Source organism: Toxorhynchites rutilus, chromosome 3, assembly GCF_029784135.1.
Source record: "Toxorhynchites rutilus septentrionalis strain SRP chromosome 3, ASM2978413v1, whole genome shotgun sequence".
NCBI classification, from domain to species: domain Eukaryota; kingdom Metazoa; phylum Arthropoda; class Insecta; order Diptera; family Culicidae; genus Toxorhynchites; species Toxorhynchites rutilus.
Genome location: NC_073746.1, coordinates 332,057,298 through 332,185,943, shown reverse-complemented (window position 1 = coordinate 332,185,943; position 128,646 = coordinate 332,057,298). Strand labels below are relative to the sequence as shown.

The following is a 128,646-nucleotide window of genomic DNA, read 5'->3' as shown; positions in this document are numbered from 1 at the left end:
CCTCGAAAATCATGCGGGAAATTTGTTTAAACTTCTTAATCAATCTCCCAACATGTGGGATCCTCAAGGAGTTAACACATTGCGGATCGCTCACGAGTTTTCGTGTTCCGTCTATTTAGGATGGATCACGAAATAACCCGTATTTTCTACACTTGATGGTAAAATCCTTGGTCTGCCAAGAATCTAACAAGGCCTACCGATGGCTCGCTTTCGTCTCATCCAAACAGATTGAAACGATCTCATTCGTGGAATCCGAACAAATGAAGCGTACAAGTTTGCTCCAAACCTGTATCGTTTTGACTTTTCGTGATATGTTCTTAGAAACCACACAGATGTTGTTGTTAGAGTGAAAGCTAATTGGCTATTACGAATACAGAGAAGTAAAAATCGTGATTTTGATAGATTTTAGTTGAAAATTCACCAGGAATTGTATACATTGATATTGCAGCGAAATTAAACAAGATAGAAGTTGGGTGTCAGGGAACAAGTTGTGAAGCAGTTAGAGAGCTTTAAATTGATTGATAGGAACATTCAAGTTTATTATGTATTTTTTCGATAAAATTAATTACTTTGAAACCACAAACTTTTAAGTTTTTCCCTTTTAAAATGTTATTTTAATCCTCTAATTTGGAAGTTTTCAGAGCTAGTTTAAGACAAACACAGCCCCGGAGCAGAGAAAAAGTACATTGTTCGTCATTGCACGAATTCGAACATACGCGTAGAAAGATTTTTATCATCAAATATGATCCTCTATCAACTCCTGAAAGAATTCGGATTTTTTATATGAGAAAGGTATTTTATAACTTTAAGGAAATTTAAAAACTAAATTCTTCTTTCATATTAAAAAAACGAAAAGTATGTGTATAAAAAAATAAAAATGAAATTGTGGCTCTATTTTATACAGGATTCGATATATAATCTGTATATAATCGAGTCCGCGCTGATTGTATAATTTTCTAGTTCTTGTGATCTGGCGAAACACAATTTGATATTTTTTTGTTGTTGTCACATACATATTTTTTTTGTAACCGTCATGCGGGAATAATTGACACACCCACTAAACGGTATACACGGTATGCATAAAACATATTAACTCATAAAAGAATATTGCATGTTGTTCTTCTTCTTCTTCTTCTTCTTCAATGGCACTAACGTTCCTAGAGGAACTTCGCCGTCTCAGCGTAGTATTACTTGCGTCATTTTTTATTAGTACTTAGTTGAGATTTCTATGCCAAATAACACGCCTTGAATGCATTCTGAATGGCAAGCTCTAGAATACGCGTGATCACAGTGCAAGTCGAAGGAAATTTCTTTGACGAAAAATTCCCCCGACCAGAACGGGAATCGAACCCGAACACCCGGCATATTAGTTATGACGCTAACCACTCGGCCACGGGAGCACACACATTGCATGTTGTTATTGATTGTTATTCAACAGTAGAATCGATACAATTATTAGCATTAAGCTGGTTTAAAACTAGTTTTTCTTTCGATTCTATGTCATGGAAAAGATGACAAATCTTTTGTAGGGCAAAAACGTTCTATCTCTGAGTGAATATAAAAAATATGTTATGCTGGATTGCACGGCCAAATCCTACTTCAACTATACTGCAAAATGATTGTTAGTCAATGCTTATCAGAAGTCTCATCTGCATTCCAAATAACACTGTTCGCATGTTAACATATTAGTTGAACAAATGCGAGGCATGCTCTCGCTTTGTATCATACTGGAGACCAGGGTCCAAAATTTTCTAAGACGTAACATGAAAATCGACCCTCCCCTCAGTCGCTTCGCTTCGAGTAGCACTATTTCGGCATTCGTCGTCAATATGACTAGTTCATCAGTCATCCTTGCTCTTAACGCTCATTTCTAGTCAATCTGATTCTAGCAAACGGTTATTTTAATTGACGTGACGAATGGATACAAATCTGCATCTTCATTCAACCTGACTTTTATTCACCACTTCTACTCCACCCCAGTGTTGCCACATTTTAATCTGTACCAGAGGGGTTAAAAATGTCTCTTATCTGTACTTTTTCGTCCAAAAATTTGTACCATCGAAAATATTCGTTGTACTTCGTGTGTTTTATGATGAATTAAAATTTTTTAAAAAATCGCTCCAACGCGATACTGCAGCGTAAAACTTGTCATGTACTCTTATGTTGCTTTGTTCGAATGTAAGAAATTTTACACGAGGAAGAAATCTGTGCCAATCTGTACTTTTTAACGTAACTCTGTACCGTACAGAATCTGTACCTTTCCAGATAAATCTCTACGTGTGGCAACACTGCTCTGATTTCTGATGCAAAAAAGTACAGGGTCTTTCAGATTAAATGCTCACACAACAAATTTTAATAACTTCTACAAAGGTGGATCGATATTTTAGAACACTTTCGATGTGACCACCCCTTTTTTCGATAACGCGTTTTAAACGGTGAACAAAATTCTTCATGCACAACTCTAATATTACGACTTCAATACCGTTGAAAATCTTTATTTCTTCTTTAAGTTCTTCCAAATTTTGTGGCTTATTAACATAGCAACGGTCCTTCACGTACCCCCAGAGGAAGTAATCGACGACGAGAAATGTTGCGACTGTTGCTCGAGTAATACGATTTCACTAAAAATACACGTTCTTGTAAATTGTATATGTTGACACTAAAAACCATCCGATCAGACTGAACGAGTATTAAAATATTATCGTCCTGAAGTGGGGAGTGCAGTGTTACCATCGACGGAGCAAAAAAAAATATAAGGAGCTATTCGCTTTTTTTGAGTGCACGTTTAATCCGAAAGACCCTGTAGTTACACCATTAATGGACGGCTCCATTGCTTACCCACCGTGAACTCAAACATCGATACATGCACAACGGAAATAGAATACCAGGTATATTACTCCCCGCTTTTTTCATGTAGTGGTAGGCAAAGAAAAAAAGCCAAAAATAATTTCAACATGACAGTTGCACGGTGCCCCCCCTGGACCGTTATTATAAAAAAAAGTGACCATCAAAACCAAGTATAGGGCTTGATTCCTTAGGTAATTTTACACCTCTGGGCAAATTTTAAAAAAAATTCCCAGTCGAATTTTCGAGAAATCTTGATTTGAAGTTTTCAGGTCAAAAAAACAAAATAATCATAATTCTATGTACTTAAAATCGCCAAGATACCACCAAAAAGGTCCAACAAGTTGTCCGAGATGTTTTCAACCGGAAGGTACATGTTGCCGCTGTTACAATTGTAATTATTTACAACTGACTTAACTCAGTAAACAGGCTTAAGTATGTTGTTTATATGGTTTAATTGTTTTAGTTTAACTTAAGTGTTGCTTTCTTTGGAATGAGAAACAAGAAGTGATTTTCAATTCAGTAATGGTGCTTTTTAATGGAGAAACGTAAAATAGAAGTGAATGTTACATGCTAATAGTAAGAAGCTAACCCTAACACATATGATTACTGTTATAATCAATCAATGCACTTATCAAGCAATCATTGTAAATGTGCGATGATTTCGGCGCTTTATACCTCTGCCAAATCTCGTCGAAATCACAATGAACAGACTCGGAAGCCTGCTCTTTGTGCAATCCTATTTTGAATTTATTTTCTATTTGTGAATTCAACGATTGACTCTTCAAAATCATGTTCCAGATTAAGCGAATAGCATTTCGTGTACATGGTTTTGAAGTTATTCAGAACCTGAAAATCGTAACATTAATAATTTTTTTTTAACATTTGTTTAGTAGCATAACTTGCCATGACGTAATTTGAAAGCTCAGGATTGTCTGTCAAACAGTTGGCAGACTCTACAAGCGCGTGGCAGGTTCTTCCAGTAATCCCGTACGTCATCTGTTGATGCCTCACCTGCGTTAGGTTTACCCACAAGTCTATCCAGTCTGGCGCCTTCTTTTCGACGGACTTGAAAATCGTATTAACGAGTCCAAGCGTAATGTGTAGTGGTGGAAGCGGGCAAAGGTTCAGGATTTTGTCTCCATCGTTACCGGAAATTAGAGGGACATTGACACGGCTTGCAGAGTTCTTTCCAACCATTTACATTTTTCGGTTGCAGTGATCTTTGATTGATTGTTTGTTCTCGAGAACAAATCTTTAAGCTGTCGGTTCATTTCCACTAGCTTGTTCCTTACACCTGGTTCGATTTTTACTCCCGACGTTCGGATACTTTTTACCATACCTATATAATGCATAACATTGCATAACACAAAATATGTTCTAAATAAAATACTAGGGTGAAGGGCCTATGTACATGAAATTGGGCCCATACCTAAAATCCTTAGGAAAGCATTTTTTTTATCAATTTTTCACCAGGGTCTAAAAATTTACATGTTTTTGCTCCATTAGGCAAGTTGTTTTAATCAAAATATTTTAGTTGGTCTGCAACTAAAGTGAGCTGAAGTAAGTAAAAAGTAAGCTATAAATATTTGGCCGATCATTTCTTCCTCTGTATTAATTATTACAAGGTAAACCGTATGAACAACATCTTCTTCTTCTTCTTATATGGCACTAACGTTCCTAGAGGAACACCGCCGTCTCAACGTAATATTACTTGCGTCATTTTCATTAGTACTTAGTTGAGATTTCTATGCCAAATAACACGCCTTGAATGCATTCTGAGTGGCAAGCTCTAGAATACGCGTGACCACAGTGCAAGACAGAGGAAATTTCTTTGAAGAAAAATTTCCCCGACCAGAACGGGAATCGAACCCGAACCCCCGGCATGTTAGGTTTGACGCTAACCACTCGGCCTCGGGAGCACTGAACAACATACTTATGCCTGTTTAGTGAGTTAAGTCAGTTGTAAATAATTACAATTGTAACAACGGCAACATGTACCTTCCGGTTGAAAACATCTCGGACAACTTGTTGGACCTTTTTGGAGGTATCTTGGCGATATTAAGTTCATAGAATTATGATTATTTTGTTTTTTTTTGACCTAAAAACTTCAAATCAGGATTTCTCGAAAATTCGACTAGGGATTTTTTTTAAAAAATTGCCCAGAGGTGTAAAATTATCTAAGGAATCGAGCCCTATATTTGGTTTTGATGGTCACTTTGTTTTATAATAACGGTCCAGGGGGGCACCGTGAGTTGTACAGTGTTTTCAAAATTAGCTTCTTTGTACTGGAAAGTGTGTTTATCACACGGGTGATGTAAAATACCTGGAATACTATTGACGTTTATGCATGCATAAATGAGAGGGAGAAACGAATTCAGTCTGGGGGGAGTAACTTCAATATGCAAGAACACAATATGAGAATGGTTACAAATTGAGGCAAATTATGTTTAGTTTGAGAAAATAGTTTTTATAATTTTCTATTGACATAAGTTACTCAGCAAGTAACTCAGGAGTATGTTATTTGTTTATTATGAAAATTGGTCGATTCAGGTAAACTGCACAAGAGATCAAGAAATCAATGAAATGTAAATTTGCTGTGCAGACCTACATTTGTGACGAATGTAGTGTAAACATTAACTTTCGCACGTACACACTGAATAAAATCGGTGCGATGGGATGCGTAATCGATCTGAATTTAAGTATTTTTTCTTTAAAAAAGTTGGCTCACGCGTACCACAAAACTACGTATAAAACATTCGCACAAATTAATCCAAGAGTAAAACATTTCATCATATCAACAGATGCACGGAAGCACCCCAACGCACACCGGATTCATTTATTCCCGCAACAGAGTGACAAATGTTGCTATCATTTCCCATTTTCATATTTCTTTCACTTGTTGGTTTCACGGTTTCCTCAGAGGAATCAGTGCCGAGGATAATTTGCATATCCCATTTCCAGCATCGGATTGGTTTCTGTGGGATCCATCCTTAAATATCACTCGTTTGTTGGTGGCCCCGAATGGCCGAATGAGGTGTCACTCTAGCACTCCCAGCGGACACTGGGAACACCAATTCTTCAGCATGATTTCCTCAATCCCAATTATTTGAATAACAAGAATCGCTGGCTCTGGGCTCAGGTCAGAGAAGTAAAAAAAATATATTCGCCTATTTGATAAAATTTATCGGAGAATAATCTCATCTCACTGCTCTATGGAAGCCCGATAGTTAACTGACGCTAAATTTGCAATCTCAATGTTGCTTGTGAGATTGAATTTCGTAAGTTTGTGAGGAACGAAAATCTCGTTTGTATCACTAATAAGATATTTACAAAATGGTGTGAGGTTAAGAAGATCAAGATCAACCCTAGTTTACCGGGCCTTGTCACGTGTACATTTTGATAATCGGGTTAACAGCTTAATATAAATGTTTGTTTGGATTTTTCACACCGCTCGTCACCAGAAAGCGCGTGTAAGGAAGTGTTAAAAGCCGTTGATATTAATTTACATCTTCGCAGATAAAATGAAGACACTTTTCCAAGTGGCGGAGGCAGTCAGTGGAGCAACTAATGAATATGTAATGAGCTTGTCTTACATGAATGACAACGTGTGGCATGTACTCGTATGTTTGTACGGAAGAAGATTGCAAAGTGCTTCCCCCGACGCATGAGAAAATTTGGCCCCAAAAGAGAGTCGTGAACTCGAGTAGGTTGTCATTTCTTGATTAAGTAATAATCAATGCTAGATGAGTAATTTTTCGTTGATTCGTTTTGACTGACTTCCACTTTGCTGGAGGTACGATTTGTCAGTGGAAGAACCACTTATGGGTTTTATTAATTTCCTGGAAATGATTTCTGAAATCCAAATCTGTTGAATTTCATTGAGTGAAATTCGTGGTATGGTGCTTCGCGAGAAGACTTGAACATATTCGAATGAGCAACAAACGAATCGAAGGAAATTGATTTCATGCTTCACTTGATACGTGTTGAGCAGAACATCCATCAAAATTCGTGAAATTTGAGGAGTTGTCACTCTACACAACGGAAGTAGCTCGAAGATTTATTTTGAGAAGTTGTATCATCGAAAGAAATCAGCATTACCATGACGTTGGTTTATATTAAAATGAACCAAACTCTATTCCGTTTTTTTTCACCACAAATTAATTGAGCACTGTCCTTAAGAAGTTTTTTTTTTCGAATTTAGCGGTTTAAAATTATGCGATTCGCAATTCATGTATCTTCAACAAGATAGGCATTGCTCATGACGAATACCCCTCGACATTACCCATCTACATCCGCTGGCAACGTGTTGAATTCACAAATGAGTTTGCTTGTGCCATAAATTGCTTTCCCATCCCCGAAGGGTGTTTAATGTGCACGACATTTCAACGCATCATATCAGATGCCATCATATTTCACTCACATTCGAATATTTGTCATTTTGTGCTCTTGCCCTTCGCCATTCCGCACTCGTCAATGAGACTCAATGGGAGTCATGGGGCTATAAGAATGCGTGCACAGAATTCCCAGCAAGGCATCCATTAATTTTATTTCGTCGAACGGTGCTGTTCTTCTTTTCGATGGAAAACGTTTTTGGAAATCCTTCAGAAATTCCGATTTTGTTTCTCTACTTGATGAAACGATTGATTCTAGTTGAAATGATCTTTCGTTATAAAACACTTCAGTTTTTGACACGCTCTGCTCCGGTTATCCTTTGTTCTTCAATCAGGAGACAGCTCAATATCATTTAATTGAATCGCTTATTTCAGCACCGATTGTGTCGCTGACTAATGAATCTATTATTTCATTATATTGCTTTTTACTGGGGATATTACGTCGATCGTAATATATTTATTGAAAGTATTTCGTTAGAAACAAAAATAAAGGACTCTGTAAGTGGATGAATTAAGCGTGGAGACATAAGTAATGTTTTTATTACGCGACAACGTCAAACATTCATCGTCGTCTGTGCCTATTGTGACTTATCGTGTTGTTGAGATTAGTTCCCCCTTCGGTGAATACGGAAATGCGAAACCATATAGGGATGACGTGGCGACGAACGTGTTAGTCCGATACTAACCAGGAAACTGCTCTAATATAGTCAAACCAATGTTCAGTTTTTTTCCATTCTAACAACATCCAATTAAACTTTGAAGCAAGCTGAAGGATGTCAGCGAGGCGTCGAGTTTACATCGTTCCGCAGCAAATCATGGTTTCGCCTTTTTGCCTTCTGCAATCAATACGTATATTAATTTCCGCCCCACGATTCAACGCGCTTACTTTGATGTAAATTGGATGCGTTAATATAAGCACTCTGCTCACTGACAATTTAATCATCTCATCTTCTTCGGAATCTCAGTTCCACCACCGACAATCTTCCCCCACGCACCGCGAGCAAACAGAAATCTCGAAAAAAAATAGAGAGAAATGAGAAAGATAGGCACTCCGGATAGAGCCATTATTTTTCAAGTCGGCAAACGTGCCTCCCACTTGAGTTCGATGTTTCTCGCTTTGCTTGCTTGCTTGCTTGCTCAGGCTGATGTGGTCATTTTGATTTTATTCCTACACTCCAACTGGTGGCTACTGGAGAAGTCAATGACAGAACCACTTCCAATCTAAGCGAGCCTTGAATGAGGAGGATGTAAATTAAACAGGGATGGGGTTTTTCCCATCATATGCATGCTGTGTGAGTGAAATTCAAGGCCACTTTGGCAATGTACGGGAATTGATGAGCCGGAGTGTCTTTAACGCCGATGAGCTGAGAACATTTTATGTTACGGCATAACATTGTAATAATTGTAATAATTGGATATTTTTTAGATTTTCTAATGGTTGAGAATATATTTTTATAAAAGTTACCGATTTCGAATTATATCGGTTTGTAAAAATCATGTAAAAACGGTGAAAAGTTGTTATCAGAAAAAAAGTTTTTTTTTCTTACATATGCCCATTTATGTACAAACGGTTAGTTGTCCAGCAGATTGCCTTTCATTTTCAACCATTAAATCCATTTTGTTACGGTTAAAAACAAACCGCAACAAAATATTACCATAAACTAGACGGTAATACGAACCGAAGAGGGAGTTTACCTCCCATTAACATACACCCTACTAATACTTACCCAAATCCTCTCATCACCTACCTATCTGTAAGGCAAATTCAAAAAAAGAGTTATTGTAAAATCTAATAATGCGCAAAATTTATTCTTTCAACGAATTTGGATCCTTTTGGAACTAAAGGACGACAAAAAGAAGTAGAAGATGCATAAGGGAGAGAGAGAGAGCGGATAGAGAGATGGGATGGAAGAGGGAGAGGAAAAAGAGGGATTCGAGCCGTAAAGGAAGATTCGAATGGCTGGAATCGGGCTTAGCTCACGGACCGTCGAAGAAATCATATCGATCGAAGTAAAAATATTCAAAATTAAAGTTTTGCTTATTGAAAGTAAAGTGCGAGCGGAAATAAGGGAAGAAGCAGTTGCAAAAGTCCTAGGAACCGTACACGATGGGCGACATTCACTCTCCTCGCTGGATTCAAACGACGGAAGAGGTACCTCAGAGAAAACGCCGGTGGTCAGCGAGCCCCCAACGTTATCACTGCTCCACACGTATACGGGTGAGTCGGTCGAACGTTTCGGAGGTTGCAGTGCGGAGAGGTCTGGTCCAGCCTAGCCCCCGCTCATCGTCACTTGGACCGATGGCGCCGATCCCCGTGTGCGGGCACCGCGAGTAGAATAAAAACCCACAGAAACCCTTTCTCTCTATTATCAACCAACATACTTACCTGGATTCAACCTGTTCCTGCTCGGCCGCAACGATTCTCTAACCTACTACCTGAAAAGAAAAGAAAAAATATATAACAAACTTTAAAAATATACTTACCATTCTGTTCTTATTACGATTATATTCTTATCATATCCATCACCAACAGCTTTCGTTGTATTCGTGAGTTCACCTCTTTGCTAGGTAAGAGCCGACCCTGAGGTAATTATACAAACCAGTACCACTGAGCTAGCAAAAACTTACAATTTCTAGGAAAACCATCTTTTTAAATCGACTTTTAGTTTTTTAAATGTATAATGTAAAAATGTTATTATTACACTAATAGTTGAAATATAATTTGTATTTTTTTTTGTGGAAATTCAGAGGCTTTCCTGTAGGTCACTCTTAGAACATACTTCTGTGGCAGTTGCTATTTTTGAGCTAAATCGATTAATAAAAAAACACAACATCTTTCCAGGAAGCAGTCTAGACTAACTTAGGCAAAATCGTGGATCATATGATGAAACAACTAATTGTGGATAATGGAAATACAACGTGCCCACGATTTTATTTTAGTTTTATCAATGCTCTAGATTAATGAAGGAAGAGGTGTGATAACTATTAACTGCTACTTGCCTAACGATTTTCTAGCTTGAAGTACAATATCTGTATTATTATTATATTTAATCACAATGAGACCGTTTACCTTAAAAAGCTTTTTTTTATTTTATTTTCTAGTTTTTAGTACATTAACTGTATCATTAGTATGTTTCTCACAGTAATACCATTCATTTTTTTCAAAATTTGGATTTCTCACCTAATTTTCTTCGGAATATTTTCATGATGTACTTTATTTCATTAGTCAAAAATTTTCATTTGATACCTTGTTCATAATGAAGTGCGTTCTCCAAGTCAAGTCATTTAACCGGTAGCCGTGCTCCTGATCTTCATATCCCTCTTACCCGATCTATAAACATTTACGTAGTCGCGGCAATACATACACACACACTCTTTACAGATACACGGGCCGAAGGTTGTGCAGCCCACTGATCATTCACCAAGAGTTGAGGATTGTACCGCTCATGGCAACTCTACACGAGCTGATGATTGTGCCGGCTAGTGACCATTCTATGGATTCCTCGTGTCGAAAAAGAGAAAGTACCACGCTAGATATGGGGTACAGACCTGGGGGGCGTTTCTGATTAATGGTCAACTGCATCCCAATAAGAAGTATCCTGTGTCGGGCCCCCGTACAGATCCAATGCTCTGCCATATCTGCAACATCCCAATTATGAGAACACTTGTAATACTAACCTCGAGGCAACCGCGAGTAATCGGTTACATATTACTAACATAGATGATAAGTAAAATTGTCAAAATATTGAACTCCAGGCTCCGTCAGGCTAACGCCCTGTAAGCCTTGATAAAAATATATATTTTGGAAAAAACAGATCATGGAATGCGCAGTTTTATATTGACGGTAGAGATAAATGTTTGTTCCTAATTTCAAATCAGTCAGTCAACTGGAACGGGGTCAAATTTCTATTAATGTGGGACAACCCTACAAACATTTAAACATGCATAGAAACAAGTCAAGCTGAATGAAACCATATAAAAAAGTAATTGGTTTATTGGGGGCTGCGGCCTACTACTGTATTCTATTAGTCAAGCCCTTCCATTTGATACCCATATTCATAGGATTTTGAAAAAAAATATATATATTACACCATCTTGTTAGGGCAGCCATTTTGGATTTGAATTTTTCATAATTAACTGTTTTCTACTTGATACCCATATTGATGCGGTTCTGACGAAATATGTAATCCGCCATTTTATAACGGCCGCCATCATGGATTTTCAAGATCATGAAATATGCAGTTTTAGAATGACAGTAGAGATAGAGATGTGTTCCAAATCAATCGGTTAACAGGAAGGGGGTTAAATTTCTATTAATGTTAAACAAAATTACAAAATTAAAAATTTACAAAACTACAAGGTACAAAGTCACAAACGTACATACAAACGGGTCAAGCTAAATAACACCGTTTAAAAACATTGAATTTCAAGTTCATTTAAAAAGACTTTTTACGGGTAATTTTTTGGAAACAAAAAACCTTACAATTTTCTCATTTTTTTTGATGAACTAGAAGATGATTTAGCACTAAAGAAAACTAGCAGATTCACCCCAAACGATTTATTGGTTTATTTTTCTTTCAATCACCCCACCCCCCAATTCAGGGAGTTCAGGTTCATAAAACATCTTTTAATTGTATATTGCATCATTCAAAGTTTTAGTTTTTTTTCAATTTTCAATAGCTGTTCCTGATAGGTACTGTTAGCTGTGTGCTTTCCGGATGTGATTTCGCACCATATTATCACTTCAATAGAACAATTACATGAAAACACACGAACCGATTAAGCACACTGCACTATGGTCCAGGAGGTGCATTTAAGTGGAAATTAGTATCTAGAGCTCGACGGTGATTTACTAGACAAAAACTGTCTTCGACAAAGTTGTTACATATAATAGAGCGCTCATTTTTATGTTATCAAAAATAGGGTGACCAAAATTTACGATGAAATAAAAAATCTAACTTTCTTATCTTTATAGATAGAGGTAAACATAGTTCGACAATATTGTAGCTCTGGTTATTTTAAGTAACTTTGTGGAACAATATTTCTTTCTATCTCTTCAAATAACCGATATAACGCTTTTTCTCTAGGTTGAGTTAAGGTTACCATGAAAAAAAAAGGTTTTTTTGCTCTAACTTTTATATGTAAAATTCTACATCAAAACTGTCTTTGAATGATCTTTAGAGCTTTCCAATCCACGCATTTTACGGTGCATAACTTGTATGTATTTTAATTCTACTCAAAGTTATTGATGTTTTTTCCCCGAAAACACGACTTTTTCATTTGCTTGTCGTTCTTTTTGTGGCAAACATAATAAAAAATTATTGATAGCATTTTAAAGAGCACATACTCTACATAAGGTGAAACTTTCAAAAGATTGTTATTTTTTGTATTTGAGTAAATTAAATTTGAAATTATGAGTTTTTGCATATAAATGAACAAGTTGCAATTTTTAAATGCATATAGTAAGCGTAGACTTTAAAGCAGCATCACTTCAGTTCAGTCTTATAGCCACTCAACATGGAGGTTCAAAGAAGACACATTGTTGATTTCCTTTTTCGGTGGACGAAATATAGAAGACGTTATACAATTATTAGGAGAAAAATTTCTGACTATTTTCTTTGTCTACAATAAAATATATTTATTGTATAAAAAGAAAAGCGGGGACCGACAAATTATCAAATGCTTCCTGAATAGAAACCGTATGAAGAACAACTCGGGGCTCGACGTGTTATTTTTTAGTAATATATTGACATATTTTACTGGCGATGAGTTGATTGATGACATTATTTTACCAAACTTTTGTTGTTCCTTTGGCTCAGCATTTGGCATTTCAGGCACTTTCTGGCACTCAAAACACATATATCTTTTTATTATATATATATATATATATATATATATATATATATATATATATATATATATATATATATATATATATATATATATATATATATATCATTTTTCTCGTAATAATTGTATAACGTCTTCTATATTTCGTCCACCGAAAACAAAACCAAAAATGTGTCTTCTTTGAACCTCCATGTTGAGTGGCTATAAGACTGAACTGAAGTGATGCTGCTTTAAAGTTTACGCTTACTATATGCATTTCAAAATTGCAACTTGTTCATTTATATGCAAAAACTCATAATTTCAAATTTAATTTACTCAAATACAAAAAATAACACTCTTTTGGAAGTTACACCTTATGTAGAATGAAATGTGCTCTTTAAAATGCCATCAATAATTTTATAATATGTTTGCCCCAAAAAGAACGACTAGCAAATGAAAAGGTCGTGTTTTCGGGGAAAAAACATCAATAACTTTGAGTAGAATTAAGATACATACAAGTTATGCAACGTAAAATGCGTGGATTGGAAAGCTCTAAAAGTCATTCGAAGACAGTTTTGATGTACAATTTTACATATAAAAGTTAGAGCAAAAAAACTTTCTTTTTCATGGTAACCCTAACTCAACATAGAGAAAAAGCGCTATATCGGTTATTTGAAGAGATAGAAAGAAATATTGTTCCACAAAGTTACTTAAAATAACCAGGGCTACAATATTGTCGAACTATGTTTACCTCTATCTATAAAGATAAGAAAGTTAGATTTTTCATTTCATCGACAATTTTGTTCACCCTATTTTTGATAACATAAAAATGAGCGCTCTATTATATGTAACAACTTTGTCGAAGACAGTTTTTGTCTAGAGAATCACTGTCGAGCTCTAGATGCTAATTTCCACTTAAATGCACCTCCTGGACCATAGTGCACTGGTAAACCCAGAAATAATATTTAGCTCATGTTTTGGCATCCCGATTTATTACTTTGAAGGAGCCGCAAAATATCAGAAAATGTGATAGTCTCAAAAAGTGGTACACCCAGGTCTTTTTAAGCGGTTTTTACGAGGTTTTTTAACGCGGTTTTTTTACGAGACTTTTCTACGCGGATTTACCAATTAACGCGGTTTGTTTTTACGCGGAGTTTCCAATTAGCGCGGTTTTTTTACGCGGATTTTCCAATTAACGCGGAATTTTTACGCGGATTCTCCAATTAACGCAGATTTTGTACGCGTTTTTTTTACGAGGTACGTATCCCCCGCGTAAAAAAACATGGGTGTATAGCATTTGTGTAATATGTATACTATAGCGATATAAGAGCAATATGAGCGAGCGAAACAAGAGACACAGACTTTTCGCATACACACGGGCCAGACCGCGAAGGATATGAGTAGATTTACGTTTATGCTCTCCTTTTTACTCTTAGTAATCACTTTTCAACATCATTCCCATTTATGCAATAGCACCAGTAGCTATGTGGATAGCGTGGTCGTGTAAAACAGCCATGTATTCCAACCGGCCTTGGTTCGATCGCCGTGGACATTGTTGACTTTTTTTTGGGTACAATCAAAAGCTGACGTTCAGTCTGAGAGAAAGAGATGTCTGCTCCCATACATACAAAGCTTTTGAAAAAGGTGCTTTTGTTTGTCCATGACGGAATGTTTTCGCCAACGCTAGTTTTGTTGTAGCATTTCATCTATTTAAGCTACCTCTCATACTTCCCATACATCAGGATCGAAACGCTTACATTACAACACCTCTCGTTGATTCAAGCAAACAATTCTTCAGCGTTTCCTTTGCGATGGATTCATATTTTAAACGTCAACTCTGCTCCACAAACCCAAAAGCCCAAAAGAAAAATCCACGCTCAAACTAGGTAGGGAGCAGGCAACGAATAATGGCAGTCAGCAAATGGTGATATTTTTCAATGCTTCCAATGAGTAAAAACACAACAATATATAAACGTGGGGGTCTCGACAGTCGGGGGTCGGGAAATGAGATGTCACCAGCGTGCGCCTCGAGAATGGAAGATTGTTTTCCCCCAAGCGTCTAGGGAGCCGCCAAATTTCGGAGGTTATTCCGCGCGTAATTAATCATATACTTGCGTAGGATTTGGGAATTCAAATGCCGCTGGGGAATCGGATTAAAATGAGTTCCAGAGGTGTAACGTTGAAAGCGGGAAAATGGTAAACGTTGACTTTTTAACAATCGAGTTCAACGGATGCTTACATCCCAGGTATACTTTCTGAAGGCGAATTACTAATTTTGTCGTTTCGATATTTTTACATCTTTACATTTTCTATTTTATATTAGGCTGTCAAAAAAGTCCGGCGGTATTTCCGCGAGGTGTCGTTGTAAGTGCGTAGTTCTAGTTGTATTCATTGTATCGAGTCATACTATAGCTTGTTGGAAAGGTATTTTTGCGCGCTATAATATAGTCCTTGACAGTGTTTTGTTTGGTTAAGTCGTTCGTGAGTTATAGTGTCGCAAATATGGAGCAAAATAAAGAGAAAATCCGACATATTTTACAGTACTACTATGACAAAGGCAAAAATGCATCTCAAGCTGCCAATAAAATTTGTGCAGTTTATGGACCCGATACAGTTTCCATTTCCACCGCACAACGATGGTTTCAACGTTTTCGTTCTGGTGTAGAGGTCGTCGAAGATGCGCCACGCTCCGGAAGGCCTGTCGTCGAAAATTGCGACAAAATCGCTGAATTAGCCGAGAAAGACCGGCATAGTAGCAGCCGTAGCATCGGCCAAGAGCTGGGGATAAGTCATCAAACCGTTATTAACCATTTGAAGAAGCTTGGATTCACAAAGAATCTCGATGTATGGGTGCCACACACGTTGAAGGTAGCACTCATGAAGAAGAGGCCATCTTTGATAAACAGAGGCCGCATTGTCTTCCATCAGGACAACCAGGCCACACACTTCTTTGGTGACACGCCAGAAGCTCCGGGAGCTCGGAGGTTCTTTTGCATCCGCCGTATAGTCCGGACCTTGCACCAAGTGACTACCACCTGTTTTTGTCCATGGCGAACGAGCTAGGTCGTCTGAAGTTAGCCACAAAAGAGGGCTGTGAAAATTGGCTATCCGAGTTTTTTGCCAATAAGGAAGCGAGCTTCTATAACAGGGGTATTATGAAGTTGGCATCTCGTTGGGAACAAGTCATCGAACAAAACGGTGCATATTTGACTTAAAACAGATGATTGTAACTAATTTTATGAACATATGAAAATTCAAAAAAAAATACCGCAGGACTGTTTTTGACAGCCTAATATTATGAATTGTCTTACTGTGTGCGTGATGCTCCACAGTCAAAGTGAAACATTGATTTATTATTTAATTATTTTTATTTTGTAGTAAAAACGTGAAAGTAAAAGTTTTAATTAATTATTTTTGTTAATTTGTCGAATATAACTGAGCTTTCTGTGCAAACCACTTTTTTATTGAAGCACGCCCCACCGAGTATAAGTTTGAAAGTGGATACCGCGCATTTGTGGCGAGCGGAGCACAACTGTCAACGAGTGGGAGAAAGTTTTCCCCAACAAATTGGTTGATTTGCAAAATTTTGCGCCAGTCTGGTGGATAATGCGGCGAGACTTTATGGCTCATTAACGATCGTCACACTTATTCGTGCTTGGAAGTTTTATATATTGCGTAAAATATACTTGTATTATGTACGTATATATCAAATCTGTATACTTTTATAGACTTTGGAAACTTAGACAAAAGGTTCAAAAATTTGTGACTTGAGAAAAGCGTGTTTGACACTTTGCTTGTTGTAAGGACTGGCCCTCATCATCTGACTTGTATTATCGCTAGCACAATTAATTTCATTAAAAAAGGAAGACGCAAGAGCAAGACGAGTTATCTAAAAGATTATTTATTTATTTTTTTCTCATCATTGGAATCAGTTTTTTTTTCCCCTGTTGGATGTGAACCACTGCGTCCATTATTCTGAACTATTGTGGTATATCCCATTTTTTTTGTACTCCGCTTCAAGCTTACCTACTACTTATTGATGAAGAAGTAGACTGAATGCTATAGCGAGATAGGTGCCAATCAGGAATACTCTGTTTGATAAATTTTTTATAATCAGATAATCAGTTTAGCAAACACAAAAAAAACGAGGTTTGAGCAAGACGTTATCTAAAAGAGTTATCTAAAAGATAATTTATTTATTTTTTCAACATTGAAATCAGTTTAGCAAACACAAAAAACGCACTCATTTTATGCACAGATATAAGTTCGAAAAAATTGCAATTTCCAAAGACAAGCCAATACTCAGTCATGTCCGCCACTGATCCGATACGGTCCCGACGAGGCCCTTGTAGCCAAAGGGTCCACCAGAGCACAAGTCCAACCGCCAGCCTTGTTTTGGATTGACAATGAATATCCTCATTCAGAGAAATCGAGAAAATTTCCTAGACCGGCACATAAAAATCATTCAATTTAATATCCTTTATATCTGTGGCACGCGCGCGACGCTCAAACTTTTGTAGACAACTTTTATTTTTTTTTTCAACTAATACAACTATAAAAACAACAAAATAAAAATAAAAATAGTCCATCATCAGCAGATCATTACATACATGATAGAGATCAATAAAAAATAAAAAAAAAAAGATAATCTAAAAAATTTAAATTATCTTTTTAATATAATCCTTTCAAAAAACTTCGTCAGGTTAATTGAAAATATTAAAACAAACTACAAAAAATTGTCCACATTAATTATCCGTTCGTCAATAAAAATCTTCGTCATAAAATTTAAAAAAAAAATCGTTCGACTATTAATAAAACACAGCTTTCACGTGTGAAATACAGTGCCTCTTAAATTCTGTAAGTGTTGTTCCATACTTCTTGGCAATTTTCTTGATGACATTGTCAATGTGAGTATTGAACTTGAGTTTGTCATCGATAACCACGCCAAAATATTTAATCTCCCGAACGCGATCAATAGTCTCGTCATCAATTACATTAGAACGATTTCGCGAGAATACCATAAATTTAGTTTTATTTATATTCAACTTCAATTGCTTATACTTCAACCATCTACTTGAAGAACGCAAATCTTCATTCAAATGTAATTCAAATCTCCTGATTCAAATCATTAGCTGCAATGAATAACACAGTATCATCTGCAAAAAGGTTAATATCACAAAACCGTAAAACTCGTCGCATGTCGTTGATGTACATAATAAATAGAAGGGGTCCTAATACACTTCCCTGAGGTACCTGAGGTAAGATTATTCTCTACGGGACTGGAAATTGAATCATTAAAAATAGTCCGTTGAGTTCTGTCATACAAATAACTTTCAAACCATTTATATGCAGTACTCGTAATTCCAAAGCGCTTATCGTATTCAACAATACGGGCCTAGAAATTGTCTCGAAAGCGCGTTTCAGATCCAAGAAAACAGCAATGATGGTATCTTTACATTCTAATTTCTCTTTCCATTGTGCTAACACCAAGTTCAATGCGGTTTCACAGGAATGTTCTTCCCGATATCCCGATTGTTCTGGTTATCACAGAAGTCAATTTGAGAAAAAAGATTGTGTTGAGAGGATGAAATTATTGCAAGGGTGAAAAATAACAATAAGCATCAGACAGCTTTATGACGATGAATTGCCGTGATAAAAAAAATATTGATAAAGGGGCATGAATGGGGCCACAACGTAAAGGGTGTGTCACAACAAATTGCATCACGGAAAAAACGCTGTAGAAATTCGCCCAGTAGACCGATCCTTTTGAAAATTTTAAACAGTAAAATAAAAACTATTAAACAACTTTTGGCATTTTCTTTTTATTCATACTTCGAGCCCAAGCCCGTATGCTCGCACCTTCCTCTTTACCCCGTCCATAAGGTTCTGTACAACGTCAGGTTGTAGTTTTTTTTTTTAACAGAAATCCATTTTCTCTTGAAGTCCGCCTCCGATTTGACAACTTTTGGGTTCTTCCGGAGGGCCTGCTTCACAATCGCCCAATATTTCTCTATTGGGCGAAGCTCCGGCGCGTTGGGCGGGTTCATTTCCTTTGGCACGAAGGTGACCCCGTTGGCTTCGTACCACTCCAAAACGTCCTTTGAATAGTGGCACGAAGCGAGATCCGGCCAGAAGATGGTCGGGCCCTCGTGCTGCTTCAATAGTGGTAGTAAGCGCTTCTGTAGGCACTCCTTAAGGTAAACCTGCCCGTTTACCGTGTCGGTCATCACGAAGGGGGCGCTCCGCTTTCCGCAAGAGCAGATCGCTTGCCACACCATGTACTTTTTGGCAAACTTGGATAGTTTCTGCTTGCGAATCTCCTCCGGAACGCTGAATTTGTCCTCTGCGGAGAAGAACAACAGGCCCGGCAGATGACGAAAGTCCGCTTTGACGTAGGTTTCGTCGTCCACTACCAGGCAATGCGGCTTCGTCAGCATTTCGGTGTACAGCTTCCGGGCTCGCGTCTTCCCCACCATGTTTTGCCTTTCGTCGCGGTTAGGAGCCTTCTGAACCTTGTTTGTACGCAGGCCCTCCCGCTGCTTGGTCCGCTGGACGAATGAACTTGACAAATTCAGCTTATTGGCGACATCCCGGACCGAACTTCTCGGATCACGTCTAAACTGCTTAACTACGCGCTTGTGATCTTTTTCACTGACGGAGCATCCATTTTTGCCGTTCTTCACCTTCCGGTCGATGGTTAGGTTCTCGAAGTATCGTTTTAGTACTCTGCTGACCGTGGATTGGACGATTCCCAGCATCTTACCGATGTCCCGATGTGACAACTCCGGATTCTCGAAATGAGTGCGCAGGATTAATTCACGACGCTCTTTTTCGTTCGACGACATTTTTCCAAATTTACGAAAAATTGACAGTGAAGCATGGCCAACGTGATCTATACACTCTTATCTGATTATAAGCGAAAGCAGAAGATATAATTCCTAAAAATTAAATTTCTACAGCGTTTTTTCCGTGATGCAATTTGATGTGACACACCCTTTAATGACGGCGCCACTCATAAATAATATATTTTTGTCGCAACGTCTTCTCGGTTAGGAAGGAAGCGATAAAATGAGAACAAATGAAATTGATGACATCCAGCATGATAATGGGATACATTATTGATGGGGTATATCGTGACAATGGTTACTGTTGATGATTGAATGGTTGAGAGATTTTTCGATAACTCGGGTGCAGAAGATTATTGTACATATTGTACATACATTGTACAATTATTGTACAAATTAAAACATCATCTTCCTGACGATATTTTCTTCAAATTTAGATATGCCTTTAGCCTTCCAAGACAAGCGTTATCAATGTTGCTATGTTCCCGAAGGATATGTAAGGAAACCCAATTTTTCAACCAAAAAAATTAATGCTGTCACGTTACTCTACTCGTTTATACATTTCATTCGTACCGGAAAAGGGTAAGATCAGTTCTTCTTTCATATTCATTTCCATAGCTTTTGCTGGCCGTCCTTTTTAGCTATAGCACTCAGAGCTGATATTCATTCTACATTCCAAACATCAACAACGAAAACAGCGCAGAATCGACTCGATGTCGCTCGGCACGTGGTGTGGACACAGTATCACTCAGTGTGATGTGAGTGTCCTTGTCGGGCGTTCTCTATCGGTAAACATTGGATCACTCAAAATGTCTCGTTTACTCGCGGTTTCATTCGGTTTTCCGTCCTCATCCGAAATGATTCGCAGGAAGAGTAAAATCTCTGCAAAGGCCAACACTGGCAGTCGGATCGACCGTCAGTCGATTTTGGCGTGTTATCGCGGGCGTACGGAAAACCATCGGAGTCTCCGCAAAACCGTAATTCCGCGGGATCATCATTGTGATCCTTGGACGGAAATTGGGGGAATTAGCCGCTACGGTTTATTACAAAATTTGGTGTTTGAATAATTGGGTGGGAAAAAATCGTTTATATAAACGTGAGGAATGCCGTCTTCTTAGTATACTAGGAAATGGGGATTTTCCCACGCCGCCAGTCCATGGCATTCAGCGGTGTTAAGAAATCATTGAAACGGCGGAATAATTTATTAGTTTGGAAGTGATGAGAATGGATAGTGTTAGAAATGCCGGGAATGTCAGCTTGGAGAAATATTGCAAGGAGTTGTCTCACCCTCCGGATGCTTTTTTATTGCTTCTGATTAAAGTATTGTGGAAAAAAATTATGTGAACGATGATGAAGTGCATTTACAAGGAAAGTTGTGTCCAACGCAACGCACAAGTAGTACGAATGGGAAACTACATTATGAATATATTAAAACGATGCTACAAGATTTATCATAATAATCTATGTCATGCTTTGTAGATTATAGTCAAAACGCTTGGTACTTTGTCAGTCTCCAAAATAACGGCGCAGACGGAGATGAAGAAAATCGTACACAACCGATCGCAGATGTTGTTGGTGTTTTTCGTTTATCAAACGATGTCACCTGACATCGTTTCTGACATCCGGCACCAGTAGACGTTGGAACATCCATTAATTATACCGTACAAAAAAAATTAACTCAGTGCAAAATATGTCTTGAGACATCCCGTGAGTGATGGAGGAGTGTACGAATGTTATTCACGGTGTAGTGAAGTATTGAATTTAACCAGCTGAACAAACGCACGGAAACAAAATCAATAACAATCGCACACTCACACAGAATGTGCAGCGATTTCTGAATAACACAACAAACGAGTGTTATAGTTATTTTTTTTCATCTTGGCGCGTAAACGGGTTTGCGGTGAGATATTTCTGTGGTCCGGCGAGATCAGACCAAAAACAGGAGTTGGTCACGTCCAGTGGCACCATGCGTCACGGTCAACCTCACGACTTTGCATCACAAGCCAGCAAATTCGAGAGTAAGTGAATGTTGGTATATATATGTTTAGTGTGATTCTGTGTACAAATGGATTATAAATAAAGTCGCATTTTTATTACTTTGTAACGATTTTCGCACGTCGTCGGATCTTCGATTTTGAGATTTGGGTCGATCAAACTGCTGGGCAGTCTCGTTTCGAGGAATCGAACGAGTCGCTGTCGGAGAGAGATAAATATATTTTGTATTCGAATTAAATTGCCGGTTGGTTGGAACGAATTCAAGCCGTATAGCTCAGTTAGCGTCTGGGTGTAAGTATTTTTTAACAATATAAAATGGGCCATGCGTGGAAGAAAGATCTTCAAACAATAGAATGGACCTCCAAAGCTACAACATTATAACTTGATGACAGATGACATCAAGTAATAATAACTGCCGTTGCAAAAACGTGGGATTCTACTTCGAAAAGATATTTTCAATATTTTGTATGTTCTAATACCTGGACTCGTTAATGTAGACTCATTTTGTTGCTACTATTCGTATGACGTGTGTACGTTGGTGGAATTAAATAAAAACTACACATTCGATTTATAGGAATGCTCGGTTCAGGACTAGAACAGTATAATATTTTTAAAATTTATTTGAATGTACATTATTGAATAATGCAATTGCCACCATCGATTCCGCTCAACAAGCTACTGCTGCCCGTAATCGGAAATTATGACTGGTGCGGAGATATTTCAGATGGATACCATTTGAGATAGGTGCGAAAGATTTGAACGGAATTTGAATATTAATACATTAAGGACTGCAAAGAAATCTGTAAGACGTACGCCTGGGACCGCACGTTTTGGGGCAAACTTGAACGCTTCACTTGTTCGGTTTCCACGAATGAGATCGTTTCCTACGGTGTGAGACAAAGGCGAGCCATCGGTAGTCCTTATTAGATTTTTGGCAGACCAAGGATTTAGCCATCATGTGTAGAAAACACGGTTTGTTTCGGTTTACTTTGGTTTCCGTCACAGACGATGGATCAAGTGGTTTTTTTTTCTGTATTGGATTATGAGATCTAGTTTAGTGTTTTGTGTGGGCTTACATGGTTTATAACACGTGTGTCATCTTTTTTATTCCTTGCAACACTTTCGCACTTTTGCGCTGAACAATCCCGTACGTGATTTGTTCTTTAGAAAAAAAAAACATTTGTATATTCGCCCGTCATTAACCTGATCAATGTACTGAATTATTTCATTTTGCAAACGGGAATCTAATTTTAAATATTTTCTATTTTCTTAAGTAATATGTTAAAGATTGGTGGTACACCTTCTTTCTATTCTTCTTTTATTTTATTTTGTTTACCTGAAAATAGTAAAATCTACACTAGAGTAAAATTTATCGATTTCCCTCATCTATCTCTCTCTCTCTCTCTCTCTCTCTCTCTCTATATATATATATATATATATATATATATATATATATATATATATCTATATATAATATTTGTTCAATTTAGGGTCACTGGCACCTGATTTTCATTCGAATCGTGGCAAGTCTTCATTCGTATTAAGTATCCCAAATTTCTCAATGATTTCTTTCACACTTGCCGGTGCAACTTCTACTCGTTTTGGCTATTTGATTATAGGTAATACCCTTCGAAGTACACCAAATGTGCAAAATTTGATTTCTCACTTCGATTTTGATTCGCGCCATCTTCGTTGCTACAATTTAAAAACCAAAAAAGTATATGGGAAACAAAATTTGACAGGTACTTTTCTATTTTGAGAGTTGTACATTTAACTCTTTGTGCTCGTTTGTCTGCTCTCAGCCACTACAACAAGAAACCATACTAATCTTATATTAGGTTGGGGAAAAAGTAATCCATTATTTTTGAGTGAAATTTAAAACTATTTTTAATATGCTTCGGATTGTTCGATTTGGGTTAAATATACGCCGTTTTGTTGGAAAATTTGTTGCTATTCTAAAGATAGTTTCCTAATGTCTCTATCATAGAGGTCTTGGTCCTTATTAGCGAAAAACCATTGCAATAGATTTTTACAATCCCAATTTCTCATCACTCTGGAAATTTTCTAATGCGAGGAATAGGTGATAATCGTTTGGTGGTGGATGCATTAAAACATCCCAATCAAGCTCTCGGAATTTTGTGGCCTTGCGTTGTCCTGATGGAACACAACACCTCTTCTGTTGGCCAATTCTGAACGTTTTTGGCCAATCACTAGCTTCAAACGGTCTATTTGTTAACAGTAGAGACCACAATTTAGGGTGTTGTACTGATAAAAAAAATAAAATTTGTTTTTAATTTAAATAAAAAATTTAGAAAAAAATATTTAAAAAATTTGAAAATAAATTAAATTGCACGTATTTCACTGTTGCAGTATCGGCACCAGAAACTTCAATCACCATTTCAACGGCCTGGATTGCTTTTTTGCATTTATAAAATAAAAAGTGTAAAATGTACCGAATTTTGTCTTTGTTGACCTTCATTGTTAACACCCTGTAACTCACAACTGAATGGAACAAACAAAAAACAACAAACGATTTTGTTTAGTGTGAAAGATCCTTTAAAACGAGAGTTTTAAGAGTAGTAGAGAATTGTTTATAATCAAATGTGTAGCATCTCTACACTCAACCAACAGTCTTCGCAAGCATCAATCATCATTCAGCGTCGGAATCGAAAAAATAATCAATCAGAAAGCAAAAATGCTCAGTTCAATGTTCCACTTTGTGATTTTTCCCAAATCTCGAAACGAAAATAAATCGCTGCTGGTGTTCATTGTTGTGGGATGTCCGACTAGGGACTTCCCACATTTCGAATGACGGATTATTCGCCCAGAGCACTCGTCGCACACGGTTTATCCTCAAACTGTTTCCGAACGAGAACAACAACATAGCAGCCCGAGATAAGTGTTTGGAGAAAGTCAGGATTTGTTTTAGCCTTAGCCTTGTTTGGCTTTTATGTACAGAGATGGGTGCGAGTTTCATGTTTACCCCCATATGTATGTGCGTACATAAATCTGCGAGCCAGGTAGGAGGGAGACGGTGGCGAGAGATTTATCTCGGCCTTCGACACCTACATGTGTTTTTCGGGAACGAAATACGGTGGTGACAAGGGTGCGCTCTTCTGTAGTGATAACAAGTGTGGAAGGATTTTAACTTGAAGTGTAGGAGTTGCTTTATATACATGAATTTAATTCTAAAAAAACGTGGCTCGGATTCGATATTGCTGTAATGTAACTTGAAATTCATGCAAGGGAAAGTGATACTGGAAACTAGTTGGCGTAACATACCAAGTATGGTCATAAGTCCTGTCAGTGAAATTCGTAACTAGAGAACAAATTTAAATAAAAAGCTAAACATTTTACTGAATGTATAAAAGTAAAAAACGAAATTATTCCCACAAAAAAAAATCGAAATTATTAGTATAGTCGTAAACGCTTGGGCTATTCGTCAATCGTTAAACGGATTGTTTCAAATGGAAGTTCGCGGACTGCCGTCTCGATAGAATAGTTCAACGATTGTAAATTTCGATAAGATGGCTCATGACTATACTGGTCATAAATAACAATTAAACTTTTTTTTCGCTTCATTAGCGCCGTCTCAAATTGACGTTTCAATTAGGCGCAAAACTTCAAGCTCAATAAGGTACTGAATACAATTAGGAGCGAAAAGTTTATCGCTTTTATTTTTCTCGCTCTCCCACGAAACAAAAAAAAAGTAACACCATCCGTCGATTATGACATGCTGGGCAGAAGCGAAAAGTTGTAATAATCCTAATCTATTTCTTATAATGAACGTCGATGAAAACCCCCAACTTTTTGGAAAAGCTTTCAAGAAATTGTGTATAATGGATGCTGACCGCTAGGTTTCGATTTGACATCACGTTGTGATGTCAAATTACAGCTTAGTTTTTTTAAGATACACGCGATTAAAAACCGTGATTGGGAAAAAAGTTACAAATTGTCTGATTAAACCTATTTGTTTCCGGCAATAATGAACACCTGCTTTTCCCTACGAAAGTTGATCATTGAATTTGATCATTGAATTTTGTATGTGATGCTAATCCTACCTCTGCACACCCGTGCAGCTTCGGTTCGATTTGAATCAACAAGTAATTGAGATACAAACACGATCTGAATTTAATTTAGTTTCTAGTATTTGCAATCCATGATAGCTATTTGAATCAATTAACTAGATTTACATACTGGCTGATCAAAATTCGTTAACGAATTTGTTGCTTCTGTTTTGTTCACACAGTAATCGATATGATGTGGAAATCACTATGCTGCTAGTATTTGTCTAACTTGGTTCAACTATCATTGCTTATTACTCTCAATGCAAGGGAGAGTTTTCCACTATGCATATTACTGCAACATTATTTACAGTTTTAGACTTCTTCGGAATTATTTTTCATTGGACAACGGTAAACTATTTACTATTCACAATATTTATATCCTGTTCTTTTTAGAGCTCTTTTGTCGAGACTGTGAAAAAATTGAACATTTTTTTTATCTTAACCTTGTTCAGTATGTTTTGCTATTTGTGCGCGATTTGTATCGATTACAGTCACGTGAGAAAAAATGTTTAACTTTAACAATGATATTGGTTCGAGAACATTGTGGATATAAACACATGAACCAATCAACAATGCTGATGATTTATTAACTCAGTACACAATTTTAGATTGCCGATAAACTACTATAAAACAGTATGTTTTGATTTCATACATATTTACTTATAAAAACTGTCAATATACATTCCAGTCTCATCCCTACAACTCTTTATTAGAATCTTTGATTGTTAGAAACAATCATTTTTCATTAGTACTCTGCCGATATTCCGATAATGAATAAAACACATGAAATTCATTCCGAGATATCAGACCGACTTGAGCTATATACCAACCATGAATAGTATGCGCTACTTTTTCACAAGATAATAACAGTATAAAACAATAAATCATTTTTTTCTATGGATAATTTCATGATGAGAGTAAGAAACACTCTTTTTTTTGTTTAAGTATACCAACCGTTTCAAGCATGGCTTCCGCTTTTGAAGATCGGAATATTCGAAAGCGTTCACCGTGGAAATAATAAGTAGTGATAACGGGGTGAAAGACAATAGGGCGATCCTATCGTCTTATGCCTCGAGCAATTGGTGTCAAACAAGAAGCCATTATTAAAATCGCAAAGTTTACGTTGCGGGAGTGAAACAAGATGTAATCTCATTCGCCATTTCGCAGAAGCGTTTGTCGTGGCCAACATTAGCTCTGCGATTGCGATTGTCTCAGATGGACTGTTAGTAGTGACGGATGTGTCGCGATTCTATCCATATTACGTTAGACGCATAAAAATTGTTTTCTGTACGTTACATAGTAATTATTCATTGAATTATCCTCCGTAGTATCGTACGAACTTGTTTCAATGAACGATAACATTTATTTTGTTAACTAATTCTTCTTTCGAATGCAATTCCATCGGAAAACAAATCCCTGCGGCAATCTATCCAACAGACCTGATTCTGTTAATTCCATAGCGTTCTCATGGAAATACAAAACACGAAGTTCGGTCTTTGTTTTCCAACCTCCACCCGGCAGCATGGAAGCATAGAAAACCATTGAAACAATGTCCAAGCAAAAGGAAGCTGGTGAAAAATTTCGCTCTGCACAATCTGTCCATTTGTTGCTACAGTTTCAAGGATGCGAAAAAAGTATACTATGACTGCGGGATGTCCTGTCAGCGCAGGGTGAAATGACAAACGCAGAATAAGATGCACTTTTCTTGAGGAAAGTCCATCCCACGATTTTTTTCCTTTCTCTTCAGTGGATTTGCGTCAGTTTCCTTCGGCATAAAATGAGATTCCTTTACTATAAGATTTACTGCCAGGATTATTTGTTTTGCAATTGCAACGGATGGATTTCCACGTTGTGCTCCAAAATGAAACTTGATTTTCGAGGTAATGTTCGTAAGAAATTCAATTGAACTTTACCCAAGGGAAAGCGAGTTTTAAACCTACGTCAGCTTTTTGTATTAAAAACAATTGAAATATTTGGACATGATTGTATAATGTCCCAAAAGATATTCTTTTGCTGTAGGGTGTAGGATCATTCAAAGCAGCGAAATCCCAAGGATTAGGGAGCAGAAAAACTTCTTGAATATTATGGAAATTCGGCTACACACTCGTTTAGCCATTTATTTTCAAGCAACAAAAATAATGAACATTGAGTTTTTTCATGGCGTGAATAACATTTTACGAAGCAGGAACTGTTGATTGTTGGATTTTTCTCTAATGACTATTGAGGTTTTAACCGATGGGTCCTGCTTTTGAATTTGATGTTTTTCCTGAATAGTTTTCCCTTAATGAAGCTAGTGTAAACATGATTCAACCATGCTCAGTTTTAGTTGTTTTCCACATCAATCTAAATTTAGGAGGGGCCAACTTTCAACAGTATAACTATTGCCTGACGATTCTCGAAGGCATTGTAACGAACTGTGTATCATTCTTATTTTATCGACTATAACATGTCCGTGTACGAATAAGTACTCCAAACTATTCTATTACTCGCCCTGATGTTTTCCATTGATATTTTCTTGTAAACGGACGGCAAAATTGTTCCGAGAAATATAGCCACAATCCTTTGTTTGTTTTCTATTCATCCCCGAGGACTCCACAAGGGAAGCATGTACGACCGAATGGAAGCAAGCGTGAATCTGGCTGGATTAGAGTCAAAAAGCTGTACCACAACGATACCCAGGGAGCTATCTAAAGTTGTTTGTTTTGTGACAGACGCTCAAACATTCTCCGCCCATATCATATGTTCTGAAACGTGTATTAACTATGTATTAAGAGTGATTGTGGAACTGGCTTTCACTCAGATTTAGTACAGATTTAGGAACTGCCAGTGCTGTGTTTTGTCTTTTTGGATAGTTGTGTTGTGTGTTGTGCATATTTCAGATTATTTCGTTTTTGTGGTATTTAAGGGTGCTAAATCAGAAAACAGGTCACGTTTTTTTTAAATAAAGTGAACGTGGATTACCTTTTGCTGACGATTTGGGTACCAATAGAATCGGAAATTCTCTAAAAAAAAAAATTGATTGATGAAAACAAGAAGCATGCTGGTGCTGGTGGAACAATTTGTAACTTGACATAAATTAACAAATCGACCAGTTCATGTATTGTTCTCGCAAAGACAAGAAAGAATCGCTGCTTCTACAAAACCATACAAGCCATAACCCCTTTTCACGATCCCCGAAACTATTCTAATAAAGAGCGATTTATGAAATTTCTTTGCATTTATGAATAATATCCGAAAAGAACAAGCAAATTAAATAAAACGAATGCGTAGTCCTTCGTCCTAAGCGGTCGTGTCTTGGATACTACCTCCTACAATTTTTTTTAATTGTTCAAATGCTAAAAATCACGAGAAGCTGTTATCGAACTCACTTTCCTGAATCTCACAAAAGTTTTCGAATCCGGACTGTTGCGAATATGCAACTTTCTTTTGGGACAATGTCAATGTCGCTCTTGTTTTGCTTTTGAATATATAGGGTTGGGGGAGAAGTTCGCAGCGTAGCTTTCATTCAATCAAAAAACAATCGTTGTATCAATGTCAATCAATCAAATGTTAATCAAAACGCTATGAACTTATTGCCCCACCCAATATACCCTTGAGTTCACGATTGCAGTTGGTATAGAAAAAATCAAGAATACCTTCTTTCGTCGTTGATGCCGACGAAACACAACAAAATATTATTTTCGCGGAAGGATTCCAAGGTATATTGGGGATCGGATATGTTCTGCGCAGAAATGTGATATATAGTGAGAAGTATTTTTGTGTCGCTTGAAAGAGGATGCTGTAATTTTTTTTTCTGTTCTTCTAATTTAGGTTAAAAATGCAACGCCTATGTCATAGAAATCCTCGTTCTTTTTATACAAAATGCATGGACAATTGATTCTCACGATCTTCTCTAGAAGCGTTTTTAATTCAAGGATTAATTCCGGAATAAATAATAGATGCATAAGAATGTGCTGATTAACCTCCTGGAACTTCAGACGAGTCTCTCTACTGTAATCCCGGAGCTCACAGATTTAAAAGAGCCCATCAAACTGATGCAGGGATTGCTCATTGAGTTCGAATTGGTTATCTTAGTTTGACCAGTGTTAGAGAAACTATTCTAGAATGTTTATTTTATTTTAGTGTTGGCACAGTGCCTTCACCGAATCGTGCCTAAATGGATCCGTACCAGAATCGAACGGGTAGAATACTAGAATGAAAACCATACCCGAAAAATATCGGTCATTATGTGATCACGTGTAAAGCCTCCAACCGTCATAAATATAGCCCTTGGATGTTCGTGTTGTTTTTTTTTATCAAATAATGAATGTACACTTTCAGCATGAATCATTAAACTGCCAGATGTGTTACGGTTCACAGGTTCACAGTAGGGCGCCACCGGTCATACGGTAAAGTTTAGCGAGTCGTTTTCCCTCATCGGCCTACTGAGATACTATCGGGGGGCGCGTTTTTCCTCTAGCTCTCTCATAGCCAACCCAACGAAACTGTGTTGAGCGAATATTGCTTATTTTTCCCTTTCTTGTTTTTCGATGTATATGTCCAGCGAATATTTTTATCCGTCTAATTTAAATACATTAGGATTACTGTGAGACAGAGTTTGCTATATTTTCTCATTGAGAACGTGATGTTCATGTCAATACTGGATCGTGGCACATTTCAGAGGTGTCATGCTTGGTATGTTTTCCGGAACGATAAATACTCTAGAAGTTTTTTTTTAATTTTCTGCTTGTAAACGGAAGAAGAGTGTATCCGAGGGTTGTCTCTGCTGCCAATTAGAAGCATTCAAATTGTGTTATTGAAACTAAGTTAAGCTACTACGTGCAACCCTGCCGCACACTATAGCTTTCAGTGAGTTTTTTTTATTTTCGCTTATTTTTCGTCGGTCTATTTCCGCCACTTCAGTGCCAATCACCGACATCAGGGAGGCGACTCCATCTGTTCCTAACTATCAGACTCAACAACTCATGAGCCGGGCCAACTTCTTTTACTTCCCCTCCGAAGGAAGACGTAACCAGAGATTTTTCGCCTCAGAAAATCCCAACGACGCCAGCTGGGATTGAACCCAGGCCGATCGGATTGTGAGGCTGTTACGCTAACCACACAACCACTGGCGCCGTCCTTTCAGTGAGTTGGAGTGGCTCAAAATCAACTTAATTTATTTTTAATTGAATAAATACAGTGCAAACATTTTATTTTCCGCTCTTCATACCGCAGAGCATCTAACTTAACACCCACCTTCAAATATTTCCATGGCTTCGCAGTTCTTTTCCATTGTGTGGGAGTGAGGAGACTTGGACGATTTGTTCGCGTATTCTTACTTTATGGCAGAAACTCAGTGCGATGGTACTATACAGCGTTTAACAAAGTCGGTAATGGTGAAACAAATATAACAGTAGAAAAGGTGGCATACGGGCTTTTCATATTTGCAGATGGATGGGAGTCAAACCCCGTGGTTATTGATTAAGCTGATATGGTGGATTCATTCATATTTTCTCGATAACAATATTTTCTCGATGTTGTTCAAGATGAAATCAACAATTTTATGTTAATTTGTTTGTTACGCATAGTGATCTGTTTAATTTTATATTTTGCCGACTACTCCCGATGTTCATTCGGTTTTGAAAATCAAAATATATTATAAAAAGTTTCGGAAACTGTCTAACGCCACTAATATTGTCGTCATCATCATTGTCAGCTTGCGTATTTTCAGGTACGGCTAATTATTTTGGTACCGTTAGAGGCTTATTCTTTTGCACCGAGGCAAACTGCATGATCTTACTATTTTCAAAAACATTGCTCCCTTTGTACTTAAGTATTCAAAACGAAATATTTGAACATATCACATTCTCATTCTTCAGAACCTAAACATGTTCATCCCTTACGCCTTTTTGTCCGAAAATAATAGGTCATCACCTATATATACTTCATTCGTTTACTCTGCAGATATAATATGAGCAAGGAGATTTCAAAAGAAGGTTTTGAGTGCTCGCCCGCAAAAAAAGTTGTTCTTTGTTTTTTTTTGTTTCATTGCGAAAGCATGGAGAAGCAGCAGATGATAGAAACGATTATGATCGACGTTGCTTGTCCACCCCCATTTTAAGTGCATACATTTCCAATAAAATCGTTTGCAGCAGCCGTACCCACTCTGGATGACATGGTCAGCGATGGGAGGGTTTGTAATAATTTACGCATTGACTAAGTGCTTACTCGTTGCTTTTACAGGTTATGTGCTTGGCAGGTTTTATTTTCTGTGGATTAGTTTACTAGAATAATATCGGACTAAAAGATGAAATGGTTTGAAGATTTTGTAAAATATTATAGACAGTATAACGGGCATTTTTCCATTATGTCTGATATTTTGATGAAAATCTTTGTCTACGTTTTATATTTTTTAGGAACAAAAAAACGCGTTTATTCATTCCTCCCAAAATTTCTGTGTTTTTTCTGTTATGAAAATAATTCATTTCATTCCATCAGTTAACAAGAACTACGGTTTGAATTTTTTGACTTAGGACTTAGTCTTTCATTAAAGGTGCCAACTAAGATAACAGGTCACGTTTTTATGAAATAATGCCAACGTTAATAAGTATTTTTGTTGTAAACGGTTTGTTTAATATGTGTACTAATAGAATCGGGAATACTGTAATATTTAAACATATACTTATATGTTATTCATAACAATTCATAACAAATTAAAACCATTTGCCGACTAGTGCAAATGGTTTTAATTGGTGAAAATTGAATGCATTCTCATCATTCATACATTCTGTCGATCCGTGTGCTTACCTTTCCATACCGGCAATAGCTTTATACGGACAATGTGAAGGATACGCTGCAATTTATATTCCGCCTGTTTTCAGCTTATTTGATTCAAACAATCCTTTTGCGATTTCTTATCACAGATTTGCACCAGCTAGCGAGCACACAATAGTCTTTCTTGATGCTGTTACCACACATAACCATTTAGGTCGATATAAAGGAAGAATGGAAGAGAAGAATTAAAGCGAATCTATGTATCGCAAGAAGAGAAGAACAGCTGCCCCGTAGCGAAGAGAGTACGGGGGTTTCCGTAGTTTAACCCCAGGACTCTTCAATGATTCTAAAAGGCTTTTTTAGGCTAGAAGCGGATAAACTTCGTAGCTTAAATCTCCTATAAGAGAATAAATAAACCGATCAGCGAAACTATTTGATATTTACCAACCGTGAAATTATTGACACAATCAACTAATGGAAGAATAACTGGAAAAGGAGCAGAATAATCAAATCCAGCATCAGCAACGGGAGCGGTAACAAAGCAGTAACATCGGCAGTAAAAACCTCAGCAGCAGCAACATCACCAACAGCAATAGGGGAATTATGGGTAAGACCGACACCCTAAAGATTTCCACATTCTTCCAAGAACTTCCATGTTTTTTTTTGACTTCTCGCAAATTTTCAATGAACTTTTCCACAGAATCTGTTCATCATTTATTATGTAGAAGTCGGGGTGAAACCGCCACATTGATTTCTTTCGCTGCATTTGCGTTAGTAAATTTTCGTGTGTACTCTTGGGAAGTGATCTCATTTTTTCATCAGAACGACTTTGCTAATCGCTCTGGGTTCAACCATTTTGGATAATGGTTCGTCATTTTGGAACAAAGAGGTTCTGATTCCAGTCTAGAAATCTCTCCAATCAATCCCAGCCAGCAATTACTTTTTTTTATTAATAATGTGATTCACGTTGTTTTCTCCGGCCAATTCAAAAGCCATACGACGAACATACGTCAAAGTGATAACATATAAAGTTCTCAAGATCGAGTAGGTGACGGACCAATTCCTGCTCCTGGTCCGGAATACACACAGGAGTTTTCGACCCAGTTTCGGAAACTGTCTAACGCCACTAATATTGTCGTCATCATCATTGTCAGCTTGCGTATTTTCAGGTATTTTTCAAACTTTAACGGCTAATTATTTTGGTACCGGCAAACTGCATGATCTAACTATTTTCAAAAACATTGCTCCCTTTGTACTTAAGTATTCAAAACGAAATATTTGAACATATCACATTCTCAGTTTGGCTTCGTTTATGCCCCAACGTGTTTAATTCCACCCTATACTAAACAGTAGTTTATTTATCAATTCTTTCCAGAACTATTTTCTAATTTTTCAATATTTAAATGTGTTTTTTCAAAAAATGCTACCGATGTGAACACTCCGGTTCAAGCATCCAAAGATACATTTACACCAGAGAACCGTACGCCACCCGACCAGAGCCTGCGTTCTCATGTTTTCGATCCAACACACATACATTGGCGCAATTTTGTTCAGTGGAAGTACCGCTGGCGTCTAATGAAGAGTACTTCTGTATTTTTGCATCACACGTACACACTGTATTTTTGCAACACACGTACACACTGTTGTTTTTCTGCATTGACAAAGGTAGTTTGAAGTAGAATGTGGTAAAATGGTGCTGGTGGGACAGAATATAATTGCCTCTGATCGAAACTACTATGAAACTACAAAAAACGCCGCGATGACGCTCACGATGAATACTCAGTGCGATGTTACTCATAGAGTTCTTTTGCCCAGATTAACTTCTAATAGCAAAAAGTCATCAATTAGCTAGTCAAAATGTCTTATGAGTTATCATTATGTTGATTTCAATATAAAGGTGACATAGGTTAATGAATACGGGAGGCGAATTTAGTGTCATTTCTAAGGGGGTAGTGCACTATGGAAACTTGAAAAAAATGAAAAACATATTTCTGGTTTAAAATGTTTTCTGGGATGTCTACTTTACTGTTGTTTTAGTCCCAGGTTTGTCCGATGCTCCGTTCCAAAGTTACAAGACAACGCGGATCCAAAATTTAAAACGCATTTTTCTCGAAACCAAGTTTTGCAAACTGGTGGGAGTTCTACCCCCGGAACGGTTCATCAGATTTTGTTGAAATAGTTTACCCCAGATTCTCCACTTAATTTCCTATCATCGTACGTAGTTTTTTTTTGATATTTTGAAAAATAAAATTTTGATGAATGTTTGGTTTGATTTTTGAGGCAAAAACGCATTTTTTTTACAAAAAATGTTGCCATTTTGTCAAAAATCAATATTTTGAAAAAATCTTACGTATGATGACAGGAAATATATCCAAGATTGAGTAAAAAATCATTGGTTGAAATCGGCCCACTAGAAAAACTTGTAGAACTTCCACCAGTTTACAAGGTTTCAGTTTACAATTTATTTCTCGTTGAAAAAAGGCGTGGAAATCACATACTTTTTATTATGTTCATAGTGCACTATCCCCTTAAACGTTTTGATTGAGAAAATAAGATGATGTCTTTCTAGGTATATAATCTCCCAAAACACACGAGTTTAACAAAACTTTACGCAGCGGTGATGAATGTTTGTTTTAATTTCATGAGTTTTTACATAAAGGCTGATGTTATTCTACTATTATTATTAATTATATAAAAGCCCGAGCGAGTAACAACTGCTGTAGGAAATCAATGATGCGAAAGACGGATTCGGCAGATGGAAACAGTTTTCCCTTTTCCTATCTTCTAAAGGGTGTGTCACATCAAATTGCATCACGGAAAAAACGCTGTAGAAATTCGCCCAGTAAACCGATCCTTTTGAAAATTTTAGACAGTAAAATAAAAACTATTAAACAACTTTTGGCATTTTCTTTTTATTCATATTTCGAGCCCAAGCCCGTATGCTCGCACCTTCCTCTTTACCCCGTCCATAAGGTTCTGTACAACGTCAGGTTGTAGTTTTTTTTAACAGAAATCCATTTTCTATTGAAGTCCGCCTCCGATTTGACAACTTTTGGGTTCTTCCGGAGGGCCTGCTTCATAATCGCCCAATATTTCTCTATTGGGCGAAGCGAGATCCGGCCAGAAGATGGTCGGGCCCTCGTGCTGCTTCAATAGTGGTAGTAAGCGCTTCTGTAGGCACTCCTTAAGGTAAACCTGCCCGTTTACCGTGCCGGTCATCACGAAGGGGGCGCTCCGCTTTCCGCAAGAGCAGATCGCTTGCCACACCATGTACTTTTTGGCAAACTTGGATAGTTTCTGCTTGCGAATCTCCTCCGGAACGCTGAATTTGTCCTCTGCGGAGAAGAACAACAGGCCCGGCAGCTGACGAAAGTCCGCTTTGACGTAGGTTTCGTCGTCCATTACCAGGCAATGCGGCTTCGTCAGCATTTCGGTGTACAGCTTCCGGGCTCGCGTCTTCCCCACCATGTTTTGCCTTTCGTCACGGTTAGGAGCCTTCCGAACCTTGTATGTACGCAGGCCCTCCCGCTGCTTGGTCCGCTGGACGAATGAACTTGACAAATTCAGCTTATTGGCGACATCCCGGACCGAACTTCTCGGATCACGTCTAAACTGCTTAACTACGCGCTTGTGATCTTTTTCACTGACGGAGCATCCATTTTTTCCGTTCTTCACCTTCCGGTCGATGGTTAGGTTCTCGAAGTATCGTTTTAGTACTCTGCTGACCGTGGATTGGACAATTCCCAGCATCTTACCGATGTCCCGATGTGACAACTCCGGATTCTCGAAATGAGTGCGCAGGATTAATTCACAACGCTCTTTTTCGTTCGTCGACATTTTTCCAAATTTACGAAAAATTGACAGTGAAGCATGGCCAACGTGATCTATACACTCTTATCTGATTATAAGCGAAAGCTGAAGATATAATTCCTAAAAATTAAATTTCTACAGCGTTTTTTCCGTGATGCAATTTGATGTGACACACCCTTTACTAGCGCCGCATTTCGTCTGATTGAAATAATGAAAAGTAATTTGCTTCTTTACAATTTGTTGCAAATGGCACCAGATAGTGGCGCAGCCTTCAAAGCCTTATTCCAGTGCTAATTGAAAAAGAGACAAGGAATAATTTCAAAGCATTTCAGTAGCAAGGTACGCTATGATTCGTGGAAAATCTCGCAAACGCTTTTATAGAAATCTAATTACTATTCCTGTGCTGCCCAGAGTTTAAGTGTTATGCGGGGAGATGTTTGCTGTACCAAATTGATAATGGTACAGTCATCTCTCCCAACTGGTTCAGTATCATTCTCAGCTTTCGTTTCATTTATTCAAATAGGCTATAATTTTGAATGTTGCCCATTATAAAAAAGAGGGAATAAAAGTAATTGTCATTAACGTGAAAGCTGTTATGTGTTTAGTATCGTTCAATTACAACAAACAGAATATTGCTGTTTAGGCAGTTTATCGCCGATGTTCCAGGACTTCTCAATTTCTCATTGCATCTGCTTTTATCTCAATTTCCCGGAATTGACTTGAACATATTTTCATCGTTCCGTCGCAAATAGTGGAATTATTGTAAATTGTTGACAACCGTATTCCGAAGAATTCCAGTTCGCTTCATTTTATTCGTTAGTTCATGCCATGCTAGTGAATCAAACGAGATGAAAATTCGAATTTTATCGCCGTCAACACTTTGTTCGTGCACATTTGACAGACAGAGGAAAATCCTTTTTCGGCACTTTTCTCACTGTGACCTTCGCGTCTGTCACATTGCATTGCTGTCGAAAAGTTCATGATGTACTCTTTCTTCCCCTCACTCGTGTTGCACACTTGCTGTTATACCATCAAGCATGCCCCAGTAATCAGCTTACAACGGTCCGCTCAAATTGAACAACATGACACCAGACAGCACCATTTCGTGAATATGGATTGGCAAAAAAATCAACGATTGAAAATAGTTTTCTATTGAATTTTCAGCATTGCAAATTATGCGAATGAATGCCTTGACTGAGGGCTGAGTGTGATGCGAACGATAAAAATACGGAATATGACATCCACGAGAAAAAAAACGGGACTGGAAGTCTTTCCGAACTGATGAAAACTGCGCAGTTGTTGCTAGAAGCGGGTTTCAGAAATCAAACGATTTTAGGCGAAAGTATCATTTCATGTAGCGAAAGCATTGAGGCGACTGGAGAGGGCACATAGGAAAAACTGCGAGAATGCGAGTTCATGGAATCAACTGCAAACAACGCGTAATCATTGTTTGCATTCATTGCGGTGAAAATGGTATCTGTTGATCAACGTGAGCCCGCATAAAAGTAATGTTTGGTGCTGGAAAATTTCCAAGAATTGGTTCTGGTTGTTATCATCCAATTTTATTAGTGAATTTCTACCGTACTCATTGTATGTTCATATATATATATATATATATATATATATATATATATATATATATATATATATATATATATATATATATATATATATATATATATATATATATATATATATATATATATATATATATATATATGTAAACACTACTAATGATCTACCTGTGAATACAAAAGCTGTAAAAGCGGTTTTAAATATACGAATATAGTTTCACAAGCTGTCCTCGATTATGTTTTTTTTTTGCATTTTTACCTACGAACACGAAGGTTAATTGTAATCATAAATTCACTCGGATTTTGGACATATAAATTTACTTCCGCCTTGCTGACTTCATGAAATGAATGCTATTAATCTTCTAATCAAATATCAGCTGCACCAGATCGAGTACCAATCACATTGCCTATGCATGGAAATGTTCAATTGCGAAGGAAAGCTTTCCCAAGCAGGGTTGCCATAATAAAATCTGTGTTTTTTTATCTCACAAAATCTTTTAATCTTAGTTTTTTCTCAGAAAATCTATATAATATATAAATCTGTATAGGTAATTTATTAGTCCAATTTTAAATCACAATCTTTGGTTTAGTATCATTGATTGGCATAGTTATTTTGAATTCGACGAATTGAACGAAATCGATGATATCCACGTAGAACCAGAACTGTAGTGAAAACACAATGCTTCATTGAAGTATGATGAAAGTTTAAACTGTTACTAAGGCATGCCTTTTACGTTGCGCTATGTTAGTAGCTTTGTTATAACAATTACAATAACATAATAAGGCAGCAATTAAAAAATAAGAGAACTCTCAACGCTTTAAAAATGGTTATGAAGTTGCTTTGAACTCATATGCCTAGGATACGGACAGAGTTGATAGTTGATAGAGTTTCATCATTCTAAATAAATTAATCGGATATGTTTTTTTTGAGATTTATATTTTTTTTGTGTAACACTCCCAATTCAGTAACTTCTGTTTCTACAGCTTCAAAACCGACGTAAGTTCTTGTGACTTCATCAGATGCTGTTAAAAATTTCCAAAATTTGACGGTCGTAGTTGAACCTTTTTAGGTTGCGTTTAAATACGGATTCCAGTAAATAAAATTAGACCAATTATGAGTATCATTAGTCATTATCATTATTTTCAATGACTCCAATATTTGCTGAGTTGAGTTAATCTGAATTGTTCACTTTGGGCGCTATGGGCCTTAAAATAACTATAAAGGTAAAGACCGCAATGCGTTTTCCTAACACGGACTAAACAGTTTTTTTTCTATTTTCATAGCGTTCTAACATAAAACTGTTGGAAATTTATCAATTTGTATTGCAATATATTGTTAGGAGGTACGATTGGTGTAAAAATATCACGAATCCCTCATGAAATTTCTGAGCAAAATTTGGATAATTTTCGTGACCGATATCTATTTTTTTTATTTGTACTAACTAAATGTTTCCCAAAACGTAATCCTATGTGTTTTCAATTTTTAAAACAAGACCTTTCAAAGAAAAATATAATAAAAGCGCACTTTAGAAATTCAAATTCACTGTGTTTTAGAAAAAAAAAAGAAAAAAACAGTGTTACTTATTTATTGTAACGCTAGTAGATGACATAGATTGTCGCATCTTTCCGCCTCAGATCGAACATGAGAAAGCAGGGTATCACGCTACATATGAATACCAAAATGACTCTCTTTCAGACTAATTCAAACGCTATATGATTAAAATGTGAGATGGGAAAAAAAATTATTGACATCAAGACATAACTTATATTGAAACGTTATTTTTAAAAATATCTGTAGATTCTGTTTGAAACCCAAAAATCTTTAATCTGTAACTACAGATTCTTGATTTCAAAAAGTCTAAAAAATCTGTATAAATACAGATTATTCTGCAGATATGGTAACCCTGTACCCAAGGCAATCTCATAAATAAATTGCCCGATTCGATAAAGACAACCATCGGTTGAACGACCACGACACACAAATGTTGACTTTCGAAAATTTTACGCAACCAAAGTTGGGTACTGACAGTAAGCGAAGGAAGAGAAAATATAATAACACGCACGAATTCTGAATTCGTGAAGAGTCTATGAAAGGCTTATCCGATCGCTGGTCAGATGTGTTTATGAGACCCAATCTGTTGCTACTTATTATAACAGAGGGCGAAGATGGTCCACCGATAGTCCACAGATTGTCGATAAGATTAATCATGTTTCGGGAGGTTTAAAAACCGTCCGAAAATGATGGGATGGATTCAGTTTTTATTAAATCTATAAGCGATTCCATGAAATTGAAATTCGGTAGACTTGGAAATTCGGAAAAATGTATTGAGTTACTGCAAACCGTTGATTGGAGGTTCTTGAAAGGGGACTTACCTTGTCGTTTTCGTATATTGTACACACGAGAAGCTTTCTGAAAACAGCGTAATTAGGAACAAGCTACGTATATTATATTTCTATTGCAGTACATTAGCCATTACGGTGTTGATTATTTTACGGATGAAAATTTGCCGTAAGTTTTGTTATCACGTAAAATAAATGAGAGGGAAAAGCTTTTATGTGCCATTGCTATTCATAATGCACGAGAAAATTCACATTTCACAGAAAAAGATAAGCACATTGCTACTAGTTTTTCCTTTCCAATTCTCATTTACCAGGCCCGACTTTCTACGGTTTATTCACACTATCACACTATTTGGCTTTCCAGAAGGAAGCTGTACGCCTTTTTCAGCGTAATGAAGGCAACTTTTTCATACCAAAGTCACGATGAACTTGTCAAACGCTTGACTGCAAATAAACTCATGTTCTGTACGGTTATGTTTGTGTGAGGCATTTTCAGGGTGAATCAACGGAATGTAGCAATTGAATTCAGCTTTGGGGCTATACCGAGAAAGGTACCTAGCATAATTCAATTTCTCATCGTACATTGCCAACAGAGCGACGTTCGCAGAGTACAGAACCATCCTTGCGTTCCCTGGCTAAGTGGCTTCAGGGATCTTCTCCATTGTGTCGCGTCATCCGGCTTGGGGGAAGCTAGAGAGCTAAACATTATGTGACCGTTCCGACGGCCTGTGGAATTGTATCATTCATCACGCAAGCTATGAAAGCGGAACACATCCGTCTTTGCTTCGAGAGCTCACATGAAGGCACGTACCCGTTGATAGTAGCGGTGCGTTATTAGCTTGTAATCGTGTCTGCCGTATCCCACCCCTTCAATCCGCACGCAGGTTAAAGTCATCGTTTGATGCCGCAGCCCCACCGAAAAAGAGCAAAATGTGCCGAACTTAGATTGCTGCTTTACGAGCATACCATTCGAGTCTGGTTTCTAACAGACGCTGTTGACCCATTCGCAAACTGAGTGCTCTAACCGTGTGGCGGACACCAATCGGTTAGCAAGAATGGGACGGCAGTCCGCGTGAATGTTGTGACATCGAATATTCCGTTTACGTACGCATGTCCTTTGAACAAATGTTTTGCCGTGAGTTCATCAGTGGCTCCAAAATTATGGCATTTGGGGATTCGCATGTTACAAATGGCCCATTTAGGAATGAACCACATTGTTTTCTCATCAGACATCGGTTTGTTCGCTATTCCAAAGGCTTCTCTTAGCATTTATTTGGCTATCAAAAGACAATTAATAATTCTTCCAGCTATTCATACGCGAACATTATCTTCAGACATTCATAAATAAATACCACTATAATTTCAGCAACCATTTTCTCGTTTCATCAGGTAATTAAATACAGACCTCTTTCACTTTCGCCGGCATTACTTACCTGCCATTGATATCATATATGGTATGGAATCAAGATGCTGCTCGATCGATTAAACAATATTTAGTACTTCTCATCACGTTCAGTTCGTTTTGGCTTTGTGACATAACAAAGTGTCATTGCTGTAAGATTATGGATAATAATAAATATGTATACGTGAAAAAGCGTTCGCGGGAAATAAGTGCTAATAAAAGACGCTTTTCCCGACGCTGCTTGTGGCATTCTGACTGCATGGGAAAAACTATTAAATAAACGTTTTATTTGATAACATCACGAAATGTTTTGGGTTTTTTTCCATCTGTAAAATAAGCTTTTTTTATTTACCTTTATAAATGTAGTCATTGAAAAGAGTACAATTTAATAAAATCATTGTATCTATTTTGTTTGTCTCCCTCCCACGTTTTTTATCTATCACTAGCTGACCCGACAAACTTCGTCCCGCCCAAAATTTTTTCTTGTTATCAATACCTTCTAACATTCACGTTTTCTTACTAAGCGCAAGTTCATGAGTCCAATCGCAGAACTGTTCATTGATTGATCTTCTAATCGACCCCGTTGAATTTACCTTTTACTAAAATATTCCTAGTATTTCTACCAAAACTCATCATTATAATATCAGATTTTTTTCAGACACAGTTCTCGTTCAAGATTTTTCAACCACTTACATATAACATGTTTCTCCGTTACATGGAATAAATGTTTGATACAGAAAATATGATAGAATGAAGACAGACCCCTCCCCTCTTCTCCCCTTGGAGAGAGGAGAGGAGTGTCTATTCACCAAAGAAACGATTTGTGCCCCCTAAAATCTTCACATGCCAAATTTGGTTCCATTTGCTTGATTAGTTTTCGAGTTATGCAGAAATTTGTTTTTCATTTGTATGACAGTCCACCCTAAGAGGGGGGGGGGGGAGAGGAGTGTCGAACAGCCATAGAACCATTTATTGCACCCTTAAAACCTCCACAGAAATTTGTGTTCCATTTGTATGGGAGACCCCCTTAGAGAGGGGGGAAGAGTGTCGAACCACCATAGAAACATTTATTGCACCCTTAAAACCTCCACATGTCAAATTTAGTTCCGTTTGCTTGATTAGTTCTTGAATTATGCGGAAATAATATATGCTTCATTTGTATGGCAGCCCCCTTTCACCCTTCAGAGAGACGGGTGGAGTGTCTATTCGCCATAGAAATGTTTTGTGTCCCCTAAAATCTTCGCATGCCAAATCTGGTATTTTCTTGATTAGTTTTCGAGTCATGCAGAAATTCGTCTTTAATTTGTATGGCAGCTTAGAGAGGGGGCGAAGTGTTTAATCACAGTGAAAACATTTATTGCGCCCTAAAACCTCCATATACCTAATTTGGTTTCGTTTGTTTGATTAATTCTCGAGTAATGTAGAAATTTGTGTTTCATTTCTATGGCAGTCCCCCCTTAAAGAGGGGGTGGAGTGTCTGACCACCATAGAAACATTTATTGCACCCTAAAACCTCCACCTGCCAAATTTCGTTTCAATTACTTTATTACTTTTCGAGTAATGCAGAAATTTGTGTTTCATTTGTACGGCAGAACCCCCTCCCACCCTTTGAGGAGGGTGAAGTGTCTAATCACCTTGAAAACATTCATTGCGCCCTAAAACCTCCATATACCTAATTTGGTTTCGTTTGCTTCATTAATTCTCGAGTATTGCAGAAATTCGTGTTTCATTTGTACGGCAGCCCCCCTCAGAGAGGGGGGTGGAGAGTCTAGCCACATTTCGTTTCATTTGCTTGATTAATTCTCGAGTAATGTAGAAATTTATAACTTCATGTTTTTTGAATACTTAAAATACGTAGACTTGATCCGAAGTTAATTATTTTTCTATAAATTTCCTAATACAGGTCGACTTTTAGAGCTTATCAATACCAACATTTTGCGATGAAGATTTGTTCAATATCTTAATCCTGCTCAAAGTTATTGAAGGGTTTTCACCCAAAAACTCATGATTTCAATCTTAATTTACCCAAATACAAAAAATAACACAACTTTGAAAATCACATATTATATAGAGTGAAATTTGTTCTTTTAACTCTGTCAACAAACATTTTTTATGTTTGCCCCAGAAAGAATGGCAAGCAATTGAAAAGAGCATATTATTTGGGAAGAAATATCTTAACTGTTGAGCTCTAAATGCTGATTTCCACCTCAATTCATCTCCTGGACCATTGTGCACCGTCAAGTCATGGAAAATGCCGATATCCCATTGTCGGTTGTAAAAGAACGCATACTTTTGATTTTGCCGAAATTGATTGACCAGGACAATACCGTACACGACAAGGACGTGGAGTTTGAGGCTCTGAACGATGATTACGTAGTAAACTTTGTTTTGCATCCAAACACATATTTCTGAGATGATGAAAATTCGCTCCATCAGAACCATATCAGGTTGATGAAGATGAAGAGTCCCAAAATTGGGTTTCAAATGAAAAAGCCTTATGAGAAATCAAAAAGTTATTACTTGGACTAAAAGAAAACGGATTGCTATTGGAAAGACAATTCCTGCTGCGAGAATCACGTAACAATATTTTAGAGAAAAATGTTAATTTCAAATTTTTGCTTTGTTGCATATTATGCACATTAGGGTGCCAATGAATGTATGGGAAAAATGTGACCATCGAATATGCGAAAGGGACTTCCTGCAAAATGTTGATTCCCGGGAAAAAATACCCTATGCAAAATTTTAGCTCAATCGAACTGAAATTTTGCATAGGGTATAGGGGGGCCGTCAATGTTCCGGTTTTTTGAAAACCGCAAAATACCTGAGGGATATTATAAAAAATCGAATTTTTGGATTTATATGACAAAAAATAACGAGATGACAGTAGATCTCGACGTTTCATGAAATTCAACGACATTTGGCATCATTTTTTTTCTAAATTCCGATTTCATGCCCTCCCCCCTTGGGTGATTTTATGGTTTTCAGAAGACTCAAACTTTGGCGTCTTTGCGACAAAAGTAAACAAAGTCCGAATGAGCTAAAATGTTGCATAGTGTATTTTTACGAGGGAATCAAACATTTTTCATGAAGTCCCATTCGTAAATATGAGATGACCATTCATTGGCACTCTAATGCACATCGTTACTCATGAATTTGTTTTTAAACTGAAATAAATAATAATTTGCCAAACAAGTTTTATTAAATCTTTTCTGTGATAATATCGTAACATAAGAAGATGGTAATGAGACATCTTTTGAGAATCCAATAAATCTTTGACTATTCAAGCGGATTCAGAGGCTTATCACCTTTTTCTTTTTGCAACATGTTCAACACTCCTAGTCCAACTTTTCCTTCATTTTACTACATCCATGATTATTCTAATGATCATATTATATATGATATACTTTGGATAACCGACTATAAACATACTAAACGGACCCTGCTCATCTTGGCTACATCTATGTTGCATTGAATTCTCATATAAGGTATGTTTAAATATTAAATCAATGTATTCATTCAAATTTGGAATTTTCAACGTACATAAATCTACTGCGGATAGTAGAAACAATGGAACATCCTCTATTACTATTACGTTCAATTTTATTCAATAAATCATATTTATAAAGTATATTAACAAATTATTCAAAATTTCTGATAAAAAAAATCAAACTAAAATACTCCGGATAATCGAGTTCGACCTGTACTACTAAAACTCGTCATTATAACATTATTATCACAAACAATTTTCGTTCAAGATTTTTTAATCATATGCAAAAACATGTTATTCCATCACATGAAATGAAAATTTGATACGGAAAAGGTAATTTTCATTGATAAATTTCATTTTCAAAGTTATTCAACCTGAGAATTTAACAATATTTTCGCTTCACACCAACGGAATCAATTTCGTTTAACGTGAATTTCCTCAACGCGAATTTCAATTGGATTAACAACGCCTCCTACAATGCAACTATAGATTATATGAGTGTTTATTTTTTCATATTTTTCCTATTTTTCCTTCAAAATTTTCAAAAAAAATCCTTGGATAAAGACGGACACAACAATATAAAGATAGCTCAAATTGTGCGTTCCGTTTCTGAGTTATAAAGGGTGTGTCACATCAAATTGCATCACGGAAAAAACGCTGTAGAAATTCGCCCAGTAGACGGATCCTTTTGAAAATTTTAAACAGTAAAATAAAAACTATTAAACAACTTTTGGCATTTTCTTTTTATTCATACTTCGAGCCCAAGCCCGTATGCTCGCACCTTCCTCTTTACCCCGTCCATAAGGTTCTGTACAACGTCAGGTTGTAGTTTTTTTTGAACAGAAATCCATTTTCTCTTGAAGTCCGCCTCCGCTTTGACAACTTTTGGGTTCTTCCGGAGGGCCTGCTTCACAATCGCCCAATAGTTCTCTATTGGGCGAAGCTCCGGCGCGTTGGGCGGGTTCATTTCCTTTGGCACGAAGGTGACCCCGTTGGCTTCGTACCACTCCAACACGTCCTTTGAATAGTGGCACGAAGCGAGATCCGGCCAGAAGATGGTCGGGCCCTCGTGCTGCTTCAATAGTGGTAGTAAGCGCTTCTGTAGGCACTCCTTAAGGTAAAACTGCCCGTTTACCGTGCCGGTCATCACGAAGGGGGCGCTCCGCTTTCCGCAAGAGCAGATCGCTTGCCACACCATGTACTTTTTGGCAAACTTGGATAGTTTCTGTATGCGAATCTCCTCCGGAACGCTGAATTTGTCCTCTGCGGAGAAGAACAACAGGCCCGGCAGCTGACGAAAGTCCGCTTTGACGTAGGTTTCGTCGTCCATTACCAGGCAATGCGGCTTCGTCAGCATTTCGGTGTACAGCTTCCGGGCTCGCGTCTTCCCCACCATGTTTTGCCTTTCGTCGCGGTTAGGAGCCTTCTGAACCTTGTATGTACGCAGGCCCTCCCGCTTGACAAATTCAGCTTATTAGCGACATCCCGGACCGAACTTCTCGGATCACGTCTAAACTGCTTAACTACGCGCTTGTGATCTTTTTCACTGACGGAGCATCCATTTTTGCCGTTCTTCACCTTCCGGTCGATGGTTAGGTTCTCAAAGTATCGTTTTAGTACTCTGCTGACCGTGGATTGGACGATTCCCAGCATCTTACCGATGTCCCGATGTGACAACTCCGGATTCTCGAAATGAGTGCGCAGGATTAATTCACGACGCTCTTTTTCGTTCGACGACATTTTTCCAAATTTACGAAAAATTGACAGTGAAGCATGGCCAACGTGATCTATACACTCTTATCTGATTATAAGCGAAAGCTGAAGATATAATTCCTAAAAATTAAATTTCTACAGCGTTTTTTCCGTGATGCAATTTGATGTGACACTCCCTTTATGCGGACAAAAGTTAAGACAAATATATTTTTGTTGGAGTTAGCAGTGAAATGTGTGTATGTGTGAAAAAAATCAACATTTAAGCAACTTTGCATACTTGTAATCTGTAAAAACAATCCAGACGACTTTTTGGAAAGGGGTTAATTTTTTTTCTTAATTCTTATTTTTTCCTTAATTCAATTTTGATCAGTAATGTTTATTAGATTATAGGCTGCAAGCCCGTTATCTTTCTTAAAAACTAAACATGTAAAATGAAACTCATCATAAAAACTAAACATGGAAACAGAAATAAAACATCACTTATACATTTAGTTGGCCTCTTAAAAATAATTTATCGAAATCACTTCTTGCAGCATGTTAAACTCACGCATGAATCGAGTTGTAGGTTCGTGCTGGTGTAATTTCTGGACCTCAGAGGTGGATCAAAAACCATCCGGCGACGAAGAGAAACGGGGCTGGTGTTAAAATTTATCAGTTCGTAGAGACACGGGCTTCTTATCCGTCCGCTCAATAGTTTACAGAAGAAAGTCATATCCGCGATTCTGTGTCAAAGAACGAAAAAAAACATTGCTTGGGTGGAGACGAACTCAACAATACAAAGAAAGTTCAAATCGGACGATCCATTCTCGAGTTATGTACTAACAAAGAAAAAGAGCATTTAATTTTTATATACAGCCATTCCATGCAAAATCGATATAGTGGTTCTCAGATTTTCGTGAAAATTGGCAGTTTTGTTCCTTATCGCAAACTATTAGACCCGTATTTTTTGTTTTCTTTTTCATTAGGGTGCCTCTTTTTTCCAAGAGCGATTTTTTTCTAAACTCTTAACTTCATAACTATTGAACCGATTCAGATAGTTGACATATCAAATTAAAACCAATGAGCTAGCCTTCTTCGTAAAACAATATACGTTGTAAAAAATATTACAAAACTATAAAAGTGTAAAATTCTGAGAACTACTATATCGGTTTAGGCATTCGCTATCCAACTCTTGACGAGTAAAGTTCAGTGTCGGTATTGTGCGTTGCCACTTTTGCTATTGTGCTATTGGTACGAGTGTATCGTGTACGAGTGAAGGTCATTGCTGTCCGCGACCTGACCTTTTGTGAAGTGGAACGAAGGAACAAAGGAAGCAGCGCTCTTGCAGCGAGCCGGATTGCGGCTGTTGAACTGATTCGGCATAACGGGATCGCCATCGCGTGACTGTCGCAAACGGGATTCATCATCACGTGGCTGCGTAAGCTATTCTTGCGCTATTGTGTTGTCTCCGTAGCGCGTAGCCTCTGTCTCTCCCTGATTAGGGCAGTAGAGCGCATTATTGGAACAACTTATATATTAAGATTATTGTTAAAATCAATAATAATTTAGAAATAAGACAGAAATTTTTGTAAAATTGGAGGATCTGCAGAGATGGAGATCTCCGATAATGAATCTCATACAAGATCTGGGAAAAAACATAAACGAGTCCCTCATAAGGAAGATAATTCTTCTGGGGACGAATCCGCTCATCCTACCAAGCCCCCCTCTAAGAAAATTGCAAGCCTCCCTTCTCAACCCACTGTTACTTCCACTCCCCCTCTCCCACCATCGATTTCGCTTCCCCCTTCTGATGCTTCCGATCCAACCCAATCCTCGTCCTCGTCCTCATCCTCATCCTCATCCTCATCCTCATCCTCATCCTCATCCTCATCCTCATCCTCATCCTCATCCTCATCCTCATCCTCATCCTCATCCTCATCCTCATCCTCATCCTCATCCTCATCCTCATCCTCATCCTCATCCTCATCCTCATCCTCATCCTCATCCTCATCCTCATCCTCATCCTCATCCTCATCCTCATCCTCATCCTCATCCTCATCCTCATCCTCATCCTCATCCTCATCCTCATCCTCATCCTCATCCTCATCCTCATCCTCATCCTCATCCTCATCCTCATCCTCATCCTCATCCTCATCCTCATCCTCATCCTCATCCTCATCCTCATCCTCATCCTCATCCTCATCCTCATCCTCATCCTCATCCTCATCCTCATCCTCATCCTCATCCTCATCCTCATCCTCATCCTCGTCCTCGTCCTCGTCCTCGTCCTCGTCCTCGTCTTCCCCCTCTGTTGTCACCGCTCCACGTGTCAGAGTTTATCCAGAAGATGCACCTGGAACTGGCCCTTGGGTTGTTTTCCTCCGGCCAAAACCGAAAGGAAAAAACCTTAACGTGATTCAGATCATGAAAGATCTGGCCAGATACACTTCTGTATCTGAAATTCGCAGGGTTAGACCGAACAAATTGCGAGTTGTCGTGAATGAACGGAAACACGCAAACGAGATTGTTTCTGATCAACATTTCACTCTCGAATATCGAACATTTATACCCTCCCATAACGTAGAAATTGAGGGGGTGATAACTGAAACGGGTCTGACGAGCGAACAAATAAAAGCAGAAGGAAAAGGCAAGTTCAAGAAGCTCCCCTCAATGGAAGTGAAAATCTTGGACTGTCGCCAACTCGGGAAACTTTCCCATGATGGGGACCAAACTAAATTTACGCCGTCCGACTCACCTTTGCTGGTGCCGCCCTCCCTGACTACATTATGGTGGACAAATTGAGACTACCTGTGCGACTCTTCGTGCCAAAGCCCATGACTTGCAACAAATGCAAGTCAGTTGGTCACACTTCGGATTATTGTGCCAACAAGGAGCGCTGTGCCACTTGCGGAGAGCAACATGAGGGGAAATCCTGCAGTGCGACTGAGCATAAATGTCCATATTGCGGGGGATCCCCACACGAGCTCTCAGTTTGTGAAACTTACAAGAGTCGCTGGGAGAAACAGAAGCGCTCTTTAAAAGAACGCTCGAAGCGCACATTTGCGGAAATTTTAAAGGGCGCTTCGCCATTGACCCAACAACAAGAACAACCAATCTCAACACACAATACCTTTTCCACGTTGCCAGTTGATGAAATGGAAGCGGACGCAGCTAGCGGGGGCACACCGTTTATTTTCAAAGGGAATCCCCGGCGCAAAAATGTGACCACTCCCAAAGTTCAAGAACAAGTCCCCCCGGTGATACCCCCAGTTAGCTTGCCTAAAAAATCGAGTGCAGCGGACAAGCAAAATCAGGTTCCTCCTGGCTTCCGTGGGAATAGTTCACCTTCGAACGACCCAGCACTCGAGGGGACATCAAAAACCCCAACTGTCCCTGTTTTTCCGTCCAGCTCAACTTCCCAATCGGGATTTATAAAGTTGTCTGACCTTTTGGATCAAATCTTCAAGTGTTTTAATGTTTCCGACTCCATCAGAACCATTGTCATCTCAATGCTTCCAGTATTAAAGACAATTTTGCAACAATTGATGCAAACATGGCCCCTCCTTGCAATGATTATCTCTCTTGATGTCTAATTCAAATAGAGAGGTCGGAGATATCACTGTTTTACAGTGGAATTGTCGTAGTCTTATCCCTAAATTGGATACATTCAAATTTCTAATTCATAAACTCAATTGTGATGTTTTTGCTCTGTCCGAAACTTGGCTTTCTTCGCGAGATGATATCTCTTTCCACGATTTTCATATTATACGCTTGGACCGTGATGATAGATACGGAGGGGTGCTTTTGGGGATCAATAAGTGCCACTCATTTTTTAGAATTGACCTTCCACCTATTGGAGGGATCGAAGCTGTTGCTTGTCATGCAAACATCAGAGGCAAAGACCTCTGTATTGTCAGCTTGTATTGGCCTCCGAGAGCTGCGGTTAGCCGCAAACAACTTGATGACATGTGCTCACTCCTTCCTGAGCCACGATTGATCTTGGGAGACTTCAACTCTCACGGAACTGCCTGGGGGGAACAGTACGACGACAATCGTTCATTGTTGATATATGACCTTTGTAACAGCTTCAATATGACCGTTTTGAACACTGGGGAAACAACACGTGTGCCTAAACCTCCTGCTAACCCAAGTGCTCTTGACCTCTCGCTTTGCTCGAATTCACTATCGTTAGATTGCAAGTGGAATGTAATCCAGAACCCCAACGGTAGTGATCACTTGCCAATCAAAATTTCCATCACCATTGGGTCGAATTCTTCTGAATCTATAAACATGGCATATGACCTCACAAGACACATTGACTGGAAAAAATATGCGGACGCGATTGCTCTAGCCATCAATTCCAGAGATGGTTTACCTCCATTGGAGGAGTATAACTTCCTTTCTCGTTTGATCTATGACAGCGCGGTTCGCGCTCAAACGAAACCCATTCCAGGTTCCACCATTTCCCGAAGGCCTCCCAATCTATGGTGGGATAGCCAATGTTCCAAGCTTTATCAGGATAAATCGAACGCATTTAAAGCTTTTCGGAAACGTGGAACCCCTGAAAATTTTCAAACGTATTTAGCCCTTGAAGATCAATTTAAAAACTTAATCAAAGGGAAAAAACGTGCTTATTGGCGAAATTTCGTGGGAGGTTTGTCACGAGAAGCGTCAATGAAAAAATTATGGAAAGTGGCTCGAAACATGAGAAATCGCTCTTCAACGAATGAAAGCGAAGAATATTCACATCGATGGATTTTTAATTTTGCACGGAAGGTTTGTCCTGATTCCGCTCCTGTGCAAAAAATTGTTCGAGATATACCACAAGGTAGGTGCGATCTTGATTCCGAGTTTTCGATGGTAGAATTCTCTCTTGCTCTGCTCTCATGTAACAATTCTGCTCCGGGATCGGATAGAATTAAGTTCAACTTGCTGAAAAACCTCCCTGATGTGGCGAAACATCGCTTGTTGAATTTATTCAATCGGTTTCTGGAGAATAATATTGTTCCAGATGATTGGAGACAAGTACGAGTTATAACTATTCAAAAACCCGGAAAACCCGCGTCCGACTTCAATTCGTACCGCCCAATAGCAATGCTGTCTTGTATACGGAAATTGTTGGAGAAAATGATCTTGTTTCGCCTTGATCGATGGGTTGAAACGAATGGCCTACTCTCAGATACACAATATGGGTTCCGCAGGGGCAAGGGAACGAATGATTGTCTTGCGTTGCTTTCTTCAGAAATTCAAATGGCTTACGCCGAAAAAAAACAAATGGCTTCAGTATTCTTGGACATAAAGGGGGCCTTTGATTCTGTTTCAATAGAGGTTTTGTCGGACAAATTACACTCTCGGGGTCTGCCACCTCTATTGAATAATATGTTATATAACTTGCTTTGTGAGAAACATTTGAACTTTTCTCACGGAGATTCGGCAGTAAGTCGGGTCTCTTACATGGGCCTCCCCCAGGGCTCATGTTTAAGCCCCTTTTGTACAACTTCTATGTAAGCGACATCGACAATTGCCTTACACAAAATTGCAACCTAAGACAACTTGCAGATGATGGAGTGGTGTCTGTCGTAGGATCAAACGAATCCGACCTGCAAGGACCCTTACAAGATACTTTGAACAATTTTTCAACCTGGGCCATTGGGCTAGGGATCGAATTCTCCACGGAGAAAACAGAGATGGTGGTTTTTTCTAGGAAGCATAGACCAGCAAAACCAAAGATTCAACTTTTGGGTAAACCGATCACTCATGCTATGTCATTCAAGTATCTTGGGGTCTGGTTCGACTCCAAATGTACTTGGGGGGCCCATATTAGGTATCTGAGTAAAAAATGCCAACAAAGAATAAACTTTCTCCGTACAATTACCGGCACCTGGTGGGGAGCCCACCCAGAAGATCTTATAATGTTGTATCGAACAACTATTCTCTCAGTGATGGAGTATGGCAGTTTCTGTTTTCAATCAGCTGCCAAAACACACCTCATTAAACTCGAGCGAATTCAGTATCTTTGTCTCCGTATCGCGTTGGGATGTATGCCCTCAACGCATACCATGAGTCTCGAGGTTTCGGCAGGCCTACTCCCACTAAAAGATCGCTTCAATTTATTATCTCTTCGGTTCCTCATCCGGTGTAAGGTTATGAACCCATTGGTGATCGGAAATTTTGAGCAGCTGATCGACCTAAATTTTCACTCCGGATTCATGAGTTCATATCATGAATTCATCTCCATGCAGGTTGATCCTTCTTCGTATATTCCCAACCGTGTTTGTTTCCCTGACTACATCAATTCCTCTGTGCATTTTGATCTGTCCATGAAGCAAGATATCCATGGATATTCAGATTACCAACGATCGAGGATCGCTCCAACGATCTTCGATGAAAAGTATGGGGGTATCAATTGTGATAATATGTACTTTACTGATGGGTCCACTATAAACGAGTCCACAGGATTTGGAGTGTTCAACGAATTTTTTAGCACCTCACACAGTCTTCAGAATCCTTGCTCAGTGTATATTGCTGAATTGGCAGCAATTCATTGGGCGCTGGACAGCGTCGCCTCACTACCTGTTGAACACTATTACATTGTAACGGATAGTCTTAGCTCTGTCGAAGCTATCCGTTCAGTGAGGCCGGAAAAGCACTCGCCGTACTTCCTTGAGAGAATACGAGAAATTTTGAGTGCTTTATCCAGACGCTGTTATGTCATTACCTTTGTCTGGGTCCCTTCACATTGCTCCATTCCGGGTAATGAGAGGGCTGACTCATTAGCAAAGGTAGGTGCAATTGAAGGCGATATTTATCAGCGTCAAATCGCCTTCAATGAATTTTATTCTTTAGTCCGCAAAAATACCACCGCCAACTGGCAACGCAAGTGGAATGAAGATGAATTGGGCCGGTGGTTTCACTCGATTATCCCTAAGGTTAGCCTCAAACCGTGGTTCAAAAGTCTAGACTTGAGTCGGGACTTTATTCGCACCTTCTCCCGACTCATGTCCAATCACTGTTCGTTAGATGCACTACTCTTCCGTTTCAATCTTGCCAGCAGCAATCTCTGCGTTTGTGGCCAAGGTTATCACGACATCGAGCACATTGTTTGGTCGTGCGAGGTGTATCTGGTCGCCAGATCGAATTTAAAAAACTCCCTTCGGGCCCGAGGAAGACAGCCCAATGTGCCGGTGAGAGATGTGTTGGCTCGGTTAGACCTTGATTACATGTCCCATATATATGTTTTCCTTAAAGCTATAGATCTTCGTGTGTGATTGCCCCTAAATCCTTATACCCTCCTTTCCTTCCTTTGCGGGTAATTCGTCCCCTTGCTATAAATAGTAGAATAAGTTGAAATGTAAATACACTATAGATATACGAATAGATTTATAAATTGAGTGTTCATCAACATTGTTACAATTTCCTTATATCCCATCCTTCTCCTAAAAATATGTCACCCTCCTAAACTCGAGTAAACCGCGAGTAATCGGTTTTCCACCTTACTAACCATAGATGTAAGAAAATTGTTTATATATATAGTTTTAAAATTATATTTAAGAATTCGGCTCCTTTAAACTTAAGTAACTGAGCCTGTAAAAATAAACGAATTAAAAAAAAATATATATATCGGTTTGGCATGGAATGGCTGGTTATGTATGTAACTGGTTGAGTTTCATATTCTCTGGTATTGTTATAATTGCAAGTCATAAGACTAGATAAATTTGATAATATTATAAACATTTCCGGCCAAACTGAAATTCAATAAAGAGAATTATAAATAGTACTTATAACATATCGTGGGAAATATGTCTTAACAAACATATGTTGGGAGAAAGTAATACAGTTATACTTCCCATTCTTTCGAAGAGAACACATGTTCAATGCAGCGTACCACAAAAAAAAACTTTATCAAAATCTGGAACTTAACGAAACTCCGTGTGGAAGCAGAGCAACGACTGAAATTGACGTTTCGTCGTAGCAACCTAGCTAAAATCTTAAATTGTTCCACTACCACCATTATATATCTTTGTCGGCGTTTGAAATCAACGACCTTTACCTGTGATTTAATCATACCAGAAACTCTCTGCACCTAATGGTGCATTCATGAAACCCATATGAGCTTCCGCACCAATCTACTCAAAGCTTTCGTGAACATTCAATATTGGCACTGTTGCTTTTTTGACATGGTGAAATATTCTTTACCCCATATCAAACATATGGGATTGCCTACAAATGGTTGCCTACAAAAAATCGATACTTCATTTTTCGCGTGGCTCTGTAAGCAGAATAGAAAGAGGATTGGGAGAGGGAGAGCATAGTGCTTTGGCGAGCGAGCGAGAACATTCTCTAGCCACTGCACAATCATAACTAAGTGGATTTTCAAGCAAATATAGCTTTGTGTGATTTGAATAGCCTGTTTTCAAAGCAATTTTTAGGCTATTGAAACAAGTTTTCGGGACAATAAAAAACATGCACACGATTCTTAGACATTTTATCTTTCGAATGAAGTGATTACCATATTACTTCGTTTAGTCGGCAAATAGATATTAACGCTCAAAATTTATATTTTAATGTCTGAATCCAAACTAATTCAAAGGCTACTGTTATTAAGGATTGTTAACCGGTTTTACCGGCAATACCGGGCCATTTCTCATTACCGAATTACCGGTAATTTTACAATCAATAACCTGTAATCTCGGTAATTTTGATTTTCACGCCATAAATAATATTTGTCTTTATGCCGCTTTAAAACATTGCTCGAGAATCAAATAAGATCGAAAAAAAAAACAACTGGCAGTGTTGCGCCTATTCTACTATCTCCAAACTTCTGTTCAAAAATCGCTGCTAGATCTAAAAACGAAGCACAAGATAAGTTTCAGCGGTGAAGAACTGACAGCGGTAAAGGAATTGGTTGATGCCCTCGAACCAGTTCTGGTCGCTGTTCAAGCCCTGATTGGAAGGACGTTTTGTATATGCAGATTTGTTCCCGTATATTCTGCTCGTGGTCGTGACACAATTATGGAGACTTTGGCGTTTTCTATCAGACGTCGCGGACTACATTTAAATTGTTCCAGACTTGATCAACTTTGACGATGATTATATTGATTCAATAGCTGAACAACAGGAGGAAAAAAATCCACTGGACGATGGGAAACCTGCAGAACAATTGAGCATCAAATTTGAACGACGATTGCAACAGTCAAAGGTATCAACGTCCAGCCCAAGCTCAACGTCTATAAACGGATTGATGAAAACTCTCACACAAGAGTTTTCGTACAGAGGGCATTAGAGGAAAATACATGACAATGGTATTCGATACTCTTCTACCCAACATAATTGGACTCTGAACGGGCGTTTTTCTCATCTGGAAACTTTGTTAACGTGGTATTCTAGTGAAGAGACACGAATTTCTGACGTTTCTCCGAGCTCCGTAAAAATAAAAGAAAGAATATTTTTACTATCCATTATATCATCATTTGTTCATCTATCTTTTGACAAAAAAAAAATTGTACGGAGAAAAAATATTCATAACGAGAATAGTTATGAGCTGATGAAGTGAGAGGGTTAAAAAAAGTTGTGCTATGGCGTACACGATTCCAGCCCTTCTGATTATCTGAAACAAAAAAATCGAACAGACTCTTAATCAGTAAAGATGCCGCTATCGCATGAACCTCGGACAAGTCAAAAACTTTTTTTTGACAAAATGGCGGCCGTTTGAAAAACAAAATGCGGTTTAAAACGACATGAATACGAAATGAATCGGTTCAGTAGAACTTGAGATATCGTGAACGCCAGTTTGAAAAAACTAGTTTCGATAAAAAACGCGTTTGAAGTTCATTGTTATGGCCGTACCAGGTTAGATATCGCAATAGCAAAATGGCTTCAACTCGGTAAATAATAGGATTTTCGATAAGTCCTTTCTAGGGTACATTCTTGAATGCCTAAACTACAGAAATATGAAGAAAAAAAAATTTGATTTTTTTCAAATTTCTAGACTAGAATACTCCCTTAATGAGATCCGATCTACGACAAAATAAACATTCTCTGTGTTCTTAAGTATTACTTTAACCAGCAAAAACTTGTAAAATGTTTTTTTTGTAAACTAATCATTATAAATAAAAGCCGTTTCTACAAGAAAATGGTTTATTTTAATGTATGTTTTATACCGGTAATTTACCGGTTTTACCGATAATGAAATTTTCATTACCGAATAACCGGTTATTGAAATTTTGGCACGGTAATGCAATCCCTAACTGTTATATCGCACAGTCTTCTTGTTGTATGGCGCTTAGGATTCTCGTAATAAGCTTACTTTCAATCGCCAGCCATAATCTGATGCAGAAATGATATCTTTTGGTACCTGGAGAGCAGCTTTTCACATGTGATTTTTCGGTTTTCCGTTTTTTTGCGTTCACATTATGTATAACCTATTTGTCGATTTTCTGAATCATTTCCATGGCCTTCACGTATGGAGATGGCTTCTTCAATCGATTCAATCGATCTGCGAGGCGTTGTTGTGTTTGAGTATTATTTTCGTTCAAAAGTGTTTGACCTGTCCTCGTATTTTTTCAGCAGCAGTTTTCTTCAAATGACATCAGAAAATGAATGCTGACCACCAATCATATTATGCCCAATGTCGACATGTTCGAAGCTTTTTGGAGCTGTGCTGCGTAGTGGAATTTGTCTTGGTCCGAGTTAAAATCCTTAGCTACATGTTTGCTACAATAATGCAGTATGGTATGTATGTTTGGATTTCATTGACTGCTATAGCCATTCGTTGGAAAATTCCGATCTTATATTAATAAACTTGGTACAGTATGTTCAAACCGATCTATTGGGTTTGCAACGAATTAGAAACGAATTAATTCCTTTTCCACAAGATGGCTCGACAAAAAACCTTCGGATCAAAAGTTTAAAGACGAACAATTAGAGACATTGCTCGATCAAGATTCATGGCAAATACTAACAGAACATGGAGAATGATTGGAAGTTATTCGATAAGCTCTTTCTAAATGACTCAAAAGCAAGGAAAAAGAATTGAAAGCGAGAGATGTCGAACGGCGATTTTTCATGTCCGAAATGTGGGTTGAACGGCACAAATTAAGTTCTGTTTTTGCTTTGAATAGTTACCGGAAACTTCTACAGGCATCAATCGATCCCATGAAGCCAACCATTGCAATAAAACGTCCAGATTATGCGACCAGGGAACGATCCCATTCGTGGAATATGAACTAATGAAGCGTACAAATTTGCCCTAAAACGTGCGATCATTAATGTGTCAAATTTCCATCGTAACAATTCGCATGTCGCTGTTCTAACTAAAACTTTTTCAGAAAATTGCGGATTAGAAATGCTGTTTCACTCGCCTTATAATCAAGTGAAAAAATAAACGTGAAGATGAAGACTCATCGTAAAAGTAAATAAGGAACATTTGTGGAGAAGCATTATCTTTCACCAAAAATGAAAGATAAATAAAATATGCCTGTGTTCAATCGAATTGAATTTGTCATTGTTAGATTTCATTTACGTCGGGTAAGTATTGAAAAACTGTCGCATCTCAAAGGTTGGGTTACCATCACGCTCTCATTTTCAAAATTGAGACATTTTGATTTTTTTATGATAAATGAGCTGAGAAATTGAGATATGCATTTAAAATTTTTAACATCTTCTTCTGAATAGTGCCTTGAACTGTTGAACTACAAATTAATATTTTTTAGCACCATAATATAGTCGACCCTCAACATTGTCACTCACGTGTTTCATCCTCTTTCATAATTCAGAGCGACAGAAAACTTAAATATTCAGGCAAATGAGTCACAGATGCCTTGACACTGTGAATTGAATTCAGATGTCTGCATCACATTTGAAAATCACATCTCTTATCCTCTTTGTGTACACCTGCAGGCTGAACATGTTCTAGTACAGCTGAATGAGATGAATCATTCTTGTCCTCACAAACCCCTATCCGCCCCTTCTGTGTTCCTACTGCAATGTTCGATGGCACTTCTTTTTCCAGATCCCACTGTAAGATTCACACAAATTCAATCTGTGTGTTTTCCATTTCTTCTGCATTCGTAATCGCCCGTCAAGATTGTCAGATCCGTTTTGTTTCATCATGACGCTATCTAGATAAGTAGTGCTACGTGTGCTCTCACTGCCCAACGTAACCCAAATTCATCAGAGTGCCACTCATCCCCTTTCTCTCTTTCACAAAAACTCTCACGGGAACACACCTTTAGCGGATGTTGCTATCCAGGCAGCAGTCAGCTACCGGCAAGATACCGGTGCGGTCGGTCGGTTTTTGTTCCATTGATTTATCCGTATTTGACGGTAAACACAATCGGTTTGTGAGCTTGGTGGCAACGTGATCCGACCAAAGACGCAAGCTTTTCCCGGGAATAATGAATATGCGGGGGTGTTATTGGAGCATGCTGCGCCGACAGTTGGCGACATTAGCAGTGGCGGTGATTCTATGCCATCAGCAAATGTATAGTAAACATAAATTTTAGAATTCTGCGAAAGAGGGTCTAAGGATTGCCGGGATTAAGATGTTTGGTTTAACCCCGGGACGGGAGAATTCGTTCATGGACTAAACAACAAGGAGAAAACCCTAATGGCGGAATGATAGCCTACTTTTGCCCCTCGGGAGGCGGGTGTAGCGGTGTGCGAAAACAAACAACCTTTAAGAAACAATGATGAGCGGCAAAATGGGACTGTGCCTCCGGTTCGCCGGGTTGTTGTGCTGCGAAACGAATTTACTATTCACGAGGCTTAACTTAAAACGAGCTGTTTTTCATTTGTGTATGATGCTTTGCCCTCCAGTAAAAGAGGATCTGTCGGAGAGTTGAGTCTGAAAGACAGCGGCACTTGATAGTGAAAACGGTTATTGGATTTTTCATTCCATTTACTTTTACTCTCAAGAGATGAGAAAGTGGTAAGTAATCATCGTTGAAACACGTTTGCAGACCGATTGTGTGTACTAAATGGTCGAATAAATAAATTGATATTGCAACGACTTCGGCTATATTCAAATTATTATCATTGCGTCGCTGTAGTTTTTAAAAGCATCAGTTCTTATGACACCGTTACATTAAGGGTAAAATCAGTTTATCAGGTTTCTACAGAAAGCGAGTTGACAGGAACGTTAAAAAGCATGAATCATTTTCAAAAACCATAAATTTGTTACAAATATTGCAATTGTTCATCCAAAAAATGGATTCAACGAAAGCAATAGATTGATGATAGTAATGTAGTACAAGCTAAATTATCTCAGGTCAACAGTCAATTCCGGCGCTTCATAATCTGTCTTTACGTTTTTTGGAGTGGTTATTATTCTTCATATTTAGAGCTTTAGGCTTCCAGCACACCTCCATCTCTAAACTTTTAAGGCATGAAAGTAATGACTGGTTCAGTTTGGAGGCAACTTTGAATGGACTCCATTAGGTGAAATGAAAATTTATGTCCACAAGAGCGCCATCGATAGTGCCTCTGCATATGAGATGGCGGATACCGTTTGTGCGACTCTAATGGACCTATGTGTTTTCGATTGAAGCCAAAAGTGCCTCGGGAAAATTGAACATAGGGTAAATGCTCTTTATCATTTGTGGCCAATCGGGGGGGGGGAGAAAAAACTTTCATCATAAATTTTCCCAAAATGATGATGGCCGTCATTTATTTCCTCAAGGGTCGCGGTGTTGTGTCAAAAGATCACATCAACTTTTAACTTTCTGATCCATCAGCCATCAACAGATAACCGACCCATAAATTTCACGGAGGCGTGTGTCCCTATCTCCGCTGTATTACTTTTTGGGTTGAGAATTTGATAAAGTGTATCATTATGTGATCTGGAGAAAGACACTTTCTCAAATTCGATTGAATGAATTTGTAGCGATTTTGAAATACTGATAAAGAGAGTCCTATCTGGAAATGGGATAACCTTTCTAGTTGTTCACATAATGACCTATAAGTGATGTCCGTTTTACCCTCGAAAACAGTTTTATAGATACTATCGGATAGTCATGCGGAAAGTTGTTCAGCTTCTGAATTGGTCAATTTGAGCCGATATGATGCGTGTCTGTGATTAGCTCGAGAAAAAGACGAAACGAAGTCTTCTCACTTGAAGAGTCATCGGAAATCCGCATGAAAGAAATGGCAATTATGGGATGCCTTGTGTCATCCAACTCGTTGCCTACCAATCATCGAATAATTAATGGTTTGGATTCTTTCTACCAGTTCGAAGGATATTGAGTTCATATAACAAACGCCTTCGTATAATTCGTTTATATCAATATGTTTTTCAACTTCTAATTTTTAGCACAATCTGTAAAAATATTACCTTTTTAAACTACTACTAACCAATCGATTTGACCACGAAAATCCACAACATAATCTTCCAATTTCATTTTTCCATTTCGTTACCCTCGGAAGTTCGGAATTTCACTTCAGAACGCATTCTAAAACCAACTTTAAGCTAAGTTTCCACACGTTTTCAGAACGGCTTTCATTCGCCCTTCGGCACTGCCATAAATAACATTAATGTTTTATTTTCCGTAACACCAGACGATATTTCCGGTGATGGTCGGAAAGATATGAAGCCAAATACTCGGCTTTGCTTTTCAGTCTCCAGTCGGTGGGAAACAAAAAGCCACTTCAACAGAATACTTTATCCATTGAACTTGCTCAGAGTTGTTTCAACGGTTTCGGCAATGTAAGGCAATCCGTTATTTCAGGTAGTGGAAGTGTAAAGCGGTCAGTGGGAGTAAAGGATAAAGTGGTCAATTGCTTGTTTGGTAATATAACTATTGACTATAATAGTCAGACTATTAATGCCGTATTGATAGTCGCCTTCCTTATGTTTTAGGAGTTTCATGACTTTTGAGTCCCCTGTACTTCAGTATAAGTGTCACATGTCAAAAACGGTCTTGGTAGCCATAGTCTGTCGATCCGTCGAAGATAGCAGGCCGAATAAATTAAAAGAGAGCAAATATTTTGTTGAATTTCAGCGATGAATTCGCATAGCAAGAGGCCGATAACGAGGTACAATGTTAGGGAGGCGAACTTGCGTAATGGCAACATGCTCACACGGTCACGAGTTCTATTCTCGCTGCCGACATCCTTCCAAAAATGGAAGTAAAGTGACGTACCTACGTTTTTGTACGCATGAAAGAAAAACTATTCGAGGGGTTGTATCCGAGACACGACGTAGGACTACGCAATCTTTTTTTTTTTTAATTTGTTGATTTATCATTTCGGATATTATATGCGAATACGTCGAAATTTCATAAATAACTCTTTAGTAAAATGTTTCGGGGATCCTGAAAAGGTTTAATGGCTTGCGTGGTTTTGTAGAATCATTTCGAGAAGCAACGATTTTTTCTTGCCTTCGCGAGAACAATACACTAATTGGTCGTATGTCGCAATTTGTTTCTTTATGTCAACGAGAGGCATCTTCCGTACATCGTCATTCAACAAGCACCAAACATGCGTTTAACAGATGCACACAGTTGCAACGATAAAAATGAAACATCGCGAGAATGATCGTTAATGAAAAATTGTTTCTTGACTCTCGGCCAAAACCGTCAACAAAGCTAGGAGCTTGTTGCATCAGAACAGAGCCGATGCGCACGAGAGCAAATACGAATGGCAACTAAAAGTTTCGAAGGTGTGCTACTCACATGTAGAGGAAATGAACAAGTTCTAAGTTTCGCGCAACGAAAACAAGCAACACGTACAGAGCCAAACACTGATGGATAGAAGCTACCTGTAATCATTTGCACTCTTCTCTTTTTTCGCCTGCTTTGCTATGGTTCGAATGGTTGTATTAATTGCAATACCAGATGCACTTCAAGTGAAATATTCGCTAGCGTTCACAGCTCGAGGGTAAACATAAAACACAAAACGAGCATGAACAAGCATTTGTTATGAATTTCTACAGTGCTCCGCAGTAGTCTGTTCAAAGCTTATCACATCAACATACAACATACAACATCAACAAATACGAAAAGTAAAATAACATACAACTTTAATACAAACACTTCGCAAACGAATCCACCATTCTGCAAACAATCAATCTTTTAGGAAATAGTCAATTGACATTTTGTGAATGGTTGACAGTGTTCTCAGAACGACGATTGCACTCACCTAATTTAGAAAAGTGCATTATTTAAGGTTTGTTTCAGCCGTTCGAGCCATAAGGAGAGCTGTGTGAAAAATGAACAACGGTCAATTTGGAAATTACTGACAATTCATACATTAATTGGAAAAAAAATGAAAAAGAGCAAATTCCCTTATTTTTCCACGTGACGTTAGGTAAACTGAATGAATTCGGATTTCGGATTTGAAAAGCATCTCGATTTAAATTTCTATTTTGTTTTAAATGATTCAAATTGTGATCCAATCATCAATTTGAAGAGATTTTTGTATTTGGAAACAGTTCTCCTGTCTTTTTCAAGGCTAGAGATGAATCAGCTGAAAAAGTCTAAAGCCTCGTCAATTCAAGACCAGAATAAAAACCTACCGTTCCTTTTTGCCATTCGTCACTCGCGATTATAAGTCACAGTTTAAATGCAGCTAGCGAGCAGACAATAATCTTCAATAATAGAAAATATCACAAACAACGTAGCAATTTTATGGAAGCACAACGTCGATTTTCCGCGGGATTTAATTTGACAATTTGCTTAACGAATCGTTCGCGACCTTCAATGTAAGTATTCATTCATCTACATTTAACAATGCTACGAGATATTTGTACTAAAGAGTTTCTTTAACTTATATAACGTTTATTCTAATTGGCAATCATTACGTGGTCCTACATTAAAAATGCGGTCGTATGTTGGATACGACCCTTATAACTTTTTTCTTTTATTTCGACAAACTTCCGACATCAATAATTTCTGAAATTGGCTGTTTTTCAACGGTTTTATTTAGCTTGCCCTGTAATCTGTATGTTTGTATGTTTGTATGTTTGTATGTTTGTATGTTTGTATGTTTGTATGTTTGTATGTTTGTATGTTTGTATGTTTGTATGTTTGTATGTTTGTATGTTTGTATGTTTGTATGTTTGTATGTTTGTATGTTTGTATGTTTGTATGTTTGTATGTTTGTATGTTTGTATGTTTGTATGTTTGTATGTTTGTATGTTTGTATGTTTGTATGTTTGTATGTTTGTATGTTTGTATGTTTGTATGTTTGTATGTTTGTATGTTTGTATGTTTGTATGTTTGTATGTTTGTATGTTTGTATGTTTGTATGTTTGTATGTTTGTATGTTTGTATGTTTGTATGTTTGTATGTTTGTATGTTTGTATGTTTGTATGTTTGTATGTTTGTATGTTTGTATGTTTGTATGTTTGTATGTTTGTATGTTTGTATGTTTGTATGTTTGTATGTTTGTATGTTTGTATGTTTTTTTTTTTTTTTTTTGTAGAAGGTGGAAATCTTGCATAGACACCCAGTCGCCATGTTGACCGGATAGTGTGAGATTCCTACTCACCAAAAACCACCTCCTTCTTCATGCCGTTTCTCTCCCGGAACCACCGTTTGGTATTACTTCGGGAGGAGGCTGTGCTTATGCACTCATTGCTCTGTGTTTCCTACGCTCATTCTTTGGTCTGCTCTCCATTTTCGTTGGAGTTCCGTCATTATTGTGACTATGACACAATTCACTGCGTTCCACGAGTTCTCGCTTTTACACATTTCGTGTACGATGTTATCGGCATTCAAATTGAGTCCGCATGCAGCGATCAACTCTCTTCTCTGCTGGACAAATCGAGGACATTCGAAGACCACGTGTTCCGCTGTTTCTTCTACTTGACCACACTCAGGACAGGATGGTGAGTTCGCGTGTCCGAACCTGTTCAAGTACCGCCTAAAACATCCATGACCAGACAGAAATTGGGTCAAGTGGAAATTTACTTCTCCATGCTTGCGCCCAATCCACTTCGTGATATTCGGAATTAGTCGGTGGGTCCATCGACCGTTAGGTGTGTTGTTCCACACCTGTTGCCACTTCCGTATTGACTCTAGTCGTGATCTTTTTCGCAGTTCTCTGTTATTTTGCACGTCCGTTGTTTTTTCCTCGTAGCGTACGCTATCTTCAACCAGGATAATGTCGATGGGAATCATTCCCGCTATCACGCATACCGCTTCTGCAGATATCGTTCGATATGCACTCGATACTCTCATCGCCATTACTCTGAGCGTTCTGTTTAGCAGCGTCCGATTTTGTCTTACTTCGAGCACTGCCACCCAGACCGGACCACCGTAACGGAGTATCGATGTGGATACGCTGGCCAGAAGGCGCCTCTTGCTACTACATGACCCTGCGTTGTTCGGCATAATTCTAGCCATCCCTGTTGCGACCTTTGCTGCTTTCTCACATGCATATCTCACGTGGCTCTTGAAATTGAGTCGATCGTCAAGGATAACACCCAGGTACTTCAGTTCCCGTTTGGAACAGATACTGTGTTCCCCAACGGTGATTTTCGCTTGCTCCACAACTTTGCAGTTGCTGACCAACACCATCTCGGTTTTCTGGTGTGCTATCTGCAGTTTAGAGTCGTTCATCCATTCTTCAACGGTTTTGATTGCCTCTGTACCCAACATTTCGACTTCTTCTCGGGATTCTCCGATCACCGTCAATAAAACATCATCAGCAAAACCAGTGATTTGTACGCCCCTGGGAAGCTTCAACAACAACACACCATCGTACATCGCGTTCCACAGTGTTGGGCCCAGAATGGAGCCTTGTGGAACCCCCGCTGTAATTTTATACGATTTCTGCCCTGTCACTGTATCATAAACTAAGACTCGGTTCTGGAAGTAGCTTTTCAGAATTTTACATACGTAGTCCGGGACTAGTAACCTATGTAGCGCTATCGCGATAGCTTCCCAACTGGCACTGTTGAATGCGTTTTTCACATCGATCGTGATTACGGCACAATAACGATTTCCGCGTCTTTTTTGCTTCAATGCTTTGCCGGCTGTCTCGGTTACTGACATGATAGCATCCATTGTCGATCTTTTTTTCCGGAACCCAAACTGCATTTTAGAGAGTCCGTATTCACCTTCACGTTCTGTGCACTTCATCAATCTGTTGAGAATGATCTTTTCCAGCAGCTTCCCGAGTGTGTCCAGAAGGCAGATGGGACGGTACGACGATGGATCCCCTGGAGGTTTCCCTGGTTTTGGTAGCAGTACCAGTCTTTGTCTTTTCCAGGTATCCGGAAAGTATCCATCATCGAGGCATTTCTGCAGCGTTGCCCTAAATATATCCGGGTACGCTTGAACCGCAGCTTTGACAGCCACGTTGGGGATTCCGTCTGGGCCTGGCGCTTTTTTAATTTTTAATTTTTTAACTGCCGCTATCAGCTCCTCTGTAGTAACTCTCTCGACAGAATCTTCGTTATGGTCGTATGGTGTAGGTGGCCAGCTCATAGGATCATGCTGCGGGAAAAGCCCTTCAATAATACTGTTCAGCTTATCCGGGCAGGTCTCTTGGGGCGTCGAGGGACCTTTAAGTTTTGACATCACCACTCTATAGGCATTGCCCCAAGGATTCGCATCAACGTCGCGGCACAGTTCTTTGAAGCAGTTCTTTCTGCTGATTCTTATTTCGCTCTTGAGCGCGGCTCTCGCCGCTCTGAACACTTCCCTGCACTCTGTTCTTTCGGTGTCAATCCTAGCCCTTTGCATTCTCCGTCTGGCTCGGAGACAGCTTATCCGCAGTGTGTTAATTGTCTCGTTCCACCAATATACTGGACGGCGTTCGTTTTTTGGCGTTGATTTCCGCGTCATGGTGACGTCACATGCTCTCGTTACAACCTCTGTCAGTTCGACTGCATTTAAAGTAGAAGTTGTTCGATCCACCTGGAGTGCTTCGATGAAGAGGTTCTTGTCAAACTCCTTCAGCTTCCACTTCTTACACTTTGTTCTCGTCCCTCTCCTTGTTAATGGCGACTGAGTACTGACGGTGTAGCGAATCGCTTGGTGATCACTGTTGGTATAATCCTCGCAGACTCTCCAGTTTATGTTCGATGCTAACGACGGGCTGCAGAAGGTTACATCAATAATTGACTCTCTCCCATCCCTGCGAAAAGTGCTAGTAGAGCCCTCATTAACTAGTCTTATATTCAGCTTTGACAGTCCTTCGAGCAGACTAAACCCCCTCGCATTGGTAAATCTGCTCCCCCACTCTACTGCCCAGGCGTTGAAGTCCCCGCCGATGACTATGGGATGCCGTCCGATGAGCTCTTCCGTTATATTGTGGAGCATCTGGTCGAACTGCTCAATCGTCCATCTCGGGGGTGCATAGCAGCTGCATACAAAGATGTCGTTAATTTTGACAATCACGAACCCTTCATACTCACTGGATACAACTTCCTGGAAGGGATATTTTCCCAACGTCGTAATTGCGGCTATTTTAGCTTTATCGGTTACCCAATTTCCGTTGTCTGGGGGTACCTGATACGGCTCTGCTATGATCGCCACATCGCATTTGATTTCATATGCGGCTTGCCATAGCAATTGTTGTGCCGTGTCGCAGTGGTTGAGATTTATTTGTGTTACCTCCATTTACTTGTTGCTGCCAGCGCTCTTTTAAAGAATGGGCATCTCGAGCCTCGAGTTTGTATGTTTGTATGTTTGTATGTTTGTATGTTTGTATGTTTGTATGTTTGTATGTTTGTATGTTTGTATGTTTGTATGTTTGTATGTTTGTATGTTTGTATGTTTGTATGTTTGTATGTTTGTATGTTTGTATGTTTGTATGTTTGTATGTTTGTATGTTTGTATGTTTGTATGTTTGTATGTTTGTATGTTTGTATGTTTGTATGTTTGTATGTTTGTATGTTTGTATGTTTGTATGTTTGTATGTTTGTATGTTTGTATGTTTGTATGTTTGTATGTTTGTATGTTTGTATGTTTGTATGTTTGTATGTTTGTATGTTTGTATGTTTGTATGTTTGTATGTTTGTATGTTTGTATGTTTGTATGTTTGTATGTTTGTATGTTTGTATGTTTGTATGTTTGTATGTTTGTATGTTTGTATGTTTGTATTGAGTACAGTACAATGGTTTTTTTGTAGAGAAATATTCTAATGAAATAGATCATGTACTAAAAACTAGAAAATAAAATAAGTAAAAAAAAACTTTTTAAGTTGAACGGTTTAATTGTGATTAAACATAATAATGTACTAAGAGCTAGAAAATTATTAGGCAAGTAGCAGTTAGCAGTTCTCACACCTCTCCTTCATTATTCTAGAGCCTTGATAAGACTAACATAAAATCGTGGGGCACGTTGGATTTCCATTATCCACAATAAACGACTTCCTCATATGTCCCACGATAGTATTTTAGTCTTATCAATGCCCTAGACTAAAGTCATACGATGTTGCATGCTCCGGTTGGAGAGTGGTGGATTTCGCACTGTATGATTGATGCATGCAGCGTGGTTGATTATAAAATTGTGCAGCGTACCGCAAGAATTCGGTTCTCAAATTCTTGGACAATTTGTTTCGGCGTGGCACATCACCATAGTGATGACAGGTTAGGATGGGAACATGAAGGACGGACGTAATTCGTGTATATTCCTACTTATTCGGGCTGCTGATGTTTAGAATAAATTGGTTTTTCAATTGAGAATACACATCCTGCATATCATTGCTCAACCAGATGTATGTAATTCTTTATTTTAAAATTAAATACAGAGAATCAGGAGCGTTAAACGTTACGAAATATATTCGATTCCGTCACATTTTTCTTCATTGCCACATAACCAACGAAAGCAATGTCAAGCTCAGAGGAACAGATCGTGCGAACTTCGACATAGAATGATGAAAATCTTTCAATACTGCAAATATTTTATGCAATTCAATAACGAATAATCAAATTCAATAGTAGAAGTGAGCGAATTGCAAACACAGACGCGCTCTATCACACACCACCCACATCCGCATCTGGGCGCTTCGATCTATCCGATGTCGGATATTGGTGTTCTCTGCAGGCAAGCAACAAAAAAGTATGCAGGAAAGCGAAGTGATGATAGATGCCATTCATCGTCACAGCCAGAAGAAACTCCCGATGGACGATGCATTGATTTGATGTGGTGTTTAATAATTCATTTATTGGAAATATTTATTCATTTTCGCTGAACTGGCTTAAGCTACACTCAAATAGAAATGCTGAATATGAAAAACATTTTTGTAATTGTCGGGTTATATTTCAATGAATTCGGTTTATGATATTTAAAAAAATAGAAATTCGCCACATAGAATTTAATTATTGTGTATCAGGAAAATAACTGCCGGACTTTCTTGTGAACACATCCGCAATCTCCTATTTCCATGAACTTATATGTTGTTGAAGTGATTCGTGAGATTTGGCGTCGTTTTACATAAGACTATGACTTTGATTTCTGTATAGGGGGTCACTCTACGAAAAATATAACGAAAAACTAAGATATTTCAAATGCATACTACGCAGAATCTTTCCTACAATATATGTTATAATATGTACCATTAGACGGAAAATTTATTCAGCATTTCTTTCATCTGAGATATCTACAGAGGAAACAGTAAAACAAGTGGGCAATTTAACGAACAAAAGAGGTATGTTTTGCGAGCGAATGCAAAGATAAATCAAGTATTATGTATTCTTTCTTTCAGATTGGTTTCCCTGAATGTTGTATGCAACACAAAATTGTGTGCAATAATTCGTGGGAAAAAGAAGTGGCTAGCTATGGCAAATACTTTGAATAATGTTTAAATTCATTTTATTATTGAAATAAATGTATTTTTATGCAAAAAACGGAACGAATTGAATTTCACACCCTATCATAATCATATAAAAGTTTTCATGAATTACGTGTCCTGTTTGATTTCTGAACTATTTGGTCAGTGAAATAGAATAAGAGTAATAATAAGAATAAGACCGTGGAAAGAACGTACAATATCATAGTTATCCATTAAAATTAAATCAACTTAAACTTTCATGTGTACTTTGCCTCAAAATATCACGAAAAAAGTATTTTAAACATTCCTTTGTTTCTTCCTCATAAACTTTATATTCAATGTAATCAATGACGACTTTTTTTGTTTACCGGTCCAATTCCATCCTGTTATGTGTCACACTGATGTTCATTGATCTTTTCTAACAATAACATTATAAAAATGTTCCGGACAATCACAGTACTACGTCAAACTTACGCCCGTGTTCTTAGGCTCAGACCTTTCTACTAATTCTATTTTTGGCTCATTTAGGAATTTTATATAGAATGTATTTCAGAAAATAGTATGAGGAGCGTTTAAGCTATGATGTTCATTAATGAAAAGCGCCAAAAATGCGAACAATATACATATTCATTAAAATGTTTCATTTTTTACTGTCGTACGAGTCGAGTCCGAGTCATTCAGAGGCTATTATTTTGTTGGCACTTTATGTCCCCAAACGACAAAATCTCCACGCATAACGAGGGCTCGAAACTCGAGCATTGCAAGCATATATTCAGTCCGCAACTATTTTAACAAAACAGCTATCCTCAAAGCGAACACAATCTGGTCCTGTTTCCTACCGCCAAGCAGTGTACCGTGTAAACATTCGCGCCTCCAATTCTACCCATGCGACGTGTGAATCGATATTTGTGATAAATTTTCCGTTTGTTTCTGTCATTTCAGGGAGTCATCATCAGTAGCAAGGACACAGAGACAAAGAGGCGGCTTTCGTTCGCTCATACAACCGACAACCGCACGCAGCTGCCCATAAATAACGAGTTTAGTCTGGTGCTTCTGCAGCTGCCGTCGCAATGGAACTTGGAGCAAACGAGTGGTATTTAGTGGTTAACTTTGGTGATTCTAGACCGGCATAGTAAGAATAATGTTCAGAGAATGGCAATTGTATCAGTGATACCGGTGAGCAACATTACAAACTCGAGTGATAATGGCAGCGGGACAAATGGGACCGCTGAGGGTGGGGGAGAGGGAACAGTCGGAGGCTGTCCCAGGCCTGATGAAACTCTATACCCAAGTATGTTTGGAATTGACCTAGCGGTGCCTCAATGGGAAGCAATAGCAACGGCACTGGTGCTAACGCTCATCATCATCATTACCATTGTAGGCAATATACTGGTGATACTGAGTGTGTTCACGTACAAACCTCTGAGGATAGTGCAAAATTTCTTCATAGTGTCGCTAGCGGTAGCGGATTTGACGGTGGCCATTCTGGTGCTCCCATTCAACGTCGCCTATTCGATATTGGGCCGCTGGGAATTTGGCATCCATGTGTGCAAGATGTGGCTGACTTCGGATGTGCTTTGCTGCACGGCTTCTATTCTAAATCTGTGTGCAATTGCATTAGATAGGTATTGGGCCATTACTGATCCAATTAATTATGCTCAAAAGCGTACTTTGGAGCGGGTGCTGGCATTGATTGCTGGTGTGTGGGTACTATCTTTCCTAATAAGTTCCCCGCCATTGATCGGATGGAATGATTGGCCGGAGGAATTCTCCAGCGAGTTTCCGTGTCAATTAACAAGCAATCAAGGTTACGTCATCTATTCCTCCCTCGGATCATTTTACATCCCACTGATCATCATGACGATTGTGTACATCGAAATCTACATAGCAACTCGTCGGCGACTGCGGGAGAGAGCACAAGCGTCGAGGATTAATGCACTAGCTAGTAGAAGCATTGGAGTGGCAAGTGACAAGGAACTGGCCACGGTTCAACGTCAGCCAGACCAGGAATCAATTAGCAGTGAAACCAACCACAACGAACATCCCATCATCAGTACCAGTAGTAGCAGTAACGAGCATCGGTCCCAGCGGAAGCGGAAGAAGAAAGCCAAAGAGAAAAAAGAAGCCAAAGAAGCGGCAAAGCGTGCCAAGCAAGCAGCAAAAAAGCAACTTCGGATATCACTCCGGGACGAAGACTCTGTCACGGAATTTCCGGAAAATTCATCCGCTAGTGCGAAAGCAAACTGTGATATTAAATCGGCCACTAACCCCAATGGTGCTCCAGCGACTGGAGTGAACGGGGACGATAAGACTAATCTCGCCGGAGTGACTGCAACCAACGGAAACAACACTGGCGATAAGAAAACATCATCGACAGCGGCGGTTGCAACGGCAGCTGACCCCAAAAGTCGAATGAAACAATCATTCCGCAAGACTGGCGGCATTAATCAGTTTATCGAGGAAAAGCAAAAGATTTCCCTGTCGAAGGAACGTCGGGCGGCCAGAACGCTCGGCATCATCATGGGAGTATTCGTGGTTTGCTGGCTTCCCTTCTTCCTCATGTACGTAATCCTGCCGTTCTGTCCGAGCTGCTGTCCCACGAATAAATTAATTAATTTTATCACATGGTTAGGTTACATCAACTCCGCTCTAAATCCAATTATTTACACAATATTCAATTTAGATTATAGGCGAGCATTCAAGCGATTGCTTGGAATTAAACAGTAGGATTCACATTGTCCATCCCATCCTGAAATTCTGTTCAACGCGAGAAAATTCAGTCAAAAAAGTTAATGCAATGAGTGGGTGTTGGCGTAAATCATACTCAATGTCATCTTTTTTCGAAAGGTTGACAACGAAAAGTTATACGCCTGCAAAATTATAGTTCCATTTTTATATTTTATTTTGTTATATAAAGGTGTGCCTGTGACAATGCAAAGTACACATTATACGTTCTTTTTCCAAGAATATTGCCATTTGAGATCCGAACGAGGAATATATTCGATGGACCCCCAAATATAGTTTTGATTGCATCATTGATTGTTACTGAAATAAGATGAAAAAAAGACACTCGCATCCATAGTGAAATTATTGTTTGTTTACCATCGCCAATGTACCAGTTTCATGAATTGAGAGGAACTTATTTCACTCGTAAATGACGAAAAATGCCAACTGCACTCACAGCTTCAGCATATCACACAATCATCAGTATGAGGACGTTGTTGCTTGAGATTATTATCATTTAAAGTCACAATTAAATCAAACAATTGTCGTTTCCTTGCCATATTTGCATTTTTAACCTATCTCTCATTGACTATTCAAAATCACGAACCGGAATCGTCGCCAAACCAATCACTTTCTAGTCGACATGATATTATGAAGTTCCTCTCACTTTCTGTGGAAAGTATTCTCGAAGCTTCTGAAGCTTGGAGTTATTACACATTCTCAACATATGTAATCCCACACTCTTCTGGACCCGGATAGGCAATTTAGTTTCGTAACTGCGTCGCACAGTTGGAAAGCTTAATGCCTTCCGGCTGTTGCGTACCCAACAATCGGCACAGCAACTGTCGCTAATGTCTATGCGTGATTATTCCTCTCCGAAAGGATAGTCTAGCCATCGGCTCTTCACTTCAATTACTGCATACCCAGCATTCCCTGCGATACGAACCCAGATTGACTCCAGTGCAATCGAGTGCACTTGTCACCGAGGCTCAATCGCTTGCAAATTGTGAATACATTGCACACAATCGGTTTCCGTCCAAGAGGCAAACGGTTTATTCACATTTCACGGATTCTATTTGTTATCAAACCATCCGTCGATTGTTCATACTTCCCATTGTTGAGTTTGACATGTTTGATTGCCTCAAATAACAGTAGGGACTTCCCGAGTGATGGTTTGTAATTGAAATTGCGCTCAGGGGAAAGTGTTGTATTCTGTTTGAATTCAATGTCAATGTCGATTCAAATATGAAATAACTGCTAAACTGCCGTTATACGCATAGTTGTCCCATGTTCCAAAATCAGCAACTGAGAAAAATGCAATCAAATTTTTCTCGCATATTTGTCTACCTAAAGCTTTAAGCATTTCAATTTAGCAATACACCAGTTTTTTTTTAATAAGCACTATACTATTGATTTATGAAATGTGATGAGATCCCCTGAATCAATCAAGCTTGATTACGGGTTTAAAAATTCATGGTGGGACTGTTATAATATAATATCAACATGGGACAATTGAACTTGATGTTGTTTTTGATATACTGGGAACAAACAATATTTGTTTTGTGTTTTTCCGAAATATTATATTATGCATAGAAACACCGTTTTATAAAGGAATGAGTGATCTGCAACACCTGCAACACCAGAATATAAATCTCATTGTTATTAGGAATTCGCTAACACGGTGTACACGTGTTCTGTTAAATACATGGCGGGACAGTTATGAATAGAATATCAACATGGGAGAAATTTTTGATTATTTGAGCTTGATGTTATTTTTTTTAAAGCTGGGAATGAACCATATGTTTTTTTGTGTTTTTCCGCAAGATTATGCATAAAAACAACGTTTAATGGAGAAAAGTGAAAATCGTCAAAAAGTAACAACTATGCGTAGAACGGCAGTAAAGTGCACCAAATTCTGTTCGCTGTGACAATCGGTGTTGCTTCGTTTCATTAATTTGATGTACCAGTGCTGTAATTGCAGTAATCGATACCACGTGTGGGGCTGCTGTCACGTATCTAATTAATTTTGACTATAATATAGGTGTGTATGGACGATAAAGGCCTCAATTGATTATTATCACTGATCACTGACCGACTTTATCGGATACTCTGCGCTGATGAATTTCTGGATGTTTCAAGACACCGGTTCTTTCGAGTGCCACAGTTAACACTGATTTTCAAAGTTCCACACAGCTGTCATAAACATTACCTTTTCGAGTGATTATGAATTTTTTCGGTCTGTAATAAGTCTTTTGTTGTTGTGTTATCACAAATAATTCGATGTTCCCTGTGTGCGTGAGCGACTTTTTCTTCGACGACGATGAAAAAGATACACAAGATAATTCAATGGAATAAATTTTTCTTTCAAGCCTTCTCAAAAATCCTCCGACGCCTTCATCAGTTTATTTGCAGCAGTCATGGCGAGAACAGTCAGCCATCCTGGAGCGAAGTTGTTGGACATCGTGAGGTACTTTATGTCCGTCAGATGTAATCGATCCGGCATTTAAAACTTCCTCTCCCTTTTGGAAAAAGGAGAGAGCATCGAACGGAAGCTTGGTTCCGGTCACTCGATGGTGAAGCGCTACCGTAAAGTTCAGTAGAAACTGAAGAAAACGACCGAGAGCAAGGTGGCTATATTGTTCAGCACCTTGTGCTGGGAGGTCGGAGTATCCGTCCAAACTACGAAGAAGTACCTAACCAAAATGAACATTTTTATGCTGAAGCGTCAGTCGAAGCCGACAATGTCTGAACAGCAGAAAGAGCTGAAAAAAGCGCTGGTGCAAACCTTTCCGGTGGAGTGCGACGTCATGGTCATAATGAATGGACTATCAGATAATTGAGTACGTGGGAGGCGATCTGGCGTAGTGGTAACATCCATGCCTCTCATGCTGAAGGTCACGAGTTCAATTCTCACTCCCGACATTCTTCCAAAAATGGAAGTAAAAGTGACGAACCAGCCAAATGAGTCTTTTGGCTTGACCTTTCTTTGGACCGGCTAAAGATAAATGTTGTACCGAAGACCGCCAACTCAACCCAATGTTCCCAGGCTGTGAATGATGAAAAATTTCCGGGCGAATCTCAAACGGAATATCTTCTTCAATAATTTCGTGGCTTGAACGGTGAAGAGTTTTATCACCATGAAACGGGAAGGTACTTCTGCAGAGCTGTTTAATTTTAACGAAACTTTTTTCATTTAGATGGTCCAAAAGGTCACCTTTTTGATGGTGATCAATTTACAAAATTGTTTTTGGGTACATAAAAAGCACTGATGCCATAACCTCCTTGAATTCGACATTCTTATTGGCTTCGTTGCTGAACGAACCTCAGTCCACTTCGTAGTTTGTTGTCGCGGTTCAAGAACGTAGTGGTAAACCCAAATCAGTTTCATTATTACGAGTTGACGCACAAATTCAGATTGCATGAGCTTGAGATTCGATTTGTTTGTATCGACTCGACAATGAAATACAGTGTTCAGGTTAACTTGAGTTCGTAGATCATCTATCTTTGCGCTTTCTTTGGTTTTAACCTCACTCCATGGACATGGTGATTTTTTCTCATGCGTCCGAGTACTCCTTCCTAATCTTCTCAATACGGGATTCTAATTTGTTGGTCAAATTTGTCTTAGTGGAAGCGTCGATTAGGCGATTCAATTTTATTTATATAGATTATAATAAGTTCAATGTTCAATGAAAAGACGAATCAGGAATAGTTCTGATAAATAGTTGCAGCAGAAGAAAGGTATTCTGCGTGGAATTACGAAATACATTGCAATATTGTTCAACCTCTACCGACATTTGAATTAGATGACTGATTCCCGCCTTTCTGGTAGACTGTGAGCAGTGTTGCCACATTTCCATCAAGAAGATTTTTATTTTTTTCTTCAAAAAATCTGAACCATCAAAAATTTTAACTATAGAGAAGAATCTGTTTTATTAGCATGAAAAATATTCATTTATCAACTACAAAATATAATATTTACTTATTAACTTTACATCCACAATTACTTACTACATACACTACATTTATTGCAAATGTACATTTGGCAGTCTACTAGGGATTGCTTTACAGTGCCAAAACTTTAATAACCGGTTATTCGGTAATGAAAATTTCTTTACCGACAAGAAATACTTTGAAGTAAACCATTTTCTTTAATAGTAATAGTAATTAATTTTCAAGAAAACATTTTGTAAGTTCTTGCTACTTAGTTGTTGGTTAAAGTAATTCTTAGGGACACAAATAATGTTAATTTAGTCGTCTTCTGATCTTAGCCGTATCTCATGAATGAAATTTCCAGAAGAGTACGTTCATAGTTCAATGATGTTGGGCGTACAAAAAAAGCATCAAATACAATTGTGATGTATTTGCCTCTGATGCCCTCTGATGCCCTCTGTTAATACCTTTGGTTGCTGCAATCGTCGTTCAAGTTTTCTCTTGATACTCAACTATTCTGCAGGTCCTGCATCGTCAAGTGGATTTTTTCTCTCCTGTCGTCCAGCTACTGAAGTCTGAAGTCACGACCGATTTCAAATGCCTGCTTGATCAATGCAGTCCGTGACGTTTGATAGAAGACGCCGAAAAGCTTCCAAGCAGCTGCTTCGAAATTTCTGATGGTTACTGTCCTAACATAAATTGCAATCCGACGTCAGCTTCATAAAAGGTGCAATTCATCCGCCATAGCAGTTCAACAGCGACGAGAACTGGTTCGAGGGCATCAACCAATTCCTTTATCGCTGTCTGTTCTTCATCGCTGAAGATTAGTCTCGTCTTCAAATCGAGCAGCTATGAAGCTGAAGCTCGGAGGTCCTGGAATCGGCGCAACACTGCCAGTTGTGTTTTTTCGATCTTATTTTGATTCTCGAGTAATATTTCGAAGCTGCATAAAGGTAAATATTATTTATGGTGTAAAAATTAAATTACCGAAATTACCGGTTATTGATTGTAAAATTACTGGTAATTCGGTAATGACAAATAACCCGGTATTACCGATAAAACCGGAAACGGTAAAACCGGTTAACAATCCCTAAAGACCTAAAGCCTACACCCAGACTAGCGTTGCTAGAAAGCATTTCATTTTCGGCAGAAACCATGTCTTTTCATGCCTTGTATCGTCAAATGAGCAAATAATGTCATCTGTCCTCCAACGCTTTGAAATGTTTGTATGTATGGAAGCAGACATCTCTTTCTTTTTTCTTTTGACGTAGGACTACGTCTTACATTAAGGGTGCCAAATCAGAAAACAGGTCACGTTTTTATGGAATAAAGTTAACGTTAATAACTGTTTTTGCTGCGAATGGTTTTTGACGATTTGCATACACCCAAAATTGACTTTTAGCTCATATTTTGTCATCCCGATTTATGACATTAAATGAGACATAACATAACAGAAAATGTCATGACTCACAAATACTGGTAATATACATGGTACAGCAATATAAGATTAATACGAGCGAGCTAAACAAAAGACAAATAAGCCTTCCGCATGCTTTGCCACATACACGGCCCAGACCGAGATAGATATTGTTCTTCTTTCATGCGCTCCTTTTTTACTCTTAGGAAACACTTTCCAACTTCATTATATAATCAGGTGCAATATTATCAAGTATTAGCTGAACAACTGTTGAAGCATCATTAGCCATGTGGATAGCGTGGTCGTGTAAAATTGCTCTGCACTCCAGCCGGCTTTGGTTCGATCCCCATTGACGTCGTATGGGCTTTTTTTTGGCATAATCCCAAATACAATGAGAAAAGAAAACAAAAAGAGATGTCTGCTCACATACATACAAACCATTTTTAAGCTTTTCAAACAGCTCATTATTTGCGCATTTGACACTCCAGCACACGAAATGGCATCATTTCTGCCGAAGATGAAATGTTTTCTGCCAGCGCTAGTTTGGGTGTACCAATCGAAGTGCACCCGTGGCCGAGTGGTTAGCGTCTCACATTATCATGCCGGGTGTTCGAGTTCAATTCCCGTTCTGGCCGGGGGTTTTTCGTTAAAGAAATTTTCCTCGACTTGCACTGTGGTCACGCTTATTCAAGAGCTTGCCCCTCGGAATACATTCAAGGTGTGTTATTTGGCTTAAGTAATCTCAACTAAGTATTAATAAATAACGCTAGTTAATGCATACGTTAAGACGGCAAAAGTTTCACAGGGAACGTTAACGCCATTCAAGATATCAATTCGTTCTGCTCTGAGTTTACGGAATGTAAATAAAAGGAAATATCCCTAGTTTTGCCATTCATTGATTTTAATACACCAGGTCATTGAATATCATTATCGTTCTCGGACACTGACGAAACTGTATAGTTCTATTAGTTCTCGCAGCTACTCGCAGATGATTTTCAGCTGTCTTCCCATTGAATGAAATTCCTAGTCCAGCCGCCTAGGATAATCGATTCAGAAGAAGTTTTGTTTCGTCCCATTCGAAAAACGGAACGGCAAGATTTCGGTTTGCGATTATCTTGAGCACATATTCAACTTATAGTTGATGATCAACGGGAACCGGCAGCTTGGGAATAAGTCGAGTTTTTTTCGCCGACGGATCAAACTCCTTCAGCAGATCATATTCACTAGATAATTCCGGGTGTTGCGATCGGAAATGACGGAAAACCTACGGAAATTATTTACATCTACCTTCGGATGACGAAGTTTGCAGTCGCTAGTCGGATCGATTTTGTAGAAGGCCTCCTCGCCGTCCTAGCTAATGCAATCTTTAGTAATTTCTGTAAATGTGTGTGTATATCTTGCTCTTTTGTTGGCATCAGTCTTCGGAATGCAACGCGGTGCTGACGTGCAACTTTTTTTTTGCACTCAGTTGAACTCTTTCTCCTTGTACACACATGCGCTCGGGCGAATCAACGCGTACCGAAACAAAGTTTGAATGTTTTGTTGTTAACACCGTTCGCTTTAAGGTTCGAACATCCTTACTGCACCGTATCCTTACACCGGTTTATATACCCAGTTTTAAACCGCGCGCGAATCTGGTTTGTCTGCTTTGCTTTTTTTTTGTTGAGTTATTTTTCATCACACAAGCATACACGGTTGGTATGGAGGCGCGCTTTTGTTTTGATGCTCAGTTTAGAACGAACGGAGACAAAAGGGTGCCAGAATTTGATGTGTGTGTATAAAATGAGGCGGGCATCACACAAAAGAATAGCGATGTTCAAAATCTGATTTCTGCGCTGTGTTCATTTTGCGCTCACTTGTTTCTAAATTCAGTACACTTCGTACCAAAGAGAAACGTGTTTGTCATGAACGCGCGCTGATGAAAATTAAACTCGAGCGCAGCGCTGCGTATATTTTCTGAAGACTGATTAGCATTTTCGCTTGAACTACTGATTTGCGTTGTTATTTCAGAATTAACTGACTTCTTCTTTCTTCTTCTTCTTCTTCTTCTGTCCCAATGAGAAAATCACACACCTGCTAAGATAATGAAAATGAGCAGTCACAAAATTCCTGACAATTCAATGAATGTATCAATAAAAAGATATGAATGAAGTATCATGACTCGAACTTTAAAGAAACCTCAGATCGAATAACGAACATGAATGAACACAGTAGTAAATTTGTTTGACGTCGAATGAATGATAGCAGTATCGACAAGCGAAATAAACGCGTTACACTGATAAAAATCTGTTTTCAATATTCATGATAAGCTGCATATTTCCAAGCCCTGTTTTAAGCTATCCATCGTTGACGGCTCTACGATTTATCGTGCAACTTCATCTTCTTTGCATCAAATATGATACGTTTTATTAACAGAATTTTATTGCGATTTTAATGTCAAATACGTCGCTATTGATATATTGATCCAACCAATAAAGAAAAAATTATTTTAACATAAGAAATTACTTACATACAGTTCAACCTATTTTGGTGCAAGGGATAGGGATTGCATCAAAAATCGTACTGAGCATCACAAGTTTTTGGAAAATAGCAATAAAACATATTTTACTGTACACACTTATGGTCTATGAAATTTTGCATGCATTCGAACCACTTTTCATTCATGATACACAAAAACATGATTTTTGAGAGCGTCCATGTAGGTTGAAGGTTGTGCAGTTGATCTGCATGAGAAATAAGTTTCCAAGACCGGTGGTGTAGTGGTAAGCGTGACTGCTATTTTCTCTTATGTCCATAAGCTTTTTGATGATGACAATGCATATAACATTCCAGCAGCTTCAAAGAACCGATCATTCAGTATGCGTAGAGAATACCGATTTCAGTTCGCTCAGATAGGTTCAAATGCATCAATCAGAAATGGCTCTGGATGAAGTGAAAGGTGAAAAAACAATTTTTATTCCTCAATTTTCCAGATTGAGAAACCTTTCTTCGGATAAACAAATGATTGCGTGCCATTCTGAGTTGACTGAGATACGTTGACTCTGAGGGCATCTTGACACACTAAAGGCGTTCATCTACTCCTAAATGCTACGAGTGTGATTTTTTTGTCGATTTCGCCTAATCTTGGAAAACCACTACATTCAAATGCTGTTTCCCAATAATTAATTGGATCCATGATTCATCGTACGTTAGAATCCTTAGTAGAGAACCTCATTGTATTTATCAATCAATTGTTTGCGCCAATCGACAGGAGCATATGTTTGAGAATTTGACAAATACAATATACAATATTTATAGAACTAAGCATGGCTCAATGAATGCCGTAGTGTGTCACACAATGGTTTTGAATTATTAATTTTTGGCACATCATTTTTTTTTTCTAATGGACTTTGTGTTTTTAATCTAATTCTGTCTAAAATTCGATTTTGTCGTCAAATTCGATGGTGGACAAACATTCAAAAAACGCAAATGGTAGTCTAAAAATTTCTAGATTTCTGCTATGAGAATTTCATCTCTTTCATGCAAAAATAATGCCAATGGGGATGTAGGAGCAAAGCAATGAAAACACTGACGGTGTATGAAAAGAAAGCCAAACGGGCTATTAAGTATGCTTCTCGATGGACTTTCACATAGTATACTGGGATACCGTATCATCATCCCACACAAACATATCCTTTCTGGACATAGAAATAGCAAAGCTTTTAACTCCGCAGTCGACGGAGTGTCTCAACAATGGCAATTTCATCAAAGCATCGGAAACAAGGAAAACATTGTCTGCTTGACTCCCTGCCCACTTCTCGGGGGGTGAGATACAGATAGAGAAAAGCATTGCACTGTCGGTCAGGATTCATATCGCAAGCTTTACTGGGGTTTTATGCTCGAGGGATTTGTCGTTGTTTTGAAAATGCAAACAATGGACATGTATTGTACTCACCTGTCTTCTGTCAGAATACAGAATAATACGAAACGGTTAACTGCGTATGAAAAATGCATGGTTATAAACTTGGATCGATGTGTATTTCATTAGACTGCTCGAGTAACACATTTCCAGGAAAATATTTCGTTCGTAAGTGTGTTGACGTTTTTAATTTAAAAGGAAAGTTTTCTCGCGTTGATCCCAATAAACCATTTCTGAAGAAACAAATAACAAAATTTTACTTTTTCGTTGATCACATCCGCGCTCTGCATGCGGATGCTCGAAACGAAACTGTCAAATTTTTCGTTTCCCACTCAGCATTGTATCTCCTCTGAGCCTGCAAAACCAATTTGGAAACAGGCAAAGTAAATAGAAGAGGGTATCAACAAACAATTGATAACTTTTGTCCTTATTCTGGCAATTGCTGGATTTCGAAGTAATACAGAAAACGGTGTCCCTCATTTCTTTTCCAAACATAATCGCATTATCGCTGACGCTGGTGATGGAAAGTTATATATTTCGCTTCCAGCAATTTCTTCCGAGCCCAAAGGAAATTGTTGAACGAAAGTAAACTTCTCCATTTCAGCGCGATGCCGTCGATATGATTCAGCGTTGCGATCAAATGTTGAATAGAAATGAGAAACGAAAAGTTTTCCTATCACCCACATCAGTTTGCTGTTTGTAGAAAATTTAAATGAGCGGAAAAGGCAACGTGTAAATAAATCGTAATCGTATTCCATAATGTTCGTTTAATTCAGATGCACGCGTGGATATTTCTATTTAGTAATATTAAAAACGGAAACACGCTTTCCAATCAAACAATCTTGTAAAAATCACTGTTTAGAAGAAATAAATTCGCCATTTCACTGTAAAATCTGTTTTTAAAGTACTTTTAAAATTGTACCTGTTGATAGTGAAGAAAATGATATGAATTTCTTGGAACGATAAGGAATACGAAAAGCGTATGACTCATTGATGGTGCTGATGAAACAAAAAATGAGCGAAAACGGAAACGAAAATTGCAAGTTTTATGTGGTAGAATAATGGAATGCATACATAAAAACAAGCCCGCAGCACATTCATGACTATTTGAAACGAACTCAATAGTTCAAATTTTGACGAATTTGGATCTTCTGGGGCACAGTTAACTCATGAGAAGAAAAACAAAACCAAAGCATAGATGTGTTAAGAATAGCTGTTTGAATCAAAACAAAATCAAAGTATATATAGGTGAATAAGCAACAAAAACAAGTTTTGCTTTGTTTTTGCCACAATTCGAAGGACAACACTGTGAGACATAGTTTCGATTAGTTATTGTTATGGTCGCGAATACCAAAATAAGGAAAATGTAAAGCGAAATGTATGAAAAATATTCCAATCGCGGATAAGACAGAAGATAGTTCAATAAAATGATTTTGTTATTAAATTGAAACTCGTTTTTATATAATCGATGACAAATAACTGAAGGAAAGAACGGTAAGTAGGAACATGAACCTTCATATTTATTCCAGCAACGTTACCAATTCAATTTAAATTCCAACCCTTGCAAGTGGTAAACCTTCTTGCCTCATATGATGTGCCACAAGACTAAACCACGCCGTATACTTAGTTCCACTTGACGTGGCTGTCCAAAGTAATTAAAGCAGCTTTATTCATCATCAACACTATCTTTCCTTCGAACGAGGACATAGAATCAACCATGCAAGAGAGCATTATACCGCTTTCGCTGCACCAACGATGGAAAGAAACAAGATGCACTCCTTCTCAGTAGTCTATTGCATCATCAGACGGATGGTAAGGCGGAGAAATCAGATGTGTTGACAACTTATTTGCATCTTCCTTTCCTACCCATACAATCCATAGCACTTTGGTCGCACTGAAAGTAATTTTGTTCTCCAGAACATGTAACGTAAGAAACTGTCGCTTTTGATACCATTGACAGGATAACAGGGAAACTGTTGGAACCCTTGATGTTGCATCTATCTTTGGCCTGATGCATCGTTTTGAAACATGGCAAACGTGACGATTATAAAATGGCTCAAAACACTAATTATCTCTGTAGCTTCTCCTTTGCCGTGAATGATACACCCTGTGTTGGTATGTTACAGAAAGCACATCTTATTGCTCTCATCACTAGTTGAATTAGAAAATTTATTTGTGTAGATAAGGGGATTGGTTTGAAATGGTGCCAGTTTCAATATTTATTCGTTAGCACTCCTTCCTCCCGAGTTCCGAGCTGTAACGATTCAATACAATTTCTTGTTACTGTCGGGCGAAGCCCTAGAAAATATTCATGGTGTGGAACGTGTGAATCGTTAGGAATAGAATATTCATCGAATCCGGACGGGAGAAAGTCCCCTGAATAGAGCAATCCCCACGAACCTTATTCAGTACCAGTTTTCAGCACACGGTACTCTCAGACGCATGATTGGTAATGGCGTTCGAATAAATGGGGTGAAGATTAATGGAATTTACATTTAATTTAGCGGAATTTTATCACATTTGGTTGGAAGGTTCTTCTTCAGATGATTATAGAGATGGAGGTTTCAAGTTGATGATTTTACATCAATGCTTTTAGGCATCTGTGAAAAGCGAGTGTTGTTTAAATATTATTAGAAACAATGTTACCATCAACTATATAAACACTGAATGGTAGATTCAGAAATATTCAATATTTTAATTTCAACTCGCACTTTTCGCCAGGGCAAGAAATTGATTATTGGGAAAAAAAACACATTGAATTCGATGAAATTTGGAGGATGTTCAATGTATATTGGTTTTTAAAAAAGAAATTCATAAAAAATTCGCCTAAATCCTTATGTTATGACAACTCTCCTGTAGTTTCTCAAGTTATTCTGCTGAAAGTGATTTTGATAGAATCCCAATCCCAATAATTTTCTGACAGATTGCTGGAAATTTTAAAATATGTTATTGTTTGATAGAAAGGAAAGTTGGCTAACTTGCTAAAAACACTTAAGCAAAAACAATTGTAAATTGATTCTTTTAATCTATTTTGTAAAGCTCTAAATCAATTGATTAGCTTGGCTGAAATAAAGTAAACTTCATGAAGAAAATCAATTCTTTAATCAACTAATAACAATCGATTCAATTCCTCCAGTCTCATCAGGTTAAATGAACTGAAAAATCTCCGTTACTATGATTGTAATATCAGCAGTTCGAACCAGCACAAACTTCCTTGAATGGCAACTTGGCAACTTGAACTAGTGTGAAATCAAGCATAATAATTGCCCTCAATAAAAAGCGAGACGATGCGAAGAAATGGGGCGAAAAATATGACAAATGATGTGGATAATTTTCTCCGGCAACTTTCACCTGTATAAATATAAACGATAGACGGCTTTCTGTTATGGAGCTTTCCAACTGGACATTCGGTGAGAATCTTGATAATTTGGTTGACTTATAGACAGGCATATAGACAGTCTATACAGGTTCATTCACAATTAAGAGTGAGAAGGTCTTCGCATGATTGTTTCGTAAAAAACGATAAAAAAACCTATATCAAATTATGTGTGAAAAACAAAATTAAGTGCGCGGATGCATTCCGAATATAGACTGTAGCATAACGAGAAGCTACCTTGGACCGAAGCATCATTTATCGGTGGTACAAGATGTTCACAGAGGGCCGAGAAGATGTGAACGACGAAGAGCGTGCCGGCCTGGAAGCCTGGAAGCTGGAATCTGGAAGCCAAAGCTCAATCATCTCAATGGAAGCTACCGCACGAACCAAGATCGAAAAAAGCGCGCCAAGTTCGGTAGAATGTGAAAGTTTTGCTTACAGTTTTCTTCGATTGCAGGGGCGTGGTGCATCATGAGTTCTTGCCACAGGGTAGAACGGTTAATACGGAATATTACCTGCAAGAGAAACAATCCGCCAGAAACGCCCGGATTTGTGGAAGAACAAAAATTGGCTTTTGCACCACGATAACGCCCCTGCTCGTTGTTTTTGCGCGACTTTTGGCCAAAAACAACACACTAGTGATGCCGCAGCCACAGTATTCCCCAGATCTGGCCCCCTGGGTTCTTGTTCCCGAAACCAGGCCCATGAAAGGACGACGCTACGCTACGATTGACGAGATAAAGACGGCATCGAAGCAGAGCAGAGCAAAATAAAAAAATAAGATTTTACTTATTACTTTGAAGGGAACAAAATAGATATTCATGAATCAATAAATATTTTTTTTAAAAATACAAAATTCGCGATATTTTTCGAACACACCTCGTATTTCCTTGTGGCTAGAGGTTTCTTGTTTCCCGCACTACTTTTTTAAAATAGAATGCTGTTCACGAGAAAAACTGGAGTATAGTATAAAGGGTGTGTCACATCAAATTGCATCACGGAAAAAACGCTGTAGAAATTTAATTTTTAGGAATTATATCTTCAGCTTTCGCTTATAATCAGATAAGAGTGTATAGATCACGTTTGCCATGCTTCACTGTCAATTTTTCGTAAATTTGGAAAAATGTCGTCGAATGAAAAAGAGCGTCGTGAATTAATCCTGCGCATTCATTTCGAGAATCCGGAGTTGTCACATCGGGACATCGGTAAGATGCTGTGAATCGTCCAATCCACGGTCAGCAGAGTACTAAAACGATACTTCGAGAACCTAACCATCGACCGGAAGGTGAAGAACGGCAAAAATGGATGCTCCGTCAGTGAAAAAGATCACAAGCGCGTAGTTAAGCAGTTTAGACGTGATCCGAGAAGTTCGGTCCGGGATGTCGCCAATAAGCTGAATTTGTCAAGTTCATTCGTCCAGCGGACCAAGCAGCGGGAGGGCCTGCGTACATACAAGGTTCAGAAGGCTCCTAACCGCGACGAAAGGCAAAACATGGTGGGGAAGACGCGAGCCAGGAAGCTGTACACCGAAATGCTGACGAAGCCGCATTGCCTGGTAATGGACGACGAAACCTACGTCAAAGCGGACTTTCGTCAGCTGCCGGGTCTGTTGTTCTTCTCCGCAGAGAACAAATTCAGCGTTCCGGAGGAGATTCGCAAGCAGAAACTATCCAAGTTTGCCAAAAAGTACATGGTGTGGCAAGCGATCTGCTCTTGCGGAAAGCGGAGCGCCCCCTTCGTGATGACCGACACGGTAAACGGGCAGGTTTACCTTAAGGAGTGCCTACAGAAGCGTTTACTACCACTATTGAAGCAGCACGACAAAAATTCGATCCCAAAGCCACACATCAGACGTGTCATGAATGATCTAGAAAGTATTCTTGTTCTCACAGTCGTCAAGGGCAAAATAATGTGAAATCGATGTGTCCCCTTTTCACGTCCTTCCGGCTTCAGTGTCTTCATTTTTCACATAGTGTCTGTTCTTTAAGACCGTCGTTTTCGTCGTAAAGTGTAATAAATTAGCAATTAACGTCGCTATAAGTTTTCATGATTGACGATTTTAACAGGCACATGCTCTGATGTCAAAATCAGCGCAAAGCATCTAACGAGTTGGTGTATTAAAGTTATTACCAGTTGTGCGAGTTCAAATTGTGGTTCCCGTGGCCGTGTGGTTAGCGTCATACCTAACATGCCGGGGGTTCGGGTTCGATTCCCGTTCTGGTCGGGGGAATTTTTCTTCAATGAAATTTCCTCCGACTTGCTCTTTGGTCACGCGTATTCTAAAGCTTGTCACTCAGAATGCATTCAAAGCGTGTTATAATACTACGTTGAGACGGCGGAGTTCCTCTAGGAACGTTAGCGCCATTTAAGAAGAAGAAGAAGCGAGTTTAAATTATACGTTTTTCTCCACGATTATTCTTATTGGAATCAATCCTCATTGATTCTACACATTTCGCCCAACTCTCTGGTAAATTGTGAATTCATTTCTAACATTTGATTTGTTTCGACGAAAACCATTATCCGACCTATTTTTCGGCGAAGTGCTGCTTTCCAAGTGCATATTCCATTGCAAATAATCTGACGGTGCTACGTCTGGATAATACGGTAGATGCGATAACGTTTCCCAGTGAAGGGATTCTATTACGTACTCCACGGTTTTAGCGATGAGCACCGATGCGTTTTCATGCTGTAATATAACTATACCGTGTCTTCGGACCCATTCTTGTCTTTTAATCATTAATGTCAAATATAAATTTATAATTTGTTGTCGGTAACAGTAGACCGTTTCACTCCGTTTAATTTATTTGTTTATTTATTGCAAATGTTGTGCCTCGACAGCTTTTTCCTAAATAAATAATTTCACCAGTAAACCCGGTCCATAGCTGCAGTTCTCAAAACTCGTGCTTCAAATTTTTTTTTACTAAAGGCTGACTAGCTCGATCGCATTGCTCCTCTTCTTTTCGCCTTTTCACATACATTCTTTCACCTACGAGGTCAGTCCGATAAGTACTAAGTCTACAAAAAAAAAAAAATAATTGGAAAAGTGAAAAGTTGAAAAAAATAAAAAATTAATTCCTCCATATTTCTGTAGTTTAGGCATTCAAGAATATACCCTAGAAAGGACTTAACGAAAATCCTATTATTAACCGAGTTACAGCCATTTTAGTGATGCGGTATCTATCCTGGTACAACCATAACAATGAACTTCAAACGCGTTTTTCTCGCAACTAGTGTTTCCAAACTGGCGTACACGATATCTCAAATTCTACTGAACCGATTCATGTCAAATTTGTATGGATACAATCTGCAGACATCTCTCTATCGCATGTACCTCTAAATAATAATATTTTTTTAAATTTTAGTATTTTTGAAAAATTGGGAAACGTAAGAAAAAACGTTTTCAACCGCATTTTGTTTTTCAAACTGCCGCCATTTTGTCAAAAAGATGTTTTTGACTTGTCCGAGGTTCATGCGATAGCGACATCTTTACTGATTCAGAATCTGTTCGATTTTTTGGTTTCAGATAACCAGAAGGGCTGGAATCATGTACGCCATGGTACTACTTTTTTTCGAACACTCTCATTTCATCAGCTCTTAAATTTTCCTGTTTAATTTTTGTTTGATTGTTTAAAGATAGATGAACAAATAATAACATAAATTAACACTAGTCAGGACACACTCGTTAGTTGGCAGCGCATGTGGAGTGAAGATGAGTTCGGTCGCTGGTTACACACGATTATCCCTAAGGTTTCGACGAAAGCTTGGTTTAAGGGATTGAATGTAGGTCGTGATTTCATTCGCGTGATATCTCGGCTTATGTCCAATCACTACAACCTAAACGCGCATCTCTATGGCATTGGGCTCGCAGCAAACAATCTATGTGATTGTGGCGATGGCTACCACGACATCGAGCATATTGTCTGGTCGTATATCCGGTTCCATGCTGCTCGCTCGCAGCTCTCTAGAGCACTGAGAGCAAAAGGCAGACAATCGGATATCCCCGTCCGGGATATCTTAGGTAGCCGTGATCCTGATCTACTGCTTCATCTATACCTGTTCCTCAGAAACGCCGATGTCAACGTTTAATGATGTTTCCTTCGTTGTGTCCCTGTTTCATATCCCTCCTATCCGATCTATAAACTTTTACTTAGTCGCGGCAATACATACACACAATCTTTACAGATACACGGGCCAAAGGTTGTGCAGTCCACTGATCATTCAACAAGAGCCAAAGGTTGTACCGCTCATGACAACTCTACACGAGCTGATGTTTGCGCCGGCTAGTGACCATTCTATCCTGGATTCCTCGAGTCGAGAAGACGCACCACGCTAGATATGGGGTACAGACTAGGGGGGCATTGCTGATTAATGGTCAGCTGCATCCCAATAGGAAGTATGCCGTGTCGGGCACAGGTACAGAGCATTGAAGACAGCAACATCACAATTACGAAAACACTTGCAATACTAGCCTCGAGCCAACCGCGAGTAATCGGTTACATATTACTAACATAGTTATAAGGCAAACATTGTCGAAATATTGAACTCCCGGCCCCGTCAGGTTGACGCCATATGAGCCTTAATAAAAATATATATTTTGGATAAAAAAAAATAATAACATTTTTTTTATCCCTTTTATTTATTTTAGGCTCATTAGCATTTTAGCTGAAACAGAGCCGAATTTGAATCGTGTACATGTCACATGTTTATCATATCTATAATTAGCACATTACACAGTTGCCATTTTTCGGCGTTAGAGTATTCCCTTCTATACCATTGCATATGGTACACATTTTTACACAGTAGCCATTTAGGCGTAAGAGTTTTCTATTTGTTCTTCCATTATCTAGTTAGACCGGACAGCGGAGACAGTTGATTGATCATTGTTGAGTTATTTATAGAACAGCAGCCCGATGTGTCTTGCAGAGCAGAGCAGTTGTATGGATGAATCGATCTTATTTTGACCGTGGATCGGTCTCCATCGCTGATGATTGTTGTTGCGTGGACGTAGTTATTCTGTAACAACACAAAGATGACCAATGAGGGCCCTGAGTTTTGAACTCACGATCGATCACTTACTAAGCGAACGCGCAACCAATGTGGCTACGGAGACCCTTCAAAAAAATAATAACATAAAAGATACTAAAATATTCGTTGTTCTATTCTTAGCAAGCTCGAAAAACATCCGAAATTTGTGTCTCTACACTAGAATACCCCCTTAATCCATCTGAAAAATACGTTTGCTCGAGGTCTGCAAAGTAGGCCTCCGCGGCGGCGATGACCTCCCCTTCGACTCAAATTTCTGCCCGGCGAGTGACTTTTACAAGTTTGGAAACAAAAAACCTATCGAAGGAGAAGAATCACCGTATACAGCATCCAAGCGCTCTTTGATTTCGCTGCGCGATTTCCCTTTCAAAAACAAGAATCGAATCACCAACCGATATTGCTCTTTTCCATTTTTTTTTAAATCCGCGGACACGCCCGCTTCCACACGGTCAAAACAAAACTACGAGTCCGATTCGGCTGATATTTTGACAGTAGCCGTTTACGAGAATGTACTACACGATAGTAATCTCTCTTGCGATACTGACACTATCATGCGATGAGGCTAAGTACTTATCGGACCGCCCTCGTATATACCGGTAATTAGTGTTTTTAATGAAAATGATTCATTGATAATCTATATTTGTTATATTTATAGTATTTATTTATTGTTCAATTATATTCGTGCTATTTTTTATAAGTTAGTTAACAATGACCAATCGAATAGCTGGTGCATTGTAGTGGTGCAAAATCCAAGTGTTTTTCTTTCACAAATTAGGTCGATTGCGACGTTTTTTCTCACTCAAACGTCTCATAACCCTAAGGTACCTTGTATAACATTCGGAAAGAATTCCGAATGGACCACAGTTTCGCACCAATTCGATTACCGCTATATTTTTGCAAAACATCTGAAATGGAAATTCAGTTGTAATACCACTACCGCAGCTCCGTTGTTCTGTTTGCGAATGGATATATAGCGGAAACCTTGATTAGTTGCTGTGTTTCTTCAGAATCCTATTTCCGCAAATGCCGCTGCAAAATGATTTTGACTCATTCTTTTAGCAGATATGAGTTTGAATGTATTTGTTTTTTCTCAACCTGGAATTGTACCGGAAAAAGTGGAGGTGAAACTCTTCAAAGATGCCCAAAGAAACTTGGAAAATAGCAAAAATAGATTGTCTTTACAATAATCTTTTTTTAATCAGATGAATAGAAAAATAATACAACTAATACGCTGATGCAGTTGGCTCGCCAAGATGAAACGTATATTTGTATGAGTTTTGGCTCTCTTTCTTTCTATGATTAATGTCTGGAAATTTATGAACGTGCTTTGGACTTGTTGTTATATGTATATGAAATATGTAGCTTTCCATCGCTAGTCCCGATAGGGGAAATGGGAGGAATTTGGCCTAATATTTCCAAACCAATACGGTCTAAATTAAAAATGTCACATTGTATACTGAGTATACTGTATACTGTATACATTGTATTGTTTTCTTTCAATCAATAATGTTTAATCATTATATCAAGCTTAAAATTACCAAATATATCATAAAATAAAAGAGATGATTTTTGGACATTAAAATTTGTTGCGGGGTGATTTGGTCCAGTGTGTGTTGTTTCATCGAAAAAAAACATACTTATGGTTATATAAAGTATTTTGGGATAATTTTACAATCGGTAACAGTGTTCTGGGATCGATACCAGGTGTCTTGGCCAAATTCCAAACCAGAAAAATTGGATCGAGACCATCTCGAATTCTGCATGGATTTCACCGTTGTTCGAGCATTTGCAAAATCCGTTCTTGATGGCCTGCGTTGCTCTTTCAAACTCCTCCTTCTTCCAACGTTGTCTGCCCATCCCCTTTTTGTAATTCAGCGGCATCTGGAATCAATTAGACCAAAGAAAAGCCTCACACCTGTAGGACCAATTCAACCCATTTTTGACAATCAAAGTGCTGTGTTTATGCTACCGTTTCTTTCCACCTTTCGAATTTTACCAAAGTTTTTTTACGTTGGGTACATAAGGTTCAACAATAAAAGGAGATGACATTATAAAAAATCCAAATTGACCCGTACTTTCTGAGATAAAGGGGTGGGCCAAATCGCCCCACATGTCCAACTCACCCCGTGTTACCGTACTTATTTTTCTCCATTTGCTTCCCCTGTTTTAAAATTGGTTTCTGTCAGCTCAGAGCTGACGCAATGTTGAATGTTGTAAAAAAACTGCGTGGAAAAAATAATTTTGGGCATCCGTTGCAATCAACATAGCAGTCAGGTTTTCTTATTTATAGCATCAGGAATGATTTATTATAATCAACATAATACCTCAATTTAAATCGTCAGCACAATTGTAAAAGAAATATATTTTGGAGAATATATTTCCTATCCTATGTTTGGAAACATTTTAGCAGTCGAGTAGAATACACGTGAAGTAATGATTAGTACTTTTATTTACTAATTAACCGTTCCGCATTATTCTAACGTCTGAATAAAAAGCTCGTTCCTAGGCTTGCGATGTGAATCCTGTCTGACGGCCCAATGTTTTTTTTTTTATAATTATTTATATTTATTTGTCAGGCATTACAGTAGATACAAATGGTATCAATGTTGAATATTAATTTTTTCACCAATATTTGTGGTTCAAACATTGAGAACATTGTAGACCATGCTTCGCTTCGTGTCTTCGTGTGTAATAGCAAAAGAAAACGAAAACTGAAGAAAGGTTAAAACCGCCTGAAAATTACGGCACAATTTTTTCTGAAAATCGTCAGTGATTCTGTCATCATTTTTTGTAGTTAAAGACTTTCATCGTATCGATAAACCTTTGAAACAGAAGACGATAATATTTTTTTTAAAGAACTTTCGGAATAATTTTACCCTGATTTTACTTAGACTTTGTATTATCTTTGGAGTGCGTGAGTGCACAAGAGAATGAGAGCAGACTGAAACCGTAAGATCTGTTTGATTCGGAAACGGTGTCTCTGATTTTCAGATACTAAACGAATTAGGTTTAGAGCCTAGAGTAACAAACTGAACTACATTCCTCTTTGTATACTTCACTAAATAAATATTAATTTATATTAAAATTTTCAGTAATCACAAGTTATAAGTTGCTGCAGCTATCTCCTAGACCCACGGCGGAATAAATTCTTCGCTAAGGAAGCTATCGGAAATTCACATTCTCGTAATTTTTTTTTTGTTTATAAGCAAACAATGTTGGTATCTCGTTTGAACCTTATTGGACCATTTCCGAAAGCGATTCGTACGACTCGGATACGGTAACAAATTTATTTCATGATTTCGTCTTGGAATCGAATGGTACATGCCATCTGTTTCCGGTATGAGAACGAGTTTCAACATAACACGGTTGTCGATTGTTCATTCTTTCTATTATTCAGTTTGACATGTTCGATAACCTTCCAACAATAAAAGCACTATTTCGGCTGTCCAGTTATGATTAATAAACTAGACACGGAGGACGGAGCACGGAAAGATGAAAATCAATTCAAACATTTGGAGCCCGCTATAATTTAACAAATTGATTGCCTCCTAATAACAATATATTAATTCTGGATGTGCGTATGCAATCAATTTATAATTGATATAATATCCTACACCATATAGAATGGAATATATTGAATTTCACTTGATGAGACATGAAACAACCGCTAAAACGCACCCCAAATGCGGTTCCACATCTGATTCTCAAACAACCGGTGGTATTGTGCTGACTTGTTGATCCCACGCCACCACTGTCAGTGTCACAACCAAATCAGCGTTTATTAGTCGCTCGCGTTGTGCTCTAAAGGCTGTTGCGTGTCCAACTAACTGAGGTTAGTTGTTAATTGTAATTTATCTGTCAGTATTGATTAGAGCAACAGGATTTTTCGCTTTTGGCTTCCAAATTAAAATACCAGTGTTTTGGAAACCATGCAAACTGATTGAAGTTTGGTGTTTTTGAGAAAATAATCTTGAACGAAAACGATTTGATGGTCCCGGAAGGTAACATAACTATGTTTGTGCAGGGGTGGTGTCGTCGTATGAATGGTGTGAGTAGGTTTTCGGATTTGGATTAGCAAAGATGAGTTCATTTTCGGGTAAGTGAGTTTTTATTGACTTCCGAATTCTTCTAGAATTGTCATCGGCAAGGTGGTGGAAACTGACGGCGATCGGCTACTGGCATAACGTGGTAACTTCTCTGGGTTTATGTTCGTTCCGCCATCCACGATGGCGAAGAAATTTAATGAAGTTTCCTATTGCTTTTGGATCTACATTGAAACACCCCTCTCATGGTCTAAATAATGAGAATCAAATTTTCGTTGAAATTCTTAATTATAACAATACATGGTTGCAAACAGAATCAGCTGTTAGGGGAAATTTTAAATCAGCAAATGCTCCTGCTCCTCTCCTTCAATCCGAATTACATATTGTGTTAACAATTGTGTTGCTGTAACCTAACCATGTGATAAAATTAATTAATTGATCCGTAGGACAACAGCTTGTTGGCGAAATCTTTTGCTTTGGTTTGATACACTGATTAATAGCGCCAGCTCAGCGGATTGATTGTCTCATTCGACCTTCGGTGTCAGCTGCTATTGATATTTTTGCATCAATAGAGTTATTTTTTGTTGGTTGCATTAACTCCGAGATGAGTCTTTTAGTCCCTATTCACACCAACCACAGGACCGCCACTTGGGATGGTGATTGATTTTGTATCGCAATTGGCTGGCGGAAGATTTCCCGGAAATTTTATGATTTCTTCTTAGGGTGATATCAGAAGTTGCAACATAATCAGCACTCCTGGCCACTTTTTTGGATTTGAGCTCTACGTTACTCTAATACAGTGGTTTTCAACCTTTTTTGCTCAATTCCTTCCTTTGCGAAAATTAATCCCAGTGCTCCACCTCTATCAGTATTTTGTAAGAAAGTTTGTAGCATATAAAAAAGTAAAGTAATGTAAGAATACAAACGGTTTTCGAGATATATTCGCAACAAATTTGTTTTTATAATTGTATCTGATTACAAAAAAGGTATATAAAGTTTGGCAAGTCAGTATGGCACCTGCGTCCAAGAAAAGTGAAGTGGAAGGTAAAACGTAATGTCAGAATTGCCGTTCGGACGTATCCCGTAAGTTTGAACTTATTTACATAGATGGTATCCAAACAACACTAAACATTGACTACAGTTTCGCCGGGACGGTTGATTGCCGTTATGACTCAGCACAAAAAAACAAAGCTGCAAATTATGCGCCAGTACCACGATACCACGATCAAAGCATTCCCTGAATCACATTAGCCGAGCCAGCTGGCGGAAGCATATGCATAAAGGTTACTAGGTTACTATTTTCAACGACAACTGTTTATTTATTATACTGCTTCAAATGCCTTCGACGAAATCAAATGTAACCATACCAACGTAAGTAATAACATAAACAAATCCAAACTTTTCGTCTTGCCATTCCTCATACGTCTTCTCTAAATAGTGTACATTACGAGCCACCTGTTAACTCCACCATCTTGCCTGCGCCTAAACGTTTTCTGTCAAAATCGTAATACTTGAGAATGTTGTCAAAAGGCACACCTCATGTCTTCGATATCCACTCTGTTACGGTGTTTTGTTCCCATCGGCAGGAAGGAAATCCAGATTCACATACATTCTACGCAAAACACAACAACACTTGTAACGTAACTCGTTCCATTTGTAGATCGATGAGTTTGTTTCGAAACTGATCCGAAACATCCGTCACTGCCAGTCGGAAGGCATTTCAAACCATGTTCAAATTTGTTCTTTGATATAAGGAAAGTATGTTCCAAGTTTAATCTGAAAGACTCTGTATGAAATCTTCGATTTGAGTGAACAGAAGTGTAATAAGAAATAATTCTCATTGATTGATGTGAATATTCCGACTGATCTTTGCACCCGGAGATAACTAGTGACGAAACTATCTTCAGAGATCCTCCAATCAACGGAGCATCTACTCCAGAGAAAGTTTGTGAGCATAATCACTGAAATAGGTTATCTAACACTTTTGTGCTCCGATTTAGAACAGATGCTGTACAACTGGCTGCTACTTCTCCATGGTCATCAGTAATCCCATATGCCTTATCCAAATAGTAATTCGAGTTAGTAATGTTGTTCACCAGTACAACTGTGACAGTTAACTTCCTCTGAATGTTATACTCACTAGTTATTGCGGTCAAAGTTAACTACTAAAAAGCTCTTTTATGAACCATTCCATTCCATCGCAAATAGTACGTTTGTCTGCTGTATGAGTGAAAGCTGGTTTCCTCTCCTATCTGTGTCTTTTTGCTGCTGGAGATTCCCTGAAATAACAGAAAGAAACATGAAGTGAATTTAGCACTTATAGCGATTCACATTTCCATGCATGAGTGGCATTGGAGGTCTGAATGCTTACAAAGATAAGCGGTTATATTATGGGGACTATTTTCATTCTTGGAATGCAGGAGTTGTTTTCATTGCTAATTGCGGGTCCCGAAGATGCTGGCAGAATCGTCTTCTGGATGTGACGAAATTGAGACACTAATTAGAGGTATTCGAAACAGTACTACAATGGCAGATATTAATGAACTCAACAACATTGCCGGTTATTTGTTGGGCCAATTGATAACGGTATGTGTTGGCGCTTTATGGAAAATCGCTAAAGTGCCTCACATATACTTAGTTTATCCAAGCAGATGACCATTAACTAAACTCAGATGAGCATAGATAGAGCTGCTTACACCGAAGTAACAAGGACGCTGTGATTTACAATCATTCCGACAAAATGTCAGTGGAAGATCTACCGAATAAAATTGCAGCGATTTTTCTCAAGTGTCGTAACCTTTTCGATTTTTTCTAACGCGTATGAATGTGTGCATAAACGGAGGTCCGGCTATTTTGACAATACGCTCATTTTGGAAATTTTTAGCTTTAGAATCACTTAACTGGTTTCCGACTTTCGTCAACTTTTGGCTGAAAACCAAATGAAAAATTTGGCGTGGTTTTTGCACCTTATATATTTTTTGTTAGAAAGACGTGTATTTACATAAAATATCAAACATTTTTTTTTAGTTTTTCAGATATATCATGAATACCTTCCAGATTTTTTATCGGCCGATTGTTTGCTCGGCTTTATCGATCGATTTAGTTGGGTCGGTTTTTGCACTAGCAGGCCAACCCGACCAAACTGTCGGTCGACAAAAAAGTCTGAAGTCTACGAGGGGTTCTTAGTGTTACTCTAGATCAATGTACAACAATGTACAACAAATAATCTAAGTAATCCTGCGTAATCTATGCATTCGTGTTCCAGAAATTTATTGTTTATAATCATCACAAAATTCTTCAACCAAGTGCTCCTTGTCAAAACCATCTGCGATCCACGTGGCGATCGATACCAAAGTCCCCCATTTTTCGTGACGGAATTCCTTCTGTGAACTGTGATTGCGCCGGTCGATAAGGTTGCTCGCATTCCCAGCAGGAACCGCTTTGTTCCTTCCCAGAAGGGCAACTGGGCAATACTCCTTGGGTTAGTTTCGTCTCATGAAGCCAACGACGCAGTTGGACTGGACAAGCTTGGATAGCAGCAACCGCTTTTACTCAATGAGCCTTGAGAAAGGCTTTCTCAAGTTACCCTTTCTAGAAAACTTCATTCTTTCGGTGCGGCAGAGGTGGAGGACTGGATGTTCCGGCGGTCGGACGCAAACACTGGAGACTTTTACTTTTTAAAGTTTCATTTTATTAACACTTTTTCTCTTTATATTGCTAAATTTAATTCACTTTGTTCTTCACTTCCCAATGGTTGGATACGACTGATCCGCGCTGCTGTGGGCGCGTCACTTTTATGAAGTGGCACCGAAGCGGTCTTCTTACTGCCGACGATGCAGTTTCATTATTGCTGCGACTGCTGCTGCTGCTGCTGCGGCTGATGTTGGTCTTCTTCTTTCTCTGCTTTTCTCCGATGAATACTGCACCCCGGCTCACTCAAAACTGAATCCCGTGCCGCGACAAGCGTGCATTTTTATGCCGTCGAGCACAGCGTGTATTTTGATTTTTGACTTTTAAGGTGAAGGCCACAAATGGCTGCCATAAGGCGCTCATTCCTATCATCTCTTTCCCTCACCCCTCGCCCGAAAATCAATAATTTTTCAAAACAGTGTGAAGAAAATGATCGTTTTCGCAAACTTCCAATCAAGTAATATCAACCAAACTCTAATCGATTACTCACAAGTTAATAAATTTCCATCTGCTGTCGCACTGTATAGTGAAAAACGTCGGAAAACTCGAGCTAGTGCTCTGAAAGTGAAATTTTAATTTTTTAATTTTCGGCAGTGGTTTTGTTTGTATTGGTGAAAGCATCGTTATTTTTTCGACACTGATGCCAGACAACATAATCGAAAAAACTATAAAAACCACTCAATAAAATGTTATTCCTGAGTCATAGCGTTTCATGTCATGAAAATCAATAGAATAAAATTGTGTTGATATCAACACAATTATTATTTTTACGTTTAATGGGTCTATAATGTAAGTTTTAGAAACTATAACGTTGGTTAAGCAAATTGTATTGCAGAGCTCGGGCCACTGCCACGACTGCCTATGCTTTCAAAAACAGTAAACGGAAAAGTATTACATTCAATAATATGGCCGACGAAGAGAAGGATTAAGGCTCTCCAACGTAAATATGTGAAAACAATACGATCAACGAAGGAAAATATTAAGGAACTATCAACATCGAGTTACTATGCGGAAGAACTTGTTAATACCAAATGAGCCCCAAATCGCATGTGTTATAAATTTGCTCATGTTACGCTCGCGTATAATCAGAATTTTACTTATATGCAAATGCACCTTCCATATATATTTATATTTGCAATTGTTCATCGGAACATATCGTTCATACATTTTACTCTAGTATTGAATTGTTATTTTTTTTTTTCAAATGTATTCAAAGACTTGTCTGCCCATGTTTACATAGGAGCAAGCAAACCATTTGTCATGACAATTGTCATGCGAAAATGCGAAAACAGAATAGAAACTGAAAGAGGTTGGCGTCAACATCATGCCTCATACCGTATGTTTCTATTCTGTTTTCGCATTTACGCATGACAATTGTCATGACAAATGGTTTGCTTGCATAGGAGACGTAATCACCAACACCATTAGTGTTGGGAAAACGCAATTTTGTTGTTTTTTTGTCTACAAGCTTAACCATGCAAATTTCGAATGAAATAATCTGTCTAGTCGAAGGATATTATCGGCAAAAAGAGGACCTAGGAGATTTTGCGGATTGAAACATATTCTTTCCATTTGGGAAACGCTTACGTCTATATATGCGGACAGTCAATCGTTTCGATGAACATTTGTTCGCATAGCTAGACGTAATCATCAGGTTGCTCTGTCTGTAGCGTCAGTATTTACATTTTCGATAATAGTCGAAATGTCTCCGTCGGTAGTTTCAGTTGTTATCAAATAAATCAAAAAGGTTTGGAAAAATTTTAGTGAAATGTCTGGAAAAGGTGCTCTGGATTTGTTGAGAGTCTAGAATAGTACTTTTTTTTTGCTGAATACTCTGGGATATGATAAGAACAGCAGGTTCGTGTTTTTTCAATTAATTGAATTTGTAAAGGCAATCTACAATGTTGGTAATTTTAACAACATGATTTACCGATATCACGATCAATCGCATAAAGATGGTGGAGTGAGTTACACCAACGGTACGAGTAAATGCTAAGTATGTGGAATAATTCAATGTCGAATCCGAGGAGTTATAATGCTAAGAACCAATATTATTTTAATTTTACTACTGATCTGATTGTTTCATTATCTACTTGAAGATTCAAATGCAGAAATTTAGGTAATTATAATATTAAAAAATACAATTGCTTCTCTTAGTTCATCGAAGTGCAGCGTACAGAAAATAGTAATTATCTGAGCAGTGTTTCAATGGTTTCTTATACTAATCTATTAGGAAACACTAATTAATAAGACACTATCGTGACAGGCATGTGTGGACTCTACAAGGAATGTGATTCAAATGCAGATTTAGTTAATGGCACATAACACTGATAATTGTCGATTTTCGAACGATGTATGAAAGCTGTATGGAACTACGTGATTTTTCGAAAAGGTTTTTTCAAAATTGCTCAAAAGTTTTCGAACAAAAAATGTTTGCTTGCATGTTGAGTAAACGTATTACATTGCGTACAATCCAAAACGGCGAAAAAGTCGATTTTGTTCATTTTGTCGCTTACGTCTCCTATACAAACAATGTGTCAATGAAGCGCCACACAGTCTGATAAATGAATTGATCTGTTTACGTGTGTTTTGCGCTTCTCACACAAACACTATTACCCCATCCTTCACCTTAAGGTAAAGTGGAAACTAGCCATTGTAGTAGTATAGGTAAACCCACGTGTAAAAATGGGGTAATAGTGTTTGTGAGAGAAGAGCAAAGAACACGTAAATAGATCAATTCACTTATCAGACTGTGTGGCGCTTCATTGACACGAGTCTTTGAATACATTTGAAAAAAAAAATAACAATTCAATACTCAAGTAAAATGTATGAACGGTATGTTCCGATGAACAATTGCAAATATAAATATATATAGAAGGTACATTTGCATATGAAGTAATTGGGGCTCTTTTCGTATTAACAAGTTCTTCGGCATAGTAACTCGATGTTGATAATCCCTAATATTTTCCTTCGTTGATCGTACTGTTTTCACATATTCAAGTTGGAGAGCCTTAACCCTTCTCTTCGTTGGCCGAGGCATTTTGATTGAATGTAATACTTTTCCGTTTACTGTTTTTGAAAGCATAGGCAGCCGTGGCAGTGTTCCGAGCTCTGCAATACAATTTTCTTACCCAATGTTAAAGTTGCTAAAACTTACATTATAGACTCATTAAACATAAAAATAATAATTGTATTGATATCAACACAATTTTATTCTATTGATTTTCATGACATGAAACGTTATGACTCAGGAATAACATTTTATTGAGTGGTTTTTATAGCTGTTTCGATGATGTTATCTGGCATCAGTGTCGAAAAAATAACGATGCTTTCACCAATACAAACAAAACCATTGCCGATTATTGAAAAATGAAAATTTAATTTTCAGAGCACTAGCTCGATTTTTCCGACGTTTTTTACTATACATTGCGACAGCAGATGAAAATTTAATATCTTGTGAGTAATCGATTATAGTTTGGTTGATATTACTTGATGGGAAGTGTCCGAAAACGATAATTTTCTTCACACTGTTTCGCAAAATTATTGATTTTCGGGCGAGGGGTGAGGGAGGGAGATGAAGGAAATGAGCGCCATTGTGGCAGCCATTTGTGGCTAACTTCCACCTTCACCTTAAATCGACATGAATTATCAAAGGAAGTTTGTGTATGGGAAAATAGAAGCATAGAAGACTCAGTACTACGAAACCACATATTAGTCTAGTTAGTCTCCGTCGGGCAGATCAAAAGTGAACATATTTTCAGTTGCTCCGTAAATATTATTTACTAGCTAACCCGGCAAACTTCGTCCCGCCTATTTACTTGATTAATTCTATTAATTAATTCGAGTAATGCAGAAATTTGTGTTTTATTTGTATGGCAGCCACCCCTAAGAGAGGGGGGAGGGGTATCTAACCACCATAGAAACATTCATTGCACCCTAAAGTTTCCATATGCCTAATTTGGTTTAATTTGCTTGATTAATTCTCGGGTAATGCAAAAATTTGTGTTTCATTTGTACGGCAGCCCCCTCTAAGAGATGGGGAAGGAGTATCTTAACACCATAGAAACATTTATTGCATCCTAAAACCTCCACATGCCAAATTTGGTTTCATTTGCTTGATTAATTCTCGAGTAATGCAGAAATTTGTGTTTCATTTGTATGGCAGCCCCCCCTTTGAGTGGGGGAAGGACTGTCTAATCATCATAGAAACATTTATTGCACCCTAAAACTTTCACATGCCAACTTTGACTGATTAATTTCCGAGTAATGCAAAAAATTGTGTTTCATTTGTATGGCAGCCCCCTCTAAAAGAGGGGGAAGGAGTATCTTATCACCATAGAAACATTTATTGCATCCTAAAACCTCCACATGCCAAATTTGGTTTCATTTGCTTGATTAATTCTCGAGTAATGCAGAAATTTGTGTTTCATTTGTATGGCAGCCCCCCCTTTGAGTGGGGGAAGGACTGTCTGACCATCATAGAAACATTTATTGCACCCTAAAACTTTCACATGCCAACTTTGGTTTCGTTTGCTTGGTTAATTTCCGAGTAATGCAGAAATTTGTGTTTCATTTGTATGGCAGCCCCCCCTTAGAGAGGGGGGAGGGGTCTCAAAATATCACGAAAACCTTCCCCGGCCCCAAAAACCCCTACATACCAATTTTCATGTCGATCGGTTCAGTAGTTTCCGAGTCTATAAGAATCAGACAGACAGACATCACTCCATTTTTATATATATAGATAGATAGATAGATAGATTCAGGGTCGTTAGATGCAGTTCAGCCAGAAAAAACGCGTTTTTTCCTTCTGCGTTATATTTTAATTGTAGTATTTTATAAATATAAATAATTATAATGATATAAATGTCGATGGTTTGTGTTGCAAAGAAACTTACAAAAAATAACGCGGAGAGTTATTTATTTTCTCTCAGTTACCTTATCAGGTAACCAAAACTTTCCACCGTCGCGATTGGATTTCGATAAAAATTATATGCGATCAATAATACAATATATAGTCGGTCCAATTCATTTTACAGGTTTTCCTTCTTAGGATACCTAAAAATTATTACTGCAGCACACGAGATTTTACGGTTTTCGTTTCGTCGAGTGGTCGATTGATTACGGTTACATAATCACATCACTTACCTCAGTGAATCCTAATTATTACCTCTCCCCACTAACAACTATCCCTTCCAACCACGCTATAGAGGCGACCCTTTTGGCATTCGGGCGGCGAATATCATAATAACATTCCTTCCCTTTTCCTGGTGACTGTAAGGACGTGGCCGGCGTCGTTATTGACTATTTAAAGTTCGAATCACTTGCACAATGAGAATGGTTTGCTACTCCCAATCAGTGTTTTCTTTGTGGAATTTCGATGGTTCAGGTCAATCACGGAGAGCAACTACGAAATGTACAGTCTACCTAGGCTCAAGCTCAAGCAAACACAAAAACACTTTGTGAGCTATGCGATTATTTTTCTGCACCCGACAAATAATTGTGTCGCCCACAAATTTAATTTCACATAAACGTTCATCCAGCACGCAGAAAATTTTCTTATCTGACGAAGAGAAATCAAAGCAGCAGTTTCAGATGCAAAAAATACCAGACTGAGATTATCATTTCTTTCATGCGAAACAAATTTGTCAGTTTTTATGCCACCTCGAGAGAGATGGCTGCCTTTCCTTTCTTTGGGGGTGGATACAGATACGCCTCATATCAATTCAAATTGACCGATTTTCAGAGTCTGACCCGCTTTCAGCATTGTATCAGCATTGTAGGTATTGAGCCTGTCTGGTATTTCCATCGGCCAGAAGGGTCTCGCTAAAAAAATCTTGAAATTAGAGTATATTGTGTGCATATAGCCAGTTTCATCAACCTACAAATTTGAATCGCCATGTGTACTCAGGCAGAGTGGGTGTTGAACATCTTTATTCTATTCTTACAATCGGATTCAATTCTTCCAATTGGCATACCTCACGCAACATTGAATTCACGTTGCTGTCTCATATTAAAAAGTTTTTCAAGGAAATATTAATACAGCCGAAGGATAAACACGTGCCTTGTGAAATTTATGGACCGGTTCTCTGTAGAAAATGGTTACGTTGATGCAAAGTTTCAACACAACTTCGGAACACACGACTTAACAAAATGGATGATGGTCGTCATCATTTTGAAGTAATTTATGGTGAAAGTTCTTTTCCCTTCCTCGATTGGGTAGGAATGATAAAGAGTGCTTCCCCTAGGTTCAATTTCGCAGGAGAGCTTTCAACCGGAATCGACGACAACACTTCGGTCCATTAGAGCACCAAGTCGATCGTCTCACCCCACTTTAGGAAACTCATATCTGCCGGAGCATATCGATAGCACTCTTGTGAACATAATTTTCAATTTGTCTTGCTTGCAAATCAAGAATCGAAAGTGGTGAGTGCTATTTCAGTATGGGATTACTTCTACCAGCCATATTGAAACAGGATGGTAGAGCAGTCACATAATTACGTTATAGTTAAATATCGCAAGTTGTGGAAATGTGACTTCGACTCGATGCGAAATGTGATGTGAATAGAAATGTTGTCGTCTAGAATATCATTCAATCAAATCAAAAAAAGGTTGTATAATGTACAGTGTACCAATGTTCTGATTAATTTCTTTGAAATTCGAATTTTTCATTCATCAATTCCGAGCTTTATAAATTTGCTATAATTTAAAAAATCTTTCTGTTATGTTATGCCACCTTCAAACTCATCTGAGATAAAAACCTTTTTTGCTGGAGGACACCTCTTTTAAAATAATGCTTTCCGGATAGTAAGCTCGTTTAACAAAAAAACAGTTCGACGATGCTGAGATATATTACAATTTCCCCCGCGCTTCATTTTCCGAAGGATGTTTGTTTTTGCACACCGCCACTCTCACTCCCATTCGGGGCAACAGTAAACTATCATTTCGCCATTAGGGGGTTCTCTTGTTGTTTGGCTCACGAGCAAATGGCCCCGCCGGGGCTAAACCAAACATCTTAATCTTAGCTATCCATGGCCCGTCTTCCTTTCAATTCTAAAATTAAGGTTTACTATACATCCACTGATGGCACAAAATCAGCACCATCACTAGTGGCGCCAGCTGTCGTCTGCATTGGCGGCTTGAATCACACCCAAAACCACTCTGTTGAGTGACTTTGCAATAATCACATCAATCGGTTTTGTTGATGTTGGTTGAACGATGAAAGGTATCAATGAGGAAAAAATGTCCTACCACATCAGTATCCTGTAGGCAACTGGCTTTCACGACGATAGTCATATCCGCTTGCGGACCTTTAATCCCGAGAGAGGTTCATGAGTGAGAGAATGAACGGTACTCAGATGAATTTAGGTTACAGCTTCCTGAGAGACAACACGCGGCAGCGACGGTAACGTCACTCATTGGTGTGATGAAAGGACAATTTTTTTTTGATAATCTTGATGTGTCATTACAAGTGCAGAGATTAAAAGTAAAACACAGATTAAATTTGCGATTCTGGGAGTGGAATTTAAAAAAAGAGAATGCTGCAGAAGCGTGGCGATACATCGCAGAAGAATTTTGTGAAACGGAGATAGATTCATCGCATTCAATGTCGTCTGTCGATGTCGAGATGTTCCTAGGGAAACGACTTTGTTTTGCAAGATAGTATAACATTTTGCGTGACTACTTACTAATTACTTGGGCGAGATACTGTTGCCGAATAACAGGTCATTACTGCCACTCAGGAGTGCAAGTTGAAAGTACATTCTTTGCCGGAGGAATGCTTGGTCTGAACACACACGCTCTCCTGTGATTAGCACTGACGCCGTTAATCACTTGGTCAAGGACGTCCGATTTAAAGTATGATACATAGAGGTAGTTATTTTCAATTATGCTGCGAACGTGTTAAAGTATCACCGTATCTGTGACTGAATTCGAGATACTTTCAGGAAAAAAGAACTTGTTTACTGCGTTGTAAACGTTGATGGAGTATGAGAAATATGAAATGTAGAAGAAATATGTATGAGAAATTGTTGAACATCACTTAACGTTCATCTTGCGGAGGAAGAGAAAAGCATTGGCTTCAGAATGAGGTGGTTTACGACGTTGTTGTTTGTTTTTTGGGCGAAACATCTCTGGTCACGTTTTCGCCCAGATTGTGAATAAAACTTTTGTATCATCCCACATGTTGATTAATCTAACAGGTGAGATGTGAATTCGTTCCTCGTACTGTTGACTTTATTGGTGTTAATACACCGACAGTTTTGTTTTTTGTTGCCTATTTTCTGTATAAATTTAATAAATACCTGAGGATTCAATGTTCAATGAATTTTAAGCTTTGTGTAAAATCGAAGTTTTCAGAAAATGAAAATGAATTGTTGTGTAGAGACACGAATTTCTGCCGTTTTTTCGATCTCCGTAAAAATAAAACATAGAATATTTTTAGTATCAGTTATACCATTACAGGCCGGACCCGATTATATACAGTCTTCGATTACTGTTCATTGTATATGATCAAATCCTTTATATAATCGAGACAAAACAATTTTTTTTATTTGTTTTATGCAGATATTTTTTGGTTTTTGAATATAAAAGAAGAATTTTTTTTTTATTCATCTCCTTAAAGTCATAAAATACCTTTACTCACATAAAAAATCCGAATTCTTTCAGGAGGTGATAGAGAATCATATCCGATGAAAAATCCTTCTACGCATATGTTTGAATCTTAACTATGAAAGAGATATTGAACCTCTCTCTGTTTCGGGCTCTGTTTGCCTTAAACTGGCTCTAATTCAAAGATTGCGCTACGTAGGACGATTCTGCTGCTTCCATATGAAAAATGAGAAAATTTAATACAGGATAAAGTTGTGAAACTTCCAAATTAGTGGATTTAAGTAACATTTCAGAAATTAAATACTTAAAAGTTTTTAAGGTGTTATTCTTTATTTTATCTAATAAACACTTAATAAACTCGGATGTTTCTATCAACCAATTAAAGCTATCTTACTGCTTTATGATTCGTTCTTAGGCACCAAATTCCTATCTTTTTCAAATTTTGCTGCAATATCATTTCAAACAATTCCTGGTGAATCTTCAACTAGAATCTATCAAAATCACAGTTTTCGCTCCACTGTACTCATAATAGTCAATGAATTTTCACATTGACGATGAAATATTTAATTTTCGCTTGAAATAAGTCATATTTGAAATATAAAAAAAAAAGTTTTTTAACTGTTGTTCACTACTTACCTAAAGAATACCTGAAATGAAATTAAACGAAATATGTAAATATGTAAATACTCACCTACACGATGCACTCACCATACACCTAGAAAATAAGAACACATAATTAATACTTACCCGTTTTTACACACATCACACGCTGTGCGAAACTAGAGACAGGCGGTGAAACACTCCTTGTTGACAATACACAAACAATACAAAAACACATTGTAAATTGAACACGAGAGAAAACAAAAACGAGTAGACAAATAGTCGTGTAAAAAGTAGAATTACCAAATCGAACGGAAGGTGTTGTGCATTTTATAATCGCGAAAGAAGTTTTCTCGGGATTTTGTGGAGGTGTTTCGAGTCGTTCGAAAATAATTCACGTTCGGTAAAAGTGATTGAAGAAGGTGCCGCAATCGGATAAAATAAGTACTGCGGCAATCAGTGCTTGATCATAATTTGGTCCTTCGAGCCGGATCAGCGTACCGCAAAGTGTAAACATTGTGTGTATAAACAAACGGATCGATTAGAAATTCGATTTTATATCGCTTAAGTGGTGACAAAGTGCGTAGAAAATCACCGTCAGTAGTGTCCCCGAGTGATAATTCGCCATCGTGAAAGTGTTCCCTCCAAGAATCCGCCATCGAGAAAAAAAATATCGCCACCGTAAGTACAGTATTGTGTAGTGAACAAACAACAGCAACAAGCGACAGAATCATTCACAGCGCCGGCTGTTTTGTTCGCTGTTTGTTTTTGTCGGTCTGCAGAAAAGACGGTGTGCCCGATAGGTGATTAAAGTGAAGAAAATATTTCTGGCAAAAGTTTTCACAAAAATTAATTGAAATTTATTTCGATTGTGGAGAAGTGATTCTTGGAGGTTGAATTAGTGCGCGAACCGGGAGTGACACTACCGAAAATCAAAAAATGGCGGAGAGAAATAGTGCAAAAAAAAGGATGGCCGGAGCCACCGAAGTAGAAAATAGTGAGAATGTGATAGGCGAGCTGGAGCATACCAAGGACAACATAGTCGATTCCTTGGGGTTGCTGGAGTTCTACGTGCACTACGTGTACGTGGAATTCGACAAGACGGAGAAGATCCAAGGACAGGTAGGGGCGTGGGCTGAAAAGCTGGAGCAGTTCTATGACGATTACCATCGGATCGTCGCGAAACTGGAGAGTTTCTCCACCGAAGAGGAGCCCGTTGACTTAAAAGGTGAGCGTATCGATTTTGACACCCGGTATTACGCGCTGCGCGCGTTTTACATGAGTAAATTAAAGAAATCCAGTGGTTTAGCGTCCGTAAATCCTCCGCCCCCGGTGAGACCTCTCAACATACGGCTACCGGAGTTGATTTTGCCTAAATTTAGCGGGGAACTGGAAGACTGGTGTGTTTTTCGCGATTCGTTTGAGTCAGCGGTTGGTTCTCGTGACGATATCAGTGCGGTCGAGAAGATGCAGTATTTGAAGGGCCTAGTGCCTGGAGAAGCAGCGCGCATCCTCGACCCGATAAAAATCAGCGAGCAGGGATACAAAGACGCCTGGCGATCGTTGCGTCTGCGGTTCGAGAATAAACGTCAGCTGATCAAATGCCACATCAAAACCCTCTTCGATACCCCAACGATGCGCAAGGAGAGCGCCGAAGAACTTCTGACCTTGGTGGATCGTTTTGAACAACAAATTTCCGTTCTCAAGAATTTGGGAGAACCGGCCGATCGTTGGAGTTCTCTTCTTGTTTACCTGTTGTCTGTCCGTCTCGATCCGAGTACGTTACGCGAATGGGAGAATCACTGCGCCAAACTAGACGCCGATAACATCGCCGCTGTTCTGGGAGGTACCGCCAGAGATGTCGACCATATCAACGAGGAGTCAACAGCAATGCCTTCGTACGTTTCCATGGTCAATTACCTCCAGAATTACGCTCGAGTTTTGCAAGCCGTCTCTCCTATCGTCTCCCAGTCTGCTCCACGCTCCAAGCCGTCTCGCCCTCTGCCTCCACCTACCAAGTTCGCTTTGTTTCCTGCAGCAGCACAGTCCGAACCGTCCAGTTCAGCTGCAGCCAGTGTCATCCAGTCGCCGAAACCTTGCGTCAAGTGCGGTCAAGCGCACTACCTCTACCAGTGTCCCGAGTTCCGCAAGATGACCGTCACCCAACGATCGGAGCTCGTGCGGCAAAACCGGCTGTGTATGAACTGCATGCGTTCGAACTCTCACTATGCGAGGACCTGTTCTGCCCAGAGATGTCGTGTGTGCTCCAAGAAGCACCATACTCTTCTGCACTTGGATTCTACCGATTCATGTGTCGATTCTGGCAGTCAGTCTAATACCAGCTGCTGCGTGGAGTGCAACAACAACACTCTTCTGCTCCACAAGCCCAAGTAGCATCCGTTTCGCAAACCACGAAGTCCGCCACCACAGTCGCCGTCCAGCAACAGTCTCCCTCTACGTCGAACAACTACAACGTCAATGGCTCTTCTGGAAACCCACAGTACGCTTTCGTTACGCATTCTGCGGGGACGATTCCAGAAGCTGTCTTCCTACCAACCGCCATGGTGAACATCAAGGACAGTAGAGGTCGAGTTTGCACAGTGCGCTGCTTGTTGGACTGTGCTTCCCAACGTAGTTTCGTGTCGAAGGCTGCATGTGATCTGCAGCTCCCACGTATTCGTCTACCGAATTCAATCACCGTCAGCGGAATCGGTAATGCTACAACATCGGTTGAGTACCAGTCCACGGTGACGATCTTCTCGCGGGTGTCGCCGTTCACCATCAAGGACACGATGTTGGTGCTGCCATCAATCACTGTGAAGCTTCCACAGTCGACGGTAGACACTCGTCACTGGTCCATTCCTCGCCATCTGGATCTTGCCGATCCTACATTTGCGGTTACTGGAAATATTGACATTATCCTGGGTGCAGCACATTTCCTCCGTGTGCTCCGTTATGGTCGTATTTCGCTTGAAGATGACTTGCCTCTGCTGCAAAGCACCGAGTTCGGTTGGGTCGTTTCCGGAAAATGTGTGCTGAACAACCACGACCACAGTGATCCGCAAAGGGGCCAGTTCAGCAACCCTTGCACCATCAACGAGCTGGTCAATCGTTTCTGGCAGCTTGAAGAGATCCAGAACAACAAGGGATGGTCACCGTCAGAACGGTACTGCGAAGAGCACTTCACCGCTAACACCGTTCGCAACGCCGATGGATGCTACGTTGTGAGACTTCCCAAACGTGAGGAGCTACTTGGGCAGCTACGAGACAACCGCTACAACGCTACAAAACGTTTCTACGGGCTGGAACGTTCGCTCGCTGCAAACCCTATGAAGAAAGCGTTGTACCAGGAGTTTATTCGTGAGTACCTCAACTTAGGTCATATGTACGAGGTGAAATCTGCTGAAGAGGATCTCCAGCCGCAGTATTTCCTCCCTCATCACGCTGTCATGAAGCCAGAGAGTACCACGACAAAGATGCGCGTTGTTTTCGATGCGTCGTGCCGTTCTAAAGGTGGAAACAGAATGCCGCGTTGTGCGTTGCTTCTCATCAGCTGTCATTGCTTGCGTTTTGTACTAAAACATTTGCCCGACGCACTCTGTTGATTTGCAGTCACAATCTAGCATTCGCGTCATCACTTTCCATGTAAACAAAAACAAAATGAAATTCGTATGAAAATCTTGTTCTTGTTGTATCCACGGATCAGTTGAATGTTTTTAAAAACAACACATTGACATATCCGCGCTGGCGGCATTGAGCTTACTAGTTTTTACTAGTTTAGGGGAGCGTGAAAGAAGCTGATTTTCAGTCAGAATGAACACGTTTTCAAAATTAAGATTGTGAATGAAAATTAGCTTTACCATATCAAACTAGTATTCTATTTGAATGAAAAACATTTTTGTTTGCAGGTGCTGAAAAAGTCTCATACGAGAGTTGTTTATGGAGACAACTCAATATTATGATGAAAAAATTCAGCAACAATGTTGGAATTGTTTAGCCATATGGTTAAATGAAAGTCAGAAACACGTGTTTTATGTAATCAAATAACATGATGTAAAAAATTTCATTAAAATTTTAGAATTTGAAAACCGGCTTCGTGTCTTCTAATCTGATAGAGATTACACTAATGAGTTTGGGACCCAAATTATGGCTCTAATTTGAAGTTGCCACCAGACGTCGACACCATGCCACTGTCATCGCGAATTCGGCGCAAGCAGTTTAGAACAAATGTTAGCGTTTAGTACAACGATGCTAATGACGCAACGCATTATTGTGTTCGACTAAATGGAAACACACATATTTAAAATGAAGTGTCAAAGCACAATTGTCGCAACACGACGCATAGCGCGACATTCTGGTTCCACCTTAAGTCGGGCCTGTCGCTCAACGATGTTTTTCTCTCCGGGTCAACCATCCAAGATACTCTGGTCACAATCTTTTTACGCTTCAGATTCCACAACTACGTCGTCTCATGTGATTTAACGGTAACGGTATTGAATTAAAGAGACTTTAAACTTAGAGAGTTCATTCGTCTCTATGTGATTTAAAACAAAAAAAGCTCATTATAAATCTCCTTCTAAATGCAGCCATTCTCGAGATATTTTGAAACACATTTCTAATTTATTGTCTTTTTTATAGTAAATATTCCCTTTTCATATGTTTGTCGTGTTATACCATCATGTTCAGGAAATTTTATGAATTTGCTTATAATTTCCAACAACGTTTCCAAATACATCATCATGGTAAAAATGTATGTTAAGGAGTTACGTTGAAAATCATTTGAACACATGTGGGTTAATATAAAACGTAGCGATATTAAAAAATGTTTTTTTATCTTAATACAAACTTTTAACATGTTATACATGTTGCGCCAACAGAACACAACATTTATAAAAGGAAAAAAATTAATTCTCTACAATTTGGTCAAATAATTCCTATATTTATCGGAGTTTAAGAGATACTAATAATAATACTAGAATTTTTAGCATTTATTTTTTATCAACATTTATTTTTATCAACTAACAATTTTGTTGTATATAATTCAATTTTTTCATTATTTTCTTATATTTCTATACACATTATGATAACTTGCTGTATTGTCGTTAGAGTACAACTTTGCTGCTACTTCATTCTCGGATACAGGTACAAAAGAATGATACTTTTGGGTACCTGGAATTTGTTTGGTGTTATCATACATGCTACTCAACTCTTCTACACCCTGATCATATTCTTCTTGTGACATATATGAAAATGACAATTTTGTAAGATAGTCTTCTTTTCGCTTGCTAGCCCAGTCAAATAACGTTTTTGCACTCATAATCAGATGTTCATGCTGCCTAGCCAAACTAGCTCTTGTTGCCATCCGTTTTAATGTACCACCAATTGCATCACAAGGTCCTTTGCCGTGTGATGTTGCAAAAAAATGCCATTCAGCGTCAATGTCGTATTTCGATTTAAACTGACATAAACTCGCAAATTTTTTCCTATTTTTATACTGGGATGCAGCACCATCCGACATGAATTTTATTCTTTTAACCTGCATTTGTTGTTTCAAAAATGTTACCAAAAATGTTTAGAAATAAATACTTGCACAGCTATTGTGTCATGACTTAAAACTTCAGATATAACTACAAAACTTAAATTTGCCAGAGAACCTTTTTCATCTCTATAACAAACAACGAATGGATGGACTGTTGCTTGATCTTTGTTCCAGTGATGACTTTGAACTTCATCTTGAAGCACAAATGAATAATTTTCGGAAAAATCGCAAATCACAACAACCTCATTTTCTTGCAAATTAGCTTTTATATTGTTAAGAAATGTGGACTGTTGTGTTTTAATGTAATCATGAGTAAGGAATTTTTTCGCAAAAATACGATACAAATTCTTCCACCGGTTTTACAAGAGTTCCTATGTCGCATCGATCAGTAGAAATCCATTGTGCATAAATGATTTCAATTAAATTGCGTTCCTGAAGCTCATCTAGAAACCAATTTCCAAACTCGTCCATTGTTGGGCATTTTTTACATTCACGAAGGTAACAGTATTTTGATCTATTTGATATGTTACATAGTATTTTTCCATATATTCTGTGCATTTAATGTTATAGGAATATTTTTTGAGAATATGAAGCATAAGATTTAAATTTTCATGGAATGTACAAACACAAACGTTATGATTTCTTGAACTACTCAGCAATTTGCAATGCTTCGGACGCATTGATGCAAAAGAGCTGAATACAATTTTGCAATTTGGATTAAATTCCTTAAATCTGTTGAAAGTTTCCCGTAATGATGTTATTAATAAACTTTTTTGGGTGTGTTGACGCTTCCCATCTTTGGCTACAGAAACATAGTTTCTTTCTCCTGGTAATGATCGACTGATATTTTCGTCATTATAAAATTCCGAAACATGATTTTTAACATCTTCACTTAAACTTGGTCCATATTTGCTAAGTGGTGTCGACAATACACCTTTTTCATTCGCCAGTTTTTTGGCTTGAATTGCCATATAGTTATTAACGCCAAATTCTTCTGTTACTGTTAAAATTCTAACTTTTTCTGAACTTGTTGTCTCTGTGTGGTCAAATTTCTCTTTGAGATGATTGATAATCTCATCAAACTCTTTTGCCTTTTGTTTAAAGTTCGACTCTTCGTCTTCTTCATGTGAAAAGGAAAATAGATTTCTTTTAATACCTTCAGAAATTTCTTTGAATTTTTGTTCGGGGTAACTAGTCTTTTCGTCATTATTGGTGAAACGTTAATACCGGCGATTCCCTTGTTGAATAGCTCAATGTTGTACGCTCGGGAACACTTTGGTATATTGCTGTTTTGGGAATCTTGCGAAGATGCTGAAACGACTGAAACTATTGATGGTACTTCTTCTAAAGTATTTCCTACTGCTGTACTGATCTGCTCCTCAGTATTACACTACTTTAGTTTGGAAGAGTATACAGATAAACGGCATGATCCGCAAATTTTTAAAAATGTATCTAAAAGGATATTGCATCCCATTGACTTAAGTTTCTCAATCATTGACACGGTTAAGAAAAGTTTTTCAGATGAACATTTCTTACCGTTTTTTAGAAACGGTCTACAACACGAAAAAACATGTTTGTGGTCCATTGTGGTATACTGTTATTCACTCTATAAGGAAGATTGTTCGACTGATGAACGATGTTTGAATATGAATAACTTTATATCTATATATATAAAAATGGAGTGATGTCTGTCTGTCTGTCTGATTCTTATAGACTCGGAAACTACTGAATCGATCGACATGAAAATTGGTATGTAGGAGTTTTTGGGGCCGGGGAAGGTTTTCGTGATATTTTGAGACCCCTCCCCCCTCTCTAAGGGGGGGCTGCCATACAAATGAAACACAAATTTCTGCATTACTCGGAAATTAACCAAGCAAACGAAACCAAAGTTGGCATGTGAAAGTTTTAGGGTGCAATAAATGTTTCTATGATGGTCAGACAGTCCTTCCCCCACTCAAAGGGGGGGCTGCCATACAAATGAAACACAAATTTCTGCATTACTCGAGAATTAATCAAGCAAATGAAACCAAATTTGGCATGTGGAGGTTTTAGGATGCAATAAATGTTTCTATGGTGATAAGATACTCCTTCCCCCTCTCTTAGAGGGGGCTGCCATACAAATGAAACACAATTTTTTGCATTACTCGGAAATTAATCAATCAAACGAAACCAAAGTTGGCATGTGAAAGTTTTAGGGTGAAATAAATGTTTCTATGATGGTCAGACAGTCCTTCCCCCACTCAAAGGGGGGGGCTGCATTACTCGAGAATTAATCAAGTAAATGGGCGGGACGAAGTTTGCCGGGTTAGCTAGTACCTTGAAGGTACTTGACTTTATATACCTGTACAGAGGTAGCTTAAAGATACCTGACTTTATATGCCTATACAGAGGTAGCTTAGAGATACCTGACTTCAGGTATAATCTAGGCATAACGTAAACAAGTTAGCTGCCATACAAATGAAACACAAATTTCTGCATTACTCGAGAATTAATCAAGCAAATGAAACCAAATTTGGCATGTGGAGGTTTTAGGATGCAATAAATGTTTCTATGGTGTTAAGATACTCCTTCCCCATCTCTTAGAGGGGGCTGCCGTACAAATGAAACACAAATTTTTGCATTACCCGAGAATTAATCAAGCAAATTAAACCAAATTAGGCATATGGAAACTTTAGGGTGCAATGAATGTTTCTATGGTGGTTAGATACCCTCCCCCCTCTCTTAGGGATGGCTGCCATACAAATAAAACACAAATTTCTGCATTACTCGAGAATTAATCAAGTAAATGGGCGGGACGAAGTTTGCCGGGTTAGCTAGTACCTTAAAGGTACTTGACTTTATATACCTGTACAGAGGTAGCTTAAAGATACCTGACTTTATATGCCTATACAGAGGTAGCTTAGAGATACCTGACTTCAGGTATAATCTAGGCATAACGTAAACAAGTTAATTATATTTGTACCCATAACGTCCGGTTGAATCAACAAGGTGTATTTGTTGTTAGGAATTCAATTCTACTGTTCGTGTTTTGATTGTGTAACACAAATAATATGTTAAAAGTTTGTATTAAGATAAAAACAGATTTTTTAACATCGCTACGATTTGTGGTAACCCACATGTCTTCAAATGTTTTTCAACGTAACTCCTAAATATATAATTTTACTATAATGATGTATTTGGAAAAGTTGTTGGAAATTATAAGAACATTCATAAAATTTCATGAACATGACGGTATAACACGACAAACATATTAAAAGGAAATATTTACTTTAAAAAAGACAATAAATTTTAAATTTTTTTTTAAAACATCTCCAGAATGGCTACATTTAGAAGGAGTTTTATAATGAGCTTTTTTGTTTTAAATCACATCAGAAATCATAATTTGTGGCTAAAAATGATTGTTAACATACAAAAATTCGAAGTTTCGGAAATTCATCGCCAGTTTGGATAAACTAGTTTCGAAAAAAACGCATTTGAAGTTCTTTGTTATGGCCGTACCAGGTTAGAGGTTAGATACCACATCACTAAAATGGCTCTAACTCGGTAAATAATAGGATTTTCGAAAAGTCCTTTCTAAGGTATATCTTTGAATGCTTGAACTCCAGACATATGAAGAAAACAAAATTTGATTTTTTTTCAAATATCTAGACTAGAATACTGTCTTAAGAAATAATAGAGTTATGAGCATTCAAAATCTTGCATTATTTCCTACATGTTTAGTGTTCAGATTTTAATTTTACCCCCTACCACCCCCTTCCTGTTAGACGAAGTTTATAGTAAAAACAAAATTAACACAACGTTTGAGGAAAACGCCCTTTACAATTCAACCTTGTTTATGCCGAATTTCACGCCAAGCAGCTCAAGCAGCTTAGCAGCTCTATCTCAGATCAACTTTGTGAGTGTAAAACATTAATTATTTTATATAAAATTATGGCGCTTATTGAGCGGGCCTGCAACATCTTAAAAAAAATCTGTTAATAAATCCTCACAACATCTTCAACAAAACTCGCTTCCGAAAACTATTAATCGTATCCAATTTTTAAGTAAATCCATAGAACATTCAGAAAGGAAGCGCTCAAAACAAGGAATATAGGATTTTTTTTTATCAATTTTAGAACGCTGTAACTCTGTAAATTCTTCCAGCACCACTTAACACGTTGAGCCCCGACCGAATTGGGGGACCAACAATGAACTTTTCGTCTGATCCACGTCGTACTCTGCGGATCGATAGTGAACTTTTCTCGAAATCATTTACTAATTTTGTTACTGTAGTCTTCAGTGCCGATAATTTCCGAACGAAGATTGTACTGTCGGTTCGATGTGACCTTCGTGAAAATGACGGAAAATTCAGTGTCAGTTCTCAGGGACCGAAACGAGGCTCAACGTGTTAACCAGGAATTTAATACATGTTTATGGTCCGGCTCCAATATTTCCAATATCTTTGGACACCAGAATATAATTTGTCTACTCTGAAAAGTAATTTCAACTTGAAGTTTGAGAATCTAAATTTTAGTTGATTTCACAAATGGAAGCATAATTCCGAAAGCGAATGACACGACAATGTCCGGGTCGAAATCAACCGAGGTATGATCAATTCACTAGAATTGGTTCTAATCATGGAACAGCATCCCACATTTACATTGTTCTTTGATTTTTATCCTAGTTTCAATTTAAAAAAAACATTCCAGCCCATCAAAGTTGAACAAAAATTCGACTACTTTTCAATTTCGATTACCTTACCGAGTCTCTTTTGTGATAAAAGATCGTGCTTCTCCATAATAGTGATTTAGTTGCATTCGGAATGGAGACGAAAGATTATGCATAACTTTATCGTAATCGCAAACAATCCGTGATTCTTCGTTGAAGAATGGCAAAATCATTTGCTTGTTTCAGTTATTTTTGTGTATGTATGAGAGAGTGTGTTTATGTGACTTGAAAATTGTTGACATTGATATCTTAACGACTTAACGATACATCTTTTCCGATTTCTTTTATTAGACTAACATTGAATCACAAGCTACTTCCAGTGAAAATCGACTGAAATTGCATTATAGATATGAATCAGCATAGTGCAGAAAATTGAAAGGTATGATAGTATTATCTTTTTTCTTCCCACTGATAATGAATTGTATGTTTCCATTATTACAATGTAAGATACTAGAGAAGAAGATACAACAATTATAATCCGTTATATTTTTTTTAATTTATTCGACGACGAGCGATGAGTAATTGTAACACTAGGAAATATGGAACACAGCCATCCACAAACACCAATACTTGAGTGTTATACTTTTTCCCCACCGTTTATATATTTCAAACCAGCAGAAAATTACAATTCCAGCTAGAGCTGCATATCGCTGTTCAAAATCCTATTTATCTATGGCTATATTTTTTCCCGACGTGTTCACAGAGCCCTCCACCGCTCTCCAATTTATGACAATGAAAGTGTGGCTCACGTGTTTCTCAAATACATAAGAAGCTCCGTCATGGGACTGCAACAAAATCATATATATGACACAGAAACAACGACACAAATAGATGAGAAACAGGAAGAGATATAAAAAAGACATGATGATCAGATTTTATTGGATTGTGCTCAGCAAAATGATAGCTCCTTTTTCAGTGTATAACATAACATAAGAGGAAACAATCAAAGTTCGGAGGTGGGAGAAAATCTAATACATATCGAAAGTATTATGTGGTGCCATTAAATTAAATGTTTATTTGATAGAGTTTTTAATGTTTTCTGAATGAAACACGAAAGTAGGAAAAAGCGCTCGTTTTGAATACACTATTCCCAGGTCTGGATATTCCCTACCAGAACCGCGAATGGTATTTCTCGAGATTTCGCCTTTATTTATTACCATCCAATCTCTTTCTTTGCCGTGTTGGTTTGGAAAGACATGTTGGAACGCGTGATATCCGCGTTGACGACATTAAGCTTCGTATTACGGAATAGGGGAGTAGGTATGACAATATGAAAATTATTAATGAAAATTATTTTTTACAAATTAAATTAGTACTCTATGTCTAAGTGGTGCGGACTCAATCCACTTCATTTTCAAGCAAATTCATGCATGTTTTCAAGCGATTTCTTGCAATTAATTTGCAGACCACCAGGGATGCCAGATTTACAAACATGTTTGTAAATTTACAGACATATCTGTAAAACACTTATTTTTGTTGTAGACTTTTTGGATATAACAATATTTCACAGATTTTTGAAAAAATAAGAGGCTCTATTCATCACATCAAAGATATTTGACTCACCATATGACATTTTTCCATAGTTTAGTTTGGAACTCATACACATAAGTACTTTTGCCCTGACATCATTGCAGACGAAAGAGAGTATACGGTTATTCACAATTAATGAAAAATTGCATTCTCTGCAAGTTAGGAAAAATCTTGATCGAAAATTGTCTCTGATAGTTATTTTCTGTTCTAGATAAGATTGTTTTGCTGAAATGCAAGGAGATTTATTGAAAAATAGTTAAGTTAGGATCAGGACTATGTCTTCTGAGTATATAAACAAAATCGAATAAAAATTTTCATTCTATTTTCAACAACTTACATTCGCTTTCGGGTCTGCTTATGACGAAATATGGGTTACTGTTCGATATTGTAACCACAGACATGGTTCATGGCCGTGTATAACTTGTATAGCCTTGCATGGCGGATGGAAAATATACACTGCATTTTCTTATAAATTTCATCAACGATAAGACCGCAAGCCTTGATGGATGTCCAATATATCAACGAAGAAATACTGATTTTTATAAAAATTAACAGCGCGTATGTATGTGTATGTATGTATGTGTAGATCGTTGAAACATTTAAACACACTTCTTCTTCTTCAATGGCACTAACGTTCCTAGAGGCACTTCGCCTTCTCAACGTAGTATTACTTGCGTCATTTTTATTAGTACTTAGTTGAGATTTCTATGCCAAATAACACGCCTTGAATGCATTCTGAGTGGCAAGCTCTAGAATACGCGTGATCACAGTGCAAGTCGGAGGAAATTTCTTTGACGAAAAATTCCCCCGACCACAACGGGAATCGAACCCGAACACCCGGCATGTTAGTTATGACGCTAACCACTCGGCCAAGGGAGCACATTAAACACACTTACAACACATAAGTTATTGAGTGGTCCGAGAAATCAATTTTTTTCGCATTTTCCCAAAAATGACAAATGAAAATTAATAACTTTTGAATCACTGAACTGATTTAGATGATCGACATATAAAAAATTGACACTAATGACAAAGCCTTTTATTGGAAAATATTCAACTTGCGAAAAAATAATTACATTTTAGTAATTATTGATTGTAGTCGTTTTTTATTTTTTAATGACTCTGGACTAGAGGGCGCTATATTTTTTTTATATTTTTTCTTGAAAGCTGAGGATTTTTTACATAACATATCACGATTCAGAGATGCTATTTTTTCGTTTTTTAGATATGATTTTTTCAAAGTTAACCGGTGGTTCGAAAAATCATTTTTCCCCCTTTGTCCAAAAATAACTATCCGCAAAAAATCATTACATCTGAACTACTGAACCGATTTAGATGATCGATATATTAAATTGAAGCCAATAAGAAAAATTTGAAAAATATCACACTTGCGGGAAGATTGGATTCTAGTAGCATAGGTCTAGTTTAGTCACATATGAATATTGATCGAAGACTTAAAACATGGTAAATTTACTAAATTATAACTTAAAAACGATAATTGTAGCATCTCTGATATCGAGATATGTTTGGTAAATAATCCTCAGCTTTCCATAAAAAATATAAAAAAATATAGCGCTCCTATCTTTAACCGAGAAAACTATGAAAAACTAACTCAATCAATAATTACAAAAACAAAAATTCAATTTTTCTCAAAAGTAAAATTTTTTTAAAGAAAAATAACTCGTAAGCTTCAATTTGATATGTCGATGATATGAATCGGTCCAATAGTTCATAAGTTATGACTTTTTGTAGTGGGAAAAATGGGGGAAAATTGTTTTTCGAACCATCGATTAGTTCTCAAAAATCATATTTCAAAAACGAAAAAAATACCATCTCTGATATCGAGATATTTGATGTAAAAAACTCTCAGCGTTCAAGAAAACATATAAAAAAATATAGCGCCCCCAAGTCCAAACCCATGAAAACATTAAAAAACGACTACAATCAATAATTACGAAAATAGGATCCATATTATCTGCAAGTTCAATATTTCTTAATTAAAGCTCATTGGCTTCAATTTCATATGTCGATCATCTAAATCGGTTAAGTGGTTCGAAAGTTATAAATTTTTGAAAAAAGTAATTTTGGGAAAAGTGGAAAAATTAATTTTTTGGATCACCCTAAAATGGAAATGGGCACCCGAATGACAAAAATAAAAAAAAACCCGAGTTCAATGTTTTGCGATAAAGAACAAAATTACCACTTTTGACGAAGATCTGAGAACCACTATATTGGTTTGACATGGAATGGCTGTATATATAAACGAAAACAATCTTACGTGCATCGCGATGTACAAAGTATTAATGAATATGTGAAAATTAACGTTAAAAGACATTTCTATAGATCTGCACACTTTTACAGACTTTTCCACATTTTTAACAGACATTCACATATTTTTACAGACTTTTTTTAAAAATCATCTGGCATCTCTTCCTTCCACTTTTTATCGAATATTTTCAAATCGCAGGTGTAAACATTTACTTGACTTTAACTTCGTTTGTTTTTAATTCGTTCGGAAAAACGTTATGTCAAAGAGAGGGGACATTAAAAATGCATGCGTTGCTCAATGAAAGACTGAGATGCTCTTTCAGAGATGCAATGGTTAATTAAACAATTGACGGAAAAATGTAGTTCGTTCATTTTATAATTTTAATTATTTTTGCCCTTGACAACAATACCTCTTTTATAGTGTTGATTATCATAAGAAAATTAACACTCCTGATCGTTGGATCTCTTTTGACATTTCAATCGGATCTTTTTTGGCAGCCGTTTTGATTTAGTCTGCACTACCTATGTAAATGTACTACTCTATGTAAATGAAAATCACTTTTTCTTGCAAGTAGTGAAAAAAATATCGTACAAAATATCGTGTCTAAAGATAATTTTATATTATAATGGTAAATTTTGGTGAGAATATCTGGTAATTCATAGAAAAATAGTTTAAATTAGGGTCAAAACAACGTACTTCTAGTAGGTAAATAATGCCAAGAAAAAATTTTCATACAAATTTTAGCAATTCAAAACTGCCTTAGGGCCGACTAATCTGATAGAGAAAAGTTGACTTCATACAAACTAATGTCTTATCCAGATGTCGACACCATTCCGCCGTCAACGAGAATTGGGTTGGTGAATAAATGATTTGCTTTCGTCGTTATTGTTGCTGTATAAATAATGCGATTGTGGGAGACAAACAGAAATGCTTCTTTTCCTTTCCCTACGATAAATACCACACCGATTTCACAAGTTCCTATCAAAACTTTCTGGAAACACAATTGTTGAAAAAAGAATGGTTCCTATCTAAATGGGGCGCACTCACGCAATGTCCGAAATGCCGCTATTTTGAGGACTCTGCAGATAGGTATTTCTCGAAGGTTTTGCGTGCGTAAAGGCCATTCAATGTCACAACATTTACACGGTCCAGTGGCAAACCCCCATATTAACATTATTGGTGTCTGTCAGCTGGTTGAAACTCACCGTATGATGATGGAAATATTTGTGGTCTAGTGCTTCGTTTGTAGACTGTGCTCAACTCTTTCCGGTCGAACTAACAGACGGTGACTTTGTATACGCGAAATAGAAGAGGTGGGACGCAGCAGACACGATTACAAGTTAATAACGAACCGCTTATTGTTAAAAGGTACGTGCCTACATGAGACCTCCCACAGTCAGGGATATGTTCCGCTCTCACAGCTTGCGTGATGAATGATAAAATTAAGCAGACTGTCGGAGCGCAACATAATAGCAACATTTTTCGATTCATTCCGAACGAATGATTCGACACAAAAGAGAAGATCCCTGAAGCCACTTAGTCAGAAGGTCTTACGGCAAGCGAATGCCGCTGTTGGGAATGTCCTACGAAAAATTGAATGATGTTCCGTACATTTCTCAGTACAGCATCAGTGATGAGCTGAATTGCTATATTTTGGTGATTAGCTGATATGGCCCAAACGGAGGAAAATACACAGAGCTGAAGATTTATCTGAACTCGGTCGTTTGAAAAGTTCAACTAAATGTAACTTGCACAGTTTAGGCGGATGACAATTGAAAGTGTAGGAACTAGAGTCTTTTTTCTCAGAAATGAGGATAGCGAAGGCTAAAAAGTCATTTGTTTTCCATGAGAACGTAACTTACAGTCAATTTATTTCCGTGGAATTATTAACACAGTTGTTTGGGTGGCTAATGTACAATAATGGAAAATACCAACCGACTGGTTGAAATAGGATTGTTTGATTCTTCTTAAATAATCACTAATAGCCAACGGCACACACGTTTCTGCTGAATAAAACCTTTCAGGTACTTATACAATCAAACGAAATGTCTTTTTTAAAAAAAAAACAATTTTTTGTCAAAGAAGGAAATCTAAGAGATGGAAATTTTATAAAAAAATTGAAATTCACAAAAAAATTGAATCAGAGAAAATGTCAATGGCCGGTAAAATTCGTCAAATACGGAGTCGTGGTTATTAGAAAAGTTCTAGGAGATCTAGAGATCTAGATTGTTCGGATATGGAGCCTTGTAGAGTAAAACATAGTACATACAATCACCTTGCAATTAATAATAACCGTTAGTAAATGTATCATATTTCAATAACGAGCAATGAATAATAAATGGACACCAATTGGGTTTTAAATATAAATACGTGCAACCGTCAGAAACAATTATAGAATATTTATATCCTCTTTCTCAACTGGAAACGTTCTCATGAAATTGTAGAATTCTACCCCACTTCATGGAATCGTATCGAAATCAATTATTCCTGATGGCTCACTACCCATTCCATCCCTTTAATTATGGATGGATTTAAAAACTTGCGAAACGTGATTAATGGGAGTTTCCAATCTCTAGCGGCACAATCGCTGCCGCTAGAGACAATCTCTGTCCTCTCCTCGTGTTACGATAAATAGCAATAAATTGAAGCAAATGTTCGCGTCTGACCGTCGACCGAATGGTTTAGTCATTCTTAGCCGCATCACGATTTCAGATTTCGTGCGGATTAAAAGCAGCATGCTTCATTTCGCGCTGGTAATTAGTAATTTCAGGTTGAGTAGAAGTTGAGCAATCCACCGGTTGTGGCTGGAAACTGATAATGTTCTATCATGAAACGTGTGAAAATGGATCCTTTTCCATTTATCCATTTTCATTTGGATGCATTCGGATTTTAACTATCGATGTATTGGGACGATCAGTATTTTTTTCAAATATCAATTCTTATAAAACATCTCCAGTAGCTCACATGGACCATCTACCAACACGAAAAGGTTCTCCTGCAAGCTTACGTCGATCAACAGGCATCGTCTACGCCAGAGAGAAAGCAAGCAATGATTACGAGTTTAGAGTTGATTCCATAAACTTTTATCTTGAATTTTTCCCATTTGCCATCCCCAGCCAACTCAGCATTTTCGCGATGTGAAATGGTGGCTTTGCTTAATACTCACAAATTTCTTTAATAAAACCCCCTCCAACCGTTCAAAGCAACGACACCGATGTTTTTAACTCTCACCCTATCGCGTTCACATGAAAATCTCTTAGCTTGAAAATTATTTCAGGAACCATCAACCCCCGTTCCACCGCACGGATATCAATTTCTTTACTCTAATCGTGTCACATCCCATACTCGAGCTTTAGTCAATGTATCCATGCGCACAACTTGCGATGCGGAAAATCCTGAAGAAAATTACTTTCGATGGCAGATATCCAGTCTGGGGTGCCCTTGTCGTTTCCGGCGTCTTCTTATCAAATGCGCTTGGAGTTTAGAATTTTTTCCCACTAGAAGAAAGTTCGATTTAGGCGAATGATAGTGTAAGCTGATAAGCGGGGCACGCTTGAGAGAATGACAGCAAGTGTGTTACACAAGTTTAAGAGAGAAGATGAAATCATGGATGTTTTGACAGCAGTTCGAAAAATGTATCCTCCCATCAGATAAATGTGCGTAGGAAAAGTATTGTTGACGAAGATATTCCAATTTTAGTTTCCGATTTGTCCACCGTCACGGAATAAATGAAAGGAGAAACTGTAACCGGCTTGGATTGCCACACAGAAATACGGTTTTCAGAAATTCACAAAGGTTCCATTGAATGCAACAAAAGGCGTAGAATGTTTTCAGTTATTCCCAGGAAATTGTTCCACCAGATGAATGAGAGGAAATTTGCTGAAAGACAAAACGTTTTGGTCAGCTTGACATCGATCTCCGATCAAACTGAGGAGTTTTATCATAATCAACGGAACCGTGGAACAAATTCAGCTGACAGATAACAAATCTCATTTTCTTATTCATAGCAGAATAAACAAGCTTCAGAATGCTCAATCCGATAATTGATCTTCAACTGATTGAAGACCAAAAGTTGTTTGTTTATGGAATCGTAACCATTTTTTGTCGCAGTAGCGATAAATATCTCGAAGTAACATTTACCTGAATGTAACAGCCAGCAACATAACGTGAACAAAATCGATTGTAAATGAAAAGAAGTCTTATCTAAATGCTCCTCTTCGACAGGAGGAGAGTTATTTTGAGCACAGCTTCTACGAATACCACTCAAGTAAAGTGTTCCACTTGTAGCTTAATCCAATTCAGCATTGGATTGATTGAATCAAAGGACAATGGATTTTGGAGTGCAAATAAGAATGGATGAAAACAATAACCGCCTTCTCCGAAATTCCAACACAGCGATCGAATGCATTTCACCCAAAGTGTATTTGCGTACGGAAAACGTATTTGAAGTGCTTCCGTGTGAATAAATATAGCCTTCACGATCGATCCAAAAATGGTGCCAGAGAATCTGTACAGTTAATCATTTAAAACAGTTTTGCAGGAATTGTGTTTCATGATGGGAGGAACTATATTGAACAGAGAATTAATGTCAAGAATCTTACTCATTGTATAAGATTATCGAATATATTCGATAATTTTCTTGAAAACAACAAGAGGCAGGTACTTAAAAAAGACACGAATACACTTAACAGAGTTGAATTTACAGTTACAGCTTATAGATTTTTTTGGTTCTTCTTCTTAAATAGCACTAACGTTCCTAGAGGAACTTCGCCGTCTCAACGTAGTATTACTTGCGTCATTTTTACTAGTACTTAGTTGAGATTTCTATGCCAAATGACACGCCTCGAATGCATTCTGAGTAGCAAGCTCTAGAATACGCATGACCACAGTGCAAGTCGGAGTAAAATTTTTTTGACGAAAAATTCCCCCGACCAGAACGTGAATTGAACCCGAACCCCCGGCATGTTAGGTGTGACGCTAACCACTCGGCCACGGGAGCACAACTTTTTTTTTTGGTTGCATACCTAATTTAACGATTTTGTTCAAAACCTTTTTTTCAGTGAAATTCCTGCACCACCTGTCCCAATCGATTGTTCTATCACCTGTTTTATTCATCTTTGTGTTCGACTTTGTTTGTATGAGTTTGTATGAGTGTACATTCAGTTGTAGCTAGTGTTCTGCTGTTCGACCCATAGTTGTCTCATGTTCCAAAATCAGCAACTGAGAAAAACGCAATCAAAGTTTTCTAGCATATTTGTCTATCAGTAGCTTTAAGCATTTCAGTTCTGTGTGTTCTTTGTGCAATTTGGTTGGTTCATGTCAATCACGGAGAGCAACTACGAATTGTACGGTCTACCTAAGCTCAAGTACAAGCTCAAGCTCAAGCTCAGAAGCTTTACGCATTTCAGTTCAGCAATACACCGGGTTTTTGTGACCAGTAAACTGTTGTCTAATGAAATGTGAAAAGTTCCCCTCACTTGAATCAATCAAGCTTGATTTTAAGTTTAAACATTCATGGTGGGAACAGTTATGCCTTTGAAAAACTCTGAACAAAAAATAAGTTTTTTGTGTTTTTCCGAAAGATTATGCATAAAAACATCGTTTTATGAAGAAGGGAGTGATCTGCAACACCTTTGCAGGATATAAATCTCATTGTCTTTAGTCATTCACTAACAAGGTGTACACGTGTTCTGTTAAACTTTTTTTCATTTGTTTTAGAATTCTTCCAAACCAGAAATGAGCGCATTAGCCCTGCTGAAAGCGTGGCATAAAATTCATGTACTTCTTACAGTAATCACCAGGATTTTGCTGTATGGATTTTTACGTGTTCAACGTGTTCATTCCTTGCATACAAAAATCAATTTCAAAAGCATAAGAAATATTACTCAAGTTACTCATTTATATGGTGAGTAATTGATGGTTTATTGATACAAATTTTTGAACATACACTGCATACTATCAGTTATTAAAAGTTTCGCACCGCCGCACACTGTTTATTCAAAGTATTATCACAGGATCAATTTAAAAGTTTATTTGTGTTGTACAAAAAAAATAACGATTGCCGAGGTGTGAGGCATAGTAAAATAAATAAAAACCAGGCATCAGAGCACCGAAAATGCAAGTGAATTCATTTCAGACATTCGAATTTCGGCCCCGAATTTGTGTGATTTCATTATGGAGAAATCCCATTTTCACTCTTGTAAATCGCTATCGTAGAAACCTAGAAAGACTTCCAATACTACATTGAGGCTTGCTTGATTGAGAAGTTTCTGGAACTGAAAGATTTTGAAAACAAATCCTTTTCTCATCTACTGGACCAACTCTACGTGTTATAAATTTGACACTAAAAAAAATCTGTACCTATCTGGACTTTAGGAAAAAAAATGTAATCTGTACCGTACAGAATCTATACCAAAAAGTCGAAATAATCTTTATATTTCCAGATAAATCTGCACATGTGGCAACATTGACTGTATTCTATTCTTCTTCCTTAATGGCAATCAAACCCGAGCCACTGGCAAGATAATGTGTGTCGCTAACCACTCGGCCATGGGAGCACAATAATTGTAGCCTGTCGTTCTGCTTCCTCTATTTCGATCTAATATAAAGATCGTATAGCAATTACTGAACGTCAAAAAAATTATAAAACACAGTGAATCAATTGCTGATACTCGTTGCTACGATCAACTAAAGTAGCAGCGAGGTACAATTGTCGTATTCCACTGCAAATCAAGCGTGCGCAAAGCGATCACTCGAAATGCAAATGCTCTGCTCATTCTACAGACACTCTGGAGAGAGGAAATATTGCAATTTAACCCCCGGACATGGTTTAATCTACATTGTCTCGCTCCAACTAGTGAACAGACAATAGTGTGTCTAGAATATTACCAACAGTTCAGGAGTAGGAGACGGCAATCTTTCTATACGCATGAGCGAGATCGGATGGATCCTCTTTACTGATAGTCGATCATTCTATGCGGATGATGTTAAAATGTATAAGACAGTTCGAATCTCCGCTGATTGCTTGTGACTAAGACACCTCATAAACTCTTTTGTAGAGTGGCCATCTAGAAATTGTCTTACGACAAATAATTGTGTAGCATACATGAAAGGTATGATTGGAGAATGATATGGTAAAAATAAATATTCGAAGCATTTGGATAATTGAAAAATCAGATCTCTGTGAAAGGGGGCTTCTTCTTCTTGGATGGCACTAACGTTCCCAGTAGTACTTTTGAGATTGAGATTTCTATGCCGAAAACACGCCTTGAATATATTCTGGAGAGACAAGCTCTAGAATATGCGTGACTACAGTGCAGGCCGGAAGAAATTTATTTGACGAAAGGTCTCCCGGTCAGAACGGGAATCGAACCCGAACGCCCGGCATGATAATGTGGGACGCTAACCACTTGACCACGGGAGCACGATGTTAAATGAGAACGACATGGTGCTGCTCCAGGATAACACAAGGCCAAATAATGCTCTGGATTCATCAAAACCTCACAAGGATAGGCTTGCACAT

General features: G+C 38.2%; 1 protein-coding gene across 2 annotated transcripts; it reads left to right on the top strand.

The window, feature by feature from the left end:
* The first annotated feature begins 20,770 nt into the window (after window positions 1-20,770).
* On the top strand, window positions 20,771-83,219 carry LOC129775498 (putative tyramine receptor 2). 2 transcript variants are annotated; one of them, XM_055780306.1, is made up of 2 exons: window positions 20,771-21,930; window positions 70,694-83,219. In XM_055780306.1, the coding sequence occupies exon 2, from the start codon at window positions 70,904-70,906 to the stop codon at window positions 72,476-72,478; it is 1,575 nt and encodes a 524-aa protein (XP_055636281.1). In that variant the 5' UTR covers window positions 20,771-21,930; window positions 70,694-70,903; the 3' UTR covers window positions 72,479-83,219. The 2 variants fall into 2 exon arrangements, with proteins under 2 accessions (XP_055636281.1, XP_055636282.1); XM_055780307.1 differs by lacking the exon at window positions 20,771-21,930 and adding an exon at window positions 59,335-59,960.
* The last annotated feature ends 45,427 nt before the right edge of the window (window positions 83,220-128,646 follow it).

What these genes read in the sequence shown, in the direction of transcription:
- LOC129775498 (XM_055780306.1), top strand. Translation starts at nt 70,904, where the DNA reads ATGGCAATTGTATCAGTGATACCGGTGAGCAACATTACAAACTCGAGT.